Raw genomic sequence first — 144,179 nt, 5'->3', positions numbered from 1 at the left:
CTGTGTACCCCCGCAAAATACTCCCCCATCAAATTCGCCTTTTCCCCATCCTCATTAATCACCTCTTCTCCTTTCAACAACACTGTCATTCCACCCTGTGATCTCGTTAATCCAGACATCCGCTTGAACTGTTTCCATACCTCACCCACACCGGAATCATTCCCCAAGGACCCACAATAACCCCTCCAATAACCACGTTTCCGTTCCCGAATTACTCTCTGCGCCTTAGCTTTAGCCTTTTTATATGCCACCAAATCTGCTATCATTCCTGACCTTACCGCCCTGGCCCTAGCCTTCTTACGTTCCGCCACAGCTCTCGAACATTCAACCGTCCACCAAGGTACCTCAATCTTCCCACTCTTCCCCTTCTCAATCTCTGGAACTGCCGCCTCAGATGCTGCTCTCATTCCCTGCACCAAATATTCATTCCACTCATCCACCTCTTCACCACTACCTCGAGAAACAATCACTTCCTGGCACACTCTTTTATACATCTCCCAATCAGCCTTCTTAAAATTCAACCTTTTCCCAGTCATCCGTGGCCTGATCCCTACCTCACCCCTTACAGTCACCAATATACCAGAATGATCACTCCCCATGTCCCCTTCCATACGCACCTCCCAATCACATTCACCCGCTATAGCAGCAGACACCCAGGTCAAATCCAAGCACGACAGCTTCCGAGACCTCACATCTAACCGCGTACCTGAACCATCATTCAGCAAAACCAGTCTCAATTCATCCGCCATGTCCTCCAACATTTCCCCATTTGTATCTGTCCGGTCGCTACCCCACAACGTATTGGCACTGTTAAAATCGCCACACAACACACAAGGTCCCACATGTCCCCTTATCACTCCAGACAGCACACCCACTTCCACCACCTCACACGGATTATAATAATTCAGCACCAATATTTCCAATCCTCCTACCCGTATCCCCGCCCCAATCACCTCTACTTCTCCATCCACCACAATCTCTCTTGCTACCAACCCCTTTCGAACCGCTAGAGCCACACACCCCCCTCTCCCTTCCAACCTATCCTTACGAAACAATTCAAAACCCGGTATCACAAACCTCAGATCTCCCCTCAACCACGTCTCCTGAATACAAACCACGTCAACATTCAATTCCCTGCACAACACCGCTTTTAACTCTTGCCCATTTCTCAACAAACTTCTCGCGTTCCACTGCAAAATCCTCATGTCGGGATCCCACTCTGCTTCCGCATTTTAGCAACCATTTTAAATACATCCTCTTCCACCACATCCACAACACTCAAATACCTCCTCCCCGCTTCCACCACTCCTTTCGTAAGATCTGACACACTAATAGAAGCATTCCTTTGAACCAACTCCAGCACACTCACTATGAAACACATAAACTCAGTTTTTGAAACAATCACCATTTCTTTGCCTTTCACCTCACCCATCACTTTCTTTCTTCCCACACCCTCTTCCACTACCAACTCTTTCGCACTCACCTCGCTTACTACCCGTGCCGGTTTCACCTTTGCTACAGCCTCAGCATATGACAAACCTTCCGCCGCCCTAACCTGCACCACCTCTCTCGCAACCCTGTGACTCTCACACCCCCTAAACGCAGTAGAATGCCCTCCCCCACAATTTACACACTTCATCGGAGTCTCCACCTTGCATTCCTTAATGTCATGATCCCTTCCACACCTCCCACAATGTCTTTCATTTCTGCATACTCTCGCCATATGCCCAAACTGTTGACACTTATAACACCTTATTGGCATCGCTACATAAGCTTTCACACGGAACCTCTGATAACCCAACTCCACCACTTCCGGACACTCCTTCCGCGCAAATCTCACTGCTACTGTTGTAGATATTACATCCCCACGTGCATCTCTCCTTCCCAACCTCCATGCTTCCACCACCCCAACATCCACTAATTTATCTTCTATCTCAGACATACTTACAGTTACCGGCACTCCATACAACACCCCCTTACACGACACACCACTTTGATCAATCGCATGTACCGCATGTCTACCCAAACAACGCACTTCCAGAATCTTAGCTTTGCTATCAACATTCGTTCCCTCCACTAGCAACCGACCTCCAGCCACTACTAGCACCCGAGTAACATCCCCCAGAGCTGCCTCTATCCATCTAGCAATTTCCAATGGATTCACCCCTAAAAATGTCTTTTCGCGACTATCAGGTTTCAATACCACCTTCCACACACTTTCATGTTGCATCTTCTCTGCCTCCAACACACCACTCCCCAAAGCCCCCAGCTCCTCCAAATCACTTTTTTCCTGACACTCCGACCCTGAGAAGTCCTGAACCAACCCTCCTTCATTATTCCTCTGAGACCTACTGCGAAGCCGTCCCCCATTTCCCCCTTTCCCCTCCTCCATAGATGAGGATCTCACAGAAGACATCTTTCCCCTCTTCTCCCTTTCCTCCACCCCTCCTTTCTTTCCAGGCTTCCCACCTCCCTTGCCCATCCTTACCTCCTCTTCTGGACACACTTTCCCCTTGCTGTCGCCTAAGGAGACCTCACAGCCTTCTCAAGCCCAACTCTCTCCACTTAGTAGCTGCTCCGCCCTGCCTGAGTCCGTCCACATGAATATCCGAGAATCCGATGCAAGCCGCGCGCTCAACTCTTCTCCTCGCGCTCACGGTCCAACATTCCCCCGAGCTCTCCTCCGTGATTCTCTTCCGAAATCGCCCAAGAGATCAGCAGTCAGAAGAGGCCCACAGACTGCAGCAGCCCCGGTCGGCGAGGCCTCCCGCGGCGCTTGCAGTAACGGCCCCCGCTGCCCTCCTCCTCCTCCCCGCCCGAAGGTTCGCTACTCCGTGATTCTCCCCCTCCACATTCCAGTGCTGCCTTCCGTGCTCGTTCCTCTACTCCCCCGCCTCCACTTCATCACGTGGCCTGCTCTGCATCACGTGGCCTGCTCTGCATTGGCCGAGGTATCGCCTTCAGCAGCAAAGCCACTAACATGCGCAGTGCAGAGATGCGATCATACGGACATGCGCAGTGCAGAGATACTGATCAATTGGGCATGCGCATTCCGGAAATACTGATCATAGGAGCATGCGCGTTGCGGAGATACTAATCAATCGGGCATGCCTAGTGCAGAGATACAACATGCGCAGTGCGGAGATACGGTCATTTGGACATGCGCAGTGCGGAGATTCCATCGAATGAGCGTGCGCAGTGCGAATAAACTGATCACTCGAGCGTACGCAGTGCACAGATACTGATCAAATTAGCATGCGCATTACATACAGATGTCTAGAGCGTACGTAGAGCGGAGATAATACAGGGCAGCACAAAATTACTTGAGGAGACGTGGAAAGGAGGGACAGAAGAGAGCAGACGCAGCATAAAAACACTAATGAGGAGAGCCTGCGCACTGTGGAGATACAGAACAAGGAACGCACATTGCAGAGAAAGTCAAGCACTACTAGACCGAGCATGCGCACTGCACGGAGACTTATCATTGGCGCATGCGCAGCAGGGGATATTAAAAAGAGCATGCGCATTGCTCATCCACTCGCCAGACTCAGAAAAGTACGAAGAAAAGAGACACTAATACAGTCATGCGTTATTTGCACGACTAAAAAGAAAACAAGTGCTGCCAAGCTAAAGAGAGCAATTTCTTCCTCATAATTCTTCAATATTATTTAGGTAGTTTAACATGTTGTGCATATTTTTAGCTATAGTTTTCTGTATGGGTTACAGTCTTAATGTTTTGTATTGTGATACCATACTAGATATTTATTTATTTATTGGTCATTTGTTAGGCGCTTATATAATTAGCAAAAACTGTTTCATAGCAAACATGGGGCAATAGCACACCTTCCTTCATTTCTAAATAAAAAAAACCCTGAGAATTAAGCCCTCCCATAGCCATACAAGACTTCGCCCAGTGGCACAAGGCTCCGCCCATATGTCAAAAAGGTAAACCATATTAAATGTGTGATCGGCTATGTGCACAAAACTGCATCAAATTTAACTGTGCCCTCAAAAAACACCTTTACAATTTTTACAGGGCCCTTTTGCATTTGGAAGCATTACTCTAATCCAGATAAAGGCATTTTTGCCAACATGTGCAGGCAGATCTTCTCAGCCGCAGGCAAGGGGGCCTCCAAACATCATTTTGATATGAAATGCGCACCCACACATCATTCCATTAGGAGACGGCCTTCCAGCATCTTTAAGTTGATTCTAGGAATATACTCCAGGTTTCCCCGTTATAACTACACGACTATGAGTCCCAGAATGCAGTTCAGTCATTTCACACTGGCATGCATCTTGTTATGCAGGACGTAAATAAAATGTGCAATACCTCATGAAGGGTAAATGCATTGTTTTCATATCAACCAAACAGACATGGCACAGATTAGTGTGCATTGTTAGTCTGGTATGTACTTTAGCATAGACGCAGATTATGGGGCTTTTAAATGCTAAACAGCACATCCCAGTGAGCTGTGGCTTGATAAAGAAATGGGCCATTCCCACACACTTGTTTGCTAATGCCTGCAGTAAGACGTGCAAAGCGGGTTACTTAAAAGAAACAAAAAGAATGAGGGGAAAATGCCTGCAGCCTGTATAATCCTGCTGAGACACCTCTTTAACATTTTAGCAAGACCTTAATCGGTGCTTCTCTGGCAGGAACAAATAAAAGTAACCCTGAATTAGAAAATCATGCATAATTTAAAAAACACCCTTTTCGGAGATGCAGGTGCAGCAAGTGCCGCCATAGCTGCTTCAATGCTGACTGCTCCAGATCTTCCTAGCCTCAGAAGCAGCAACTCTGGGACCCGGAGACTCCAAGCTCTTCCACGGAGGCCCAGAGAAGAGCGTGAAAACCCTGAGTCTCTGGGTTAAAACCGGAGGTTAGGCAGTTATGAGCAACAGGGTGGGGAAAGGGGAAGGTAGACATGAATTGCAACAAAGATAAATAATTGAATTAATAGTACAAAGAATCAGAATAACAGGGAGGAGAGACAAACCGGTTATGCCTTGTGAGTGTTCAGAACGTGCAAGTGCATAGGGAAGGGATGGGTAAGGGATAGGAGCTGTGGTGCTCATGGAATAGTGCTCAGGGTGAAGTGCTTAAGAGGAAAAGAACGTAAGTGCAACCTAACGTGGGAGCCTAAGTAAGTGCAGTAAAAGAGACAGCGGCTGGGATGAGAGATGTGTGGGGGGTCAGGGCCCTGAGGATACATAAGGGCCCTGCACATCAGTCACGCTACAGTATGATAAGCAGGGAAGAGAGGAGGAGAAGGAAGAGGTAAAGAGAAAGGACTTGAGACTTATTTGGCCTCAAGTCCAGAGACCGCATCTCTCCTGCCCTACAAAGCCTTCACTGGCTCCCGGTCTCAGCACGGATTACATTCAAATCCCTCTGTATCATCCACAAGGCTATCTGGGGCCGGGGACCACTCTATTTTCAAAGCTTCCTTACCAAATACTTCCCTTCTAGACCACTGCGTTCCTCTGGCACCAACTCCCTGCGTGTGAAACTGTTTGCTAAACAGAGAGCTGGTGGTCAAACACTTTCCTCGGCGGGCTCCTTTCTGTGGAATAGCCTCCCTCTCCCTCTTACATTCTTAAGCCGGGGCCAGATCCGCCACAACACTCTGATAGATGCCTACCAAAGCCAAATCCAACTCATCCACAGGGCACCACCCACCCCATCACACCCAGCAACCTGCTACACCCCTCCTCAAACTTCACCCAATCCAAATTAGGGAAGTTACAACCCCTCGGGGCAGGACTCGTCGACTTCAACACCCTGACATCTACTTCCACAGATATAGACCCATGATCACTCCCCATCTCCCCATCCGTCCTCAATTTCCACAAACACTTAGAGAACAAAGAAGCCGATACCCAGGTCAAATCCAGGCAAGACCCATACCCGTATGAACATCAGTCCTAGTATGCCCTGGTGAGTTAAATAAAACAAGTCCGCAATCATCAACCAGCACCTCGAGACTAGTCCCATTGACATCTGTCACAGGACTATTCCACAGTGTATTGTGACAATTAAAGTCATCACAAAAAATATATCTGCCACTCTGCACCAAGGCACGCTGCAATGCCCCCGCATCAAGAGGCCTACACGGATTACAAAAATTCAAAACAACCAACACACTATCACCCACAAACAACCTCACACCAATCATTTCCAACTCCCCACCAAACTCAAGGACAGAACATTGAATACTAGTCTTCACTAAAATACAGACCCCTCCCCCACGACCCACCACTCTATCCTTCCTAAACAACACATACCCCGGAAAGTGGAAATTAGTACGCTATCTCAACCACGTATCCTGAACACATGCAACATCAACATCACCCACCCTCAACAACTCCTTCAACTCCTGCCCATTCGCCAACAGACTCTTTGCATGCCATTGCCACAACTTGAGACCCCTGAACCCCTAATACACGAGCTCCGGCACCTCACACCCCCTAAACCCAATAGCCACAGTCATAGAAGTAATGCCCCCATCAGGGGCTGTCATGGTCATGGGCCCTCATTACAACACTGGCGCTAAACCATGGTGCTATTAGCACCATGGTTGGTGCCAGTGGTGTAACGGGTCCGCCATGGTTCAATGGGGAATTACCACCCCATTCCAAGGTTGGCGGGGCAGTAATTCCCTTGTGAACCATGGCCCTTCCCCATTCCCATTTCCACCCCATAGGGCTCTATGGGAATGGGGAAGGCGCTAAGTACGATACCGCTAATTGCGGTACCGTACTTAGCACCAAGGTCCCTTTGCGGGTCCCTACTTTAACGGCTGGTCTAGAACAGCCGTTCAGGTCGGGTCCCGCAAAGGGACCTCGTAGTAAGGGGACAAGTGTTAAACAGCGCCGCAGCCTTTTACGGCGCTGTTAAACACTTAGCGCCAGGGTCCTAATGAGGCTCATGAAGTCAGGGGCACAGGCATGCAGGGGTTGCATGCACAGGAGACCTGGGTGGACACTGTCCTGGCGCCTTTTGCGCCAGGCTCATGAACAAAAGTAAATAAGAACATCCATATAACACACAAAAAGCTTTTATTATGGACATAGCACTTCAGATGCATTAACCTTCAACATTCCATCCATTAAGCACTTCAGATGAATTAACCTTGAACATTCCATCCATTAAGCACTTCAGATGCCTTAACCTTGAATATTCCATCCATTAAGCAGCCCCAAGTGTATTCTTGGGTGTGGCTGCTAATGGATTCACAGCTATATAAGCTGCCCTGATAATCAAGACAGACGCTACGCGTTATTCTGCAATTACCAGCAGCGTAACGCTCACCGTCGCCTGAGGTCAGACCTGCTTACCTTTGAAGACCCTGCTTCCTGGACATCCTGCTTCCTGCCAGCATACTTACCAACTGGGGGAAGCTGTTCTTACCTGTACATCTCTCCGGCGTACCGAGCATTCATCTTTACACTTTCCGGTACGCCGAAATCTTCATCTTGGCACCGCAGCACAACACGCTCCAACAGAAGACAAGGTTAGACATCGAAAAAACAATCAGTTTAAGGTTGCCCTTCGCCATACTTCGCGCTTTTCCTTAAACCATCACTTACCTGCTGTCGAACGTTGCGGTAGCATCAATCTTCCATCCGGCCGCGTCTAGAGTCTCACAGCTGCATTGAGGCCGCATTTCCATTTAAGGGAAGAAAACAGAAGAGAGAGATTATCGCGGGCATAAGGAGCAACATATAAAGACATTAAACAGAACAAACAGAATCACAAGAGCTCAAGAGACACTTACCAATCATAAGGAGAAGCATAGTCGCAGCTAGACTGGACTAATCCTTATCAGGGATCAGTGATGGAACTAGATCCCATTCAACGCGCCCCTGCCAGAAGTAGCAGGATGGAGGGCTTACCTTCCATAATTCACAGATAAGCTTTATGGGCCAGCGTATGCTCACAGAAACCGTACTTTGGGGAGAAGTGTTTGAGAGGTACAACAATCACAGATTGGCACACTCACACACTCTTATCTCCACGCAGGAGCAACATCACCATGTACCACCGCTGACAGCTTTTCTACTGAGGGAGAGGCCTGAAGGGGGGGGTTATTCAAATCCAGGGAGGGCTGCAACCGTGCCCCAACGCCTTCGCAGAGACCAGGTGAGCGTAACAGAATGCGAAGCCTCAAAAACTCTCTGCCTGGACGTGCTGGAATCTTTAGAAACAGATCAGTTAGCTCTCTTACTAGGGGAATTACGGGCTGAAGTACATGCTTCAAGACAGAAAACCAATGCATTAAGGAGAGATCTTATTGTAACCCGAGAAACAACTGACAAATTGGCAAGACAAATGCTACAAGAACAAGCAGGACAGGTTCCACTTCATGGAGTAACCCATTCTTCTCATTCTTCCACACCACACTAATCAACACCGGTTCCGGTGGTTCTTCCTGGAGCAGTGCCTCTAGCCCCTCACGAAACGCTTCATCGGTGACCCAAACAAGTTTGCTATATTTATGAACCAATGTCGCCTTCATTTCTTGTGCAGACCAGGAGCCTTTCCTAATGACCAAGCCAAAGTGGCGTTTGTACTTTCGTATTTAGGAGGTAGTGCGGTGGACTGGTCTATAACTTTGGTAAACCAAGATGACCCTTTACTCAGGAACTTTGGGAATTTCCAACATGAGATGGAGAAATTGTTTGCCCGTCATACTCAAGTACAAGCTCTGGATAACGAGTTGTTGTCACTCAGACAAGGGATTCAAGATCTATTAACCTATATAACAACCTTCAATCATCTTGTAGCCCAGACCAACTGGCCAGAGGAGAAGAGGACTACACTCTTTTACCGAGGGTTACGTGGAGAACTTAAGGATGTGCTGGCGCAAGTGGTGAATCACCCTGAGGGGTGTACGGACTACATAGACCTGACGGTGCAACTCGATCATAGGTTGCAGAATCGGAAAATGGATTGAGCTAGATCAGAGGGACGGTCAGTTTACGTACGACCTCGTGAGAATCAGACTAAACCACAAGAACAGTCTGAGCCAATGCAAATTGGTGGATTTCGAAATCCCATTACCAAAGCAGAAAGCGAAAAAAGAAGCTTTGCTTATATTATGGACAAGCAGGTCACTTGCTCTGTGACTGCCCGGTAAAACCACCCAAGAAAACGGATGGGGCAACAAACAAAACTGATGAAGAAGAACAGAACTCGAGAAACGCCAATGCCCGGCAAGTGTAGGGGTCTGCTTGTCGAGCATGAAAAAGGAATCCGTGCAGACCTCACATCTAGTCCTTCAAGTGCTTTTGGTGAATTACAAGCAACCATCAAAAATACATGCCTTGGAGGCATATATTGATTGTGGAGCTGTGGGTAACTACATTGACCAAGATTTGGCTCTCCGAATAGGCCTTGTTCTCCGACAGAAGCAGAAATCGGAAAATGTCACTGCCGTTGATGGTTCTCGGCTATCATCCCGCCCAGTGACACAATACACTGAGAAAGTAAAGCTTCTGGGCCTCATTACACGGAAGGCGGTGAGCCATGGCGCTATTAGCGCCATGGCTCATGCCGGTAAAATACCGGCACCGCCTTGGCGGAAAGGGGATTTACCGCCCCATTCCAAGGTTGGTGGGGCGGTAAATCCCCCTTCCGCCATTGCCCTTCCCCATTCCCATTTCTGCCCCATAGGGCTCTATGGGAATGGGGAAGGCGCTAATTACGGCACCGCAATTTTGCGGTGCCGTAATTAGCTCCGAGGTCCCTTAGCGGGTTGGTTTTTAACGCCTGCAAAAAGCAGGCGTTAAAACACCAACCCGCTAAGGGACCTCGTAGTAAGGCGGTAATGGTTAACGGCCACCGTTACCATTAACGGTGGCCGTTAACCATTACCGCCTTCCGTGTAATGAGGCCCTCTGTGTCAGGATGGGCATCAAGAGGACATTACTTCTGATTTCATCGGTGCTTCCCAGTTCCAGATGATATTGGGAATGCCCTGGCTGGAGACCCACAATCCTAGGATCGACTGGCGGAAACGAGTTCTGACATTTCCTCATGATTGTGCCGACACATGTTACAAGAAAGATAACACCAATCTGAAACCAAAGAAAGGAATCGTGTTGGGCCTCATCAGCTCCTTACCGCTTGAATACCAAGATTACCAGGATGTCTTGAAAAAAGAGCAAGCCAACGTTCTGCCCCCGCACAGATCCTACGATTGTCAAATAGATCTTATACCCGGAGCCCGGTCCCTTGCAGCCGAATTTACGCTCTAAAAGAACAGGGAAACCGGCATCTTAGAACTTATCTGGATCAGTTCCTGGCGAACGGTTTCATTTGCCCGTCCAAGTCACCTGTCTCCTCGCCCTTATTATTCGTGCCTAAAAAGAAGGGATACTTAAGAACTTACCACTTATACCAGAGCTCCTAGATCAAGTGAAACATGCTCAAATATACACAAACTGGATTTAAGAGGAGTGTACCATCTTGTAAGAGTAAAAGAAGGAGACGAGTGGAAAACTGCCTTCCACACGAAGTACGGCCTCTTTGAATACCAGGTCATGCCCTTCGGGCTATGTAATGCCCCTGCAGCATTCCAATTTTTATGAATGATGTACTCCGTGAACTATTGGACGTTTGCGCTCTTGTTTAGATTGACGACATTCTTTTCTACTCAAATTCCATGGAAGAACATGTAGGCCATATCCGGGCAGTCTTAGAGAAGCTTCGATAGCCCCAATTATATGCCAACTTGGAAAAAATGTTTTTCCATGTAACCGAGGTCGAGTTTCTCGGTTTCATGCTCGCACCACAAGGCGTACATATGGACACACGAAAGGTGGTTACAATCCTCCAATGGCACTCACCAACCTCCACGAAAGGAGTTCAAAGCATACTTGGATTTGCCAACTTTTACCGTCGGTTTATACCTGGGTTTTCACAAATTGTACATCCAATTACCTCCTTGTTAAAGAAAAATCAAAAGTTCCATCGGTCAACAAAAGCTGAAGAAGCCTTCCAGAAGTAGAAACTAGCATTCACTACAGCACCAGTCTTTCGACACCCACGACCAGACCTACCTTACATAGAGGGTCATTCCGAGTCGGGCGGTAGAGGATACTGGGCACCGGTAAGGAGACCGGTGCCGGTAATCCCCTACCGCCCGATACCGAGGTCCCCTAACATGAACCGTAAGGGACGTTTGGCCGGACCAAACGTACCTTACCGGTCCCGTTAGAGGACCAGGGTGCAAATAACGGGCTTGCTATTAGCGAGCCCGTTATTTGCGCCCTCCCCATTCACATTGAGCCCTATGGGGGCTCAAATGGGAATGGGGAATGGTTTGGTCAATGGGGACTTACCGGTTCCTCCGGGGTCGGAATGGACCGGTAAGTCCCCATTGTACCAAACCAGATTCTGTACCGGTATGGGAGGCAGCCATGGAGCTAATTGCTCCATGGCTACCACCATACTCAGAATGACCCCCCATAGTTGGAACAGATGCTTCAAAAATAGCCATAGGAGAAGTATTGTCACAACGAGACCCTGAAACAGGACAATTACACCCCGTCGCATTCTGGTCCTGCAAATTTTCAGCCCCTGAGTTGAATTAAGCAATCACAGATAAGGAATTAATGGCGATTAAAGCAGTATTCAAGGCCTGGAGACATTGGGCCTCATTACACGGTAGGCGGTAAGGGTTTACCGGTACCGGAATTCTACCGGTACCGGTAAACCCTTACCGCCTTACTACGAGATCCCTTTGCGGATTGGAGAATTTAACGCCTGCTTTTTACAGGCGTTAAAAACCAACCCGCAAAGGGACCAGGGAGCTAATTACGGTACCGCAATTTGCGGCACCGTAATTAGCGCCATTCCCATTCCCATAGAGCCCTATGGGGCAAAAATGGGAATGGGGAAGGGCAATGGGGGAAAGGGGAATTACCGCCCCGCCAACCTTGGAATAGGGCGGTAATTCCCCTTTCCACCAAGGCGGTGCTGGTATTTTACCGGCATGGACCAAGGTGCTAATAGCACCTTGGTCCACCTCCATCCGTGTAATGAGGCCCATTACCTTCTTGGGGCGAGACATACGGTCACTGTCATCACGGACCACCGTAACTTGCAATACTTGAAAACCGCCAAAGCACAATCCTCGTGTCAACTTCTTTGGGCCCTCTTTTTCGCTGAATACGATTTCATTATCACTTATAGACCTGGAGTACGCAATGGGAAGGCAGACGCTCTATCATGCATGAGTGAAGAAAAAGAGGCTTTTACAGCATCCAACCCCATGGCCATAATTCCTGAGGAAAGGATTCAAACCAGAATAGCTGCCACCACGTGTGTAGATGACCAAAGAACCAGTTTGCAATCCCTGATGGATCAAGCAACACAACAGGAATGGCTGTTAAAAGGTGACCAGTATACCATCGAAGACAATCTACCGTATTTCCATCAATATTAGTATCTGATCGCAGAACTCAATTTGTTTCTGCCTTTTGGAGAAAGTGTTGTACGATTGCCAAAATCGACCTCTGGTTGTCCACAAGCCATCACCCTCAAACTGATGGGCAAACTGAACGAACCAACCAAACTTTAGAGCAATATCCCAGGTGTATGTTGCAACAGTCTGAGGATTCTTGGAAAAATATTCTCTCGATAGCTGAGTATGCATACAACAACTCAGTTCACACAAGCACAGGCAAACTCCATTCTATACTGTGCACGGAAGACATCGAGGACATCACTATTTGATCCACCCGATACCCTGGAAATGCCAGCCATAAAAAACTTGCATAAAACCATCACTTAAGGCGGTGACAGAGCATCTGACTAAGGCTAAGGAAAGACAAAAACTGTTTGCTGATCGGCATCGGAAGGAAGCTCCCGCTTACCAGTTTGGAGAAAAGGTGTGGTTAACATCCAAATAGATTCCCCTGAAGGGGCCAAGAGCTTTCCGCCCAAGATACATGGGCCCCTATACAATAAAGTCCATAATCAATCCTGTCGCCATAGAATTGGAGTTACCATCTCACATGAAAATTCACCCTGTATTTCATGTCTCTCTCCTCAAACCAATGATATCCAATACATGGCTTAGTTCTCTGCCAGAGGCCGAAGTAATAGATGGCGAACCAGAATATGAAGTTAAATCCATCCTGGACTCAAAATTGTATTACCTAATTGACTGGAAAGGTTACGGACCTCAAGACCGAACATGGGAACCCAGTGAAGATGTCCATGCTCCGTCTTTAATCAGACAGTTCCATCGCAATAATCCCACCAAACCAGGACCGGGAGGAGAACCACCCTTGAGAGGGGCCTTGGGGGGAGTGCTGTCATGGTCATGAAGTCAGGAGCATGGGCATGCAGAGCTTGCATGCACAGGAGACCTGGCTGGACACTGTCGGCGCCAAGCTCATGAACAAAAGTAAAAAAGAACATACATATAACACCAAAAAGCTTTTATTATGGACATAGCACTTAAGATGCATTAACCTTGAACATTCCATCCATTAAGCACGCAGATGCATTAACCTTGAACATTCCATCCATTAAGCAGTTCAGATGCATTAACTTTGAACATTCCATCCATTAAGCAGCCCTAAGTGTATTCTTGGGGGTGGCTGCTAATGGATTCACAGCTATATAAGCTGCCCTGATCCTCAAGACAGACGCTTCCTGTTTTTCTGCACTTACCAGCAGCGTAAGGCTCACCGTCATCTGAGGTCAGACCTGATTACCTTTGAGGACCCTTCCTGGACAGCCTGCTTCCTGCCAGCATACTTACCAACTGGGGGAAGCTGTTCTTGCCTGTACATCTCTTTGGCGAACCGAGCATTCATCTTTACACTTTCCGTAATGCCAAAATCTTATTCTTGGCACCGCAGCATGACATGCTCCATCGTCGACAGCAGCGCCTGCAAGGAAAAACAGAAGACAAGGTTAGACATTGAAAAAACAGTCAGTTTAAGGTCGTGCTTCGCCATACTTCGCGCTTTTCCTTAAACCATCACTTACCTGCTGTCGAACGTTGCGGTAGCATCAATCTTCCATCCGGCCGCGTTTCGAGTCTCACAGCTGCATTGAGGCCGCATTTCCATTTAAGGGAAGAAAACAGAAGAGAGACATTATTGCAGGCATAAGGAGCAACATATAAAGACATTAAACAGAACGAACAGAATCACAAGAGCTCAAGAGACACTTACCAATCATAGGGAGAAGCATAGTCGCAGCTGGACTGCACTAATCCTTATCAGGGATCAGTGTAGTAACTGGATCCTATTCAACATGCCCCTGCCAAAAGTAGCTGGACGGATACCTTACCTTCCATAATTCACAGGTGAGCTTTATGGGCCGGGTTATGCTCACAGAAACCGAAGGGTTCGAGAGGTACAACAATCACAGATTGGCACACTCACACACTCTTATCTCCACACAGGAGCAGTATCACCGTGTACCACCGCTCACAGCTTTTCTACTGAGGGAGAGGCCTGAAGGGGGGGGGTGATTCAAGTCCAGGGAGGGCTGCAACCGTGCCCCAACGCCTCTGCAGAGACCAGGTGAGCATAACAGGGCCTTTCCTAAGCAACCGCCACACCACCAAAACCCACAACTCCTGCAAGGAACTCACAATATCCTTGTTAGGCACAGAGAGATACCCCATCAATCACCTTCTTAAACACAGCACCACCCTGTTCTGACACAGAAACAGGGTGTCTCCCAAAGACTACCCAAATCCCGTGCCTCGTTCCTGGTCACATCATCCACAACTTTAACCAACAATCGCCCCCCACTGATCACCTGGGGAGACTGCACAGCTAAAATCCCTTTCCGGACCCACTCTGACACCACAAAAGGGCTAACTCCACCAAGATCTTGATCCGGCTTTGCTGACTTTATAACCACCTGCCAACTCAACTCTGCCTCCAGGGGCTCAACCCTAGACTCACACCCACCCACACACTGTCATCACCATGCAAGCCCCTTCCTCCCCGCACCATCAACACCATCGCCTACCAAACCCTCTGCCAGAGACTGGTAACAACCACCCGCACCCAATTTCCCTCTCCCACCATCACCCTTATAACCTTTCTTCCCACTTCTCCCCCCTCCAGTCCTAAGGGCCCCTTTGTTAGGCACACCACCACCAACCACTGCATCCCCTAGGGTACCCTTGCTGCTCAAAGCATCACCCCGCCCAGGAGCTGGCCTAACACCGTCTGGCAGCCTCACCCCCATACCACAGTCCACAGCTGCCTTCTCCAGAGCATTCCCCTTCCCACTCATAGCGGCGGGCAAGGACAACCACCACGCACGTACCGACAACCAACTGCTGTGTCACTTTCAACCCCCAGCTCCGAACCCATACAGCCCCCACCAGCATCAAGTTAGTCAACGCTGTCACTACAGTAAAAGACAACTTCCCACTCTATCGATAGTGTCTCTTCAGGATCAACTCCAACAAGCCTATGTCCGCAAAACGGGACCTCTCCAGGCCTCAATGTACATAGACGTCCTAGTTGAAAATGTCACCTTTTTTTGCTTGTCCCTCACTTTCCTTTTTATGGAAGTGGGGTACATGCCCTGCAATCCCCAAGGCCCAGAATATTGGTAAAAGGGGAGCAGGGGACACCCCCGCAACCTCCCACTCGCCTTGATTGACATTTTTTCCATTCATTTTTTTTTCATGCTGTTTTTGGCGTGTTCTCACTTTCGTTTCATTTTTCTCAAATATTTGTACGGATTCCACTGATAATGACTAGCGAATCAGTAACCAAAGATTTTAATGAATGTTTCCTTTCCAAAATCATGCAAAGGTGGGCATATTTTGAGAGCTTAATTTCCCTGAGCGACCTGTTTCTCCCGGCGTTAATAAAGCTGTTCCTTTAACTGCATTTGACACGCTTCATTTTTTTTAATCATCCCTTTATATTTTCCTCTACATGTGTGAAAAGTTAACACCCGATTTTTTGTAAAAGCCCATTGACTTATATGGGTGTGCAAGGGCTGGGCGTGCGACTACCACCGAGATTGGTGAGTTGAGCGGTATGCTTCCAATACACAAGGCATCAACACAAGACACAGCCCTCTCTTGGAAACCTTAAAAAGAAGTTCAAAAGCTGGCCAAAGCTGGACAATGAACAGAAACGGTAAATTCTACTAGATCAAATCTGTCAGGCAGCAGTGACTGAATTGACAAACACTAGATGCCATCATCCACTCCACCCTCATTCTCTCTTCTCCCCTTGTCACCACCACTGGTCTGACCACTCCCTCCTCACGTCTCATCTGGGTCCCTATGGACCTGTGACAACTCCTAATAAAGCTCTGCCAACCTCGTTCATGAACATCTGTCCGATGAAACGAGTGTCAGCTGCTACCTACTCTTCCACCTTCATTCCCCCTTGCCCACCCAACCCCAACTCTACCACTGATTCTGCACTCAGCAACCTCTACCTGTCCATTACCAACACCCTTGACATCCTTGCCCCATTCATGAGGATCCTCCTGAAACCTTCCTCCAAGCGTAACACCTGGTACGACTCGGAACATGCAGACCAAAAGCATAAGTGCAGGGCTGCTGAAAGAAAGTGGCACACTTCAGGCTCACCCTCTGACAAACTGGCCTGACGCCTGATCCAGAGACACTACAGACTCTCCAGCCATGCCAGAAAAAGACCCCACATTCAGGCACGAGTGTCCAATGCGTCTAACAATGCGGCTGACCTCTTAGAAATAGGCAGGGAACTTGCCAAACCTCTGCAGTATCTTCTGACCATACTCCTTCCCAGGACCTTTGCAATGCAATCGCCTCTCACTTCATTAAAAAACAACAGGACATACTGAACAGCCTGGTCACGCACTCCTCCAACTCAACCTTCCGCTTCTGCCCCCTGCTCTTTCCTCCTTCTCCTCCTTAGCTCCTGTCTCCCCTGAAGAAGCCACCAGAGTTGTCAACTCCATGAAGGTCTCTGCCAAACAGGTTGCCCCATGCTCTTGCAGAACTATCGAAAGTCATCTCCTCTTTTCCCCCTGCTCTTGCTGATCTCTGCAACCACTCCTTTGCTACTGGTTCTTTAACATCCTCCCTCAAGCACTCCCTTGTGTTCCCCCTCCTCAAAAACCCCTCCTGCCCAGCCAACTACCACCCCATTTTCATCATCCCCTTCCTGGGGAAACTGGTCGAGAAGTTGGCCATCCACTCCACTCAACTCAACTCTCATACCAAACTTGTTGGAGGTCTACACGACCACCAGTCTGGATTTCGATCATCCAGAGGCGCAGAAACTGCGCGTCTGAACACCCATGAAGAACTGCTCACATCCCTGGATTCCAACTCCCGTGCTGTCCTCATCCTCCTTGATCTCTGTTCTGCATTTGACACAGTGAACTATTCCATCCTCATAAAAGGGCTCCATGATACTCTTGGTATCTCGGAGCGGGCACTGGACTGGCTTAACTCCTTCCTAACTGACCGTTCCTCCAAAATCATTCTGGGCTCTTTTTCGTCCGCTACTTCCACCTCCACCTGTGGCGTCCCCTAGGGCTCCATTCTTTTGCCCCAGCTCTTTAACATATACATTTTTCTGATGGCACGCCTCATTTCCTCCTTCTCCCCCAGATTTCAGTGCTATGCTTACAACACCCAACTCTTCTTCAAACTTCCTACTAACGCCCATGCACATGCCTTCATCCCTGACTGCCTCTCTGCCATCCAGGCCTGGTGCACTGCTGATGGCCTCTGCCTGAATGCCAGCATAACAGAGATTCTCCCTATTGGGTCCCCTGCACCCAACTTCTTCCCTTCACTCTGACCTTCCTCCATGGGCTCTCCCTATCCCCTCCTCTGAAACCAGGAATCTCAAAGTCATCTTCGATTCCTCCCTTTCCTTCATCCCTCATATTAAGGACGTCATCAAGAAGTCCCACTTTCAGCTTTTATTTCTGCAAGGAACTCTACCCTTCCTCACCTCACCTCCCCCCAGAGACTCATTGTTACCCATGCGCTGGTCCTCTCTAGCCTAGACTATTGCAATAGATTCTTCCTTCATCTTTCTCCGTCCACCCTGCAACCCCTACAGCTAACACAGAATATGGCAGCAAGACTTATCTTTGGCCTCAAGCCCAAGGACCGCATCCCTCCTGCCCTACAAAGCCTTCACTGGCTACTAGTCTCAGCACAGATTAAATTCAAATCCCTTTGTATCATCCACAAGGCTATCTGGGGCCGGGGACCACTCTCTCTTAAACGCTTCCTGACCAATTACTCCCCTTCTAGACTACTGCGTTCCTCTGGCACCAACTCCCTGTGTGTGAACAGAGAGCTGGTGGACAATCACTTTCCTCAGCTGTGGAACAGCCTCCCTCTCCCTCTTCAACTTGAGCAGGACCTCCTTAAGTTCCGAAAAAGCCTCAAGACCTTTCTCTTTACCTCTTCCTTCTTCTCCTCTCTTCTCTGCTAATCATACAGCAGCGTGACTGATGTGCCGGGCCCTTATGTATTCTCGGTGCCCTGACCCCCCAGATCTCTCATCCCAGCCACTGTCTCCATTACTGCACTTACTTAGGCTCCCACGGGAGGTTTCACTTACTTTCTTAAGCCGCGGCCAGGTCCGCTTAAGAATGTAAGCTCTTCCGGAAGCCTGGGGTCCCGTGGTGGTCATCGGACTGTACAGTGGCTGTTCAGGATAGGAAGAGGAATCGACACAAGGCCATGCATTCTAAAGGGGCAGCTGACATTATAGCGTGTAAAAAGGCTAGGGCACTGGTGCAGGGGGTGATTCGGTATCATAAGCTGGTGTATTGGGGAATGTCTATGGTACTCTCTCTGGTGACACTTGTTTGACGCGGGTGTGGGTGAGGTTTCGGCATATGTCCGGACAGGCAAGCGGTGGATCTCGGATTACAGCGATTACTGTTATGTGGTGTGATACGGTGGATGATGGTGGTAAAGGAGAGGCACTGGGTGAGTATTTTGCGGGTGTGCACAGCACAGAAAATTATTCTCTGATGTCCAGACGGATGATGTCCGAGTTTGTGGCTGTTAATCAGGGTGTGCAGAATGCCATGGACAGACGCCCTGTATGGATATGTCCTTCACATTGAGTGAGTTGCGGCCTGCGCTGAGGGGGCGACGGGATTCTAGTCCAGGTGAGGATGGGGTGCGTTATGTTTATTTGCAGCATTTGCCATATGTTCATTTGCTGGAAGTGTTGCGGCTGTTTAATGTAGTGTGGGGTAGCGGTACATTGCCTAGTGTGTGGGAGAGGACAGTCATCCTGCCGATTCTGAAACTGGGGTAGCCGGCTGGCTTGTGTGGGTCCTATCGCCCCATTACTTTGGGCCTCATTACACGGATGGCGGAGAACCATGGCGCTATTAGCGCCATGGTTCATGCCGGTAAAATACCGGCACCGCCTTGGCGGAAAGGGGAATTACCGCCCCATTCTAATGTTGGCGGGGCGGTAATTGCCCCTTCCACCATTGCCCTTCCCCATTCCCATTTTTGCCCCATAGGGCATAATGGGAATGGGGAAGGCGCAAATTGCGGTACCGTAATTAGCTCCGTGGGTCCCTTTGCGGGTTGGTTTTTAACGCCTGCAAAAAGCAGGCGTTAAATTCCCCAACCCGCAAAGGGACCTCGTAGTAAGGCGGTAAGGATTTACCGGTACCGGTAAACCCTTACCGCCATCCGTGTAATGAGGTCCTTTGACTTCTGTTTTGTGTAAGGTGATTGAAAAATGGTGTGTGGCCGGAGCAGTGATGGACGCTGGCGCGCATTTTTGGAAGAGCAGTTACTGCAGCACGAGAGGTCTGCCGAGCGAATCTCCTAAGAACCCAATGGTATGAACTTGCTACTGACGTGGAAATCTCCACTGGAATAGACTCATGTACCAGTAACTAATAGTGACTAATAGGGACTTTCTCTTCATCGTAGGCGTTGTTTCCTGGGTGGAATTATTTAAAAGACCCCAAACCCCGCCTGGAATACCCAGGATTCGGGCACTGCTAGTGGTGTTTTTTCACTGCATATTTTTATTCTATCAAATAGTACTTTAACAACCCTTCTCCACTGAATGCTGCAATTTGCATCTGCTTAGTGTGGTTCAACTTTCGTCTCCAGGTAGGCAAGACCTGATCATTACGAACCGCTGTACGTGTAAAAAGAAAAACAACAGACCTTCCTCTTGTCGGCTTAACGTCTTAATAGTTATATTGTAAGTGTTACCTATACCTGCTTACATTTGCCAGAGGCAGATCTATGTCTGTTGGGGTTTATAATTTAAAATCGGGAATGCTGCCACCTGCCCCTATAGAGCATGAGGCACCGGCTGTGATTAAAGCACCCCTGAGAAAGACCGCTGTGATTGGCACAGCTGAGCAGCGTTGTCTAAAGCCCCCAGGGGGATTCTCTGCTATGGGGGTTGACATAAGATCTTTTTGTCGATCGAACACGGTTGTTTCCGTGCCATCTGTACTAATTAATGAAGTACAGCTGCCTTTGAAATCAGCTCAGGCTGCCCAAACATCGCTGATTGATTTCACGACAGATTCCATCAGTGATTCGACGATGCAAATAGTGGATTTGGTTCCAGAGGTCGTATCTCTTCATGAAAGTCATGATTTCCTAGAAATAAATGAGTCATAAAGTGCTCTTACAATCTGAAGAAGAAACAGCGAAACAAGCCATAATGAAGACTTCAAATATAGGCCCCTCTGAAACAACAGGCATAGCAACTGTGCACGATGATTGACATACAGATGTCTGTCTTGATACTTTATTAAGCGGAACTTGAATGTGACTCTTGTACATTCCGAAATGGATGATGAAAAAAAATATTCTAGTACGATGGGGGAGGTGGAGAGAGACTCTGGGCCTCATTACACGTTAGGCGGTAAGGGTTAACGGTCACCGTTAATGGTACCGGTGACCGTTAACCCTTACCACCTTACTACGAGGTCCCTTTGCGGGTTGGAGAATTTAACGCCTGCTTTTTGCAGGCGTTAAAAACCAACCCGCAAAGGGACCAGGGAGCTAATTACGGTACCACGGTGCCGTAATTAGCACCTTCCCCATTCCCATTATGCCCTTTGGGGCAAAAATGGGAATGGGGAAGAGCAATGGGGGAAGGGGCAATTATCGCCCCACCAACCTTGGAATAGGGCGGTAATTCCCCTTTCCACCAAGGCGGTGCCGGTATTTTACCGGCATGGACCAAGGTGTTAAGAGCACCTTGGTCCACCGCCGTCCGTGTAATGAGGACCAGTGTGTTTTATATATCGGAGGCAATTGGAATAATGCATCCGTACATGGTTTAGCCCGTCTAGGGATTGGGTTTACATACGATAAGGATAGAACATAAGAGTGATTAGTCGAGGGAAAAAACATAGCAGGTGACTGTGACAAATCTCTTGCTGGGTGTTTATTTGTATAGGAGTTATTACACAGTCAGAGGGCCTCATTACACGGACGGCGGTGGACCAAGGTGCTATTAGCACCTTGGTCCATGCTGGTAAAATACCGGCACCGCCTTGGTGGAAAGGGGAATTACCGCCCTATTCCAAGGTTGGTGGGGTGGTAATTCCCCCTTCCCCCATTGCTCTTCCCCATTCCCATTTTTGCCCCATAGGGCATAATGGGAATGGGGACGGTGCTAATTACGGCACTGCGGTACTGTAATTAGCTCCCTGGTCCCTTTGCGGGTTGGTTTTTAACGCCTGCAAAAAGCAGGCGTTAAATTCTCCAACCCGCAAAGGGACCTCGTAGTAAGGCGGTAAGGGTTAACGGTCACCGGTACCTTTAACGGTCACCGGTAACCCTTACTGCCGTCCGTGTAATGAGGCCTAATGACACAGTGGTTGTTGGGGGTTGGTCGGGACCCCCCAGCGCCTTCTGTAAGCCCCCAACCCCGAAGGACTCAGCAGGAGATGTCCTCTCGGTTCGGGCTTCCCGGTCGCTCTGTTGCGGCCGGGAACGCCCCGTTTATTTATGTTGCATGCGGCGGCGTGCAACGTCACACCGCCGCATGCGCGCCCAGTCATCAGGCAGCGCCACACTCCTCCTTTTTCCAGGAGAACAACAACAATACTAATACTAAACACTGCAAAACAAACCAAAATGAATCCTTAACACTTTACGAAAACCCCATGTTCAAAGCACCCCTTTATTGACATCCACCCGGGTCCCCTTACTTAACAGTCCTCATCCTCAGGACAAACAGCCAGGTGACCCAACACGTAATCGCTGAGGTGAGCAGGCTTCCCTCGTCCAGCCCTCTGGGGGTACCTCCTGCTCACCTCCGGCATGGGTGATCTGTCCAGGAGCATGCCCCGGGCCAGGGACTCAGGCAGACAGGGTGTTTCCCTTTCGTCCTCAGGGATCTCTCCTGGGTCTGGATCAGGAGGTGGATCAGTTCTTGGATCCCGCAGTTTCTTGAAGAAACTCACATTGCGAGTTACCGCTGACCGTCTGTCCGATGCAGTCACCATGGATCCCCGGACCGCGACGACATCCAGCAGTTCCGGTTCATACGATAGGGAGAGCTTCCCATGGGGATGCCTATTCCGAATGAGGACCTCATCGCCAGGCTCCAGCCGCTGCGGGCGAAGCCCTCTCCGAGCGTTCCCTTGCTCGATCCTCAGCTGCCGGTCCATCTCGACCTGTTGGTCATTGATCACCCCAGGTTCTTTCTCTCCTACCTCCGGTAGAAAACCCCGAGTACACCACTTGAAAAATGCCTCAGCCGGGGCCACTCCAGTGGATGCATGTGGCGTGGTGCGGTACTCCCTCAGAAACTGGTACAGGGCTCTCTGGAGTGACTGCCCCTGCCCCTGAGCAATTCTAAAGGTCTTATTTAGATTCCTCATGAGCCGTTCCGCTTCGCCATTGGCCCGGGGCCAGAGAGGCATGATTTTCCTGTGCACCACCCCATAGCTCTCCATCAGCTCTGAGAAGCGTTCGCTCTGGAATGGCGCCCCGTTGTCTGAGCAAAGCGTGCGTGGGAAACCATGGGCCGCAAACACCTTTTCCACGGCCACCACGACGTGCTCAAACGCCACAGAGTTCACAAACTCCACCTCGGGGTATCTAGAGTACTCGTCAACCAGAACTAGGAAATGGGTGTCCATGGTGGTGGATCCAAAGTCCGCATGAACGATTTCCCAAGGGCGCGTCCCCCTCGGCATTGTCTCTATTGCAGGTTCCCGCTGCAGGGGAGATGACGCCTGGCACCAAACACAGGCCGCCACGAAGTCATCCACCTTGCGTTCTAGCTCGGGGAACCACACCTTCAGCCGTAGGCGTGCCTTGGTCTTGGCGGCACCCCGATGACTCCGGTGAGCCAAAGCGATCACCTCGTCCACCTTCGTCTGGGGCACCACAATCCGATCTCTGCGGAGCAGAAGGCCAGGTGTCGAGAACGATAACTCCTCCCAAACTTTCCATAGTTGCTCAAGTCCGGTCCTGGCGTCCTGAGTGCACCCCGCCAGAGCATCCAGAACCGACTTCCAGGAGCCCTGTTGCATCGAGTGTCTTAGGATCTGGAAGCACTCATCTTGCGCTGCAGCTGCCTCCAGCTCCTGGAGAGGCATAGCGTTTGGCGTGGCTGCCTCCACCACCACCCGGACGTGCTCTTCTGCTTCTTCTGCACAGGCGTCCTGGACTTCGCCTGCGTACGCCCCAGGGTGTCTGGAGAGATAGTCTGCAGCGTTGTTCGCCCCTGGCCGGTATACCAAGGTGACTCCATACTCCAAAAGGGCGAGCATCCACCGCTCAATGCGTGCTGGTGGCTTGGATGACGACCCTGCTAGGATGGGAAGCAGCGGCTTGTGGTCTGTCACCACCGTCACCGGGCATCCAAGGACGTAGAGCCGGAAGTGCCGGCATCCCCACAGTACTGCCAGCGCCTCACGCTTGATCTGTCAGTATCGCTGCTCCGCATCGGACAGGGCCTTGCTGGCATATGCCACCGGGCGGACACCCCCACCACTGTCAATTTGTGTTAGCAGAGCGCCCAGGCCGAATAGGCTGGCGTCGACGATGATCTCTGAAGGCAGCGCGGGATTGAAGAAGGACATGGTGTCTTCAGCCACCAGCGCACCCTTTATGTCATCAAAAGCCGCCTGTTCTAGCGGGCCCCAGTTCCAGATGACATCCTTCCTGGTCAGTGCCCTGAGCGGTTCCGATCTGGAGGCCAGATTTCTAATGAATCGTCGACAGTATGTGACCATGCCTAGGAAGCTTCGCACCTCGGATACGGACTCCGGAGGCTGCGCCTTCTTTATGTCCTGCACCTTCCGGGGATCAGGAGACACCCCCCTTCTTTGAATACAAAACCAAAGAATTCTATTGATGGTTGGAGAAATTCACACTTCTCTTTGTGGAGGGTGAGTCCCAAGTACTGCAGTCTTCCGAACGTCTTCGCCAACCGCCTCAGATGGTCTACCTCCGTTCTGGCAAACACCAGGATGTCGTCGCTTATGTTCAAAATGCCCTGTAGATCAGCCAGGGCGCCCCGAATAATGTTCTGGAACACCTCCGCCGCCGAGGACACACCAAAGCTTAGTTTCTTGTAGCGGTTTAGCCCTCGGTGTGTCGTGAAGGTGGTAATGTCCCTCGACTCGGGGTGGAGGACAACCTGGTGATAGCCCGCTCGAAGGTCCAGTTTCGAGAAGAAACGAGCGCCCTGTACCTCGCAATGATGTCGTCAATCGTCGAGGTGAGGTGCCTCTCTCTCTTAATGGCCTTGTTCGGGAGCCTTATGTTGACGCAGATTCTAACAGCATTGGGTTGTTTAGGCTTCCGTGCCACCACTATCGGGGACACCCAGGGTGTCGGGCCTTCCACCTTTTCTATAATGTCAAGATTGACCAAATTGTCCAGTTCCTTGTCGACAAGTTCACGGAGGTGGAACGGTACCCTTCGATGTTTCAGGGCAGTGGGCTGCACCGACTCATCAATGTGTAACCTCACTGGGTCACCGGCCATCTGCCCGATCCCCTTGAACAGCGTGGTATACTTTTCGAGCAAGTCATTAATGTCCTCCAAATAGACAGAGTATGCAAAGCTGACGATGCCAAGGGCTTCTGCTGCAGCACAACTGAGCAGCGTGTTGGTGCTCACCGGTGTCACGTAGAATTGTGCTGTGATTTGGGAGCCCTCATGTTCTACTTTTGCCACAAACACACCGTCCAGAGGGATGGGGTCAACACCACCAAAGGCAAAAATGCGGGCCCTGGGAGCAGCCAGTTTGGGGGGCTGGTTCATGGTATCATAGTGTCCACAGGCCATTACATTCACTGACGCCCCAGTGTCCACAAGGACGGGGACTGGAGATCGGTTCACCTCAACCATGCACCTTGGCTGTCTCCTGTTCTTACTTCTCAGGATCCCCACACTCGAGACAAAGAAGATATTCTATCCCTCCGCTTCTTCAGCCTCCTCCACCTGGGCATCCCCCTCAGTCTGATCCACCTGAGCGACGTTGGATGTTCGACCCTGGCGATTGAGACTGGACCGTCCCGGGCCCCCTCGGTACCAATACTGGCATTGCGGCTTTGCACACCCTCGAGAAATGATCCGGCATCCCACACCGTCCACAGGTCTTTCCAGCCGCAGGGCACTCAGCAGGGTGGGGCATGTCATACCCACATTTTTGGCAGATTTCTCCTGCCCTACCGGCTCGATCCAAGGGACTGCCACCAGGTCTTCGGGTGCCCCTGCCACCTTGCCACATCGCACATACCTCTTCGGTCTTGATGGGGCGCGACCCGGCCTCCATTCTAGCAGCCCTCGCCTCCGACACCTCATGGCACCTCCCCAGTTCAAGGATGCGCTAAAGTGTAATTCCAGGCTCCCTTAGCACCTGGCACCTTAATTTGCCTGATGAGCAAGCCTGGATCAGCATCGTCCTGATCATGTCCTCCGCATCACCCCAAGCACAGGCCAGCGAGAGACGCCTTAGGCGCCCATAGAAAATTGGCGAGATGCAGGAAGTAGGCCTGCAGAGCGGCCTTCGCCTGATCATAGGATCCACCCCCTGGCGGGAGCGATTCAAAAGTCTCTTGGACAGATGGACCTGCTGAGTACAGCATGGTTGCCAGCCGGGTATCATCTACCACCTGGGCAGCCCGAAAGTACATGTCCAGGCGGTCCACCCACCTCCTCCATCTGGGCCCCCAGATGGAAGGTGGGCCCGATACATCAAACTCCGGGATGGGCTGCAGAGCCGCCTGTGCACGTACCTGAGCCATAACGGGGAGAATCTGCTGAACAACGGGTGCTGCCACAGGCTGCGCTGGAAGTAGAGGACCTTGAGGGCCTGCCCGACCACCTGGAGGCTGCTGTGCCGGCTGCACTGGAGGCAGCAAACCTTGAGGTGCTGCCGGCGCACGTGGATGCAGCTGCTCCGTCCTGGTCCTCAGTATCACTCATTCGTTCGAGCGCACAGGCACCCCCAGCGTGAAGGACAGGGGCCGCAACTCAAACACCAAGTCCAAATGCCTCCATCCAGCACCATTGGAGAAGAACAGCTGCTGCACCACACCTCTGTGATGATGAAGAGGATGAAGATCAGTGGGGCCACCAGTCTGATGATGAAGAAGATGAAGAAAAGCCTCAGCTTCCAGCTGTTCCACAAATTAGGACAAGAAAGAAATATGGGCTATGCGGGCCCAGCCATTGTAGCCCTCCTTCTTGCTTGCACTCGACGTAGGAGACCCAGGAAAATGTAAAATCACCAACTGGGCAAAGTCACATGCAGGTATCACTGCCTGCTAGCAGGATTTCCAAAAATTAGGCCTGGATGCACTTCTCAGCTCAAACCGGAGCTCGGAGAAGTTTCACGGCCTGTTTCACAAAATGTCCGCCAGCCGCGTGGGTAATGCATGGCCTGCGGGCCGGAGCAAAGTCTCAAGGCGACCTCGCTGCAAATACACAAAAATTGCCGGTCAAGTCACCGCCGGACCCAGGCATTGTTCCCCCCACTCGTCGCCAAAGTTGGGGGTTGGTCGGGACCCCCCAGGGCCTTCCGTAAGTCCCCAACCCCCGAAGGACTCAGCCGGAGATGTCCTCTCGGTTCGGGCTTCCCGGTTTCGGCCGGGAACGCCCCGTTTATTTATGTTGCATGCGGCGGCATGCAACGACTCGCCGCCGCGTGCGTGCCCAGTCATAAGGCAGCGCCACAGTGGTAAACACCCTTACAGCGATGAACATCACTTTATTAACAATTGCAAAGCTGTATGAAACCTTAGACCAAAAAATAATGTACCAGTCTGATTTAATCATGCAGTTGATTGGGAAATCTGCTATGCTGTCAGATTTAGATATAAATAACAAACAGGATTTCCTCATATAAAGCAAGAGAGAAATCGACAGCAACGATTCATGCTCAAACACGTGTAATACAGAATGAAGAACAAAGCATGATATCACCACCAGTCATGCAAGATGTTTACGATAGGCACTTAATGCAAATAATTGATATGATAGGTTATTTATAAACGTGTTTAATACCCAGAGGTTTCTAAGCACGGACCTGGGGATCGAACCTGTGTTGCTCTGTCTCGTCTTGCTTTCAAGGCGAGCATGTTGCCACTGAGCTATCCTCCCAAGACGATTGATTTATCAACACAAACGCAGGCTCAGCTAAAAACTACTATGGGGAGCAATGTAAGTGATGATATATGTCAAGCTCCGGTCAAGACTTCTGATGAAGTTTCTTCCTATACTATTTTTTCAGGTGTGCAGAAAAGAAAGAAGAAGCTTGCAAAAGCACCAATGGTAAAAACAATGAAAAATCAAACAGCGAATCGACATCAGATTCGATCTAAGCGATTTATTAACAACTGAACAACGCCAATAAGGCAAGTTGTTAATTCTAAATTAGCAGTGCAGAAAAATTCCTTAACAGTTGCGTAAAATGCACAATCAATCAAGGATTGGTACAGATAGATAAAAATACCAACCCTTGGATTATCTTGTTGCCACCTCAATGAATAGTGAAGAACGAGGGAATGAGCCACCTTTTATCATTAAACCTATGATTCAACAATCAGAAATAGATGAGACGACTTTGATAATCCAGAAGGCAACTCCACAGGAATCTCTAATTCTAACGAATGTGAAAATTCATGAAGAGCACGTCAGAGGAAACAAGCTAATGATATGTCATTCGGTCAATAAAGACAGACTTATAAATACACAGGTCCAATCCTCTATCCCTATAATGGAAGACATAAGATCCGAAATACAAAGATCGATGGAGGCCTACATTATTCACAATAAGGGTATTATTGAAATCAAAAGCCTCCGCTGATACCCTCGTATCAACCAGATTTACGGGGCCCGCAGATTACAACAGAAGAGTGCAACTACTCTTATAAGGTGCAATATAACTGCAAACAGGAATCTCAGATGAAGACCATACAGCCCAATGGGACAGCTATAAAAAAAGATAATTCCCGCCAGGACAAAAAACATCATCACTTAATAATTTGTTGCATGGAACCACCACTTGAACAGTATGTCATGAACCGAACGAGTATTGTCTTCTCAGAGATTGTTTGTCTGGAAGACATAACATCAAGTCACATTGAGGTTGTATAGTTTGTTCATGAATATGAGTTAACGGTTGCCTGTAACTCATGGAAAACAAGACTTGAGTTCTACCAAATGGGTTTTCTCTTAATACAAGATTTGTTGAAGGAAGTTTCAAACTTAGAACTCTCTACTAACAAATTAAGATACTATGGTCAAGAACAAAGAAAATAAAGATCATTAGAACTGAATCAAACTGATAATAGATGCTATCTGAAAATATAACCAACTCAAGAGAAAGAATCAATCCGGCTACTATCTTGGAATTCTAGAGGGTTTTGGAATTTACTAGGGCCTCATTACATGGACGGCAGTAAGGGTTAACGGTCACCGTTAATGGTACCGGTGACCGTTAACCCTTACCGCCTTACTACGAGGTCCTTTTTTGTGGGTTGGAGAATTTAACGCCTGCTTTTTGCAGGCATTAAAAACCAACCCGCAAAGGGACCAGGGAGCTAATTACGGTACCGCAATTTGCGGTGCCGTAATTAGCACCTTCCCCATTCCCATTATGCCCTATGGGGCAAAAATGGGAATGGGAAGGGCAATGGGGAAAGGGGGAATTACCGCCCAACCAACCTTGGAATAGGGCGGTAATTCCCCTTTCCGCCACGGCGGTGCCGGTATTTTACTGGCATGGACCAAGGTGCTAATAGCACCTTGGTCCACCGCCGTCCGTGTAATGAGGCCCTAAATTCCCAGACTAGTAATTTATACGAATTTGATATACTGGCTATACAAGAAACCTGGTTAACTACCTCTCTAGTCTGGGATGGAGTTGATGTTATTTCGATACCCTCTAGAATCCCTTCTGCAGGCCGTCCAATGGCGGGCCTTTTGGTCGCGACTCGTAGGTCGAAGAGTTTTCTTTTAGAACAATGGTTTTGCTTTGCTCCGTACATCCAGCTGGTAAAAATTTAAAAGAATATCCATGGGCCGTAGACCTGCTAGCAGAGATGTCCCACCTGGTCCACCGAGGATGGACCAACCAGAAAAAAGGAGCTGCTGGTATCCACGTGTGCAAGGAAGCTGGAACACACGGCTTAACGAAAACGTGCAACCCAATGGCAAACAAACACTGCTGAGCCGCCGCAGTAACCGGAGAAGCAGGAGAATCTGCGAGGAACATGGGCAGAACAGCCCAAAACCAACTGGAGAGTGTTGGCAAGCCCCCGACCCCCAACAGTACCAGGGTTTGGCGGGACGGTTGAATGGGCTACTAGAGATTTAAGAAGTAAAGAAACACAGGCCTGTGACCTCCACCCACTAACATAGATCATTGTAAGTCATCTTCTTTGTAGCAGTACCTGGCAGGTAAGTGAACCAGGTCTACCTAAACTAAACAGGAAAGAGACTCAGTTCATCGACCTGCACCCATTTAAGAAGAGGAACCTAAGCCTTCTTCTTAGTAGCATTAGCTGGCAGAATAGAGAACCAGGTCTGCCTAGTGGAGAGAAGAGAATTATCCGGATCTGGAACCCACACCCACAGAACTGGAAAACCAAAGTACGAACCAGGCCAGGAGAAGGGAGTCATTCCCTCTGGCAGTGTTGATCTGTGTAAAGAAATTTGAACTGAGAAGCCAAGAGGAAAGCTAGGCTAGGGGAAGGGAGTCTTTCCCACTGGTAGTGTTGAACTGTGTAAACCAATCTGAACTGGGGACCCAAATTAGAAGCCAGGCCAGGGGAAGGGAGTCATTTCCCCTGTTGTGAAGCTGGGCAAGCCATTAAGAAAGAAGCAAGGGTAAGGGAGTCATTCCTCCTGGCTGCATGAACTGTGGAGCTGGGGTACCAGGAGAAGGGCGACATTCTCCTGGGATACCCAAACCAGGGGAAGGGAGTAATTCCCCTTGGTTGTGTAGAAACAAGACACCTGGAGAAGGAAGACATTCCACAGGAACCCAATATAACGATAGACATATTCCTAAATATGCCTAACTCCGCCCTTTGCCCCGTTCAACTAATCCATAACAGGACTGCAAGACATATCCTTGGCCTCAAGTCCAGGGACAGCATCTCTCCAGCCTTAAAATCTCTCCACTGGCTCCTGGTTCCTGTGAGGATCAAGTTCAATACCCTCTGCATAATCCACAAGGCTTTCTGGGGCCTGGAACCCTGCTACATCCAACTCTGTCTCCCCAAAATACCTCCCTGCTGGAGCCATTCAGTCATCTAGATCTAACTCTCTGCAGATCAGACGCTTTTCCAAGAAGAGAGTAGTGGTTCGATCTCTCTCCTCCGCATGTGCCTCCATCTGGAATGGCCTACCTGCTCCTCTCAGATTTGAGCCGGATTTCCTTAAGTTCCGGAAGCTTCTCAAGACCTTCCTTTTCTCTTCTTCCTTCCCTCTCCCCCTCCCCTGCTAATGTCCCAGTCTTGATTGTCTGCCTGGTTCCTTCCGAGTTCTACAGGGCATTAAGTCCCTCTAGTCCAGTCTGTGGACCTTACTACCCCTGCGCTCTCTGCTTCACCTGGCTCTGTCCACCTGACCTCCCCAGGCTTTTTCTCAATGGTCCTTGCGCCCTGACCATCACTCCCACCCACCCCCATCCTCTGCACTTCTCTTACTGTAATTACGTGAGCCGAATGTCACAAGACCTAATAGGATCGTTTTTGTTTTGTCCTCCTTGTTCCTCCACGTTCTTGACTTGTTGTGCATTATAAAAACCCAATAAATACATATAAATTGAGCCTATAGAAAAAGATGTTGCTTGCTCCATCCCTGCTCAGCATGTGAATACTGATCTACAGAACAAGGTGCAAAGGTGTCAAAGACACTCATGTGGGAAGTACTGTCAGTGAAAATATAAAAGTAAAGACAAGTATTACACTCAGTGCAGATTTGGCTTTCCAAAGCCTGTGACACCAGTTGGTTGAGCAAATAGTCTGTCATCTGTTCGACACCATGTTACTGGTAAGTCACTGAGGAAGACTTATTTAAAAAGAGATAAGGAATGCCAATTCATTATGATTACAATCCTGTCATTGCTCAGCTTTGTAATGCAAATACTCATGTATAGTACATTGCTCATGATACAACATCTGTTGCTCATTATCCTACAGCATACATGACAAAAGCTGAAAAGAACAATGCAGCTGAAGTATTGGCAGACTTATCAGCAGGCAAAAGTCTAAGTGCCTCATCACGCGTTGGGTGGTAGTCCCGGCACTATTAACGCCGGGGCTATTAGCGCTACCACCAAACTCCCCGGCGCTATTAGCGCCAGATCACTGGTTTGGCAGAGTGGTTATTTCCCATTCCCAATTGGGCCCTTTTTAGGCCCAATGGTGAATTTTTACGCTATTACCGCCGGCGGATTTCCCGCCGGCGTTAATAGCGCAAAATATAATCGGGTTTTCAGCAGATTTGCCCCCAGCTCAGAGCTGGGGGAAATCTGCCAAAGCCATGATCTGGTGGACCCTTAAATGTGGTAGTAATAGTGCTACCGCCGCATTTAAGGGTTACCGCCAGACTCGTGATGAGGCCCTTAGTCAGAAACCTCTGAGCTTTGGACTCATGATGCTCTCTCATAGAGAGTGTGGAATCACTGAAGCTGCAGATCAGCTGCTAGTTTGCCTCTGTATGGACGTAGCATTAATGTACTATGGTTAAGTCTTGACTCAGCTACTACTAGACATCGGGTACTGAAGCGTTTGAGTCAAATTCAGCAGTTAGCTGAAAGGGTACCAGATAGTACAGAGATTCTCAAAACCAACATGATTGATACCTATTATCCAAATAGATCTGAAGAGTTGGTGCAACTTTGTTTATATGAGGTAGCAGCACATTACGGATATTGAAATATTAATGCAAACAATGACAGAGGACGGTGTAAAGTACATGGATGTACTGGTCGTCTACTGAGACATGAAAAGTCGAGTCTCATCAACCACATGAAACTGTCTTACCAAACTGCAGAGAAAAATGAATCATTTTATTTTTGCCTTTTGCAGTTATTCTCCCCGTGGCGTGAAGAGAATGATTTGCTTGGAGGTTTTGAAACTTTGGAACAATCAAGTTTTGCAAAAAAAGATTTAACTAAATATCCAAAATTTGACAAGTACTTATAGTTACTGAACAGGGACTTTTGGGAGCTGAATTGGCAAAAGAGATGCCAGAGAGCAGTCAAGATTGTGCAGTCGAAGTAAAATTGTCTTAGGCAAGCCAATTATTCTAAATGATGTTGAGCTCGCCATGGAAGAAGTAGAAAGTGCAATGCAGCAAACTAACGTTGCAGATGCAAAGTATGATTCATTAGTAAGTAAACTTAATGTAGAGCAGAAGGAAGACATTCTAAAATCAAAAGATAGGTTCTTAAAGGGTTTAGAACATGACAAGCATGAATGTTCTTGTGTCCAATACAAACCTTTATTGATGTATGTTAGTGGACAAGTGAGAACAGGGAAATCCTTTTTAATTCATGCATTGAGAGCAATGAAACAAAACATCATTGATTGCTCTCTGTCATGTATTGTAACCACTCCAACAGGCTTAGCAGCATTCAACATAGCAGATGTTACTTTACATCGATTGTTGATGCTACCAGTGGAGCATGACAATACACTAGAGTATTGAATACTTGTATCAAGTGCAGCACAAGGAGTAGGAAAAGTTCTAAGAACATGAAATCCCTTGATTGTAGGGATCCATGATGACAAACATTTTTAGTGACACTTAAATGAGGAATAAATATCACATTTTTTTATTTTTATTTGGGGGGGTCCCCTTTCCAAACCCCCCCCGTTTCCCCTGTTTCATCCCGCTTTACTACCCCCCCTATATTGCCCACCCTTTATTATCCCTTAACCCACCCCCCTACACATACTTTTATAAAAAATGTCTACTTTTGGGGCATTGAGTGCCCATGCAAACGGCAGCCTGACCCGTCCGCTCCCACTCCGGTGACTTTTATGTAATATTTAAATACTTAAAGTTTACATGACTAACCTTTAATAAGTTTGTGTCACCATTGTACATGTCCCTGGTAGTCCGTGGCGTCTTTGTGAAATGCAGAGCTGGTTCGTCTCTCTCCAGCGTAGACTTCCGTGGGCGAGGCCTGTAATGGCGGAATCCCATGATGGGTTTACCTGACGTCTCCGGTCAGCTGGTCGGAAGAGGTACTGCGAGGGAGGCGCTGACTCGCCGGTAACACGTTTCTGTCACAACACATGTTTTTCATTGAAAATGTACTTTTAAACACACACTTATGGAATTATTATACCATATGCTATCCTGGAAGCTTATTTTTTTGAGGTTTTCAGCGCTGTAGCTCAAGATTAATTCAACTTCTGTTCCTCTTACACTAGAAGACTTTTATTTATACAACTTTCACAGAAACTGAGGAACATTTACATAGCTTAACCTTAAAATAATCATCCAAAATACATTATTAATTGTTGGATATAGTGTTACACACCCTGTATTGGGGGCAGATAGGTTTGGCCTAATTTCGCTACCACAAATTCTTGTTGTGGCCTGTATACCTCATTCAGTTAATGCTAATCATCACTGTGCACCCAACTTATAAGGGCATCTAAAAAGGGCCAGCAGAAAGACATACCAGCACCCCCCTCTAGCACTCTTAAGAGGCAGAAGAGTGACTCACCACCGCCTAAAGAAGAATCCCCAGACCCAGGATGCAAGCTATTCTCAGTGAAATCAGGGTGTTGAAACCTTTCATGGAAGACACAAATATTAAATTACAGCAACTCAATGATAAATGGTCTGCCTTTTATTCAAGAATCACAGAGGTTGAGAGACGTGTTAGTGACGCGCAGGATGTTGCCAGAAAAGTTCAAATTTTGGAAAGCTCTGTCAAGCTTTTGCAAAACAGACAGAAAGGGGCTCATTACGAGTTTGGAGGTAGCCATGGGGCTATTAGTGCCATGGCTGCCTCCAAACCCGGGTCCGGGTCCGGTCTCACTGAATGGGGACTTGCCGGGTCATTCCATCCTTGGAGGACCAGGTAAGTCCCCATTCAGTAACCCATTCCCCATTCCCATTTGAGCCCGCATAGGGCTCAAATGGGAATGGGGAAGGAGCAAATAACGGGCCCGCTAATAGCGGGCCCGCTAAGGGACCTCGGAATATGGCGGTAGGGGCTTAACGGCACCGCCATCCTTAACGGGGCCGTTAAGCCCCTACCGCCATACTCGTAATGACCCCCAAAATCTTGAAAACCACAATAGCAGGAACAATCTTCGAATTGTCGGCCTTTTGGAAGGCCCTGAAGGAGATAATACAAGTGTATTTCTAAATACAATGCTCATCAAACTCCTGGATCTACCAACATCGACAGAACTGAATATGCAAAGAGCTCATCGGATTGACCCTGTCAACAGCATACAGCCCTCCAACAATCCCCCAAGAACTCTTATTTTTGTACTACAGGATTACACACATGTAACACTCATAATGGAGAAAGTTAAGCTATTAAAGCAAGGTTTTTGGAATGTCAGAAAGATATTCATCTCCCAGGATGTTTCAAATGCTACAGATGCTAAGAGGAAATAACTACTTGCCTTTAGACCAGCATTAAAACAACTAAATGCCAGATATGTCATCCTACATCCAACTACTCTTAAAGTTACCCTAAATGGCCGTACATCCAATTTTCAAAATCCAATGTTATACTCACCTGGTCTCTGCGGAGGCGTTGGGGCATGGTTGCAGCCCTCCCTGAACTTGAATCACCCCCTTCAGGCCTCTGCCCCAGTAGCAAAGCTGTGAGCGGTGGTACGTGGTAATACTGCTCCTGCATGGAGATAAGAGTGTGTGAGTGCACCAATCTGTGATTGTTGTACCTCTCGAACCCTTCACCCCTAAGTATGGTTTCTTTGAGCATATGCCGGCCCATGAAGCTCACCTGTGAATTATGGAAGATAAGCTCTCTGTCCTGCTACTCCTGTCAGGGGCGCGTCGAATGGAATCTAGTTCCTTCACTGATCCCTGATAAGGATTAGTCCAGTCCAGATGCGACTATGCTTCTCCTTATGATTGGTAAGTCTTTCTTGAGCTCTTGTGATGTTGTTCATTCTCTTTAATGTCTGTATATATTGCTCCTATATATGCCCGCAATAATGTCTCTCTTATGATTTCTTCCCTTAGATAGAAATGCGGCCTCAATGCAGCTGTGAGACATGAGACGCGGCCGGATGGAAGATACATGCTACCCCAATGCTCGACAGCAGGTAAGTGATGGTTTAAGAGAAAGCATGAAGTATGGCGAAGCGCAACTTTAAACTGACTGTCTTTTCGATGTCTAACCTTGTCTTCGGTTTTTCCTTGCAGGCTCTGCTGTCGACGATGGAGTTTGTCGTGCTGCGCGCCAAGTGAAGATTTCGGCGTTCCGGAAAGTGTAAAGATGAATACTTGGTTCGCCAAAGAGATGTACAGGTAAGAACAGCTTCCCCCAGTTGGTAAGTATGCTGGCAGGAAGCATAATGTCCAGGAAGCAGGATCGTCAAAGGTAAGTCTGACCTCAGGTGACAGTGAGCGTTACGCTGCTTGCAAGTGCAGAATAACACGAAGCAACTGTCTTGAGGATCGGGGCAGCTTATATAGCTGAGATCATGGGCACGCCCATTAGGGCCGACTTACCAGCCACACCCTGCCAGTCCTAGAGAGTGAGCACGTTCGAAGGCAATCCATTAGAAGCCACACCCAAGAATACACTTGTTCAAGGTTAATGCATCCTGCTTAATGGATGGAATGTTCAAATTCAATGCATCTGAAGTGCTACGTCTATAATAAAAGTCTTTTGGTGTTAAATGGATGTTCTTCTTTACTTTTGTTCATGAGCCTGGCGCCAAAGGCACCAGGACTGTGTCCACCCAGGTCTCCTGTGCATGCGACCCCTGCATGCCTGTGCCCCTGACTTCATGACCATGACATCCAATTGACTTGAGGCACTTTGTACAAAATTATAAAAAGGATGAGACGGACACCTCAACAGCACCTTTTTTCAACTGATAAGACCACAATGATTATAACTTATCACATTATTACTCCATCGGAGTGGGGTGCGCGGGAGGATGTCACGTCTGTGGCCCTCTAACCCCCCATTTTTTTGCCATTTTTCAACATGGTTTGGTGTGGCTGTTTTTGGTTTGCCACACATTTTTTCAAGGTTTCCTTGGTATATTTAATTTTTATCCATGTTGACTTTGTTTGTCTCCCCATACCCCTCATGTATCTTACCCTACGCGCAGTTCTATCAATCTCTATTTATGGATGGTCTACTAATAATTATTCCAGTTGTTGCTGCTTTGACTGTTGTTACTACAATAATAATTCGTACTATGATATAATACTGCTATATTTATATTACTCTGTTCTAAGTTATGACTCTTAATATAAGATCTTGGAATGTCAAAGGATGTCACACTCCTATTAAGAGACAGAAAAATTGTCACATCTTATTAGAACTAATCCGTCAATAGCCTGTATTCAAGAAACCCATTTATCACAAGCCTGAAGCTGCCAAACTTAAACGGTATTGGGTCGGGCACGTTTTTTCTAGAGCAGCCGATGGTAAGAAGAATGGAGTAATAACTCTTGTAAATAAGAGGTTTAAGTGCAAGGTTATAGCTTATGAATTGGATGATCGTGGAAGATGGGTGTTTGTCAAATTGCTTATTGAATCTGTTGAATATACAATTCTGAATGTATACAGTCCTACATCGCTAGATCCCCAATGTTCCTACATCGCTAGATCCCCAATGTTATTATGTAATTATTTGTGGTGGAGACTGTAACGAAATTGTTCATCCATTTCTTGATAGGAAATCTAATGTGTGTATCAAAAGTACCAAATCCCACTCACAATTTACTAACTTTATATCTGAATTGGGCATTATTGACACCTGGCAAATCACTCATCCCTCGGATTTAGAGTGCACTTTTTTCTCTAACCCTCATTAAACTTTCTCTAGACTAGATTATATATTTATATCGAAATCTATGACTAGCTCCCTATTACATTTTATTGAGTGCATTATGCTCTCCGATCATGCACCTGTAAATATTCAACTCACCTCACCGCAAACTCCATGTAAATCTAATAGATGGAAGTTCAACATGTCCCTTTTGATGGACGACTCATTCACACCCTATATAACCCAACCACACAATCAATTCTTTGCTGAGAACAGAAGCCAAGATACTTCCGTAACTAACAATTGGGATTGCTACATTTGCTGCAAATAAGAAAAGGTTACTTAAACAAGAATCAGATAATATCCTTAAACAACTAAAAATCAGGTATCTTTATTTGCATGTACCAACTCAGATCTATTCTAAACAATATTATTAAACTTCGAGCACAATACAACAAAATCGCCACACAGTATTCTTGTGCTAATCTACTAAAATACAAAGCGAAAATATATCAATTTTCGAAAAGGTCTAGTAAGTCTCTTGCATCATACCTTAAACTTATAAAAGAGAAAGCCAGAATCACTGTAATTAAAGAATAAGCCAGTAATAGGGCTTTTTCTGACAAAGAAATCATCAAAGTCTTCACTGAATTCTGTCAGAAGTTGTACACATCAGAAGCACCTCCCAATGGCACTCACCTTGAGGGATTTCTTCAGCGCATACATCGCACCACTTACCCAAAGAATATCCCTTGATGAAATTGGTAAAGCTATAAAAGATCTCAAGAAAGGAAAAACACCAGGCCAGATGGCTTCCCTACTGCGCACTTTAATCAACTCTTAGTGCACAAACTTGATGAGCTTTTCTCTCATTTCATTCTCAATAATAAAGCACAATGCTCCTTTTTGGAAGCTATGCTAATAGTCTTTCCAAAACCTAATAAAGACCCGGAATTACCTCAGAGCTACAGACCAATATCCTTCATCAATACGGATTTCTGCAATAATTTTAGTGAACAGACTTCTCCCCCTATCACCTAAGCTAGTTAAACAAGACCAAGTGGCCTATATTTATGGCAGGCATTCTTCCTTAAACATTAGACTTTTCTTGAATACACTAGACCATATGCAGAGATCCAAAGACTCATTTGCTGCGGTTTCCCTTGATCCAGAGAAAGCATTTGATCAGGTAGAGTGAAATTATATATGTGAAGCCCTCAAGTGGCATGGTTTTGATTCCAACTTTATCTCCCTTATAGGAATACTCTATTCCAATCCCAGAACCACCATTTTCATCAATGGGCAAATGTCCCGGGACTTTCCTCTATTTAGAGGCACACACGTCAAGGTGGTCCACTTTCTCCACTCCTATTTATTTTAGCTTTAAAATCATTGCTGGAAAGTATTAGACAAAATGAAAACATAACAGGAAGACTGTGTGACAACCTACAGATTAAAACAGCAGCCTATGCTGATGCTATCTTGCTACTATTAAGAAACCCATATCTCTCTATACCACATCTTTTGATAACATTTCACTATTCTCCTTAGCTTCAGGATACAAATTGAATGCAGCCAAATCAGAAATTCTACCCCTAAACGTACTTTGTACTAAACATCATACCCTCACATCGGGCACGAGATGGTCCCCAAATGGTTTGAAATATCTAGGTATTCACATTTCCAACTCTATTAAGGAGATCATCAAACTTAATACCACATCTATAATGTCAAGAAACAAAGAACTCACTAATTCCTCGTCTCCCCCATTTTTGCCCTGGTGGGGTAGATTGGAGTCTATCAAAATGATGTCATCTCCTATTATTATGTTCTTGTTATACATGCTACCATTATCTCGTCCATCCTCATTTTTCCAATCCTTAGACTCATGTCTGACAACATTTCTCTGGGGAACTAAGAAACGTAGAATATCTGTGTGTAACATTAAATATCCATGAGCATCTGGGGGAGTGGAAAATACCACATGGCCTTTGTCTTGAAGCACATGACCAATCTATTGATGTACCTCGGTGGCTATGCCTGGAGAGAGCTACTGTAAAGCTCACCTGATTCCCGCAGAGGCGCTGGTCTTGACTGGGTGAATGCCGTATCTTCAAAGGTGATGTGTAACACACGGTTGGCTCTTTGGGCTGGACCTCTGTGCACTGTATGTCTGACTCGAAGAGTAAGATGTCTGCAGATAGAAAATATGGGATTAATGAACTGGGGTTATTGGGTGCCTCTCTCCTCTTCCCTTTCTCTTCTCCTGTAGAACCCCAAAGGTTAACGCCCTCACCTTAGGTAAGTGAACGCCAAGCTCTCCATCTGCCTCGGGGCAGGGTGCCGTAACCAGTTTCTTCACTGGATAAGGGTGCGGGCCTCTTGACCTCAGAGGACTGCTGTCCGTCGTTAACTGCACGAACGGTAAGTTCTGGGCACTTCAAATGTCTTAAAAGTCTTTTGTAATGATATCTCTCGTTTTGCAGGGTTCCGGCGATGGCGGATGGCGGGCTGATGAGAGTTGAGGATCGAACCCGCGTGAGGAATAGAAGCGCCTGGAAGCACGTAAGTAAGCGCTTGTAGCCTGCTTCACGATGCGCACTAACTGTCCCTTTTATCTTGCAGGTACAAGTTCGGAGCTTTAGAGAAGCTGAAGGGTGCTGGAATACCCACTGGATTCGGCGTGGGAAGGAGTAATGGCACGTGAGTAATAAAGTTGCCCAATGTCTTTAAACGCACCTTCTTTTGTCTTTCAGATGCGGGATGCAGCGCCGAAGGCCTCCGGAGCGTGCGAAGAGCTGGTAAGCTTTTGTCTTTCAGATGCCGGAATGCAGTGCGAAGACCTCCGGAGCATGCGAAGAGTAGGTAAGCCTTTGTCTTTCAGATGCCGGAATGCAGCGCGAGGCGGTGGTGACAGCCGATGGACCAGGTAAGAGATGCGCTGCCACTGAAGACCGTAGTGCTAACCTGTTCTTTCTTTGTCTTTACAGGTGCTGCTGAAGACTGGATTCCAGGATGGTAAGTCTTTGTTCCCTTAGGCCCAGGACCAGAAGCAGAAGACACGATGAGCGTTCTGCTGCAGAGAATGCGGAATAACGCAAAGCAAGATTCATCCATCGGGTGTAGTTTAAATAGCCTCCTGTAGTGCTTAGGTATCTCCTTCCACAGCCACGCCTAGGTAAGAAAAGAGTTCCTGCTTTCCAGAAGAGTTCCAGTGTTCTGAACCTAGGGAGTGGCTCCTGCCCCACCCAACAGGAAAAGTAGTCCCAAACAGAAGAGGATCAGGGGTTCAACTGGCAGGTAAGTAAGCAGCATGGTCTGCTGCAGGTAAGTCCACCCAAGCATTATGAGCCCGGCGCTTTCAGCGCTGGGACTGGGCATCTTTATGAGCCTGGTGCCACTGGCGCCAGGACAGGGTCCAAAAGGTCCCAATTGGGACTGGCTGGCACTCGGAACCGGGGTTATGGGTCTGCTTCCAAGGGAGTCGGGCAAGTCCTGATCTTTTGGAAGCAGAGATCATGACAGCACCCCCCCTCAAGGCCCCTCCCAAACCGGGCTTCTCCGGGGGTTTGGGCTTGTTAGGAAATGTTCGATGAAATCTTTTGATTAGACGAGGCGCGTGGACATATTCTGCAGGTTCCCAGGATCTTTCTTGGGGACCGTAGCCTTTCCAGTCAATCAGGTAAAATAGTTTAGATTTGGAGATCTTGGAATCCAGGATGCTTTTGACTTCAAACTCGAGTTCTCCATCAACTAGAATAGGTTTTGGAGATGTAGTTAGTCGGGTTTGAGGTTGCACGGGTTTTAATAGAGAGACGTGGAAGACCGGATGTATCTTCATGTGAGGGGGCAAGTCCAACTTGACCGCTACTGGATTTACTATGGTAGTGATGGAATAGGGACCAAGGTATCTTGGGTTGAATGTGCGTGGTCCTTTTAGAGGTAGATATTTGGTGGTTAACCAGACTTGATCTCCTACTTGATATTGGGGGGCTTCCTTCCGATGTTGGTCTGCTCCTTTCTTGTATTGTTCTTTAGCCCTTTGAAGGTGAGAAACGGCTTCCTTAAAGGCTTGGGTGATTGTAGAATGCAGGTGGTCTACTGCTGGTGTTCCAAGATCTTGGAGTGGATCCAACTCCGAGGTTCGAGGGTGACTACCGTATAAAAGAAAAAACGGGGTCTTCCCAGTTCCCGAGTGGACAGAGTTATTGTAGGCATTATCGGCTATCCAAAGGATATCTTTCCAAGTTTTTTCAGTTTGTTGTAGCATGCAGCGCAAATACTGTTCCAGAGTTTGATTGGTCCTCTTGGTTTGTCCGTCGGTTTGAGGGTGGTGGCTGGTCGAAAGCCTCACATCAATTTGAGCTGACCGACAGCAACTTCGCCAAAAATGAGAAATAAATTGACTACCTCGATCCGAAATTAGAACTGAAGGAAAACCGTGCAGTCGGACGATGTTTTCGAGAAATTCTCGGGCCAGAGTTGCTGCTGTTGGTAAGCCTTTGAGTGGAATGAAATGCGCCATCTTGGAGAATAGGTCCACGATTACTAGGATCGTATTGTATCCGGAGCATGGAGGTAGATCGGTGATGAAGTCCATAGAAAGCGTATGCCAAGGGCGAGGCGGGATGTCAATAGGGCGTAAGAGGCCGGCTGGTTTTTCCTTTTGACTCTTGTTTTGGGCGCATACTCCACAGGACATTATAAAGACTCTGATATCTTTTTTCCAAGACGGCCACCAGAAGTAGCGCTTGATCTTTTCCGAGGTCTTGGTCATACCGGGATGTCCTTCCATTAAAGAATCGTGATAACAAGAGATTACCTTTTTCTGTAAATCTGTGCTGGGCAGGTATAACCGTTCTTGGAAATATAATAGGTTGTCCTTCACCGTAAAGTCCTTTCCCTGCAGAGGCCAATTCTGTATGTCTGCTGGAGTTACCAGTAGCCTGGCTTTATCCTTAACTTCCTCTATGGATTGTGTGGCGATTACACTTAGAATTCTTTGTTCGGGAATGATAGGTACAGGTTTAGGATTGATCAAATGTTCTTCCACTCCCATCCGAGAAAGGGCATCAGCTTTACCGTTTTTTGTACCAGGTCGATAGGTAATTATGAAGTCAAACTCTGCAAAGAATAGTGCCCAACGGAGTTGCCTAGAGGATTGAGCTTTTGCGGTTTTCAAATATTGCAGGTTTCGGTGATCTGTAATCACAGTAACGGTGTGTCGGGCCCCCAGAAGATAATGCCACCAAGCCTTAAAGGCGGACTTGATAGCTAGAAGTTCCTTATCAGTAATAGTGTAATTGATTTCAGGAGGCGAGAATTTGCGGGACCAAAATGCCACGGGATGCAACTGATTGGTTACTGGGTCCTTTTGTGATAGAACTGCCCCCATGGCAAGGCTCGAAGCATCAGTTTCAACGATGTAGGGGAGTTCCGGGCGAGGATGTTTTAAGATCGGTGCAGAGATAAATCTAGTCTTCAAATTCTGGAAAGCTTGTTCCGCCTCGGTAGACCATTCAAAACGTTTGTTTTTCTTTAACAAGGCGGTGATGGGCTGGACTATTCGAGAGAATTCGGGGATAAACCTGCGGTAAAAAGTTAGCGAAGCCTAACATGCTTTGAACACCTTTTACGGAGGATGGCGATGGCCATTTGAGAATTGCATCGACCTTCTTTGAATCCATACGCACTCCGCTAGGTGATAATATGAATCCCAAGAATTCAACTTCAGTCACGTTGAAAACACATTTTTCCAACTTAGCGAAAAGTTTGTGTTGACGCAATCTCTCGAGGACCGTTTTCACGTGTTTCCGATGTTCAGTTTCCGATGAAGAATAAACAAGGATGTCGTCAATGTAAACAACAACACACACATCTATGAGCTCTCTGAGGACATCGTTCATAAAATATTGAAAGGCGGCCGGGGCATTGCAAAGTCCGAAGGGCATGACCTGATATTCAAATAGCCCATACTTGGTGCGGAAGGCCGTCTTCCATTCATCACCCTCTTTTACTCGTACCAAGTGGTAGGCTCCTCTAAGATCCAGCTTTGTATATATGCATGCTTTTCTGACTTGGTCCAGGAGTTCAGGGATCAAAGGTAACGGATATCTATTCTTAACAGTGATCTGGTTCAGGGCGCGATAATCTATACAAGTTCTAAGGTCCCCTTCTTTTTTTGGAACGAAGAACAAAGCTGAGGAAGCAGGGGACTTGGAAGGACGAATAAAACCATTCGCTAGGTATTGATCCAGGTATTGTCGGAGGTGAAGATTCTCAGGCTCGGTGAGGGCATAAATTCTACTACAAGGAGGAGTAGATCCAGGTATCAGGTCTATCTGGCAGTCATAAGACCTATGAAGAGGTAGAGAGTTAGCCTGATCCTTCCGGAAAACATCTTGGAATTCTAGGTATTCAGGAGGTAACTGGGGAGCCTCCGAGGAAATTGCTGCCAGTGCAACACCAGGTCGAGGGTGACAAGTAGAGACACATTCTGGAAACTGAACCGTTCTTGCTCGCCAATCGATCTGAGGATTGTGCTTCTCTAACCAAGGAATTCCTAGAATAATCTGGAACTGAGGGGCCTTGATCACATCGAACACGATCTTCTCATGGTGTCCATCTTGACTTACTAGCGTCACTTCTTGGGTGGTATGCGTTACTGGTCCGGAGGCTATCTCCGTACCATCCACCGTAGTAATGACGTCCTTTACAGCCTTTGGACAAAGAGTCAGATTCATCCTCCAAACCATTTCATGATCCACATAATTGCCGATGGCACCGCTGTCGACGTAAGCTTCAATCGCATGTAATCGATCCGGATGTTCAGGGCTAATGAGGACCATAGGTATCACGAAATGCGAGGTCACGGAACTGGTTTTAACGCTCGGCAAGAGGACCTCTATTCTTGTCGGGCGAGGTCGTTTCCCTGCTCAGAGTTTGTGACCCTGGTAACTGCAGCTCCTACTGCCTTCTTGGCTGGTTTCACCGGACAGTCTCGAAGAAAGTGCCCCGAGTTTCCGCAATAGAGGCATAATTGCAGCTGTTTTCTCCTTTCCCGCTCCTTTTGTGTTAGTGGTCCTTTCAGGCCCCCTATTTGCATGGGTTCCCCGGAGTCTACTCCTTTGGTAGGAGTTGGTGGTTTGGAAAATACTCGAGCATCAAACTTGGAACGATCGGCCTTCCTGTTCTGCAGTCTGTGGTCAGTTTGAACGACTAAGTCAATATAGTCCGAACAGTCTTGCGGGGGATTCACTACTTGGGCTAACACATCTTTGAGCTCTCCACGTAGACCTCTATAAAACAGCGTAATCCTTTTGTCCTCAGGCCATCGAGTTTCCACTATCAGTCTGTTGAAAGACGCAATATAAGCCAAAAGGTCTTGATTACCCTGTCGCAATGAAAGGAGCTCATTGTCCAAGGCCTGCCCCTGTGAATGTCTTGCAAACAGTTTTTCCATACTGAGCTGAAAACCTTGAAAATCATGGAGAACCGGATCATCTTGATTAACTAGAGGGATCGACCAGTCTGCCGCATTGCCACTAAGGTACGAAAGCACGAAGTTTTGAAGACTGACTATGACATTTTGTTTGGAGGTACAAAATAAATAGTGGCCCAATTGTTATTCTCAAAAGACTCACCAGTACATCTGTTAGGAAGAGATCTTCTCAGTAAATTGAATATGACTATTGCCTTTACCGAAGATGCTGTAGTGTGTCCAACACCAGGAATCTATCATGCTAGAGCTGTAGCTATAGGGCACGCGCTGTACAGTGACAGCACAGTCCAGAGAATACCAGTGCATCCTGATTTGTTTTTGTATGGAGCAATGATGTTGATAGGATGGGTACCGGGGATAGCATCAAAGGCATGAAGAGTAACAGCAGAATTTATGTCCAGGTCTGCCAGTTTACAGGAACATGGGCCAGGTATTATTCTCATCTTGGATTTGGAAGCAGTGATTGTTAAAGGATAAAGTGATATTGTTGGAAACTGATGAGGAAGGGGGAGAATGTCAGACAGTGTTATGTATTGACCCCACCTTACCCCTGAGGGAGGGGGGCCGATGAGCAATTGTTTGAGGACATGGACAGTGAGGGTGAGATTATCTTCAAGATCTGTATCCCCTGCCAGGTAATGATTCAGCACAGAGAAGTGCTGTGCATCTCACCAGTTACCAGGCCAGTTCCAAGTCATGGCCAAAGTACCCAAAGCTCAATGGACAAGCCACCTCCATGATGTAGGCCACCTGAAGAGTATAGGGGCAGTCCAGATAACACTAAAGCTAGGGACAGTGTTACCCAGAGTGAGGCAGTACCCACTGACTAAATAAGTAGATGAGGGGATTTCTGATACCATAGCAGCGCTGTGGCAACAAGGCGTAATTGTACCCTCTCAATTTCCTTGCAACGTGCTATATACACTATTAAAAAGGCCAAGGATTCAAGTTGGAGTATGATCCAGGATCTCTGCCCTTTGAATAGCATAGTGCAGGTGGAATTTCTGGATGTACAAACCCAGCTACAATTCTGTGTAATATAGCCATACAAACTACCCACTTCACTGTGATCAACCTAAAATAATGCTTCTTTTCAATTTGGTTACATCCTGTTTCGCAGTATTTTACTGTGTTTACCTATCTTGGGAAGGGATTTCAACACACTAGACTTCCTCAAAGGTACTGTGGGTTCCCTACTTTATTTTAACTGAGTATTACCCATGGATCCAGGTAAAAGAAAAACGTTCAGTGCACCATCATTCAATATGTGGATGAGCTCCTGGTCTGTAGCATCATGGAACAACAGTGTAGAAAAGATTATATTACTCTTTTGACCTTGTTAGCAGAGAAGGGGAACAAGGTAGCCAAGGAAAACATGCAGTATTGTCAAATAAAAGTGGTGTATTTAGGGCATGTTATATCAGTTACAGGTAAAAAGGTCACCTTAAAAAGGGTAGCAGCAGTACAAAAGACCCCTCAGCTGACTACGGTGGAGGAGATGCAGCAGTTTTTGGGCATATTTAACTACTGTTGGTCATGGATTTGTGAGTACTCTAGTTACACTAATCCCTTGTTATAAGACTTCAGGGAAGCACAGAGGGCAAAAGGGTCTCTTACATGGACTGGAGAAATAATCACCTGTTTTCAAAAACTTAAGAATGCCATCAGTAACGCACATTTTCCTGTTTTCCCACTCTAATAGTGAGGTAATGACAGCAGTGCTAACTCAAAAGACATGGTTGGCCCTAAGCCTTTGGCATATTACAGTGGGATTCTTGATTCAGTGATGCAAGACCAGTTCCCATGTGAGCAGGCATTGGCTGCAGCTGCCTTTGAAATTGAGAAGTCGTCCACAATTACCATGGGGGGCCTCATTAACTTTGTATATAGAGAATGCTGTTTTTGCAAGCCTGGAAATGACTAAATCCACTCTTAAGACCCAGAGGGCATCAGGATACAAGGTCATATTATCCACCCCCTCGATCCACATTGTGTGATGCTACACAGTCAATACAGCTACTTGTATTGCAATCACAGTGCAGAAGGGGGATTAGGTGCATGATTGTGTGACTTATGAGGGACATGAGGAGGCCCAGATCCATGTAAGAGAGGATGCACCCGGTGAGGGAGAAGTGTTATTTGTTCATGGGTCATCAATCATAGATCAGGAGACAGGACAGATACACTGGAGCAGTAGTGGAATGCCTCATGGATGGAGCATGATGTACTCATAAAAAAGAGGCTGCTGATACACTATTCGGCGCATGCTGCAGAACTAGTGGCATTGATTGAGGGGCTGAAAGCAGCAAAGGAGGATTTAGTAACTATCTATTCAGACTTCTCATACATCACATCGACGGTACACTTAGGATCGTCCAGATGGAGTAGGAGAGGGTTCAGGAGATCTGATGGAATCGCAGTATAGCATGCGGCCTTGTTGGAAAGATTAATACATGGCTTGTCCCGCCCATCAGTGGTGACAGTGTTTAAATGTGGTAACACAGATTTAATACAGTAGTGGACCAGGCCGGCAAATAAGCATCATATTTAGGACATCCAGAGGTAAGTGCCTATCCCGAAGTAGCAGCCCAACATTTTCAGTTAGCAGTCCCTTACACAGCAGTGACTCTCACACAAATAATTGATTTACAAGGCCAAGCACCTCAGGAGGACAAGGACTTGTGGGTAAAACGGGGATGTTCCTGCACTGCGACAGACATCTAAACAGTATGTGGTGCTGATATTCAGGAGAACTGGTTTGTCCCCAATTTACAATGTGTCAAGAAGTTTGTAGCGAATTGGACAATGTGTCATCTTTACAGCACAGGACACACATTCAGGATGTTGCGTGGCACATTGCCCGGTACGATCGGAACGTTGCAGGAGTGTTAGGCAAAGTTTGAATACAGTAGCCTCTGGGAACACTAATAACAACTATGACTACAGGTATAGGCAACACAACCTTTGGTATAAGCTTGTACTACACAGTTTTGGTAGCGTGATAACAATTATTAATTTATTTATCAGTCAGTTATAAAGCTTTCTTCAGAAAGGAGCAATAGAAAAGTAACACACAAATATACTTCAGTACGGTACACTTTGAGTTTCTGAATCAGAAAAGACCCTTTTGGGATGGCCCACAGACACAACCTACACCCACAGGTTACTTCAGTAACAAGGGTGCTGGGGACATTAATATCTTACTGTTGGCATTCAGAATACTCTAAAAAGTTTGTAAAAGGCAAAGGTTATTAGAACACAAGAGACCACAAATATTCTTAAGCAGTGCAGATACTTTTAGAGTTCACTAGAAGAGTCATTCAATTCAATAGGCTAAGCCAAAGTCAATGGCCAAAAGTCTTGGATAGGATAAAGCACTTCTGGTAAGTCAATGGAAAAGTGTTTGCACAAGTTCTTAGGAGTCTTTGATGAAAAGAAGAATCAAATGTAGGTCCACAAGCTGATTAGACTTGTGAGTTATGGAAGTTACAAGCACGTCTACAGTAAGAGGTAAGTTCTCTTAGACTTGTTTTACAGTACCTTGGTAAAGAAGAAAAGATGCAGCTGATGACTTCGGTTCCTGTGCAGCTCTGCAGATCTCACTGTTCCTGGGCCTCAGTCGTGGGGACAAGAGGGAGGACGTCAGGGGACTCCTGCAATGCACTGGGACTGCCAAAACTGCAACCAGCAAACATCACTTTCAGTGGCTGTTTCGCGTTTCATCGACCGCAAATAGCAACAACGAGGTTCCTGGCTGTCAAGGTGGACTGTCCTTGCTTATGGGGTCCTGCACGCTGCTCAGGGGACTCAGGCTTGGTCAGTCCTGCTTCGTGGGAGTCCAGAGGATCTTTCAAAAGCTTTAGGCCAGCTTAAACGTAACCGTGTCCCTCTCCCTGGCTTTACGGTTTCCTGCATCAAATCTGAGGAATTTCAACCAGCTCCGAGATGGGTGCCCAGGTGGCTTACTTTGGAGTTGATTGGTCACACCAACTCAAAGGGAGAAGTCGTCCTTGCAGGGGCTTCTCTGTCGATGCGAACATGCCGTTTGGGCACTGCAGCAGGGCTTCACTGGGCAAACCAAAGGTCCAGGAGTTGCAGCAGGTGTCCTCTTCAAGCACTTCTTCGGTTCCTCCATCCAGTGGTTAACTCTGCCTTCCAAGCCAAAAGACTTGCCTTTTATTCAGTTCTCTCCCATTCGTTTCAGACTAGCTGTCACTCACCCAGCAGGGTGGCTGTCCTTGCCGGACAGTCAGCCAGCCAAACCCCACAGAGTGCATTTGGGTCTCCTAGGAGACTAAGCGCAGTGAGTTTCGGGCACCTCCCTCACTTCCTGTCTACCCCAGACACTTTGGAGCCAGAGGCAGGTTTCACTCCTGAAGCCCGCCAAAGGCAAAATGAACAAAGAGACCAAACCTGGTTTGGTGCACAGAGAAACTCTCTAGAAGGACCTTTCCACAAAGACATGGCAAAAAAGAAGACAGGGGACCATTTTGGCACAGATGCCTCTGCGCCATTTTGAAAAAGACGGCTCCCCTGGTTAGCATTACCGGTGCTGCGAACAGCTGCAGTAAATGCAAACCATGGTAGTTTGGAACAAAACCACTGCCACCAGCCATTCTGTGAGGAAAGGGTAACATAAAAATGTTAATGAGCATTTAGACACTGGGGATACTAAGTAACCCCTCCAGCACTCTATTGTAAGATAGGGGCCCTCATTACGACCCTGGCGTTCCATGCCGGTAACTTACCGACTCCGCCATGGCGGAATGGGGAATTACCGCCCCATTCTGAGGTTGGCGATGCAGTAATTCCCCATGCCGCCATGGCCCTTCCCCATTCCCATTTTTGCCCCATAGGGCTCAATGGGAATGGGGAAGGTGCTAAGTACGGTGCCGCAAATTGCGGCACCGTACTTAGCACCAAGGTCCCTTTGCGGGTTGGTTTTTAACGCCTGCAAAAAGAAGGCGTTAAAATCTCCAACCCGCAAAGGGACCTCATAATCATGCGTTAAGGGGTTAACGGCGCCGCCACCTTTTACGGCGCTGTTAACCCCTTAACGCCAGGGTTGTAATGAGGGCCAGGGTGTGCTGGGTCTAGCAAGTACAATGCTAAGCAAAGTCAATTTCACTTTACTGCTCTGGGAAACAGTAGTTTATCCCAGAGAAGGTGTTTAAACCTTGGGAAATCTAAAATACTTCCCTGTGTCACTGCACTAAAGGTGCTGTGTGACACAATTGTAAAAGATGATGCCTATGGAGTTTGTCAGACTCCATAACCAAAAGAAACACAGAGGTAAAATTCACACAAAAATACGAGAGAGTGAGAAAAAGGGTTGCACTCTCTCCAGGTTAAAAAATTAAGTCCTCAAAATCCAGCAAAGTTGCTGGGGGTCTCTAAGGTGGAGGGAATTAGCACATTTTTGGGAATTCTCCCTAACACTCGTCCCCCCAGACTAAGGGACAGGTGGATTTAATGCACCCCTGGATGAATCTCCTTACTCCAGTCAGTCATACTTTCTGGAGAGACCATCAGCATTTTGGTGATTACACGCTGACCTTTGTTCAATGGTAAAATCAAACCCCTGTAGGCTGATTGACCTTCTTAACAATTTAGGATATTCCCCCTTCATCTGCATTAACCATCTGAAGGGTTGGTGGTCTGTTTGAATTACAAACGTAGAACCATACATGTATGGTCTAAACTTCTTCAGAGATCAATGGCAAAACATTCACATTCTATGGTTGCCCACCTTGTCACAGGTTCCTTCAGTTTTCTACTGACGAAGCAGATGGGGTGTTCCCTGGCTTTCTCATCCAATTGACTCAGAACTGCACCTATACCTGTATTGGAAGCATCCATCTGTAGTCATGAGCTATCAAGACTGGAGCTTGACAAAGGGCTTGCTTACATTCCTCATTCCACCTGACCTTCTTGGGGATTTTGTGTGAGGAGATCACATTCAAGGGAGAAGCTATGGTTCCATAATTCTCAATGAAGTTCCTATAGTAACCTGTGAGATAGAAAGGCTCTCACTTGGGGATGAGTAGTATGGGTGGCCCAGTCTTGTACAGCCTGCACTTTGCTAGACAATGGGCCTCATTACACGGACGGCGGTAAGGGTTTACCGGTACCGGTATTTTACCGGTTCCGGTAAAACCTTACCGCCTTACTACGAGTTCCCTTTGCGGGTTGGGGAATTTAACGCCTGCTTTTTGCAGGCGTTAAAAACCAACCCACAAAGGGACCAGGCAGCTAATTACGGTACCGCAATTTGCAGAGCCGTAATTGGCACCTTCCCCATTCCCATTATGCCCTATGGGGCAAAAATGGGAATGGGGAAGGGCAATGGGGGAAGGGGGAATTACAGCCCCACCAACCTTGGAATAGGGCGGTAATTCACCTTTCCACCAAGGCGGTGCCAGTATTTGGCGAATAAACCCAGCTGGAGCCAAAATAAAATGTATTTGGTCAAGCGGGTTTATGTTTGAGGCTAATATAATAGCCTAAAACATTACCAAGTTTATATAAGATAACCGCAGTAGAAAGGTTAGGGTAGTTACCACTGCCACCAGCCAAGTCTTGATGTAAAGGGAGCGAAACAAGGCTCCAAGAGACACAGGGACTCATTACGAGTGCAGCGGTAAGGGGTTAACGGCACCGGTAAGGATGCCGGTGCCGTTAACTCCTTACTGCTGCATTCTGAGGTCCCTTAGCGGGTCCCACTAAGGCCGACTGGTAAAACCAGCCGTTCTTAGCAGGAGCCGCTAAGGGACCAGAGAGCTAATAACGGGCCCGCTATTAGCTCCCTCCCCATTCCGATTGAGCCCTATGAGGGCTCAAATGGAAATGGGGAAGGGTTTTGTGAATGGGGACTTACCTGGTCCTCCAAGGTTGGAATGACCCGGTAAGTCCCCATTCAGAGAACCCAGACTCTGATACGAGTTTGGAGGCAGCCATGGCGCTAATAGCACCATGGCTACCTCCAAACTCGTAATGAGGCCCACAGACAAAAAGGGATAAGAATGAACCCTTTCCAATACTCCATGTAAGATGGGGTGTACTGGGTCTGTGGTTTAAAGTGACTAAAATAAAGTTAATGGCAACCTTACCTTTTCTGGGGGACAGTAGTCAGCCCCAGAAAATGGAGTTAGTGGGAAGTCTCAAAGACAACCCTGTGTTACTGCACTGAAGGTGCTGTGTGACACACTTGAAAAATATGAGGCCCTGTAGTAGGTGAGGCTCCAGTGCTCAAGATCACACAAAAAGTGAAAACACACACAGCAAAACATATGTAAGAGTGGGAAAAAGGCTCTCACACTTACCAGGTGAAAAAAAAGAAATCCTAGAATTCCAGCAAAGCTGCTGAGGGACTCATTAGGTAAGGGAAATCAGCCATTTATGAGAATTCTTCCTAACAGTTACCAGCTAAAGGAATCTCATGGGCTAACTGTAGAAACTGATGTCTCACCTCCTGGGGCACTACAAGTCTCCTGTAGTCTCCTGGGGTAGACTCAGTAGGTTCACTGTAGAAGAGGCCATCCTCCCAGTATAACCTGTGCTTCCCTGGCTCTTGCCTTTCCAGCTGGGAAGCTGCCTGTTGGCAAAGTCCTTCAAGAGTAGGACACTCTCTTTGACCTCTGCTGAGGTCTGCCCTACAGGGGCCACCTTCTGCCAGTAAAGACTGCAGTTCAGGATGGTCTTTAGGATCCATATCTCCAACAGGGGGAAGGTCTTCTTCCAGCTCTGAGTCCTCAGTAGCTGACTCAAACTCTCCTAGTTGGATCTCACACTCAGCCTCAGCCTCAGCTGGTGGAGCAGCCTTAGGTTGGACTTTGGACTGTCCTCTCGGGGATGTCCTGGTTTGATGCACAGGAGTGCTATCTTTCTTGTTTCCTGAGACCTTGGGTTTCCCCTTTGTCGCTTTCCTCCTGGAAATAGAAGTTGGCTCTTCCAGTGGACTGGGATTTCTAGGTTCTTCTGTAACAACCCACTGAGAGTCATTTAAAGTGAGCTCTCTGGCCCTCCTTGTCTGCTCCTGCTTCCGTTTACTGGGAGGCCTGGGGGTGCTTGAGACAACTCCAAGGATTTTTAAGTCATTCCCCAACAGGACTCTCCCAGGCACCTCACTTTGTACACTAACAGGTATTCTTACAGTCATGTTGTTGCACTGGATGAGTGCTGGTAGTATTGGAACCATATGGATAGGGCCTCCAGCAAGCTTAGTGGGACCTTTGGGTGCCTTAGTAACATCCTCAGGTTTGAAAAAGGTTTCATCCACCACTGTGATGTGTGCCGCAGTGTCTCTAATGGTAGGGGTCTCCTGACCATTTACATGTACACTGTCCTTGTAGTATTCTTTTGTGTTATCTGGTATAGAGTTATACATATCTACATTCTGCTGTTCCCACAGACCCAGGAACACTATTGAAACACTGGCAGAGACTCCAATGGGGTCTTCAGCCAATAGTTGAAAGTTTCCACTTGCCATATGTACTTCTCCATCCGGGATGAAGGCTAAGGAGGCAGTCTGGACCCATGAAGGTTTACCCTTGCATCTGTGATCTCCTTTCACATGGTCAGTAGACCCACAAGCATAACATTTTCAAATGTTTTGACAAATGGGGGGCGTCTGCTGGCACCAGAGGTTTCACTAGACTAACCTGGTTTCTCATGTGGCTTACCATTCATATGTTTGAGGCCCTCTTTTGGATTGGGGATTTTAGAATTCTCTGTCATTTTTCTTGTGCTGCTTCCCCTCATCATTTTTATGAGTAGCCCCAGAATCCTTGTGAGTAGCCCTGTTGGCAACCCACAAGTCAGCAGCTTTTGCTAGCTTCTTGGGATCAATCTCTTTAGAGTCAGCCAAGTGCTGTCTCAGCTCAGGAGAGCAGGCATCAAAAATAGATTCCAACAAAACAGATTTCTCATTCCTTCAAAAGAGTTCACTATGTAAACCTTAACCCAACCATCTAAGTTTTTCAAACATTCAGACACCCAGGGAGCCCAAGGGCGCATTTCAGCTATCGCAAATAGCAACAACGCAGTTCCTGGCTGTCAAGGTGGACTGTCCTTGCTTCTGGGGTCCTGCACTCAGCTCAGGCTTGGTCAGTCCTGCTTCGTGGGAGTCCGGAGGATCTTCCTAAAGCTTTAGGCCAGCTTAAAAGTAACACACACAATCTGGTGTCCCTCACCCTAGCTACATGGTTTCCTGCATCAACTCTGAGGAAATTCAACCAGCTCCAAGATGGGTGTTCAGGTGGCTTACTTTGGAGTTGATTGGTCCCACCAACTCAAAGGGAGAAGTCGTCCTTGCAGGGGCTTCTCTGTTGATACGAACTTAGCGTTTTGGCACTGCAGCAGGGCTTCGCTGGGCAAACCAACGGTCGAGGAGTTGCAGCAGGCGTACTCTTCAAGCTCTTCTTCGGTTCCTTCCTCCAGTGGTCGACTCTGCCTTCCAAGCCAAAAGACTTGCCTTTTATTCTGTTCTCTCCCATTCATTCCAGCCTAGTTGTCACTCACCCAGCAGGGTGGCTGTCCTTGCCGGACAGTTAGCCAGCCAATCCCCCCCCACAGAGTGCATTTGGGTCTCCTGGGAGACTAAGCACAGGGAGTTCCGGGCACCTCCCTTACTTCCTGCCTACCCCAGACACTCTGGAGCCAGAGGCGGGTTTCCCTCCTGAAGCACGCCAAAGGCGAAATGAACAAAGAGATCAAACCTGGTTTGGCACACAGAGAAACGCTCTATAAGGACCTTTCCACAAACATATGGCAAAAAAAGAAGACCGGGGACCATTTTGTCAAAGATGGCTATGCGCCATTTTGGAAAAGATGGTTCCCGCGGTTAGCGTTACCGGAGCTGCGAACAGCCGCGGTAAATGCAAACCATGGCAGTTCAGAACGAAACCACTGCCACCAGCCATTCAGTGAGGAAAGGGTAACATAAAAATGTTACATGAGCATTTAGACACAGGGGATAATAAGTAGCCCCTCCAGCACTATATTGTAAGATAGGGTGGGCTGGGTCTAGCAAGTACAATGCCAAGTAAAGTCAATTTCACTTCACTGCTCTGGGAAACAGTTTATCCCAGAGAAGGTGTTTAAACCTTGGGAAATCTAAAAGACTTACCTGTCTCACTGCTCTAAAGGTGCTGTGTGACACAAATGTAAAAGATGATGCCTATGGAGTTTGTCAGAATCCATAACCAAAAGAAAAACAGAGGTAACATTCACACAAAAATACATGAGTGGGCAAAAGGGTCACACTCTCTTCAGGTTAAAAAAAATCAAGTCCTCAATATCCTGCAAAGTTGCTGGGGGTCTCTAGGGTGGAGGGTATTAGCACATTTTTGAGAATTCTCCCTAACAAGGAGCTTCACATGACTGTGTGGATTTTGTTAACAGGTGCAGTAATTATCATTATCTCATTGTTGTGTGTCCTTTTTCTGTTGGTTGAGGCTGGACCATGCACACAACCAGATGCTAAGTCAGCAGCTAAATTCTTAGTGTGTGAGATATTTCCTCGATGGGTGTGTGTGAGGTTTTGAAATCAGATAACAGGCCCCATTTTTTCAACAAGTTAGTTAAGGAAATTGGATCCTTCCTAGGGATCAAGCATATGTTATGCTTGATATACCATCCTCAAGCCAAAGGCATAGCTGAGCACCTAAACTGACTCTAAAAGTAGAAACGACTTAAATTGTGACATACTTTGGGGAAGAGTTGGCTCCACTGCCTTCCGTTGGCTTTGTTTAGCTTGAGGAATCAGCCGAGCAGGGACCAACACCTCTCCCCGCACAAAATCGCGAGGGGGAGATAGCTGCACATACTGCACACACTTAGACACTCAAGAATATTTGAAATGTTTGACAAAATGTATTGCCCGAATCTTTAAACAGCTTTCTCCAAGAAAAGAAGAGACGGCTACCATGCCCACAATAGATCACTCAGCAACTTCCCAAGGAGAGAAGATCTATGTTAGATCCTTTGTGAGGATTTTGTACGAAAGAGAATATCAAGGCCTGATTACTGTAGTATATTGTACGGCTTCCGCGGTGCGGGGGAAGGAGCTGAACTACTGGGTGCACTTGTCTGATGTTCACAAAGCACCCAGTACCAATGATTCTGCTTCGTCTCCCCCTGATTCCTTAGAGTAGAGTGAATAAAGACTGTGCGTTGGATACACTGGAATAAAGCATCTGGCAGGCACTAGGCCATAAGGACATATTGTTTTCTCTTTTCCCACAGGTGTCAAGATGCAAATGTAGTGTAGGATATTTTGTGTGGTTTGTTATTGTGTGTTTTTGTCTCCTTATGTAGGACATGTAATATATTTTGTGTATATAAAGGGGGTGTACACATACATCATACATCAATGAAGATAGTGAACACATAAGGGAGTGATAGAGAGTAGGAGGGAAACTGAAGCAGACCTAGCACATGATACATAAAAGGGGGTAATTTTAGAAACTGTAGCGGACATGCACCACCCAGTTTTGGAAAATATTTGGTACATTCACCGGCGTGAGGTGGGGAAAGCAAAGTCAAATGAGAGCTGCCTTGTTTACTCTGATACCCCATGCCTCTGGGGCGCCCAAGTTCTTTATTCCACAAGAAATGTCATCCTTTATTGCCCAAAGTCTAGTATACCTAGCCTTGTGAAGAGAAAAGTGCTTGTTTCAAGGACACTGTCCAGGCGACCATAATCAGCAGCGATGAAAGTAAGTGTGCCGAAAATAAAGAACAGGCTCAATGTCAAATAAGGCCGCTGCTGATGATGGAAGGTGCACTGTACACCAACCAGATAGGATTGCCAGGGGTAGCCAGCTGTACAGCAGGGAGTTTACTGGGGTTCCTGGAAGACATAGTGGCAAGGGTTGTCAAACATTTGGGCAATGCATGTTTCAAAAATCCCCTGGATTAAAACAAATGAAAAACCAGGTACGGTTTAGTTACAGACCCAGTTCTAGTTTTGTTTCAGAATAAATGGCACTATATCCCTAGGGGAAAACTTACTTGCATTGAACCAAGACTGTTTTAATCTGAGATTTTACTTGGGGCACTGCTGCCTCGATAGACTTATATTGGTTCTGTGGGCAATACGCGTATAGCCACCATCATGGAGAGTCCTATGCTAACTCGTGAGCCTGCTCATAGCCATTTTGATTGTGCCCAATGCTCACCTGTCTGTGGTCAACCTGTCACCCTCAGTAACTACCAAACTCCCACTTCTTAAGTGGTCCTGTCATTTGCTAGTAGTTTTCTGCCACAGAAGATGCAACTTCCTATCCCAAGATTCCTCTGACAGGCTCAAAGCGGTGCCAGATCAATATCAACTTTTCACAAAAACATGTTTTACCTCCCTTTCTTGTACCTGGCACCCAGACTGCATCCAATGCAAGATGGCTGCAAATAACCAGGTGAGAGATGATTCAGATAGTGAACCAGACAGAGGACGGGTTAAATTCCAGCAAGACTGAATTATGGACGGGGCAGTGTACACGAACATTGGACTGTCCTGTTGCACATACACCCCTCCAAATGGCTTGGCCATGGATCCTTGTCGCATGCTGTTGGGGCCCTCCACAACATATGCATCATGATGGAGAAAGAAGCAGGTGTAAAGGTAGACAACTGGTTCGATTTTATGTTTTCCTGGGCCCTTACGTGGTTAGAAATAGCTGTAAAGCTGCTGATTCCCATCATTGTTTTTCTTCTGGTGATATTTTGTTTGTGCCAGATGATTTTGCAGGGTTGATCCAAGTCTATACCTAAAGGAGCAAAAATGATGGTCTCTATCACAACCAGTAAGGCTCCTGCACTCGCAAAGAATGCACACAGACAGAGAAGTGAGATAGGAAGGAGGTACTGTCATGATGCCTACCCCCAAGGAGCCAGACCGGGCCCAGCAACCCCAGAGGCAGACATCATGTTCCCGAGGGAAGTCCCAGCGGCCCCAGGTAGGGGCCCTTTGGACTCAGCTCATGTTGGACAACAGTCCAGGCGCCATAGGCGCCAGGCTCATAAAGGATGACTTTGTGTTAAGAAGTGCTTGGTGTGAACTTACCTGATGCAGACCGTGCTGCAACATCCAGGCCACCTAGAGGCCTAAATGGGACTATTTTACCTATGGGACTACTTTACCACACAGGTGTGGCCGGAGGAAGAATACATACCTTAGAGGAAGAATACATACCTGGAACTACTTTGAAGGCTATTTAAGCCACGCCCAAGCAGCAACTCACGCTTCGCATTGTTCTGCACCTAGCAGCTGGACGCTCACCGTGTCTGCTCCTGCATCCGGACTCCAGCCACGCCTGACAGCATCCTGGAACACCTGTAAAGGGAGACGAGAGGAGAACAGGAGAAAGAAGAGACATTACCTGCTTAATCCGCATTCCAGAGTCATCTCGCCGACGATCCTAAAGGGAAGACATTCATTTTTAAAAGCACATTGCATAGCTTGCTGCAGCGCAGCATTCCACTCACCTTTACTAGGCGCCTTCTTGCCCATCAGCGACCATCTGGATCTTCCGCCACATTTCAGCGCCTAAAGGAGAAAAAGACAAGAACAAAGGTGAGCTAGGGAAGAGAATAAGAAAGGCTTAATTTCCACCATAAGACTTACCTGTTGGGTCAATCCCTCTTCACTTCGGGTCGGCGCCGTTTCTTCAGCATTTCCGAACCCCAGCCCCTAAGGGGAAAAAGACATTAGCATTAGTGAGCGAATGCAAGGACATTAGCGGAACGCTCATCAAAGACTTACCTGATAATTATTGGGACATCTCTTCTCACTTCGGGTCGGCAGCGCATCTTCGGCATTTCCGAACCCCGTCCCCTAAGGGGAAAAAGACACAAGCATTAGTGCATTAATGCCAGAACACTAGAGGAACCACTCATCAAAAACTCACCAGAATTTTCCTTCGACGGTTCCATTCCCTAACTCGAAATCTTCATTCAGCACCTGAAATAGAGAAAACAGACAATGGTTATTTAAAGCTTGAACTTGCAACAGAATTCTTACGATACCTGACCGGAAAAGTCAAGCGAACCTGAACTCTCACCAATCCGAGATCCAGTGAAGTAACTGGATAACAACGTGCCCCTGCATCAGAAGCAGGATGGAGAGCTCGTCTTTTCAGACCCTAAGGTGAGACGTCACGGGGAATCGCAGAAGGGTTTCGTGGAGGGTGAGAAGGGGAGTGGGAGGCCTACGCATTATCCCGCAGATTGTTAATACTCCCTTTTCACACACAGAAGGATATTTCTACGAGCCAGACAAGCCAGATTTGTGGGTCCGGTCCATTCCATCTTCCGAGTCCTGCGCATCACCCTAGAAGAGGCCACAGCAATCCAAACCAGGCCAGCACCTCCGTGGGAGTCAGGTGAGCGTTACAGGTACCAAGAATGGTAAGGATAGAAAGGCCTGTGGTTCCACCGGGAACACTGTCATATCCTCCACTGCATCTTGACAACTACTTTGGAGCACTGTGTGGATCTTCCGGAAGGGGAATGATGCTTTATGAACTGCACACCCAACGAATATGCACAGATGAGACAAAGCTTGCACCACGTGTGTAAGGTATGGGTGCCCAAGACTTATGATTGCAGGAGAATAAAAGCTGCAGGGTGAGCTACTGGAGAAGCTCTGTCTTCGGCTGGGGCCTCCCTCTGGAACATCTTCCCTGCCACTCTATAACTTGGCGAGAACCATCTCCGGTTCAGGAAGCTCCTCAAGAACTTCCTCTTTTCTTCTGCCTTCGCTCTCCCCCTCCCCTGCTGTTCTGTTCTCTCTTGGCACCGTGCACCTGGCCACCCTCTGTCTTTTGGGCCCAGGTACCTACTCACCCTGCCACCCTCCCGCACTGCCTGCGGGCTACCCCTTGCACTGGGGTCTGTATATGTACCCATACATTCTTCCTGCACTTATCAGACCTACCCTGTCTTCTGCCTTAAACCTAGCACTTGAAAATTGCTGGCTGCATTACCACTGTTTATTTATGGTTATTTATCTGGGTCGCCTCTGCTTCGCACTTTCCACTTTTCCGCTCCCCCTCTTCCATGCACTTGCGCGTTCTCAATGTCACTGGGCCTAGTAAGATCGCTGTTTTGTTCTCCCCTGTTCCCCTCCCTTGCCTTGCTGCGCTCTGAAACACTTGTGTACGAGCACGATAGAAATAAAATATCAATCAAAAAAATAAAAATAAAAGGGGGTAGTGTTGGGGAGGAGGCCAGGATGCAGGTTCCACGTCCCGCGCAAGTGAACAGACTTAGGGTGCAAAAAACCTGTTAGAATGAGAGGAGCAATGCTTGCTTTAGATTCACGCAGTAGAATGCACATGCATTTGATGTAGTTCCATTTGACACATATTAGAGCATAAATATAGCTATACCAAAAGGCCAACAATGTATATATGTTGCAGATGCAGAGGTCCAAAATAGGATAACATGAAGTAGGATGCGTAAGTGCCTGACGATAGCGACACATTGGACATAGGTGGGCTGAAATTCGTTGAAGGGAAGAGAATGTGATGAGGTAAAAAGGTGGACTATAGGCCCAATGAGCAGGAGTTCTACCATGTTGGAAGCTGAAGTCATGGTAATCAAAGGGTTTCTGCAAGTGTGAAAAACAGGACCGAGCTGGAAAAGCCCAGAAGTGTTTATTTAGTCCCAGAGCAAATCCCCCATCCCTCTGAGGAGCCCAGAGCGAAGTTATGCAGCCAAGGACAAAGGTAGCAGCCGGGTGAGATAACTTCAATTAGCCCCAGATGCAAGGCCTAGCCAAGCTGGGAACGGAATGTGAGTTTGGAAGATAGGAGTAGGGATGTGCCCTTTGAAGATTGTAATTAAGACGACGAGGGGTACAAGGTTCTGTTGGGTCAATGGCCATACAGGGATTTAGGAGCACTGCTGCCCTCCCCGTGGTGTGGCCATCTCATTTGAACTGCAGGCTGCCGCCCTGAGAAAAAATAAATATAAGACATTCAGATGCACGAATGGTGCCCCAATCGCATCCTGCATAGGCACCTGGGTTCTCAGACAGAAATGGACGGGGAGTTCACCAGGATGGTGCCTTGGATTGGGACGGGACGAGCTAAAGGGTGATGCCAGTACTTTAATACGAAGGTCTAGGAGGCCATCTGTGGGTGCCACAGTGTGCGGTATGAAGAGAAGGTTCATTATATCAAGATCAAGCAGGATTGGCCTCATTATCCTCACTTTGATCTTGCTGAATCGGGCAGGTTCTTATCACATGACAACATAGAGAATTTAATGTATATCCTATTTAATAAGTTATGCAATAACCAATCACAGCATGAGCTACTCATGCTATAACAAGTCACATGTGTAAGGGGATGTGTTTAGATAATGCCTGAACAATAGGGCCATGGAATATAGGGGAACATTAGCATTGTATATAGGTGATAGCCAATGAGCGTGGTGGGACGACGGTGTAACCTTTATTATGTTCAGAGCTTTTCTCTCCATAACAGATGTAAAACACTTTGATCTCGAGGAGCTCCGTGCCAGTCGGTTCTGCGGGAAACATGCGAGTCTTTTTGCATGTAATAAAGCTTTGTTTTCCTTGTATCTGGTGCCCCGAGCATTGTTATGTAATTGAGTTGTTTTTATTTGTTCGGGTTTTGGGAAACCACCCTACATAGTGTGAATGCCCACAGGAATTTTGGAACCAAAGAAGCTATGGGAAGAGATACAGAGGCAGGGGTCTTAGATGGGGCAGACAGATGCAATACTGGGGCATTCCTATCTTAAATGGCCAGGTAAAGGGGGGCATTAAAGCTTGCCCAACTTGGAGAGTGGGAATTCATAGATCTTTTATAGATTCTACCTGCACCTCGCATGTATTTGTGAGGGGGGTAGAGTCGTTAGAGTTGTTCCAATCTAGAAAGGATGACTGTGCATGATTGAAATGGATTTTGAAAACTGGGTTAGGATCGCATTTTTAAAAGGTGAAATTACGACTTATGCCAGGTCCTAAACCTACTTTTAAACTAGGGGACCTTTCAAATTGGGACAGTTGTGTCTCTATTGAAGAGGTTCAAAGGAGTATGAGGTTATGCAAGCATTCTAGAGCTAGTGGTCTGGATGGGTTGACTGATTTTATGTCGAAGGGAAACCCCTCCCTCTGGTCTATACTACTGAAATCACTTTTGAAACAGATTAAGGTATATAAAATAGACTCACTGACTCAGGGTATCAGAGCTATATGGTTCTTATTTATAAGAACAAATAGGACAGAGACTCACCCAAGAATTACAGACCCATGTCATTATTAGATTCCACAAGCAAGATTTTTGCATCATTGGTTTGAAAGCATATGAAGTCATGGGTTTTCAGTTCAGGATGAGTCTCGCTGCACCCAATAGGGTTCAAAAAAAGGAAAGGGCACAGATTTGAATTGATTTTTACTGAAATTATTACTAAAACAGTCTATCAGCAGGGGATTCCTCTTCATGCATCTTTTCATAGATATTCATGCTACTTCTGATAACACCAATAGATGTTTGCTGTGGAATAAATTATTTAGGTGGGGAATCCCAGAGGGTCTCTTGAAAACGACAATTCTTCTTCATTCTGACACAGGAATGCAGATATGATTGAACATGGAAGGGAATTGATAACAAAAAAAATCAACACTAAATGTGGGTTAAGGCAGGGCTGTGTTTTAGCCCCCTGTCCATTTAATTTATATTTGGTTGAAGGGGTGGAGGAAATTAGAGTATTCCCCTTAAAATTGGGCACACACATTTCAGCTTCCCCGTTTTCACAAATAACAATCCTTTTGGATACTACAGAAATATGGGCAAAACAGCCACCTTGTCTCTTAAAAAGGGGAAGATAAGTGTGGGGTATAATTGGAATATTGACAATATTACATTTGCGACTTGACACTATATGACATACGTAGGGCAATAAAAGTGAGGTTGCAAAATGTCTTCTTACAAAGCTTATCCCATTATTGGCTGAAGTGAAAAAAGTCAAGTATAAGTTTTGCAAATTCACCCTGATTCCATTGGTATAATTTTATAGGCAAACAAAAAGTGTTACCCTCCTTACTCTGTGGGACAGAGAGAGTAGATACACCAAATAATAAGGATCTCAATATTTTGGAAGGTCTCTTTTGGAAGGGTTTACTGGGCCTCACCAAGTGTACCCCAATGGGGGTCATTCACTTGGAATTGGGGCTGCAGTCATTATCACTCGTATGTACTAGGCAAGTGACACTGCAGAATAAAATACTAGACCCACCAAAGGGGTCCCTTTATGTCTCCCTAAAAGATATTCTCCAAAGAGAAGCCGCTAGTGTACTAAATAGTTTTAGAAATTAATGAAAATCCCAGAGTTAAGCAAAGTGTATGTTAGTCCGATTTGGTTAAACAGTGCATGAACATTAAACATATACTTCCTTGAATACATAGGTACAGTAAGGAAATACAATACTTTGCTGGAATATTTATTCTTTTTTTTTTCTTTATTTAACTTTTAAGGAACAATTAAATAACAACAAAGTTATATTTCAGGATAACAAACATTTCAATGCAACAAAATAATGGATAGGCAATCAGCATGAAACTTATAATAAAATCAAAAACAGATTGCATAAACAATAAGGAGAATATCCACAGGATTTTTAAAATGTTAAACAAAACTTTGATACAATATTGTCAAAGATACCAATAACACACATACCAACACAAGACACACAACATAACACAGCACTAACCCCCCCCCTCTCAACCCTTCCCCTTCACACACTCTTAAGGAAATAAAACAAACAACTAAACTCCAGCCAAATATTAAACATAAAAGTCATTAAAAAGACTCCATTGTTCATTATAAGTTTCATCTCTATGCAATTTGCCAAATTTGATCTTCTCAAAACACGAAAAGAGCTGCACATGTACTAGCCATTCTTCAACACATGGCTTTTTCCTTGTTTTCCAGACACGCAAACAAAAAGGGGTACCCTCCTTACTCTATGGGATAGTGAGCGTAGATACACTAAATGATAAGGATATCAATATTTTGGAAGGTCTCTTTTGGAAGGGTTTACTGAGCCTCAACAAGTGTACCCCAATGGGGCTCATTCTCTTGGAATAGGGGCTGCAGTCATTATCACTCGTATGTACTAGGCAAGTGACACTGCAGAATAAAATACTAGACCCACCAAAGGGGTCCCTTTATGTCTCCCTGAAAGATATTCTCCAAAGAGAAGCCTCTGGGGTGCTAAATAGTTTTAGAACTGAATGAAAATCCCAGATTTAAGCAAAATGTACGTTAGTCTGACCTGGTTCAACAATGCAAGAAAATGAAACATACTTCCTTGAATACATTAGGTACAGTAAGGAAATAAAACACTTTGCTGGAATATTTAAAACGTTTCCCGAATCAGAAGTATCGGTTTGTATTTATGAGAATCAGAATCAATCAATTGCATACAATGTCATTTTGGAGCCCGAGAAAAGGTTTGTTAAGAGAATTGTGTCGCTTCTGTAATATACAAGGCATCTTGGAAACATGCAATAACAGTGTGTAACTATGCAAGGAATTTGCTTTATACATTTTTCAGAGGTTTTGTATTAGAATATGTCCTGGTTTTGGTGAATGCATTTGTGATGTCAAATGAATTTTGGAAATGGTTGGTAATGGACAACGACCAAAAATGGATTACTGCCCTAGTGCCCTTTATTAAAGGAATTTATGAGGAATGGGGAGAACCGGACTTTTGGGTAAGTTGTATTTGTGAATATTGAAGCTGTTGGTGCGATCGAGGATGCTTAAAAGATGGCCTCTGCTCCAGGAACCAGTTTACACAAAAGTGAAGCCAGAAAAAAGGAATCAATTTAACATACAAATGGAGGTACTAGCCATTTATTTTGAATTTTAATGCATAATGACATTTTGTCTACAGCTCAATATTCTTATAATCAGCTTCTCATTCAGTTTATGACGTTAGGTCGGTAGAGTCTAATTTCGACATGTCAGCTTATCCAGGATCAATTTCATTTGGTAAACATTTTTGTTCACTATTCCTTCTTGGAATTTAGAGAGAACAGCTATATCATCGTTGGGCCTCATTACATGTCTGCCGGTAAGGAAATAAGGGTGCCGGTAGCAACGTACCAGCACACTTTCCGGACCGGCAGACGACAACTGCGCCTCCTGCTGCGTGCAGCAGTTCTGACCTGCCGGGCGCATTGGCTTCGGTAGGCACAGTTGTCACGAAGCATCGGCACCGTTACTAACGGTGCCAGTGCTTCCGATGGGGACTAACATAGTTTAGTTTAGTTTGTTTATTTATAAAGCGCGTCCGAACCCTCAGGTAGCTGGGCGCATAATCATGTGCACAGCAGAGTTACATATCGTTACACAAACACCTTAATACACCAGTCAGAGCATACATTAGTCCAGGCTCTGAGTAGTTACATACAAGAATAAAGTATACAGAGAACAGGGTACAAGATAGTTACAGTGGAGGGTGAGGACCGGGTTACAGGGTGGTCCTGAATCGGATAAAGCCAGGGTGAACATTACTACATGGTGGCGAACGGCAGCTGGCAGAACGTGTCATTGAGAGATTGAATGTTTATGTAGTAACCATGATTTCACCATGGCTCTGAATGGCCAGAATGCGGCTTCCGATCTAATTGCAAGAGGGAGGGTATTCCAGCATTGTGCTGCGAGCACTGGGAAGCTTGAACCTTCTGCTGTTTTTAGGTTATAGTTGGGGATCTTTAGTTGGTGCTGGTAAGGGGTTCTGGTGGGTCTAGTGGAGCAATGTCTAGCGAATTTGTCTGAGAGGTAGCGAGGGGCGGTGCGTAACAGGCACTTATGGGTGATGACCAGGGTTCTTAGCTTGATTCTGTCGCGGATCGGGAGCCAGTGGACTTCTTTGCTGGCCGTGGATATGTGAGCCTTGCGCGGGAGGTTAAGGGCACCTTTTAGTGCATTATTTTGCAGGATCTGGAGCCTGTTCAAGTTTTTTGTGGTAGTGCCTAGGTAGAGTGTGTTGCAATAGTCTATTTTAGACAATATCAGCGCTCTAGATAGGTTGAGGCAACAAGAGGTGGAGAGAAAAGGCCTACAGGCATTGATCAGTTTATTGGTGTAGGTGGTGGCAGAGATGGTGGAGTTTATTTGTTTTTTTAGTGACAGGGTGGAGTCGAGGTACACACCTAGTGTTTTGACCTCTTTGGAGACTTTTATGATGTTGCCATCAATGGTAAAGGATTGATACCTTTGGTCCAGTTTGTTGAGGCGAGCCTGGGAGCCTACGATAAGCAATTCTGTCTTATCGTCGTTTAGGCAAAGACTGTGTGTGGCCATCCAGGCTTGGATTTCTAAGTAGATTTCATTAAGCTTTGCGACATCCTCTTCAAAGCTGCCAGTGAGAGTGATGAGGACCTGGGTGTCATCTGCATAATTAGTGTAGCTGACACCCAGATCGTCAAGACGGTCAAATAGGAGCTTTGTGAAGATATTGTAAAGTGTGGGGGAAATGCAGGAGCCTTGGGGCACTCCATATGTGATTGGGATAGGGTCCGCAGCCGCGGTGGGGGCGAAGACCCTAGTCGACCTGTCAGACAAAAATGACCGGATCCACTTAGTGGCATTCTGAGAGAATGCAGCAGCCGAGGAGAGGTGTTGAGTGAGGATCTGGTGGTCAACCAGATCGAAGGCAGCAGATAGATCCAACAAGAGCAAGATAGCCAGTTTGCCCTTATCTTTGGCATCATCCATTTGGATTTTTAGATCCAAGAGGGCAGTTTCAGTCCCGTGCCTTTGTCTAAAGCCGGATTGCTGCAGGCCTAGGAGGTTGTTGTCTTCCAAATGTTGTTGTATTTGGAGGTAGGCAACCCTGTCTAAGATTTTGAGGAGAAATGGGACTGTGGTGATGGGCCTGTAATTTGTGGGAACGTTGGGGTCTAGGTTGGGTTTTTTGAGCAGGGGTAGGACCCACGCTTCTTTAAGGTTATTGGGGACCACTGAGTTTTTGAAGGAAGCATTGCTCAAGGAGGTGATGAGAGGTGCTAACTCATTAGCCCCGTCTTTGATGACGGAGGCGGGACAAATGTCACCTTTGCAGTTGGATGGTTTGAGACTGGCGATTATCTTGATTACTTCCTCTTCTGTGACTGGTGAGAAGTGGAAGGAAGGGCAATTAGGGGTGGTGTGGTTTATTTTACTGCTGGTGTTCTGCTTGGAGGCAAGGCTAGCTTTTTTTGCTTCTATCTTAGTTTGTAGGAGGGCAATTTTATTAGCGAGGGGCAGCTGGATATTATTGCACCAGGCCTTGTCTTTAATGCAGTCCTCTGAAGGAGGCAGGGGTGATTCGAGTTCCCTTAGTATAGAGAATAGTTCTTTGGTGCCAGATTTGGCATTTTGTATTCTCATGTTATAGATCTCTTTTTTAGCATTTAAGATGGCGGATTTGTAGGTGGAGGCTGCAGAGGCGAACTTATCTTTAGTGGAAAGAGTCATATTTCGCCACCTGACCCCCGGCCCACCAGGACTTGTAATGGCCCGGTGGTACTGGGATATCAGAAGCCAGAACCATTGTTAGTCCGGCGGCAACCCGTAATGAGGCCCATTATGTCTAAAACCCTTTCATTTAAGGCAGAAATGGGCCACTTCATTTTCAAATGTACACATGTTATATTGCCTCACAACCCAGTGAAGATTTCTATTTCATTTGCCCTTACTACTCTATACACAAAGGTCACTTTTAAAAATGATTTCCATGTCATTTAATGCAAAACTTCACATCCTCTCCATGCACCCTTCACACCAAGCCAATTTCTTAAAAAGTAGTGCCTTGAAAGTGGACATACATCTTCCTTTATGAAATAGTCCTCTTGCCTCGGGTCAGCACATGGAGGTACAATATCGTAAGCGCTGCAATAAAGACAGGCAATAGTTTTGGACACTAGTGAGGACCCTGCAATTTTCTGCAAAAGGAGAAACACTGCAGTGTTCGGCTAGAAGAGCATTCCAGGAGGGGCATGCATGTCTTGCACATTCTGACTTCCGGAGTAATGTTGGAGATTCCAGGCAGTGTTCCACTAGAAGGGGCATCCAGGTGGGGCATGCATGTCTTGCACATTCTGACTTCCGGAGTAATGGTGGAGATTACAGGCAGTGTTCGGCTAGAAGGGCATTCCAGGTGGAGTGTGCATGTCTTGCACATTCTGACTTCCGGAGTAATGGTGGAGATTACAGGCAGTGTTCGGCTAGAAGGGCATTCCAGGTGGAGCGTGCATGTCTTGCACATTCTGACTTCCGGAGTAATGGTGGAGATTACAGGCAGTGTTCGGCTAGAAGGGCATTCCAGATTGAGCGTGCATGTCTTGCAAATTTTGACTTCTGGAGTAATGTTGGAGATTCCAGGCAGTGTTCGGCTAGAAGGACATCCAGGTGGGGCATGCATGTTTTGCACATTCTGACTTCAGGAGTAATGTTGGAGATTCCAGGCAGTGTTCGGCTAGAAGGACATCCAGGTGGGGCATGCATGTTTTGCACATTCTGACTTCAGGAGTAATGTTGGAGATTCCAGGCAGTGTTCGGCTAGAAGGGCATTCCATGTGGGGCACGCATGTCTTGCACATTCTGACTTCCGGAGTAATGTTGGAGATTCCAGGTTTCCCCCTTGATGAACATTGCCTTTGCACGTGTATTGAGCCAAGCTTAGTCCAATCAGCCATGTGAGAATACATCTTTCTCCAATTGTATTAAAGAGGGTTCCACATAATTTGAATTTGGAAAATGTTACTCCATATGTTTTGAAGTTGAAATTAAAACTACTTTGTGAGCGTGTATAAATGTAAGTCATTCCCATTTTAAAACTTAAATAGAAACATACTGCAGCTAAACCAGTTCTATTTGTAGTTCACACTTCTTTGCACATTGAAATTAGTGTAAAGTTAAATATGAATTTTTACTTTACAGTTTCTCTACGGGTCAGAATGTTATACCTGTATAACACCTTCCAGAGGTACTGCATGGCTGGTATCACTGGGCTGAAAACATCCATGGAGTCGAGTGAGTGAAAGCAGGACGGCTGGCACCTGGGCGTGCATTGCATGTTACTTTACAGTTTCTCTACAGGTCAGGCACTTCTGCCTGTATAACACCTTCCTGAGGTACTGCATGGCTGGCATCACTGGGCTGAACATCTCCATACAGCTGAGTGGGTGAAAGCAGGACGGCTGGCACATGTGTGCCCATTGTTTGCAAGTTTATAGAAAAGCAGGTATTATCAGCTGCCTTCTTTTATATAAAATAAAAAATAATTTTCTATGGCACTTGTTCACCCAGAGGTTTATGGGTTTGGATAGCAAGCAGCCATTAAAACATAGACAATAAAGAAAAAATGAAGCAACTGCTATCAAAAATGGGGGATGAGGCCTCCAGCAAGCATCTGATGGTCACATGATCTGGGTGGCGTGCAATCTTAGACCAAGGGCATTCCAGATATATGGAGTGAACAATCAAAAAGGCTATTCCACCTGGCTACTTCTGAAACAAGAGATTTAGAACTTACAATATACTGCCATTTACTTTGTCTGAGGACAAGTGAGTGCCAACAGTCAATATTAACACCCAGGTAGCTGGCTAGAGCACCTAACACAGAAGGGGTTCAGGGATGAATTCCAACTGCAACCCAAACAACTAATATACCAGTGTTGTCTGGGTTGAGCTTTAGACAGTGAGAATATATTCACCTGCTCATGGTTGACAGACAGCTCTGAACATTAATGAAGGTTTTGCTGATCTCCAAACTAAGCCTCAGAGGATAATAGTGTTGTGCCAGTAGAATCTGAAGCTGGAGGAGTAGATTAGTCTGACCATGGGGCAAAGCTTAAAATGTTAAGAGCAGGGGTTAAAACCCCCCAGCCACAACAGGCAGAACCCTGGTAATGCCACATATTTTAAGCAGAGACTGTGATATCAAATGAGGTGTCATGGATGCTTATGGTCCATTAGCCTGGAATTATTGTAATAAAGGAGCAGGTGGAGTCCCTTAGACTAAGTAGGATCTAATGGGCAATGGTATCAAGGGCACCCGATAATTCCAAGAGAATACTAAAAGATTGCCACATTCACTGATGCGGTTTCTCATGTGTATATGTTCTGTAGTACCGAGTATACAATGATTATTTAGTGCTAAGCAGCCTCTTGGTAATGAATTTGCAGAACAGTTCCCCAGGATATCCATTGAGGGTCTATAGTTTCCTTAGGGTCTCAGGCAAAGTGTTCCATTGAATGGGTTTCTCAACACAGAGGGTACAGTCTCCCTTCAGAATATTCCAGAAGGGATGCATTTGAAATGATTCAACTAATCATAACCAGCCACTATTTATGTGCCAAAGGAAACTGAACAGCTGTGGTGACAAGTTGTCCACAGTATTAATCAACAGACATTCTACCCTCAGCATCATTGAAGTGTTCCCTCCACTCTGAAGCTTCAATTGTAACAGAGATGTCTCCACATGCATGTCCTCTCTCATGGCAGATAAGAACATCCTGCGTAGCAAGTATTTCCCACATTCACTACCCTGAAATGGACCCTCGCAGGTATGTGCTCTCTAATGGCAGATAAGAACATCTTGCATAGTGAAGTAGTTCCCACATTCACTCCCCTGAAATGGACCCTCACATGCATGTCCTCTCCCATGGAAGATAAGAACATCCTGCGTAGTGGTTCCAACATTCACTACCCTGAAATGGACCCTTGCAGGCATGTCCTCTCATGGAAGATGAGAACATCCTGCCTAGTATTTCTCACATTCACTATCCTGAAATGGACCCTTGTATGCATGTCCTCTCTCATGGAAGATGAGAACATCCTGCATAGTATTTCCCACATCCACTACCCTGAAATGGACCCTCGCAGGCATGTCCTCTCTCATGGAAGGGGAGAACATCCTGCGTAGTATTTCCCACATTCACTATCCTGAACTAGACCCTTGCATGCATGTCCTCTCTCATGGCAGAGAAGAACATCCTGCATAGTGAAGTATTTCCCACATTCAATACCCTGAAATAGACATCGCAGGCATGTCCTCTCACATGGCAGATAAAATCATCCTGCATACTACCGTAGTCCCCACATTCACTACCCTGAAATGGACCCTCTCAGACATGTCCTCTCTCATGGCAGATAAGATCATCCTGCATAGTAAGTATTTCCCACATCCACTACCCTGAAACAGACCCTATCAGGCATGTCCTCTTTCATGAAAGATGAGAACATCCTGCGTAGTATTTCTCACATTCACTAACCTGAAAATGACCCTTGCAGGCATGTCCTCTCATTGAAAATGAGAACATCCTGCCTAGTATTTCTCACATTCTCTACCCTGAAATGGACCCTCGCAGGCATGTCCTCTCTCATTGTAGATAAGAGCATTCTGCATAGTGTAGTATTTCCCACATTCACTACCCTGAAATGGACCCTTGCATGCATGGCCTCTCTCAAGGCAGATAAGAACATTCTGCGTAGTGAAGTATTACCCACATTTATTACCATGAAATAAACTGTTGCATGCATGTTTTGTCTGGTGCCCATTTAGGTTATTGATCTCACTGATGCGGTTTCTCACCTGTATGAGTTCTTTGGTGACGAATAAGATCCCTGTTCAGAATGAAACTCTTTCCACATTCAGTGCACTTATGAGGTTTCTCGCCTGTATGTGAGAACTGATGGTAAAGGAGACCTTCCTTTCGACAGAACCTTTCCCCGCATTCAGTGCACTCATGAGGTTTCTCGCCTCTATGTGAGAACTGATGGGAAATAAGACCTCCCTTTTGACTGAAAGCTTTCGCACATTCAGTGCATTGATAAGGTTTCTCGCCTGTATGTGTTCTCTGGTGACAGATAAGACGTCCCTTATTAATGAAACTCTTACCACACTCAGTACATTTATGAGGTTTCTCGCCTGTGTGTATTCGCAGGTGGGAAATAAGATTTCCCTTCCGAATAAAGCTCTTCCCGCATTCAGTACACTGATGTGGTTTCTCACCTGTATGTGAGAACTGATGGTGGATAAGACCTTCCTGCCGACAGAACCTTTCACCACATTCAGTGCATTGAAAAGGTTTCTCACCTGTATGTGTTCTCTGGTGGAGCGTAAGATGTCCCTTCAGAAAGAAGCTCTTCCCACATTCAGTACACTCATGAGGTTTCTCGCCTGTATGCGAGAACTGATGGTAAATAAGACCTCCCTTGTGACTGAAAGCTTTCCCACATTCAGTGCATTGAAACGGTTTCTCGCCTGTATGTGTTCTCTGGTGGAGAGTAAGAGGTCTCTTCAAAAAGAAGCTCTTCCCACATTCAGTACACTCATGAGGTTTCTCACCTGTATGTGAGAACTGATGGTAAATAAGACCTCCCTTGTGACTGAAAGCTTTCCCACATTCAGTGCACTCATGAGGTTTCTCGCCTGTATGCGTTCTCTGGTGCTGAGTAAGATGCCACTTCCGAGCAAACCATTTCCCACATTCTGCGCACTCATGAGGTTTCTCACCTGTATGTGTTCGCTGGTGGATAGTAAGCTCTCTATTCTCAGTAAATCCTTTCCCACATTCAGTGCACTCATGAGGTTTCTCACCTGTATGTGTTCTCTGGTGCCGAGTAAGCTGTCCCTTCTGAGCAAACCATTTCCCACATTCAGTGCACTCATGTGGTTTCTCACCTGTATGTGTTCTATGGTGCTCAGTAAGATGCCCCTTCTTAGCAAACCATTTCCCACATTCTGTGCACTCATGAGGTTTCTCACCTGAATGTGTCCTCTGGGGGGAAATAAGCATATCTTTATTCCCAAATTCAGTGCACTGATACGGTTTTTCACTGATGTTCTCACGTGGGAAATGAATATATTCATTAGGTGGCCCTTTGTCACACATTCTGTACATTAGTAAGGTTTATCGCCAGTTTAATTTGTCGGGTTGACTTGGTCTACTTAACTTTTTCCCAGATTCACAGTGCAGATGAGCTTTCCCATGTGTAGGTCTTTTATAGCGACAGAAAGATGTTTCTTCTGGCTGAAAGAATATTCAGTGCATGGATACTGTTCGACCATTTACAGGTGTTTTGCAAAATCTCGTAAACTAGTCTCACATTCAGAACATATATAAAATAGCATTCGCTTGTGTTCTCTCAGGAATAGGCACAAGAAAAAGTCTGGTCTTCCTGCACACCAAGCAATGTTGTTATAATTGCTCTGTAATGCTAGATATGTATTCTAGCTTGGTGTTGCTGGATACTACACGTGTGCGGAATGGATGAAACCCATCATGTAATCTATAGGCTTCTCAATCTCAATTCCTGAATAATCTAAAAACAAATTTGGACCACAAACTTGTCCGCTTCCACGATGATAGGAAATTTCATATTGTAGCAATGAATTGTCGCACTGCATTAGTCCAGACAATTTAACAATCAATCTTGTTATGTTTTTGGGACATCAATCACCTATTGAAGAAAAAGGAAAAACACATTATTAGTTTCAGCATGTTCACAGTCGCAGGCATCACTAACAGGCCGACTGTTCTCAGTAGTTGCAAAATATTAAGGAGCAGTTATATATTTCTTCAAGTACATACATATAACATTAGTAGCTTCCTGTTTGGCCTTTTGCTGCTTAGTAATCCACCAGAAATAAACTGCTCTTATTTCTAAATAGTGATTTAGGCATTGATAAGTGTGGGTATTCTAGTGTAAATTTTGCCTTTTGCTTAATAACAGTAGATTTCAGCTGTTCAGTTATCACTTCCACTGCTTCTTAAATGGTTTCAATTTCCAAATATTGCAGTGCTTACTTCAAATTCAATGTTCACAGTCATCCTCTGGTTTTCAAATGCGTCAATTCTGCTTATTTCTAAGTCCACAATTGGTCCTTCTTACATCTTCTATTCATAATAAAATTGTTACTTTCATTTTAGTCTAGTCTTTAATAATCCTCATCCTCTTTTAGTTTGTTTTTCAAAATTCTTATCCTCAATAATCCTTGACATGAGTTTCGCCACTATTTTGGCTTCTAAGAAGGCCATGTATGTTACGTAAGAAAAGGACATTTTTGTGCCAGTGATGTAAAAGTGGGAGTACACCCACACTTACCAATGCCTGGCTCTCAGTAGTAGTGATGTGCATTACTTAGTTACTCACATTGTACGTATTAAGACTGTGAAGTGCCATCTATTGGGAAAGGCACCCTAATAGCTGTCAGAGTAGTGGCTCTCGAATGATAAAATATAATAGAGGTGATATGTGATTAATTTTATATAGAACCGTTCAGTAGCCAAAAGAATGTAAAAGATCAATCATACAGCCAGGGAGAAGAAAACATTTCATGTGGATATTTTAATCATCAGGACAATGCATATATTGTTCTATCATTTTATTACTTCAGTAATGTACATGAAAGCTCCCAATTTCCCGATACAAATGATAAGGGCAGGTGTTTGACACTAGGTCCACAGACACTAGGTCAGCAATTTTATCACCAATCAGACACCTTGTTTGACCAGTCTATTATGTCATTAGTGATGACCTCCTAGTTACCTTTGGGCAAATGTATATTGCACTGAACACAAATGTATAACCAATAGCACTATTGACGAATAAGAGGGCTGTATTGAGATTTAAAGAAAAAAACACCAGTCTCTTCCCATAGTGAGAATAGCACTACAACCATTGGGCCTCATTACGACCCAGGCGGTAAGTTACCGCCTGGGTCGTACCTTTACCACCATGGCGTAAACTACGTTTACGCCATGGTGGTTGGCGGACTTACCGCCCCATTCCGAGGTCGGCGGGGCGGTAAGTCCCCAATCCCCATTTACCCTTCCCCATTCCCATTTTTGCCCCATAGGGCATAATGGGAGTGGGGAAGGCGTTAATTACGCCACCGTAAATTACGGTGGCGTAATTAACAACATGGTCCCTTAGCGCCATGGATTTTAACACCTGCTAAAAGCAGGTGTTAAATCCGCCATGGCGCTAAGGGACCTCGGAATCAGGCGGTAAGGGTCGGCGCTGTTTACGCTGCCGTAAACCCCTTACCGCCTGAGTTGTAATGAGGCCCATTGACTTTAAACCCAAATAAACTCCAAACAAATAATTCTCCCCCAGAATTGACAGAAAGATCAAGCTTGTATCAGACTGATAGAATGACATGTTTGGCAATGAGGCAAAGTGTTTCGTAGACGCCTCCCTCCAAATCCCAACTATCATCCCATTTCCCTTCCTAATTGTTTATACAAATGCAGTATATGGTTGTTATATATTTCTCAAGTGCCACAAAAAGTAAAGGTTTCATATGATTTTTATTGTGTAGTGATTAGTATTTCAAAAAGTGGCCCTTTGTGATAACATGTGTTTCAGCGAACACAGCGCCTTTCTCAAATCAGGGCTATTTCCAACAATGAATGATTCAATGTCACTTGTTTTACAAAAAGAAATAGAGCAACACAATAAAGGTGAGCGTGACCAACAAAGTGTAGTGCATTGAAAGTAGAGATATGGATCAAAACATCAAACATAAAGGATACGCAATTGATTGTAGTAATTTAGCATCATCATACAATCACTATTACATAAAATTTGACATTGCACAAATGTTGAATATACCATGCATATTCAAATGTGTTCATAAATCGCATTGATGAATCATAGAGGTCAAAATGGTTTGATATAATACAAAGTATTCAAACACAGACACAAAAGATGGGGAGTGGGAGGGATGTTTAGGGAATAAATATTGAAAAAATGTACACAAAGAAATGAGGGAGAAATGGGAAGAGAAAAATAAATATGTTAAGTATGCTTGAATCAGATACAACACATTCAGGTACGGCCGTTCTTTTTTGGAGAACCACCACCTATATTCCGTATCCGATTTCAAAATGTTTGAATGAAGATTAGTCATAGGTAAAATCCCTCCTAGTAGATTAAAGGAACTTAAATCAGTTATAGAAGCTTCCTAATACATCATTTTTCAACATAATACACCATTTTATTATGGTGTCCGTGTCGCCTGCTTGTTCAAAAAGTACATATAAATGTGTCCTGCCTGTCCAGCTCAAGTTAGAAATCATGTCTGTACTAAAAGTGTAAATGTGCACGTATAATGTGCTCATGCTGGTCATGTAACAGTGCTTAACACATTACCAGTTTATACATTTGACCGCTTGCTTTTAGAAGGCACGCGTGTTTACCAAAATGCTCTAAAGGGTCGTCCAAGTGTTTGGTATTTGAAATACATCATTAACAGTTTTTGCACTGAACCACTCGCTTGTAGAATGGGCGCGTGGTTCTCAAAGTTAGCTAAAAAGGTAATTCAAATGTTTGGTATTTACATCTCCCCATTGGGGCTTATTGTTCAATAGTTCACTGTTTCTACTGTCAATGTGTTCATCTTCTATCCATCCACCAGTGCCTCAGAACATACAAGGGCTTACCTGAAAAGTCCTATAAAGTTAGACGCCCATGCGTTCGTGCTCGCGATCGGACACAGGTTTCAATTAAAAGGATTTGTTTGCTGTGTGTTGCTATGGGGACGGATAGTAGTCCTACCCCAGTTTCTATTCCAGCCGCCATATTTTGGGTTAGAATCCTGGCTTTACAATACAGAGGATGTTAAAGTGAACCAAGTTTTGACTTGCAATGATTAGTAAGCTGCACAAAGAAATCGTTTGGAAAAAATCATTTGTGCTATATAAAAAAAGCTGCTTTTTTTACTGAACAATGTTTTGTGATCTAATTATTGTGCTACATGTGTAATGCATTTTTAGATCTATCGCTAGATATTTCCTACTGTAAAAAAGCCACAACCTCAACGAGCCCCTGTACCCTTGTTAGGTAAGAATTGGTGCAGTCACAGTGTGTGAGACTACGCAATACTTATCTGCTTGGTATTAGGTAACCTACCTTTTGGTATAGGTCCGTACTACACAAGTCGGTAGTGTGACTGAGCAGCCAGGCCAAGAGGGGTAACATGTGAGCTGTAGAGCTGCACAGAGGAAATCCGTAAAAACAAGTAGCAAAGTAACACTTACACTCAAGGTTTTAGTTACAAATAATTATTTATTTAACATCAGTTTTAAATAAGCATCGCTTAAAAAGGCAATTCTTAGTAATGATTCAAATAAGCTTTGGAAATACTTTACAGAATCAATAAAGCAGGTGAATATACTTTGACTATGCTCAATGCACTTCTCCTACACCCTAAAGTGACTTCAACTACAAGAATAGTTTTTGCATTTGCATATCACACCAATAAACTTTGTAGACTCTGGGTTGCAGAAAGAAAGGATTAGGGAAAATAAAAAGGTTAGAACAGTTTCTTAAAAAGGTGAGGACAACTGAATCCTGCGATGAAGTCTAGGTAACCCTTTCCCAGCAGTAACCGCATTCAACAAGCTACAACCTATGGAGGGGCAAGCAATGCCAAAGTCAATGGATTTAGAAGAGTGCATTTAGGGAGCCAGGACAGCCAAAGTCATTTCGACCACGTTTACGGTTCTGATGTAAGTCTGTGCAAAGGGAGTGAAATGAATTCAGAAGGGTAAGTAAGGGCAAATCTCGAGTGACACAGTACGACTTAAAGCAAGAACGTCAGTACCCGCAAGCCCAAACAGTACCTTTGGTTAGAAGAAAAGTGGACCAGCTAGATTCCTACGGCTATGCAGACCCTGCTTCCTGAGCCTCAGTCATGGGAACAAGAGGGAGGATGTCTGGAGGGCTCCTGTGCCAGTACTCTGGAAAGTTGTCAGCAACTACGGGCGCTCTTCGATTCAGCAGCACTTAGCGGTTTCAGCACTTCGCAAACAACACTGATGCAGAACAATTCTCGGGTTGGACTTTCCATGCTCCCTCGGTCCTGGACTCTGGAGAGGGGAATCTGGATCGGGATTTCCTGCTTCTGGAGTGTCCTTACGAGGCCCCTGGAGATTTTGGCCGGATTCGTTCCGCGGCAGACGTTGCACTCAACTATGGAAACTCGACCCCGGGCATTGGGCTTCCGCAACAACGGAGAGGCACAGCAAGTCGGGGATTGTGCCAAAGTGGAGTTTGTCTCAGGGTTAGTTGGTCCCACTAACCCAAGGGAAGAAGTTATCCTTTCCGGAGTTTCTGTCGATTCGAAAAAGGAGGTCAGCAGAGCAGCAGGGCTTCACCAGTACTTGAAGGTCCAGGCGGTTGCAGCAGGCTTCTCTTCATGGATGTTAATTCTAGTGGTCAACTGCCTCTAGTCCCAAAACCCTCGCAAGTTTTCCGATTCATGCACAGCCTAGGCTGTCAATCACACAGCAGGGTGTCAGTCGTACAATCAGGACTGGTTTCATACAGGCATTTCTAGAGACAAAGGACACGGGAATTTTAGGAACCTCCCTCACTTCCTGCCCTTCCAAATACATTGGAGCCAAGGGCAGGCTACAAGGCTGAAGCCCGCCAAAGGCAAAAACACACAAATCTGTCTCTGTCTCCACGCACAGAGTAAAAGCCAAGAAAAGACCTCACAAACAGAAAAGGGCGTAAAAAGAAGACGGGGGCCATTTTGACAAAATGGACAGCCATGGGTGCTGTACTGCATCTGAGGGTTCAGCCTGCGGTAAAAAGGACAATGGTAGTAAAAATTAACCCACTGCCATCATCCATTTAAAGTAGTGAGGGTAACACAAAACGTTACATGAGAAAGTACTGGATTGGAGAAATTGCAGTCTTGGTAAACCTGTGGTGAGTCCTAAGTTAGTTTTCTTAATTAATAAAGATGGATGTCCAAATATTGTGGCTGCCCAATATTAATTGTGAAATGTATGTTTTGGGTTGGATTATCCAAGTTGCACTGATGGGACATAATATACAAAATGCGTGTCCACTTCTAAGAGCTTTAAAGTGAGTTATCCATAAATCTTCCTTTTCCAGGTAAGCTCTTTGACACCATGGATGCAGGTTTGACCTGAATAGAAAGAGTTTGCACTCATGTTTCTAGTCAACATTATACACAATAGCAGGCTGGGATTTGGTGACATGCTATGTATACCCAAGTGGCCTAACACAGCCTCTCTCAGTGTGCTTCTTAGTGCTGAAGGTGTATTGGTGTAAAACAGGAGATTTTAAGTGCTACCATTATTATGCATTCAGGGGCTTTCAGTTTTCCATTTAGGATGTGGAAAATACAGCTACAATATTATTTTGGCTTAACATGTTTCTATAAGTATTATATAGGGCCTCATTACACGGAATGCGGTGAGGGTTTACTGGTACCGGTAAGGGCACCGGTAAACCCTTACCACCTTACTACGAGGTCCCTTTGCCGGACCCGACCTCAACGGCTGGTTTTAGCAGCCGTTAAGGAACGGGCCCGCAAAGGGACCTTGGTGCTAATTACGGTACCATAATTAGCTCCTTCCCCATTCCCATTAAGCCCTATGGGGGCAAAAATGGGAATGGGGAAGTGCCTTGGTGAATGGGGAATTATCGCCCCCGCTCACCTTGGAGTAGGGCAGTAATTCCACCATCCACCAAGGCGGACACGGTAAAATACCGGCGGCAAACATGGCGCTGATAGCCCCATGGTTACCGCATACCGTGTAATGAGGCCCATAGTGTCAGGTTTGTTTCTAAGCCATTTGTGTAATCTCTACAAGACAATATTATTGTTGGCCTTGCCTAGAGCTTGGAAGGTAGGTGGTCACGAGTCTAAATTGCAACGTGTGTTAACATCGCTGCTTCATTAAACTGCGGTATGTGATCCTTTGCAAATAATGTATTCCTGTTGTAACATACAATAATTGGAGTCCTTCAACCGATTTGGTAAAAAATAATGTATTATGAGGAAGATTCAATTATTTGAGAACAAATTGGTGTTGCAACGTTCCTCAGTGATTGGCCACTGAAGATGGCCTGGAATTGTATTATTGCTGAACTGGCCTCTCTGTCCAATGCTACTTGATTTGAGAAATATATGACAAATTACCATCATGGTAGTTTACGTTCTCCTAATCCTTCTACTCCATCCTTCACAACTGGTTGAGACGGAAAAAGCTGACTACAAAATATAGCACTTACTTCAAGAGCTTGCAAAGTCCTGGAAGCCGTTCACGTGCATCCGCCCATCCTTTTGCAGGTCGCCACTGCCCCCCTCCCCCCGCATAATCAACCGTCACATGCAGTTCCACAATGATTTCTCCCCTATGCATATTGCTGTTGTGCAAGTATATGCTGTGTTAGGGATGCCTGGGTGGGCCATGTGAAGGAGAGAGAGCAAGGACTAAGAACCTGAATCACCAAGAAGATATGTTTTTATTTCTTTGACATCCTGCTCTCCCTCCTTCCCAACTGATTGGGACCAGATTAGAAAGCCGTTGAAACAGGAAGGGTGAGGAGACACCATTTACTTAAATTCAAGCAAACAGGTTGCAAAGCACCTACTGGCTGAAATATGCATATTTTCTTGAGGCGCATAAAACGAGTAGTGCTTGCAATATGTAAGAGGCAGGGCTCTCAAAATCTACTGTCCCACTAGCATTGGCGAGTACCATTTGCATGATACTTGACCTTGCTGGCAAGTAGGGGGATGTTAGCAACTTATTTTTCAATTACTGCAAACACACTTTGTTTGCAGAAAATGGCAAATAAAGTCTGTCTGTCTTGCTCTGAATGGAATGTTGGTTGTGGCTGAGTGAGTGAGAGTACTCTGCTCTTCACAAAAGGCCTAAAGAAGAAAGGGGAATTTATCTCCCATTATTAAATTAAATTTGCAATTGGTATAAATAAAATGTACCTTGAAGAACGGTTAAATTAAAAACCGTCAATATATGTTGTTACAGGTAAACACTGATTGACTAAAGTGTATTGAAGAAGAAGAATCACTGATTAATAGAAGTCTAGAAAACATGATGAATGCAAATTCTTATAGTAAAAGAAACAAGATTAAGAATAAACAGAAAATAAAATGGCACATTCTACAGAGCAAAACAATAAAAAAAATAGGGATTGTAGACAAACGGGTAGTGCTCCCCTGAAGCATTTCCTGATAAATATGTTTTAAAGAATTGAGAGTAGGAATGAAACATGTTGGGCAGAATGGAACGAATGCAAGGAGTATCGAGTGTATGAAGAAGACATGAAATGAAACAGTCTTAATAACTGTAAAAAATGTTTCTATGGAATGAGATTTGTATTTTTAAAAAAAGGTTTAGAAAAATTCCAAAAAGCACTACAGATTGCAAATCCACTTAACCCTGTGAAGGTGGTACATTTATGAATTCTACTCAGGTAAATATTGATTGAAAAAATGCAAATATGTTACTACTAAAAATATTGCATTAACAATCTGTTGTATCATTGCCAAAATGCATGCTACAGTCTTGAGTATCATTTTCTTTTAAAAAGGGCTCTATAAGTATTCAATAAAGTGCTTACCTTGACCGATGTATGACCACCCAAACATATTAGAGCAATAAGAGTATTAAAACGGAGGGATTGTTTGGTGGGGTCATTAAAGATACCCTCTAGTCCCCATTATATGTATTGAAGGTTACAGTACGGCCACCTGGTCATGAGACTTGAAGGCATTATAGTGAAAAGAAGCATCTGTACCTCACTCGTACCAACTGAAGGAGATAAGTATGTCAGCAGAACGCTGTAAAAGCTATGACGACAGCTACATTACAGAACTGCTGACTAATTCCTCACTGTTTGGAGAACTAGAAGATACTACAAACTTAACTAACTGGGATGAAATCTCTCAAAAAAAAAAAAACAGAGAACAGAGCTACATGGGTCCATAATGCTCGAATATCTACGAAATGGTATTCTCCCGCAGGGACTGGCACTAAGAAATGAACCCTGGAGCAGATGAGCACACTAATGCCCAACTGCCCCTAAATAAAAAGGGGAAAAAGAAATAGAAAGTTTTGGTTTTGGCCCCCCGCACACTACACCACCAGTGATTACATGTAATGAAAAGGGGGGTGGCCCTCTCCCCCCCACCCCAAGTGGAAGGGAGGCACCTCATGTAGCTCTCCAGATTTCTGCCTCTGGGAAGGGGTACAACATGAGATGCCCCCCCATCCATTTGGGGGAAGAGGGCCACCAGAAAAGTAGATAAAGGCCCCACAATGCATGCAGCAGTACATTTTGTCTACCCTTGGGGCAGATGGGCACACTAATGTGCCCATCATGCCCCTAGGGAAGAGGTAAAACCAAAACAAAACAAAAAGTTGTTTTGGGTGGGGGTGGCGGGCCACTAAACCACCATGGATGTTTTTAGTGGAAAGGGGGGTGCCCCTCTAACCCCACCCCAAATGGATGGCAGGCATCTCTTGTAACCCTCCCTGGGGGCAGATTGCTAATGCAATCTGCCCCTTGAAAGGGACAAATGTGTTTTTTACTGGGGGTGAGGGTCAGTACACCACCAGGGATGGCTTGAAATGGGGGCTGTGATCGGAGAGTAGTAGCTATGATTTGTTTTTGCTGGGCTGACCATAGGTAACATTTCTCTGTTTCATTTACAGCCTTTTCTACGCAAGCAGCTGCAACGTTATGTGAGTTGTTTTTTATTAATGTACGGTTAGGGCCCACTGTCAGTGGGGTGGGTCAGACCGGGGCTGGATTGTTGGTGGTGTGGGTGGGAAAGGGCCGTCTGGGGAGATATTTTAGTGGGCTGGGACTCAATTGCAGGGGCAGGCCACAAATTGCCCCCCATGCCAGCATAACATTGGTGTTTCCCTGGGAGCGGCTGTCTCCCATGTGGGTTGACCGTCCACAAGCCCAGACTGCACCTCTGGCTGTGCTGCGTTACAGATGTCACCTCCAGGGAGGAATGGGTTCCTGATGGGGCTCCCTGGAACTGCCGCTGGACTTGTGGACGGTCGACCCACATGGGAGACAAGGCGCCCAATGCCAGAGGCATCACCTGCGACCATCCAGGAGTTCTGGCTGGCCTTCATTATAGCTTCTCCCTCCGGGAAAGGACGAGGGCCCTGCCGGGGCTCCCTAGGACTGCTGCTGTTCTTGGGGGTGGTCGACCAACATGGGAGACAAGGTGTCCAATGCCGGAGGCATCACCTGCGACCATCCTGGAGTTCTGGCTTGCCTGCGTTACAGCTTTTCCCTCTGGGAAACACAGGTACCCTGCTAGAGCTCCCTGGAACTACTGCTGGGCTTGGGGATGGTACACCCACATGGGAGCCAGCTGCCCAAGGCCAGGGACATCACCCGCCCTCCTTCCTGGAGCTCTGGCTGGCCTTCATTATAGCTTCTCCCTCCGGGAAAGGACGAGGGCCCTGCCGGGGCTCCCTAGGACTGCTGCTGTGCTTGGGGGTGGTTGACCCACATGGGAGATGGATGCCCAAGGCCAGGGACATCACCCCCGACCATTCTGGAGCTTTGGCTGGACTGTGTTACAGCATTTCACTCCGGGAAGGAATGGGGACCCTGCTGGAACTGTCACTGATCTTGGGGACGGTCGACCCACATGGGAGACAGCCACCCAAGGCCTGGGACATCACCCCCGACAAATCAAGGACGCTGGCTCGGCTGCGTTACAGAATTTACCTCCGGGAAGGAATGGGGACCCTGCTGGAACTGTCACTTATCTTGGGGACGGTCGACCCACATGGGAGACAGCCACCCAAGGCCTGGAACATCACCCCCGACAAATCAAGGACGCTGGCTCGGCTGCGTTACAGAATTTCCCTCCGGGAAGGAACAGGGACCCTGCTGGAATTGTCACTGATCTTGGGGACGGACGACCCACATGGGAGACAGCCACCCAAGGCCTGGGACATCACCCCCGACAAATCAAGGACGCTGGCTCGGCTGCGTTACAGAATTTACCTCCGGGAAGGAATGAGGACCCTGTCGGGGCTCCCAGGGTCAGCACCTGCACTTGGGGATGGTCGGCCCCTTATGGGAGTGTTAGGGAGAATTCTCAGAAATGTGCTCAATCCCTTCTACCTTAGAGACCCCAGCACTTCTGCTGAACTTTTATCCTGGAGAGAGCGAGACCTTTTTCCCATTCTCTCATGTATTTTTCTTTAATCTGTTTCTTTTTGGTTTTGGAGTCTGACAAACTCCATAGGCATCATCTTTTACATGGTGTCACACAGCACCTTCAGTGCAGTGGCACAGGGAAGTCTTTCAGATTTCCAAAAGGTTTAAATACCTTCTCTTGGCTAAACTACTGTTTCCAAGAGCAGTAAAGTGAAATTGACTTTACTTACCTTTGTAACTTTCTAGACCCAGCACACACTATATTACAATAGGGTGCTGGAGGGGTTACCTAGTATCCCCTTTGTCTAACTTCTCATGTAACATTTTTTATGTTACCCTTTTCTCACTGAATGGCTGGTGGAAGTGGTTTTGTTTTAACTACCGTGGTGTGCCTTTACCGCGGGCTGCGTTTGTAGCTGCAGTAAAAGCACCCAAGGGTGCCATGTTTGTCAAACTGGCCCTGGTCTTTTTTCACCATTTCTTTGTGCAAAGGTCCTTCTTGAGATTTACTGTGCGTGCCACACCAGGTTTGGTCCCATTGTTCGCTTTGCCTTTGGCAGGATTCACAAGTGAAGCCCGCCCTCTGGCTCCAGGGTGTCTGTGGTAGGCAGGAAATGAGGGTGGTGCCTGAAACTCCCTGTGCTTAGTCTCCTAGGAGACCCAAATGCACTCTGTGGTGATTGGCCAGCTGACTGTCCGGCAAGGACAGCCACCCTGCTGCTGGGTGACTGACAGCTAGGCTGGAATGAATGGGAGAGAACTGAATAAAAGGCAAGGCTTTTGGCTTGGAAGGCAGAGTCGACCACTGGACGAAGGAACCGAAGAAGAACTTGAAGAGGACGCCTGCTGCAACTCCTGGACTGTTGGTTTGCCCGGTGAATCCCTACTGCTGTGCTGAAACTCCAAATTCGTATCGACAGAGAAGCCCCTGCAAGGATGACTTCTCCCCTTGGGTGGTGGGACCAATGAACTCCAAAGTCTCGGAGATGGTTGAATTTCCCCAGATTTGATGCTGGAAACCGTATAGCCAGGGAGAGGAACACCAGATTGTGTGCGTTGCTTTTAAGCTGGCCAAGAGCTCCAGGAAGATACTCAGGATGCAGGACTGACTGAGCCTGAGCCCCCTCAACAGAGTGTGGGACCCCAGAAGCATCTCAACAGCCAGGAACCGCAGTGTTGCTATTTGCAGTAGTCCCGAGTGTTAGGCAGAAACCTGTGCAGTTCTCTTTGGGACCACTGCAAAATATTTAAGACTACAGGTGGTTGGCAGTAAACCCAACTGGTAGCAGTCTGTACCACCCAGATTTACCTGGTAGCTGTGGCTGAGCAGTCAGACTTCTCTCAAGATGAGTTAGGCAGTATATAGAGTATACACAATAGGTACAGAGATACAATAGTACAAGCAAACACTGACCAGAGCTTTGGTGTAAAAGTATATAATTATTTATTTAAAGACACACTTGGAAATTACACTAGGACAAAGAGAGGTAAGTAAATTCAACACACAGTCACTATTATATATATACAACCCTGATTACTTATTAGACAAGTCTTAGTGAGAAACACCACTTATTTTCAGACAGAAGTGAGCGCTTAACATAAGATGGCACTCTAATAAGTTATTAAAAAGGGAGGGAAAAGGCAGAGTTATGAAATCACATAAATTTCAATACTTTTCAAAGAACCACAGTGTGGCAGGTTAGGCAAAGGCCCTCATTACAACCCTGGCGCTAAACCATGGCGCTATTAGCACCATGGTTGGTGTCGGTGTTGTAACGAGTCCGCCATGGTGAAATGGGGAAATACCGCCCCATTCCAAGGTTGGCGGGGCGGTATTTCCCCATTTCACTATGGCCCTTCCCCATTCCCATTTTCACCCAATACGGCTCAATGGGACTGGGGAAGGCGCTAAGTACGGTACCGCAAATTGCGGTACCGTACTTAGCACCAAGGCCCTTTGCGGCACCCTACTTTAACGGCTGGTAAAACCATCCGTTAAGGTCGGGTCCCGCAAAGGGACCTCGTAATCAGGCGTTAAGGGTTTAACGGCGCCGACACCTTTCACGGCGCCGTTAAACCCTTAACGCCAGGGTCGTAATGACCCCCAAAGTCTACTGGAGAGCAAGGAAGTTCAAATGCCCGGCCCACTCTTAGAGAGAGCAAGTGAAATGTGTCCAGGATCACACAGTGGGGTTATGCCCAAAGAGTCTTTGTAAATAGTTCACCAAAAGATTGAGATCAAGTCAGGAAAAGTTAGTTAACAGGTCCCAGGCTAACCCAGGTTAGAAAGTTGAGGATTTACTGTCCCCCGAACGATCTGTTGCAAGGGAAGCCAGGCGGGACACAGTACCTGAAAGTGGGAAGAACGCTCCAGCGGGGGCAGTTGTTCCTGGCAGCGGGTGCAAGTCGGTGTTTCATCCAGAGGAAGAGGAGGTCTCGACGTGGAGGAAAGCTGAAGGTCATTGTGCTGCCAGGGAAGAAACCAGCCGCAGAGTTTTCCGGTTACAAGGTACCACCCTTTTCTTCGCGGTAGTGGTAAACCGTGGTATTCCGATTGCCGGGGTGCTTGGCACGGGCAAGGCGGCCACGAGATGGTCCAGGAAGGGGAAAAGACGGGCAAACTGGTTATCCCCACCAGTCAAACGAAGAAGACTCTCCGGACTGGAGATCTCCTCTGTCATCGGGAAAAGTGGTGAGACGGTTCAGCAGGGCTCCACCGGTGGTGTCGTCGTTGCAGGTCGGCTCGGCTTCTCCCTCCACGGATTCTTTAGGTCCTGTGGTGACTTCTGAAGTTCCAGTCCCCAAAGCCCTGCTTTTATGCAGAAAACCCCCATTCATTCAGCTTAGCTGTCACTCAAACATGCTAAGTGGTGAGCCGGGCGGCTCACCACTTGGGCCAATCACACAAGAGTGCGACTTGAGTTGCCGAGGCAACTCAGTCCAGGGTGCCTAAACCCTCTCCCACATCCCCTGTGGTACCCAGACAGAGTGGCACCACTTTTGGAGGCTTCTGTGGAGAAGCCCACCAAAAAGTGGAACAAAGGGATCGACTTGGGTTGGAGTCACAGAAGCGAACACAAACGCCATTTTGGAACAAAGTTTCGGCAAAAAATACCAACCGGTGAATTTATATTAATTTAATAAACCGGCGGTATGTTCGAGGCTATATTAAAAAGTGGTAGCCTCGAACAATGGGAAAATCCCATAGGAATATATTCGCGGTTGAATATAAAAAGTAGTATCCACTGCCACCAGCCAAAATTCGGTCAGGGGGGGACTGGACAGTGCCCCCTCGAACAACAAACCCCTGGGCAATCGAATTGCCCCGACCAGTACGTCCACAATAGGATGTTTTGTACTGGTTCTGTTCACAATTTGAGACTAGTAAAGCCAATGGTGACTTTACATGCCCTGGGAGACAGTATTCAGTCCCAGGGTATGGAGTCTATGTTTGGGGTCACTACGACACCCCTGGGTTACGGCACGGAGGGTGCTGTTTAACCCACATACCAAAAACACATGAAGCTCTATGGGGTAAAGGACCCCATAGCCCATAAAACACATACAAAGTCAAAGGAACACCTCAAATAATGTCTAAGAGTGGGAGGAAAAGAGCCTCACTCTTAGCAGGAGAAAAAAATAAACCCCAAAAATCCAGCAAAGCTGCTGGGGGACTCACTAGGTTTGGGAAATTAGCCTTTACAGAGAATTCTCCCTAACACTGAGGAGCTGAAACACCGAAGTGCAACTCGTTTGAAAGACTGCTGGTTGCAAGTGGTGACCGTCCAATTGCAGTGCAGGAGTCCCCAGAAGTCCTGCCTCTTGTCCCCAGGACTGAGGCCCAGGAAGAGTGAGATCTGCAGAGCTGCACAGGAACAGAAGTCATCTGCTGCACTTTTTCTTCCATTCAAAAGGTACTGTAAAAAGTCTGAGAGAACTCTTTCTGTAGAGTTGCTTGCATCTTCTACTACTCACAAATCTAATCAGCTTGTGGCCCGACATTTGATTCTTCTTTTCTTCAAAGACTTCTAAAACATTGTGCCAAGACTTTCTCTACTTACCCACCAGAAGTGCTGCATCTTATATAAGACTTTTGCTGATTGACTTTGGCTTAGCCTATTGTACTGAATGACTCTTCTTGGGGGGATCCAAAAGTATTTGCCCTGCTTAAGAATATTTGTAGTCTCCTGTTGTTCTAATAATCTTTTCCTTTTACCAACTTCTAACAGTATTCTAAATGGAAACAGTAAGATATTAATGCCCCCAGCACCTAAACTATTGAAGTCACCTGAGGGTGTAGGTTGTGTCTGTGGGCCATCTCAAAGGGGTCTTTTCTGATTTAGAAACTAAGGGGGTAATTCAGAGAATTTAGCGCACAAGTGGCGCACGCGGTTGGCGCACAGTGTGCGCGTGCGAATCTCTGCGCCAGCCGCGTGTGCTAAAATCCATTTCCACGCACAGCGTATTCATGGATTTTAGCTACCAAAACCAGCCGTGGCGCACAGTGTCGCAGCGACCCTGCAGCAGCGCCAGTTACGCCCCCAAGAATGCTCCTCGCTCAGGCAAAAGCCATCAAAATCCCCAATCCAGCGCAAAGGGCTGCGCTACCCTGTACCAGCACGGCAAGCGGGGAACATGTATTACTGGGGTACGCGGGAAGTTTCACACGCGATTGGCCCTGTGCGAGTGGGGTACGTGTATTACTGGGGTTCGCGGGAAGTTTCACACGTGATTGGCCCTCTGCGAGTGGGGTACGTGTATTACTGGGGTTCGCGGAAAATTTCACACGCGATTGGCCCTGTGCGAGTGGGGTACGTGTATTACTGGGGTTCGTGGGAAGTTTCACACGCGATTTGAGCAGGGTACGTGTATTTCGGGGGTGCGCGGGGAGTCCTACACGTGAATTGGCAGTGTGGGTCCTCCCAGGTGTTCCCTCTACACTCTCCACGGCCCCTGCAGGCAGCCCACACCACAGGGGACTACCCTGCACCCCTGTCATGTCCCGCAGGCAGCCTATCCACCATGGGCATGCCCCCCAGCCAAGCCACATGTCAGCTTGCACTACTGATCACCAACAGTATTCTAAATGGAAACAGTAAGATATTAATGCCCCCAGCACCCAAACTATTGAAGTCACCTGAGGGTGCAGGTTGTGTCTGTGGGTCATCTCAAAGGGGTCTTTTCTGATTTAGAAACTAAGGGGGTAATTCAGAGAATTTAGCGCACAAGTGGCGCACGCGGTTGGTGCACAGTGTGCGCGTGCGAATCTCTGCACCAGCCGCGTGTGCTAAAATCCATTTCCACGCACAGCGTATTCATGGATTTCAGCTACAAAAACCAGCCGTGGCACACAGTGGCGCAGCGACCCTGCAGCAGCGCCAGTTACGCCCCCAAGAATGCCCCTTGCGCAGGCAAAAGCCACCAAAATCCCCAATCCAGCGCAAAGGGCTGCGCTAACCCTGTACCAGCACGGCAAGCGGGGAACATTTATTACTGGGGTTCGCGGGAAGTTTCACATGCGATAGGCCCTGTGCGAGTGGGGTACATGTATTACTGGGGTTGGCGGGAAGTTTCACACGCGATTGGCCCTGTGCGAGTGGGGTATGTGTATTACTGGGGTTCGCGGGAAGTTTCACACGCGATTTGAGCAGGGTACGTGTATTTCGGGGGTGCGCGGGGAGTCCTACACGTGAATTGGCAGTGTGGGTCCTCCCAGGTGTTCCCTCTACACTCTCCACGGCCCCTGCAGGCAGCCCACACCACAGGGGACTACCCTGCACCCCTGTCATGTCCCGCAGGCAGCCTATCCACCATGGGCATGCCCCCCAGCCAAGCCACATGTCAGCTTGCACTACTGATCACCAACAGTATTCTAAATGGAAACAGTAAGATATTAATGCCCCCAGCACCCAAACTATTGAAGTCACCTGAGGGTGCAGGTTGTGTCTGTGGGTCATCTCAAAGGGGTCTTTTCTGATTTAGAAAATAAGGGGGTAATTCAGAGAATTTAGCGCACAAGTGGCGCACGCGGTTGGTGCACAGTGTGCGCGTGCGAATCTCTGCACCAGCCGCGTGTGCTAAAATCCATTTCCACGCACAGCGTATTCATGGATTTTAGCTACAAAAACCAGCCGTGGCACACAGTGGCGCAGCGACCCTGCAGCAGCGCCAGTTACGCCCCCAAGAATGCCCCTTGCGCAGGCAAAAGCCACCAAAATCCCCAATCCAGCGCAAAGGGCTGCGCTAACCCTGTACCAGCACGGCAAGCGGGGAACATTTATTACTGGGGTTCGCGGGAAGTTTCACATGCGATAGGCCCTGTGCGAGTGGGGTACATGTATTACTGGGGTTGGCGGGAAGTTTCACACGCGATTGGCCCTGTGCGAGTGGGGTACGTGTATTACTGGGGTTCGCGGGAAGTTTCACACGCGATTTGAGCAGGGTACGTGTATTTCGGGGGTGCGCGGGGAGTCCTACACGTGAATTGGCAGTGTGGGTCCTCCCAGGTGTTCCCTCTACACTCTCCACGGCCCCTGCAGGCAGCCCACACCACAGGGGACTACCCTGCACCCCTGGTCATGTCCCGCAGGCAGCCCATCCACCATGGGCATGCCCCCCAGCCAAGCCACATGTCAGCTTGCACTACTGATCACCAACTCATGTCACCCAGCACCCCCCTCCAAGCAGTTCAGGGTACCTGCCAGCAGGCCCCCACACATGTCCCCCTGCACCCCCACCCCCCAGCAGTGCAGGGCACCTGCCAGCAGGCCCCCACTCATGTCCCCCTGCACCCCCACCCCCCAGCAGTGCGGGGCACCTACCAGCAGGCCCCCACTCATGTTCCCCTGCACCCCCACCCCCCAGCAGTGCAGGGCACCTGCCAGCAGGCCCCCACTCATGTCCCACTCATGTCCCCCTGCACCCCCACACCCCAGCAGTGCGGGGCACCTGCCAGCAGGCCCCTACTCATGTCCCACTCATGTCCCCCTGCCCCCATGTCATGACGATCCTCAATCATGGCCCTTATGGCCAGCCTCCCCAGCCCAAAGACCCAACCAAGTATTGCATACACCCACATAGAAAAGCCAATTACATGATACAACCCCAAAGGCAAGTATGTTACTGAACACATGTCCGTCACACACACACACAATGGGTGCAAGTGAATGTGAAAACCCATATCATGACATGCATGAAACCAATGACATAATACCACACATCGAAGTATGAAGAAAAGAAATGTATTAAACACAACATGAATGTAATTAAAAGAAAACACACAACAATGGGAATAATTAAAGAAATGTTGCATGTCCATAAAAGAATAAGAAATCATAATCCAAAGAAATCCAAAAGAAATGGTGTCCAAAGTCACAGTCCAACAAAGCAAATCCAAGGGAAAAAAGAAAGTGAAATCCATTGCTCCATGGTGAAAATAAAAATAAATGAGAATAGTCCTCCCAGCGCTTCTTGATGTGCTTGATGTCGCAGGTTGCCACCCCCTCCGCGTTGATGGCAACCACTACGTCGTCCCAGATCCTCTCCCGTCCTTCCTTGTTGGCGCGTGATGTTCCGAAGAGGGCATCATAATGCCCCAGGACATGCTCCACCAGGACACCAACTTCCTTCACACTGAAGCTGGTGGCCCTCTGGCTGGGGGTCGCCAGTGGTCTCAGATGGTGTTTGCCTCGACATGGCAACCCCCGAGGCAGGCGTGGGTGGGCAACTGGGTCCTGGGGCTGGGCTGGGGAGCGATGGCATCCCAGTCGGGAGTCTTCTGTTCCAGCAAGGGTGGACACAGCAACTGGAACCCTGGCTGACGTGCAGGCACCAAATAGCAGGGCACGTGGGCAGCAGGCAGTCAGGCAGCAGCAGATGGCAGGTGGGAGCGTGCTTGGGGCTCTGGGGGGCAGGAAAATGGCCTTCAGGGCAGGAGCGTGGTCTTCCGTGTGAGTACGTGTGGCCAGCTTGATACGGAGTGAATTGGCACATGGAAAAAGTGCACGTCAGTGTGAAATCCCAGGAAAGGGCCTTAGCGTGTAAGCGCGTCAGCACACGTACGCGATTTCATTGGACCAAAGGCCCTTAGCGCGTAAGCGCGTCTGTGACGTATCGCGCACGGGCGTTGCCCTGGCACGGGTTGAAGATCCCACGTGGCTTTCCATTGCTCTGTACATGCTTTTCGTGGGGTGCGGGCATGTGTTTTCCAGCCGTTGGGGTTCACACGCTATTACTTCACAGCGGGTGGGTGTTGGCTATGCGTTCTTCTACACACAAGGCAGAAGGTGAGTGGTATCCCACTCGCACAGGGCCAATCCCGTGTGAAACTACCCGCGAACCCCAGTAATACACATACCCTACTCACACAGGGCCCTTTCGCATGTGAAACTACCCGCGAACCCCAGTAATACACATACCCCACTCGCACAGGGCCCTTTCGCGTGTAAAACTTCCCGCAAACCCCAGTAATACACGTATCCCACTGACACAGGTCCAAGCGCGTGTAAAACTTCCCGCAAACCTTTTGGGTGTGAAACTACCCGCAAACCCCAGTAATACACATACCCCACTCACACAGGGCCCTTTCGCGTGTAAAACTTCCCGCAAACCCCAGTAATACACGTATCCCACTCGCACAGGGCCAAGCGCGTGTAAAACTTCCCGCAAACCCCAGTAATACACGTACCCCACTCATACAGGGCCCTTTCGCATGTGAAACTACCAGCGAACTCCAGTAATACACATACCCCACTCGCACAGGGCCCTTTCGCGTGTAAAACTTCCCGCAAACCCCAGTAATACAAGTATCCCACTCACACAGGGCCAAGCGTGTGTAAAACTTCCCGCAAACCTTTCGGGTGTGAAACTACCCGCGAACCCCAGCAATACACATACCTCACTCACACAGGGCCCTTTCGGATGTGAAACTACCCGCGAACCCCAGTAATACACATACCCCACTCGCACAGGGCCCTTTCGCGTGTAAAACTTCCCGCAAACCCCAGTAATACACGTATCCCACTCGCACAGGGCCAAGCGCGTGTAAAACTTCCCGCAAACCCCAGTAATACACGTACCCCACTCGCACAGGGCCATTTCGCGTGTAAAACTTCCTGCGAACCCCAGTAATACACGTACCCCACTCGCACAGGGCCCTTTCACGTGTAAAACTTCCCACGAACCCCAGTAATACACATACCCCACTCAGTATATACGTGATTTTGATTTGTGCACACTTTTGTAAAGCGCAGGGACGCTACCGCCTGCCTTCGTGTGGCAGATGTGTTTAGGCCTGTGTGTGTCTTTGCCCCTGCGTGGGTTTGCCCTATTCAAATCCATGAATACGTGTGGTTCGCGTGCGTGGGCGTTCCGGGTACTTCCCAGCAGTACTTCCCCAGTTACGTCTTCTTTTTCACACGTTATTCCCCATTCCGCGTGTTACGCCCCCTGTTACGCCTACTTTTGTTGTGTGCGCTGCGCTATGTGCGCTTTCGCTGTGCGCTTAGCGCACGCTGTTTGGAGTCGTGTGCGCCAGAGTGCGCCATGCACTGATTTGGCGCACAACCAGTGTTAAAGTAACGCAGCGCCTTCCTTGAATCGCACGCGTGCACGTGCGTATGCTTTCTCACGCTTGCGCCTCCTTGCGCCTGCTTGCGCTGGGATTTTAGGCGCACATTTGTTCCATGAATCGGCCCGTAAGAGTGTACAATATTGAAGTGTATTTGTCTGTTACTATTATATTGCTCCCTTCTGAAGAAGGCTTACTCTAACTGACTGTTAAATAAATTAATAATTGTTTATTCAAGAAACCTTGAGTGTAAGAGTTTATTTGAATACTTGCCACGGTGAATCTCTATGTAACTCCCCTACAGCTCACATTGACCCCTTTTAAGATAAGCCTGGCTGCTGAACACGCTACCAAAACTGTGTAGTACAAACTTATACCAAAAGTTGGGTTTCCTATACCTGTGGTCAGAGTTGTGTGTAGTGCACCCAAAGGGTACTGCATACAAACTTTGCCTAACAGTGCACTGGATGAGAGGCCTCCCCATTACAGAAAAACACCCCACAGCTACACAGAAATCCTAAGAGACTTAAGTTAAGTACATACCCAAGCCAACACAGTACCTCAGCATTGAATAAGATTTTGCAGCAGGAGGACTTAATGATCTGCAGCCAAATAACCGGTCAGTGGATTCCTTGTCGTGGTGACTGAAAACAAGACCTTGGAAGGGACTTGCAGCAGGGATCAATGAAGAAGGCTCTAGGCAAGGTTTTCCCCGTGGCTGAATGCGGTTCTGCGGAAATGGTGCCTTTTCAAGGAGCACAGAAGAAGACATAAAATTGTGGTTCAATTTTCATCGTTACAGAGGTACAGCACTCTTTTGAGGGGACTTTTTGGACTTGATTTGTGTCTCTGGAGATCCACCAGGATGCACGCGAAGTTTCAGCCAGATTCAGAATTCAGAAGACCGTGCATCGCACGATGGCTCAGGGTCCCAGGGTATTGCAGCAAAGCAAGGTCCCAGAAACGCGTGGGATGGCTCAAAATGCAGGTCTTCTTGAGTCTAGTGGGTCTCACCAGGGTCTGGGTCAGTGTTATCGTTTCCGGAGTCCCCAGGTCATTTGGAAGGAAGGGCTACAGCAGGCTCCGGTTGCTGGAGATCGTTTTAACCACTTTTCCTTCATCATCCTCTTCGGTTTCGGTTCCAGTGGTGACTTATCTTCAGCTTCCAGGTTTGCAGTATTTAACAGGAACTACAGCATAACCACTGCATTCTCTCCCTGTATTTTACAACAAGGGGTGGTCTGATGGTTCAATCAGGACAGCCAGCCCCCCACTGGGATTTGCCCCCATTCAGGCAAGGAGGAAGACAAACGGATGTGGAGTTTTTGACTCCTCCCTCGCTTCCTGCCTTCACAGACAGACTGGAGCCTGAGCGGGGAGTCCAGGGGACTCCCAGGAAGATAGAAATCACACAAATGAATTTCCTGCCCTGGATATCAGGGGAAGGAACAAGAAGGGACACGAAACACTAAAATGGCAAAAAAAGACGACACAGGCCATTTTGGTAAAGTGAGAACCTTAGGTGCCTTTACTACAGCTGTGAGCACAGCCCGCGTTATATGTGCACCAAATTAATAAGAGGTATCACTGCCACCCGCCATTGAAGGTAAGATTGTCCCTGTAACAGAATTGTTACAGTTTTAGGGCCTCATTACGACCCTGGCGTTAACCATAACGCCGGTAACTTACCGAATCCGCCATAGTGAAATGGGGATTTAGCACTCCATTCCAAGGTTGGCGGGGCGGTAATTCCCCATTTACCATTGGCCCTTCCCCATTCCCATTTTTGCCCCATAGGGCTCAATGGAAATGCGGTAATTACGGTACCGCAAATTGCGGTACCGTAATTACCTTCAAGGTCCCTTTGCGGGTCCCTACCTTAACGGCTGGTACAGACCAGCCGTTAAGGTCAGGAGCTGCAAAGGGACCTCGAAGTAAGGCGTTAAGGGGTTAACGGCGCTGTTAACCCCTTAACGCCTGGGTCGTAATGAGGCCCTTAGTGTGAAAGGGGATACATTGGACCTCATTACGATATGGGCGGTATCCATGGTGCCCCTGTCCGGTCTGGTTCAATGGGGACTTACCGGTGCAGTTCGACCCTGGCAGGACTGGTAAGTCCCATTGAACAAACCATTCCCCATTTCCATTTGAGCCCCCATAGGGCTCAATGGGAATGTCGAGGGCGCTAATAACTGGCTCGCAAATGGCAAGCCCGTTATTAGCGCCCTGGTCCCTTAGCGGGACCCGTAAGGGATGTGTGGTCAGACCACATGTTCTTTACGGTTCCCTCCAAGGGACCTCAGAATCGGGCGGTAAGGGATTACCGGCACCGGTCTCCTTACCGGTGCCGGTATCCCTTACCGCCCGACTCGTAATGACCTCCATTGTATCTCTGGTTTCACCTGACAAAACGTGAAAGGGATCCAAATATCCTTTCTACCCTTGGGAACTGTAGTTCTCTCATGGTTAGGCAGAGAAAGTTTAGGGCAATCCAGAAACAACAGGCAGGTATTGCCAAAAAGATGTCAAAGAGGATAATTTAAAAAGACACTATGGAGAGTCTAAAACATGATACCCATAAAAAGAGTAAAAGATTCTGTGAGTGTGTCTAAAGGTCCCCAAGCAGAGAGGTATTAGGGAGAAATATCCCACTAGCAAAGCAAAAAGTTCTGGGGTTGACCCAGGTCAGGCAGTTTTACAATTTCTATGAAAATCTTACCCAACACTGGCCAAAGCATGGCCAAAGCATGACCTAGTCCATCCCCAAGCGACCATGAGTTATAGCACCTATAACTGACTAAAACGTAAAACCTCTGAATTCCACGGGAACAGGTGCCCTTTGACCACCAACCCCAAAGTAACAAGTCCTGAGATGTTCAAAGAGGACGGAGAGGGCACATCGTTGTGGCGACAATCACATAAGACATAAATTAGTTTTCAAAAACTGATTAGCAGAGTTTGCTAATGAATATGTTCTTGATTAGCAAACAAATCCAATTGATTAGCAATGTTGTACTAATATATTTAGTGTCAGCAAAGGTTATTTGTACCCAAGATCAAAAAAATGAGCAACAATACATCAGTCTTCTGTACCGCTGAAGTAAGACATCAGTGAGAGGAGTCCTTGCAAATTCTTTGAAATTCTGATAGACCTGCAGGTCAAGTAACTTAGTTTACTTGCTCGACCCAACAGACATGCACTGGACCCATGGCACGGATGAAGACACATTTAAATGTGCTTTTTGTAAAATGGTGCAGGTTACCCCAAAACCACTTTGTTAGGCAAGATGTGGGAGACTGCACCAGCCTTGTCCTCTTGGCAATAGTTAACCCATCTTTGGTATAAGCATGTACTACAAAAGTTGTTAGCGTGACTGTTAAGCCAGGCCTATCTCAAGAGGGGTCAATGTGAGCTGTAGGGTTGTAACATAGTTTCACAGTGACAGTTATTCAAATAAACACTTCTACACCAGATTTCTTGATTAAACAAGTATTACTTTATTTATCAGTCAGTTATATCCAAATATATGGATCTATGTGATTATAGCGACCCCCATAATTACGACGGACGAAAATGCAGACCTTTTTTTTTTAAACCACCTTTACACCACATACATATGCGAGGGAGACCCCACCGCAGCCCTCCCCCCATATTACCATTATATCAGATACCCCCCACATATATAGGGAGTACGAGCGGTCTGCAGAAAATATAAAATCAGCATTTTTGGCCGTCGTAATTGTTAGGGTGACATTTTGGGCCATTACCAAATAAACAGTTACACTCAAGGTTTCTTGACCAAACAATTATTAATTAATTTAAAAGTCAGTTGAATAAGCCTTCTTTAGAAGGGAGCAAATATGTAACACTTTAAAATATACTTCAGAAATACCCACTCTCAGTTTCAATAAATCAGTAGATACGCATTTGGGATGGCACACACACTTCCTACACCCTGAGGTGACTTAAATAACTAGGACACTGTGGATATGAATATATCACTGGCACATTTGGAGCAATACTGAGTTTGGTGTCAAAAGGAAAATGTTTAGGGAATAAAACAATGGTTAACAAATATTCTTAAGCAGGTAAGGACTTTTGAACCCCCCCAATGCAAAGGAAATTAACCATTTCAAAGCTACACAAGTTATAGAATGTGTGACTTTTTGGAGGGATAGTTAAAGCATAAATCAGAGGTTAGAAGAGTCTTTCAGGGAACCAGGACAGCCAATGTCAGGTGAGTTGAAGCACTTCTTGAAGGTAAGTAAAAAGTATTGCACAATGTTTTAGAAATCTTTGAAGAAAATGAAATCACTGTTGGGCCACAAGCTGGGAGGCTTGTAAGGGGCAAAGCTGCAAGCAACTCTGCCAAGGCAACGAAGACAAGTCTCAACTGTGAGCTAGCAAGGCTACACGACAAGAGGTAAGTACCCTTTAGTTTACAGTACAATAGGTCTGAGGAAATTGGTTCCAGCTGGCTTCTGTTCCAGTTGTACTATGGCAGATCCTGTTGTTCCTGGGCCTCAGTCGTGGGGACAAGACAGAGGACATCTGGGGACTTCTGCACTATGAATTGAAGGTTGGAGGCAGCAATGGACAAAGTTAAGATCAACAGCACTTCGCGGTTTCAGCTTCTCGCGAATAGCACCACCGCGGTTATCAGATACCTTGTGGGCTTTGCTTGCATCTGTTGAGGTGGCTCAGGCTCGGTCAGTCCTGCTTCCTGGGAGTCCGGAGGATCTTCCTGGAGCTCTGGTGAGTCTTAACGACGACACACTCGATTCTGATGTTACTCTACCTGCCAATAATTTCCTGCAGCAACAATGGAAGTACAGCCAGCTCCGAGAGGATTTCCAGGTGGGTTTGTCTTGGGGTCGATTGGCCCCACCAACCCAAGGGGAGAAGTCGTCCTTTGCAGGGCTTCTATAGTTGAGGCTTATTCAGAGCTTCGGCACTGCAGCAGGGCTTCACCAGGCAAATCAACAGTCTAGGAGTTGCAGCAGGCGTCTCTTCCAAGTTCTTCGGATTCCTTCATCCAGTGGTCGACTCTGCCTTCCAAGCAAAAGACCTCGCCTTTTATGCAGGTTTCTCCCATTCATTTGCAGCCTAGCTGTCACTCACACAGCAGGGTGGCTGTCCACCAAGGACAGTCAGCCAGCCAATCGCATTTGGATACATTCCTTTAACCAAGGGGATTAAGCACAGGGAGTTTTGGGCACCTCCCTCACTTCCTGCCCTGCCAGACAAGCTGGAGCCAGAGGCGGGATTCAGCAGTGAACCCCGCCAAAGACAAAACGAACAAAGGGCTCAAACCTGCTTTAGTGCGCAGAGTAAATCTCAAGAAGGCCCTTTCCAACAAGAAATGGTGAAAAAAAGAAGACCAGGGCCATTTTGACAAAATGGGCACCCATAGGTGCTTTACTGCAGCTGCAATTGCAGCCCGCGGTAGAAACACACATTGTAGGAAAAAGTAAACCACTGCCACCAGCCATTAATTGTACAAAGGGTAACATAACATTTTTTCATGAGAAACTAGACAAAGGGGATACCAAGTAACCCCTCTAGCATTCTATTGTAAGATAGTGTGTGCTGGGTCTAGAAAGTTACAAATGTAAGAAAAGTCAATTTCATTTTACTGCTCTTGGATACAGTAGTTTAACCAAGAGAAGGTATTTAAACCTTAGGGAAATCTGGATGACTTCCGTGTGCCACTGCACTGAAGGTGCTGTGTGACACAATGTAAAACGATGATGCCTATGGAGTTTGTCAGACTCCAAAACCAAAAGAAACACAGAGATCAGATTACAGAAAAATACATGAGAGAGTGGGGAAAAAGGTCTCACTCTCTCCAGGATAAAAATTAGAGTCCTAAAGTCCAGCGAAAACTAAAAGGTGCGGTGTGTCGCTAAGGTAGAGGGAAATTAGCACATTTCTGATAATTCTCCCTAACACTCGTCCCCCCCCAGACTAGGGGACAGAAGGATTTAATCCACCCCTGGATGAATCTCCTTACTCCAGTTGGTCATACTTTCTGGAGAGACCATCAGCATTTTGGTGATTACAACCTGACCTGTGTTCTATGGTGAAATGAAACCCCTGAAGGCTGATTGACCATCTTAACAACGTAGGATTCTCCCCCTTCATCTGCATTAACCATCTCAAGGGTTGGTTGGCTGTTTGAATTAATAACGTAGATCCATACAAGCATGGTCTAACTTCTTCAAAGATGTAACGCTCACCTGATTCCTGCAGAGGCGCCGGTCTTGACTGGGTGAATGCCGTATCTTCAAAGGTGATGTGTAACACACGGTTGGCTCTTTGGGCTGGACCTCTGTGCACTGTATGTCTGACTCGAAGAGTAAGATGTCTGCAGATAGAAAATATGGGATTAATGAACTGGGGTTATTGGGTGCCTCTCTCCTCTTCCCTTTCTCTTCTCCTGTAGAACCCCAAAGGTTAACGCCCTCACCTTAGGTAAGTGAACGCCGAGCTCTCCATCTGCCTCGGGGCAGGGTGCCGTAACCAGTTTCTTCACTGGATAAGGGTGCAGGCCTCTTGACCTCAGAGGACTGCTGTCCATCGTTAACTGCACGGACGGTAAGTTCTGGGCACTTCAAATGTCTTAAAAGTCTTTTGTAATGATATCTCTTGTTTTGCAGGGTTCCGGCGATGGCGAATGGCGGGCTGATGAGAGTTGAGGATCGAACCTGCGTGAGGAATAGAAGCGCCTGGAAGCACGTAATTTAAGCGCTTGTAGCCTGCTTCACGATGCGCACTAACTGTCCCTTTTATCTTGCAGGTACAAGTTCGGAGCTTTAGAGAAGCTGAAGGGTGCTGGAATACCCACTGGATTCGGCGTGGGAAGGAGTAATGGCACGTGAGTAATAAAGTTGCCCAATGTCTTTAAACGCACCTTCTTTTGCCTTTCAGATGCGGGATGCAGCGCCGAAGGCCTCCGGAGCGTGCGAAGAGCTGGTAAGCTTTTGTCTTTCAGATGCCGGAATGCAGTGCGAAGACCTCCGGAGCATGCGAAGAGTAGGTAAGCCTTTGTCTTTCAGATGCCGGAATGCAGCGCGAGGCATTGGTGACAGCTGATGGACCAGGTAAGAGATGCGCTGCCACTGAAGACCGTAGTGCTAACCTGTTCTTTCTTTGTCTTTACAGGTGCTGCTGAAGACTGGATTCCAGGATGGTAAGCCTTTGTTCCCTTAGGCCCAGGATCAGAAGCAGAAGACACAATGAGCGTTCTGCTGCAGAGAATGCAGAATAACGCAAAGCAAGATTCATCCATCGGGTGTGGTTTAAATAGCCTCCTGTAGTGCTTGGTGTCTCCTTCCACAGCCACGCCTAGGTAAGAAAAGAGTTCCTGCTTTCCAGAAGAGTTCCAGTGTTCTGAACCTAGGGAGTGGTTCCTGCCCCACCCAACAGGAAAAGTAGTCCCAAACAGAAGAGGATCAGGGGTTCAACTGGCAGGTAAGTAAGCAGCATGGTCTGCTGCAGGTAAGTCCACCCAAGCATTATGAGCCCGGCGCTTCCAGCGCTGGGACTGGGCATCTTTATGAGCCTGGTGCCACTGGCGCCAGGACATGGTCCAAAAGGTCCAAATTGGGACTGGCTGGCACTCGGAACCGGGGTTATGGGTCTGCTTCCAAGGGAGTCGGGCAAGTCCTGATCTTTTGGAAGCAGAGATCATGACAGCACCCCCCCCTCAAGGCCCCTCCCAAACCGGGCTTCTCTGGGGGTTTGGGCTTGTTAGGAAATGTTCGATGAAATCTTTTGATTAGACGAGGCGCGTGGACATATTCTGCAGGTTCCCAGGATCTTTCTTGAGGACCGTAGCCTTTCCAGTCAATCAGGTAAAATAGTTTAGATTTGGAGATCTTGGAATCCAGGATGCTTTTGACTTCAAACTCGAGTTCTCCATCAACTAGAATAGGTTTTGGAGATGTAGTTAGTCGGGTTTGCGGTTGAACGGGTTTTAATAGAGAGACGTGGAAGACCAGATGTATCTTCATGTGAGGGGGCAAGTCCAACTTGACCGCTACTGGATTTACTATGGTAGTGATGGAATAGGGACCAAGGTATCTTGGGTTGAATGTGCGTGGTCCTTTTAGAGGTAGATATTTGGTGGATAACCAGACTTGATCTCCTACTTGATATTGGGGGGCTTCCTTCCGATGTTGGTCTGCTCCTTTCTTGTATTGTTCTTTAGCCCTTTGAAGGTGAGAAACGGCTTCCTTAAAGGCTTGGGTGATTGTAGAATGCAGGTGGTCTACTGCTGGTGTTCCAAGATCTTGGAGTGCATCCAACTCCGAGGTTCGAGGGTGACTACCGTATAAAAGAAAAAACGGGGTCTTCCCAGTTCCCGAGTGGACAGAGTTATTGTAGGCATATTCGGCTATCCAAAGGATATCTTTCCAAGTTTTTTCAGTTTGTTGTAGCATGCAGCGCAAATACTGTTCCAGAGTTTGATTGGTCCTCTCGGTTTGTCCGTCGGTTTGAGGGTGGTGGCTGGTCGAAAGTCTCACATCAATTTGAGCCGACCGACAGCAACTTCGCCAAAAATGAGAAATAAATTGACTACCTCGATCCGAAATTAGAACTAAAGGAAAACCGTGCAGTCGGACGATGTTTTCGAGAAATTCTCGGGCCAGAGTTGCTGCTGTTGGTAAGCCTTTGAGTGGAACGAAATGCGCCATCTTGGAGAATAGGTCCACGATTACTAGGATCGTATTGTATCCGGAGCATGGAGGTAGATCGGTGATGAAGTCCATAGAAAGCGTATGCCAAGGGCGAGGCGGGATGTCAATAGGGCGTAAGAGGCCGGCTGGTTTTTCCTTTTGACTCTTGCTTTGGGCGCATACTCCACAGGACATTATAAAGTCTCTGATATATTTTTTCCAAGACGGCCACCAGAAGTAGCGCTTGATCTTTTCCGAGGTCTTGGTCATACCGGGATTGTAACGCTCACCTGATTCCCGTAGAGGCGCCGGTCTTGACTGGGCGTATACCGTATCTTCAAAGATGATGTGTAACACACGGCTGGCTCTTTGGGCTGAACCTCTGTGCACTGTATGTTTGACTCGAAGGGTAAGATGTCTGCAGATAGAAAATATGGGATTAATGAACTGGGTTATTGAATGTCTCTCTCTTCTTCCCTTTCTCTTCTCCTGTAGAACCCCGAAGGTTAACGCTCTCACCTTAGGTAAGTGAACGCCGTGCTCTTCATCTGCCTCGGGGCAGGGTGCTGTAACCAGTTTCTTCACTGGATAAGGGGAGCAGGCCTCTTGACTTCAGAGGACTGCTGTCCGTCGTTTACTGCACGAACGGTAAGTTTCGAGTAATTCTAATGTCTTTAAAGTCTTTAGTAATGATGTCTCTTGTTTTGCAGGGTTCCGGCGATGGTGGATGACGGGCTGAAGTGAGTTGAAGATGGAGCCCGTGTGATGAATAGAAGCGCCTGGAAGCACGTAAGTAAGCGCTTGTTGCCTGCTTCAGGATGCGCTCTAACTGTCTTTTTATTTTGCAGGTACAAGTTCGGAGCGGCTGCAGGGTGCCGGAATACCCACTGGGTTAGATGTGGAAAGGAGTAATGGCACGTGAGTATTAAAGTTCCCCAATGTCTTTAAACGCACCTTGTTTTGTCTTTCAGATGCGGGATGCAGCGCCGAAGGCCTCCGGAGCGTGCAAAGAGTTGGTAAGCTTTTGTCTTTCAGATGCCGGAATGCAGTGTGAAGACCTCCGGAGCACACGAAGAGTAGGTAAGCCTTTGTCTTTCAGAATGCAGCGCGAGGCGTTGGTGACAGCCGATGGCCCAGGTAAGTGAAGAGCTGTCACTGAAGACCGTAATGCTAACCTGTTCTTTCTTGTCTTTATAGGTGTTGCTGAAGACTGGATTCAGGATGGTAAGCCTTTTTCCTTAGGCCCAGGATCAGATGCAGAAGACACGATGAGCGTTCTGCTGCAGAGGATGCAGAATAACGCAAAGCAAGATTCATCCATCGGGTGTGGTTTAAATAGCCTCCTGTAGTGCTTAGGTGTCTCCTTCCACAGCCACGCCTAGGTAAGAAAAGAGTTCCTGCTTTCCAGAAGAGTTCCAGTGTTCTGAACCTAGGGAGTGGCTCCTGCCCCACCCAACAGGAAAAGTAGTTCCAAACAGAAGAGGATCAGAGGCTCAACTGGCAGGCAAGTAAGCAGCATGGTCTGCTGCAGGTAAATCCACCCAAGCATTATGAGCCCGGCGCTTCCAGCGCTGGGACTGGGCATATTTATGAGCCTGGTGCCACTGGCGCCAGGACTGGGTCCAAAAGGTCCCAATTGGGACTGGTTGGCACTCGGAACCTGGGTTATGAATCTGCTTCCAAGGGAGTTGGGAAAACCCTGACCTTTTGGAAGCAGAGATCATGACAGGGATGTCCTTCCATTAAAGAATCGTGATAACAAGAGATTACCTCTTTCTGTAGATCTGTGCTGGGCAGGTATAACCATTCTTGGAAATATAATAGGTTGTCCTTCACCGTAAAGTCCTTTCCCTGCAGATGCCAATTCTGTATGTCTGCTGGAGTTACCAGTAGCCTGGCTTTATCCTTAACTTCCTGTATGGATCGTGTGGCGATTACACCTAGAATTCTTTGTTCGGGAATGATAGGTACAGGTTTAGGATTGATCAAATGTTCTTCCACTCCCATCCGAGAAAGGGCATCAGCTTTACCGTTCTTTGTACCAGGTCGATAGGTAATTATGAAGTCAAACTCGGCAAAGAATAGTGCCCAACGGAGTTGCCTAGAGGATTGAGCTTTTGCGGTTTTCAAATATTGCAGGTTTCGGTGATCTGTAATCACAGTAACGGTGTGTCGGGCCCCCAGAAGATAATGCCGCCAAGCCTTAAAGGCGGACTTGATAGCTAGAAGTTCCTTATCAGTAATAGTGTAATTGATTTCAGAAGGCGAGAATTTGCGGGACCAAAATGCCACGGGATGCAACTGATTGGTTACTGGGTCCTTTTGTGATAGAACTGCCCCCATGGCAAGGCTCGAAGCATCAGTTTCAACGATGTAGGGGAGTTCTGGGCGAGGATGTTTTAAGATCGGTGCAGAGATAAATCTAGTCTTCACATTTCTGGAAAGCTTGTTCCGCCTCGGTAGACCATTCAAAACGTTTGTTTTTCTTTAACAAGGCGGTGATGGGCTGGACTATTCGAGAGAATTCGGGGATAAACCTGCGGTAAAAGTTAGCGAAGCCTAACATGCTTTGAACACCTTTTACGGAGGATGGCGATGGCCATTTGAGAATTGCATAGACCTTCTTTGAATCCATACGCACTCCGCTAGGTGATAATATGAATCCCAAGAATTCAACTTCAGTCTCGTTGAAAACACATTTTTCCAACTTAGCGAAAAGTTTGTGTTGACGCAATCTCTCGAGGACCATTTTCACGTGTTTCCGATGTTCAGTTTCCGATGAAGAATAAACGAGGATGTCGTCAATGTAAACAACAACACACACATCTATGAGCTCTCTGAGGACATCATTCATAAAATATTGAAAGGCGGCCGGGGCATTGCAAAGTCCGAAGGGCATGACCTGATATTCAAATAGCCCATACTTGGTGCGGAAGGCCGTCTTCCATTCATCGCCCTCTTTTACTCGTACCAAGTGGTAGGCTCCTCTAAGATCCAGCTTTGTATATATGCATGCTTTTCTGACTTGGTCCAGGAGTTCAGGGATCAAAGGTAACGGATATCTATTCTTAACGGTGATCTGGTTCAGGGCGCGATAATCTATACAAGTTCTAAGGTCCCCTTCTTTTTTTGGAACGAAGAACAAAGCTGAGGAAGCAGGGGACTTGGAAGGACGAATAAACCCATTCGCTAGGTATTGATCCAGGTATTGTCGGAGGTGAAGATTCTCAGGCTCGGTGAGGGCATAAATTCTACTACAAGGAGGAGTAGATCCAGGTATCAGGTCTATCTGGCAGTCATAAGACCTATGAGGAGGTAGAGAGTTAGCCTGATCCTTCCGGGAAACATCTTGGAATTCTAGGTATTCAGGAGGTAACTGGGGAGCCTCCGAGGAAATTGCTGCCAGTGCAACACCAGGTCGAGGGTGACAAGTAGAGACACATTCTGGAAACTGAACCGTTCTTGCTCGCCAATCGATCTGAGGATTGTGCTTCTCTAACCAAGGAATTCCTAGAATAATCTGGAACTGAGGGGCCTTGATCACATCGAACACGATCTTCTCATGGTGTCCATCTTGACTTACTAGCGTCACTTCTTGGGTGGTATGCGTTACTGGTCTGGAGGCTATCTCCGTACCATCCACCGTAGTAATGACGTCCTTTACAGCCTTTGGACAAAGAGTCAGATTCATCCTCAAAACCATTTCATGATCCACATAATTGCCGATGGCACCGCTGTCGACGTAAGCTTCAATCGCATGTAATCGATCCGGATGTTCAGGGCTAATGAGGACCATAGGTATCACGAAATGCGAGGTCACGGAACTGGTTTTAACGCTCGGCAAGAGGACCTCTATTCTTGTCGGGCGAGGTCGTTTCCCTGCTCAGAGTTTGTGACCCTGGTAACTGCAGCTCCTACTGCCTTCTTGGCTGGTTTCACCGGACAGTCTCGAAGAAAGTGCCCTGAGTTTCTGCAATAGAGGCATAATTGCAGCTGTTTTCTCCTTTCCCGCTCCTTTTGTGTTAGGCCCCCTATTTGCATGGGTTCCCCGGAGTCTACTCCTTTGGTAGGAGTTGGTGGTTTGGAAAATACTCGAGCATCAAACTTGGAACGATCGGCCTTCCTGTTCTGCAGTCTGTGGTCAATTTGAACGACTAAGTCAATATAGTCCGAACAGTCTTGCGGGGGATTCACTACTTGGGCTAACACATCTTTGAGCTCTCCACGTAGACCTCTATAAAACAGCGTAATCCTTTTGTCCTCAGGCCATCGAGTTTCCACTATCAGTCTGTTGAAAGACGCAATATAAGCCAAAAGGTCTTGATTACCCTGTCGCAATGAAAGGAGCTCATTGTCCAAGGCCTGCCCCTGTGAATGTCTTGCAAACAGTTTTTTCATACTGAGCTGAAAAGCTTGAAAATCATGGAGAACCGGATCATCTTGATTAACTAGAGGGATCGACCAGTCTACCGCTTTGCCACTAAGGTACGAAAGCATGAAAGCTACCTTAGCTTGATCAGTTGGAAAGGCTGCTGGCCGGCATAAGAAGTGCAACCGGCACTGGTTAATGAATACTGCAAACCTCTTTGGGTCACCAGAAAATCGTTCGGGCGGAGCCAGAGGTACATTCCCAGGTAGGTTGATCTGCACTGGGTTCGTAGAGGATGTTGAAGGAAGATTTGCCCCTGATGCGGGTAGCAGAGTTTGTCCGGCTTGTGACTGTAGCAATTGTCTAGCGAGATCGTCTGTTCGCTCCTTGGAAATAATCAGTTCCCTTCCTAGAGCATGCGTTTCCTGACGGGCTGCATGCACTTCTGCTCTTAGTTCCCCAAGTAACTGGGCTAGCTGGTCGGTATCCGAGGTTTCCATAGCGCCTGGGTGGGAGTTTTGCGGTAGGCTTTGCGTTCTGTAACGCTCACCTGATTCCCGCAGAGGCGCCGGTCTTGACTGGGTGAATGCCGTATCTTCAAAGGTGATGTGTAACACACGGTTGGCTCTTTGGGCTGGACCTCTGTGCACTGTATGTCTGACTCGAAGAGTAAGATGTCTGCAGATAGAAAATATGGCATTAATGAACTGGGGTTATTGGGTGCCTCTCTCCTCTTCCCTTTCTCTTCTCCTGTAGAACCCCAAAGGTTAACGCCCTCACCTTAGGTAAGTGAACGCCGAGCTCTCCATCTGCCTCGGGGCAGGGTGCCGTAACCAGTTTCTTCACTGGATAAGGGTGCAGGCCTCTTGACCTCAGAGGACTGCTGTCCGTCGTTAACTGCACGAACGGTAAGTTCTGGGCACTTCAAATGTCTTAAAAGTCTTTTGTAATGATATCTCTTGTTTTGCAGGGTTCCGGCGATGGCGGATGGCGGGCTGATGAGAGTTGAGGATCGAACCCGCGTGAGGAATAGAAGCGCCTGGAAGCACGTAAGTAAGCGCTTGTAGCCTGCTTCACGATGCGCACTAACTGTCCCTTTTATCTTGCAGGTACAAGTTCGGAGCTTTAGAGAAGCTGAAGGGTGCTGGAATACCCACTGGATTCGGCGTGGGAAGGAGTAATGGCACGTGAGTAATAAAGTTGCCCAATGTCTTTAAACGCACCTTCTTTTGTCTTTCAGATGCGGGATGCAGCGCCGAAGGCCTCCGGAGCGTGCGAAGAGCTGGTAAGCTTTTGTCTTTCAGATGCCGGAATGCAGTGCGAAGACCTCCGGAGCATGCAAAGAGTAGGTAAGCCTTTGTCTTTCAGATGCCGGAATGCAGCGCGAGGCGTTGGTGACAGCCGATGGACCAGGTAAGAGATGCGCTGCCACTGAAGACCGTAGTGCTAACCTGTTCTTTCTTTGTCTTTACAGGTGCTGCTGAAGACTGGATTCCAGGATGGTAAGCCTTTGTTCCCTTAGGCCCAGGATCAGAAGCAGAAGACACGATGAGCGTTCTGCTGCAGAGAATGCAGAATAACGCAAAGCAAGACTCATCCATCGGGTGTGGTTTAAATAGCCTCCTGTAGTGCTTAGGTGTCTCCTTCCACAGCCACGCCTAGGTAAGAAAAGAGTTCCTGCTTTCCAGAAGAGTTCCAGTGTTCTGAACCGAGGGAGTGGCTCCTGCCCCACCCAACAGGAAAAGTAGTCCCAAACAGAAGAGGATCAGGGGTCCAACTGGCAGGTAAGTAAGCAGCATGGTCTGCTGCAGGTAAGTCCACCCAAGCATTATGAGACTGGCGCCAGGACATGGTCCAAAAGGTCCCAATTGGGACTGGCTGGCACTCGGAACCGGGGTTATGGGTCTGCTTCCAAGGGAGTCGGGCAAGTCCTGAACTTTTGGAAGCAGAGATCATGACAAAAGACCACGCAATTGCAAAACATTCTCTTTCAATTGTTGCCCACCTTGTTTCACGGTCCTTCAATTTCCTACTGATGAAGCAGATAGGGTGTTCCCTGCCTTTCTCGTCCAGCCGACTCAGAACTGCACCTATTCCTGTATTTGAAGCATCACTTTGTACAATAAAGGATTGGTTGTAGTCAAGAGCTCTCAAGACTGGAGATTGGCAAAGGGCTTTCTTAAGTCAAATGCCTTAGTGCACTCCTCATTCCACCTGACCTTTTTGGGGAATGTGGGTGAGGCGATCACATTCAAGGGAGACGCTATGGGCCCATTGTTCTTAATGAACTTCCTATAGTAACCAGTGAGACCTAGAAAGACTCTCACTTGAGTAGTAGGGGTGGCCCAGTCTTGTACAGCTTGCACCTTGCTAGGAAATTACCTTATTTCACATCCTCCTACCTCAAGTCCAAGGTAGACCACTTTACTCTGACCAATTTGACATTTGCTTGCCTTCATGGTCAGTTGGGCCTGTTCAAGAGCCTGCAATACATATCCAAGGTGGTTAAGATGCTCTTCCCAAGTGGTGCTGAACACTGAAATTTCATCCAAGTATGCCATGCAGAAGTCCTCCATCTCATTCAGAACATGATTCACCATCCTCTGGAATGTAGCAGGTGTATTTCCTAGTCCAAAAGGCATAACCTTAAACTGGTAGAGGCCTCCAGGGGTGGAAAATGCAGTTGCCTCCTTGGCATGGTCTGTCAGAGCTAATTGCCAATCGCCTGATGTTAGGTCAAATGTACTGAGGAACTTGGCTATACCAGGTTTGTCCACCAGTTCCTCTGTCCTAGGTAAAGTATTAGCATCAGTAGTGGTGACTGCATTTGGAGCTCTATAGTCCATACAGAATCTCAACTCCTTGAATCCTGCCTTTGGCAATAACACAACTGACTAGCCCGTGGACTTGTAGATGGCTCTATTACCCGGAGAGCAAGCATCTTCTTGACCTCTTCCTTTATATGGGTTCTTACATGGTCCGACATCCTGTAACCCCTGCTTCTGACAGGGAGACAGTCACGAGTGAGTATATCATGCTGGCCCCAAGGGGTCAATCCTGGTGTCAGTGAAAACAGGGGGGCTAACCGATTTAACAGAACTTTGCACTCCTCCTATTTTTGCAGCATCAGATCAGAAGAGAGATTAACTCCTATTTTTCCATCTAAAGGCTGTCCCACGAGAAGGTCGAGTAGAGGTTCACTCTCCTCCTCCTCTTGATCAGATGCTAAGAGCAAAGTTCCCAGTTCTGGTCTGAATAAATATGCCTTTAGGCGGTAAGTGTGAAAGACCCTGGGGGTCTCCTTGGGATTGCCCAAGTCCATTAAGTAATTGACCTCTCCAAGTTTGCCTACAACCTTGAAGGGTCCAATCCATTTGTCCTGTAAGGCCCTCCACCTTGTAAGTACCGTAACTAGAACTAGCTGGTATGGAGTAAACTCCACCATGTTGGCCTTCTGGGCATGCCAATGTTTAACCAGAGCCTGATGTGCTTTGAAGTTATCAGAAGTTTGTCATGATTTGTGTCATTCTCCTTCGGAGACCTAACACATAGTCAGTGACTCTCACTGGCTTGAGGGAAGGAGCACTCTCCAACGTTTCCTTGATTAGGGCCAATGGACCTCTAAACGGATGACCATAGAGGAGCTCAAAGGGGCTGAAACCAACCCCTATGAGGGACTTCTCTAGAAGCAAAGATAAGGCATGGCAGTAGAAGGTCCCCATTTCTTCTAAGCAACAATCATGCCCTTCATAGTTCTATTAAACCTCTCCACCAACCCATTGGTTTGGGGATGGTAGGCTGTTGAGAACTTGTAGGTCACTCCACAGTTTTTCCACATGGCTTGCATGTAGTGGGGCATAAAATTGGTCCCCCTGTCTGAGATAACCTCCTTAGGAAAACCAACCCTGGTGAAGATACCAAGGAGGGCCTTGGCCACTGCCTGAGCAGGAACAGTCCTCCTATGTATGGCTTCAGGATACCTGGTAGCATGGTCTATCACAACCAATATAAATCGGTTGCCTGAAGATGTGGGAGAGTCTAGGGGATCAACAATGTCAATCCCTACCATCTCTGAAGGAATCTCTGAAACACTTGTGTACGAGCGCGATAGAAATAAAATATCAATCAATCAATCAAAAAACTCCCACCACTGGGAGGGGTACCAAGGGTGCAATGTTCTTAGCTCCACTCTTGCCCGAAGTCTGATAAGTGTGACATCTTCCACAGAATTTATCTACATCAGACCCCATTTTGGGCCAGTAGAAATTCAGTGAAATCCTCTCCTTGGTCTTCTTAAAACGGAAGTGACCAGCTAAAGGAATCTCATGGGCTAACTATAGAAACTGGGGTCTCACCACTTGAGGCACTAGAAGTCTTCTGTAGTACCTGGGGTAGACTCAATAGGCTCACTGTAAAGGAGGCCATCCTCCCAGTACAGCCTGTGCTTCCCTGGCTCTTGCCCTTACAGCTGGGAAGCTGCCTATTGGCGAAGTCCTTAAAGAGTAGGACACTCTCTTAGACTTCTGCTGAAGTCTGCTCTAGAGGGTCCACCTTCTGCAAGCAAAGTCTACAGCTCAGGATGGTGTTTAGGATCCATATCTCCAACAAAGGAAAGGGATTCTTCCAGCTCTGTTTCACCAGTAGCTGATTCACCATTCTCTGGCTGTTCCTCACAATCAGCCTCAGCTGGTGGAGGGGTCACATGTGTGACCTTGGACTGTCCTCTCTGGGACATCCTTGTCTTTTGAACAGGGGTGACACCTTTCTTCTTTCCTGAGACCTTGGTTTTCCCCTTTGTCTCATTTGTCCTAGAAGTAGAAGGGTGTCCTTCCTGTGGACTGGAAGTTATAGGTTCCTCTGTAACTTCCCATTGAGGCACCTAAAGTTGTCTCTCTGGCCTTCCTAGTCTTCTCCTGCTTCATTTTACTGTGAGGCCTGGGGGTGCTTGATACAACTCCAAGGGTTTTTAAGTCATTCCTCAACAGGACTCTCCCAGGCACCTCGCCTTGGACACTGACAGGGATTCTTACAGTCATATTGATGCACCGGATGAGGGCTGGTAGTCTAGGAATCATCTGGTTTAGTGGGAGCCTTAGGTGCCTTAGCAACATCCTGTGGCTTGAAAAAAAGTTTCATCCACTACTGTAATGCTGGCCCCAGTGTCTCTAATGACAGGGGTCTCCTGTCCATTCACAAGTACACTGTCCTTGTAGTATTCTTTTGTGTTGTCTGGAATAGAGTTGCACACATCTGCATTCTGCTGTTCCCACAGAGCCAGGGACACTAAAGAAACACTGTCTGAGACTCCAATCGTGTTTTCAGCTAATACTTGAAAGTTACCACTACCCATATGAACTTCATTCTCAGGGATGAAGGCTAAGGAGGCAGTGTGGACCCCTGAAAGTTTACCCTTTTTGTTTGTTTTATTCACTTATAATGCGCACCAGACCCGAAGGTAGCCGGGCGCAGCAGTACAGCAAATGCGAAGCTTAAGTTACAGGGTGGGGTCATGGGATGCATAGGGCCTCATTACGAATCAGGCGTTAAGGGGTTAAGGGCGCCGTAAACGGCACCGACCCTTAACGCCTGATTCCGAAGTCCCTTTGCGCCATGGTGAGTTTAATGCCTGCTTTTTGCAGGCGTTAAAATCCATGGCGCTAAGGGACCATGGTGCTCATTACGCCACCGTAATTTACGGTGGCGTAATTAGCGCCTTCCCCACTCCCATTATGCCCTATGGGGCAAAAATGGGAATGGGGAAGGGTAAAATGGGAAATGGGGATTTACCGCCCCACTCACCTTGGAATGGGGCGGTAAATCCGCCATCCACCATGGTGGTAAGGGTACGACCCAGGCGGTAACTTACCGCCTGGGTCGTAATGAGGCCCATACAGTGTACAAATACAAGATACAATGCAATGCGGCAATTGCAAATTATATATACAGGCACTAGATGGAGGTTAGCTCATCGGCCAGGTGGGCAGAGTGAGGAGGTCCATATAAATCAAAGGAGAACAGGAAAGTGATGTGTATATGCTAAGGTTGTGTGAGGATAAGTGGGCGCCAATGGGCTAATCATTGGCAGACCTCAGCAGAGTAGTGTAGTTGCTTCTAAATTTCAGAAAAGGCTGCTCCTCACGTAGAGGGTTTGGCAGTGAGTTCCATAATTGGGCCGCTTGAACCTGGAAGCTGCTGCCCCCCGCCTTAATTAACCTGAATCTGGGAATAATGAGGCTATTGGCATTTGAAGTTCTTGCAGGGCGCGTGTGGTTTCTTTTTGTGAGTTTATTACAGAGATAGCTCGGTGCAGCATTGTTCAGGGCTTTGTGAACCAGGGACGCTACTTTTAAATAGATTTTGTTTTGGGTGGACAGCCAGTTGTTTTGACGCCTGATCTTTGAAATATGCGATCTTTTAGATACACCGAGGGCGGCTCATAGGGCGTTATTTTGAAGAATTTGAATTCGGTGGGTAATGGATTTATTTGCTCCAATGTAGAGGGCATTACAATAGTCAAGCCTCGAGAGGATGAGTGCTCTCGCTAGGATAAGGCAGCAATTGTCAGAGAGAAAGTGCTTACCTGCTCTAATGAGCTTGCATGTGTAGGCGGTGGCCGAAGCCAATGACTTCACCTGCTTGTCGAAAGAAAGGGTGGCATCCAGATAGAAGCCAAGTGTCTTCACGTCTTTAGATACCTAGATGATATTCCCATCTATTTCAAATAAGGTATAGTCCTGGCTAAGTTTTTTAATTTTAGAATGTGTCCCTAGGATGATCAATTCTGTTTTATCATCGTTCAGGCATAGAGCGTGGGTTGCCATCCATGCCTGGACGATGATATACACCCTATTCACCAACGCCAAATCCTTGTTGTGATCCCCGGAAAGTGGGAGGAGAATCTGGGTATCATCTGCATAGTTAGTGTAGGTGATACCGAGATGGTCCAGATCATCAAAAAGGGGATTCATGAATATGTTGTAAAGAGTTGTGAAGACACACGAGCCCTGAGGAACTCCGCACCAGATAGGGATTGGGTCCGCCGCTGCCAATGGGGAGAACACCCTCATGGTCCTGTCACTAAGAAAGGATTCAATCCAAATGATGGGCTCTCTGGAGAAATGTGCGGCAGAGTCTAAATGGCTACAAAGTACCCCATGGTCCACGAGGTCGAATGCCGCCGAGAGGTCCAGCAGCAAGAGGAGAGCCATTTTTCCTTTATCTCTTAGATCATCTATTTGTACCTTCAGGTCAATGAGGGCAGTCTCTGTGCCATGTTGGGGACAGAATCCCGATTGGCGCTCTCCTAAAAGTTTATGTTGTTCCAGAAAACTTTGGATTTGATTATAGGCAATCTTGTCCAAGATTTTAAGCAGGAAGGGGACTGTCGTAATGGGACGGTAGTTTGTGGGTGTAAGAGGGTCTAGCGTTTGCTTTTTCAGCAGTGGTAGTACCCAGGATTGTTCTAAATTGGTGGGCACCGTGCCGGACGTGAATGAGGAGTTGACAAGTTTGGCTATAAACGGGGAGAGATCCCTAGCAGCATCTTTTATAAGCTGCGCAGGGCAGGAATTGCCCTGGCAGGTTGACAGCTTAAGAGAGAGGATGACTTTCTCCACCTCAAGAATAGAGGTTTTAGAGAACATGAACCGTATAGCTGGGTCCTGAGCCTTTGGGGCAAGGTCTATTAGTCTTAGATAGTTGTGTAAGGGAGGCTTTCTTTTTGGCTATTTTCATTTGGGGTAAGGACATTTTATTTGATAAGGCTTGCTGAATGCATCTGGGATCCCCTTTCACATGGTCAGTTGACTCACAAGCATAACATTTACCAAATGGTTTGTGGAATGGGGGCTTCTGCTGACCTCCCTCTGGTTTAGCACCAGAGGTTTTACTAGACTGACCTGGTTACCCATGGGTTTTACCCTTTTTCTGTTTTTGGTCCTCTTTTGGGTGGTTGGAATTTGAAATCTCTTTTTCATCTTTCTTGTGCTGCTTCTCCTCATCCTTTTTGTGAGTGGCTCCAGAATCGTTGTGAGTGGCCCTGTTGGCAACCTACAAGTCAGCAGCCTTTACTAACCTTTTGTAATCAATCTCTTTTGAGTCAGCCAAGTGCTGTCCCAGCTCAGGAGAGTAGGCATCAAAAATAGACCAACAAAAACAGATTTCTCATTCTTTCAAAGGATTTCACTCTGTAACCCTTAACCCAACCATCTAAGTAGGCCCAGGGGTACAATCAGTCTTTTTGAGGGTCCTAAACCTCTTACGGAACTGGGAAGGAGATTTACCAAATCTGGCTATCAAAGCCAGCTTCACATTCTCATACTCCTGTCTTTCAAGTTCACCCACCTCCATTACAGCATCAGTTGCAACCTGGGGGAGCCTAGACAAAAGGCAAGTAATCAACTGATTTCCTGTGAGACCCTGAATCCCATGATTGTATTCAAAGGCACCCAACCAATCCAAAATATCACGTTTCACATCATACATACTCACTGCTTCTTTAGGCAGGTGAGGCCTCTAGGACTGGAAGACCTAAAGGACTCTGGGAGGGAAACATTTTCAAGAAACAATCCTTTCATTTCAATAGCATTGTGCATTTCCAATTCCCTGAGCTTGATGTCCTGATGTTTGGCTTCAGCTTGAGCTTGCGACATTTTAAATTCCAATACAAGTCTCATTTTCTCAAGAGACACATATTCTGCACTCAGGGCCTCATTACACGGTATGCGGTAAGGGTTTACCGGTACCGGTAAGGGCACCGGTAAACCCTTACCGCCTTACTACAAGGTCCCATTGCCGGACCCGACCTCAACGGCTGGTTTTACCAGCCGTTAAGGAACGGGCCCGCAAAGGGACCTTGGTGCTAATTACGGTAGCGCAATTTGTGGTACTGTAATTACCTCCTTCCCCATTCCCATTGAGCCCTATGGGGGCAAAAATGGGAATGGGGAAGTGCTTTGGTGAATGGGGACTTACCGGCCCCACTCACCTTGGAGTAGGTCGGCAATTCCGCCATCCACCAAGGCGGACACGGTAAAATACCGGCGGCAACCATGGCGCTAGTAGCGCCATGGTTACCACATACCGTGTAATGAGGCCCTCAGTGTTGGACCTTGTGGGGTCCCAGTGGACAAGGATTGAGGCTGAAAGGCAGCCTGGGTCAAGGAGGGGCTCCTATCCTGGGACTCCTCTCCCTCCTATGACTCTTCTAAGACATTAGAGTTAGACTCTGAATTATCACCTCATTATCAATTTCCACATTTTCTGGATTAGTAGGAGTTACAGGCCTACTATCCAAACTTTGGTGATTCAACAACCTTGCAATTAACACATTAGTCTTTCCTTTTACAGTAAGATTCCTGACATTACATATCTTTCAGTTGTTCGAATGTTAGAATGATCAGGGCTTCCTGCTGGAAGTTATCCATATTTGGCATGTTACAATTGCTGTTCTGATGGAGCTTAGCCTTGTGAAGGTTTTAGTTGAACACAAGTTTCCTTTAAGTTCACACATGATAATGAGGTGGGGGTCATTCACACAGTTGAACCTGTAAGGATTAAAGTCGACCCATTCACGAGTCTTCTCCGTATTCCTCAGTGCCCCTACTAGTAACCCGTGGAATATCCCAATAATCCATGTGAAAAAGCCCAGGAGGTTCACCTACGACTTTGTTTAAGGTTTGAGGGCTGTTAATGCAGTATTGATGCCTTCATTCCCATTGGTGCCAAACCCTGCCACTATTCTTCCATGCACACCGCCCTAGCACCCGATGCCACCCATTGGATCTTTGTTCCGAACTCTTCTGTGTCCCCATACATAAAGATAGTCAATATTGCTTTGCATTTTGGCTTACAGAAGCCCGACACACCTGGGCAGGATTACCCAAAGGATATACAGAGGGCCACACCCTCTTATCACAACAGCTGAAGAAGGATTTAGATGAGAATATTACCTGGAATGCCACTGTTAATCCAGTACGTCGATGACTTTTTGATGGTGTCACCATCATATGTAGCCTGTAAGCAAGACACAAAGGTACCAATGACTTCCCTGGCTGAGAAAGGGCATTAAGCATCCAAACAGAAGTTACAATTGTGTACATAGAGAGCTCATTATCCAGAAAATTATATTATGAAAGGTTATCGCTTGGTATCTCCCTCCCGAAAATGGGCCGTTTATAAAATCCCTAAACCTCAGACTGTCCCACAAAGAATCTAAAGACCATCCTCTGAAAGAAATGCCTCCTCCCCGACACCTAGGACCACACACCCTCCGCTCCCAATTCTACCCGAGACTGGGTGATTGATGCCCCACTGTATCCTCCGATGGTTGCTTGTAGATACTTTGCTGAGGAAATGCCCTCCTTCCCCTCCTCTAGTGCTACCTCACTGCACACTTGTTTTTCTGCTTCCGTCACTGTGTTCGTCCTTCTCCTCTAGTGCCATCTCTCTGCACACTTGTTTTTCTGCTTCCCTCACTGTGTTCTTCCTTCCCCTCCTCTAGGATTATCTCACTGTGCACTTGTTTTTCTGCTTCCCTGACCACGTTCTTTCACCTATGATTATAAAACGCTCTGTCGCTTTTTGAACCTAGGCGTGCATCCAATAAGTACCATCATAATAAAGAAAAACAAAATGTGAGCATTTTCCGGGATAGTTGGTTACTGGCGGTAGTGGATTATAGGTTATGCTGAAATAGTCAAACCGCTTAAATAGTTCACCCTCAAAAAGGACTCCAGAGGCTGAGGAAGACTTTGCAATAATAAAATCATGTCTACTTGAACCTCCAGCTTTGGAACTCCAGATTACAAAAAGGGATTAAAAAAAAGGTAGCAGGCGCCCCTCTCTAGAAAGAACATGACATGATAACCTGTTCTGTGGGTTTTCTCCCCACTTTGAGAGTCTGCAGCTATCGCTTTTTGCTCACTGTACCTTTCACAGATGGGAAATATCCATTTGCGCATTAGTCTTTGTCCCGCCCACATGGGCAGTCCAGCACCAAAATGCTATGGCAATTCCCTTCTGAACAGGATTACCAACAGCAACCCCATACACATGTTTCAAGCTTGTTGGGCCTCATCAGTAAGGTGGAGCTATGCCTCTCTGAGCACAGTGAGCGAAGGGTCCACGTCTGGGTTCCCCCATGTAACTTAGGGTGACCAAAACCAAGTTCCTTGCAAACATTTTCAAAAAAGGTAACAGGCGCCCCTCTCTAAAAAGAACATGGCATGATAACCTGTTCTGTGGTTTTTTCCAAAGTTGGAAGAAAAACACAGAACAGGTTACTATGCCATTTCTTTTAGAAATTTGTTGCACCAGAATCAGCAGTAGAGCAGAGTGTGCGCACTGTGTGAGGATCTCCTTACATGCAGTAGTTTACCTACTATTACCTACTATTGAAAACAAAACCTCAGCACATGTTTTGCCCAATGACAGCTACAAGGTGTGTATCCAACCCTCCACCCCCAGCCTCATAACTCCCCTTACCCTCAGCACAGCTCCATACTAACATTATTCTTTATGCAAAGAGCACCTAGGGCTGGTACTCAGTGCCCACGGACATGCGGTCCCCAAGAATGATTTAGTTGTCAGGCTATGTTCTTCAAAAATGATCACTTCTTGTTAACCTGTCTAAAGTGTTGCTACATATATAATAGCACACATATATTGCATACCACAAAGTCTTGGCTCGCTCGTGGCAACACCACTTGAAAGCCATTGTCCTCTAATGTGTATATTGATTGTAGGTGGTTTAATGATACGGATTACCAAAATAAAGCTGATTGGTTGCACTTAGAAGAGGGCCATAGAAAGTCCACCTTTCTGATAATTGCTAATCCATATACTTTCCTTAGCTATGGTATATGGATCTTCTATGTTGCTGTCATATCCTCTGCTTATGCTATGTGTATCTTCCATGCTGCTGCCATACCCTGTATTTAACGCTATGGCATTTGGATCTTGCACGTGGATTCCTCTCTGGCTACTGTATCCATGCTTGGGCACTTACACATTCCATGAGGCTACTAATCTGAGTGCTGTGTCACTGCTGGGGTAGATCTACCTGCTCCGAGTCCTACATCTATACTACAACCCGTACACCTGCTGCATACCTTTTAATAGAATGGATCCTGTACATATGCTAGAACACAAATGCTCTCATTGTGAAATGCTTGTGTTGCGCTTGAAAAGCCATCTGTTCATTATTCTGTGTCCAGCATAGATGAGGGGGACTTCGAGAGAGCTGGTTTTTGATGGCAACCAGGTCAGCTTATCAAGCTATGGGTTGTAACAAAGGCGAGCAGAGATTTTTGGATAGCTATATTTCTTCGGCTTCGATGGTAACAAAAATGTGTCTGTATCATCCCCTAAACACTTTTTTTTTTCAAAATTACATTTTAATCACTGTATATGGATAATGTGCTTTGAAATGCAAATTGTTACCCCATTTAAAGTCTTGATAAGGGGCTGGGATTGCTTCTTATGCTTCTATATACGGTGCAACATGGGCCCACTTTGAAATCATTTTCCAGGGCTACTTATGGTTGGTAGTCGAGCGCATGGCACGAGGGGAGGAAGAAGAGTAGAGAAATGGGAGATGTAACAGGGAGGGCACAGGCAGGCAGGGCAGGAGACAAGCCATCTCATAAGCAAAGAGCAATGTGTACAGAGAGTCATACACATATCACAGCAGTTATTTACCTTTTATAGTCTGTGCTTCTTACTTTTACTAAACACGACAAAACACCAATAATGTATTCAACCCTGTGGAGAGCAAACATTATCATATGATTCATTCATCTACATATTGCTAGAATTTACATGATGGATAAAATATATAATCAAAATATCCAAATAAAGAGCTCCGTATCTCATCCCGCACCCTCATAACCCGCTCTCCATCACATACACAGGAGAAATGCTTAACAGAAGGTTTGCGTAGGAAAAGCAGAGACAAGTCAACATTTCTCCTAAAAAAAAACTCCTTTTTCACTACAAAGGTGTGGACTAGCCATACTGCTTCGTTTGTGCAGCATTTTCACCATACAGCATTTGAGCTGTAAATGAGCAAGAGGGAGGACAAGAAGCCTCAGGAACAAAACCACCACTCAGAACTTCGCAGAGTGACTGAGGATACCCGAGCTGCATCTTCACCAGCAAGACTGGAGTACAGAGCTGGTAAACAGACATACTCAGTGCTGAGAGGGGGCCCTGTGCCTATCCTGGGATAGATGTACCTGCTCTGTGTCCTGCGTCTATACTAAAGGTAGTAAACCAGCCTCGTGCCTGCTATTATTAGATCAGGCCTTGAGCCTATGCTGGGGTAGATGTACCTGCCCTGTGTCCTGCATCTATACTAAAGGTAGTAAGCCAGCTCTGTGCCTGCTATTATTAGATCAGGCCTTGAGCCTATGCTAGAACACAAATACCATCACTGTGGAATGCTGATGTTACCTTTGAAAAGACATCTATTAATTAATGTGTCCAGCATGGATGGGGGGGAGGGGACTTCAACAGGGCTGGTTTTGATCATTGTCATGTCAGCTTATCAAGCTATGAGTTATGAACGGGGCAAAGGTGGCAGGGAACAGAGATTATTGGATATCTATAGGTCTTTGGCTTGGGTGGAAAGGCAAATTTGTCTGCATCAGCTCTAAAATAAAAGGTTTTTGGAGCTAATGTTCATTGAAATGCACACTTTTGCCCCTATTCAAACTCTCCGTTGAGGGTTGGGATTGCTGGTTACGCTTCTCTCCTCAGTGCAACATGGGTCCACTTTGAAAACATTCTCCAGGGCCACTTTTAGTTCAGCACTTGGTCCGAGGGGAGGAAGAAGAGTAGAGAAATGGAAGAGGTAAGGGGGGGCCACAGGCAGACAGGAGACAAGCTGCATCATAAGCAAAGCACAATGGCCCTCATTACAACACCGGCGCTAAACCATGGCGCTATTAGCACCATGGTTGGTGCCGGTGTCCAAGGTTGGCGGGGCGGTAATTCCCCATTGAACCATGGCCCTTCCCCATTCCCATTTTCGCCCCATAGGGCTCTATGGGAATGGGGAAGGCGCTAAGTACGGTACAGCAAATTGCGGTACCGTACTTAGCACCAAGGTCCCTTTGCGGGTACCTACTTTAACGGCTGGTGTAGACCAGCCATTAAGGTCGGGTCCTGCAAAGGGACCTCGTAGTAAGGCGCTAAGTGTTTAACGGAGCCGCAGCCTTTTACGGCGCCGTTAAACACTTTGCGCCAGTGTCCTAATGAGGGCCAACGTGTGCAGAGAGACAGTAGTTACTTACCTTTTGTAGTCTGTGCTTCTTACTTATAGATGAACTCAATAAATAATATCAAGTAAATACTGCAATCATTTACATATATGATCGAAATTCTGCCTATATTACCCACGTCCTACCAGTATATAACCCCCTTCCTCCTAGTATATCACCCGCTTCCTCCCAGTATATCACCCACTTCCTCCCAGTATATCACACACTTCCTCCCAGTATATCACCCCCCCTCCTCCCAGTATATCACCCACTTCCTCTCAGTATATCACCCCCTTCCGACCGGTATATCACCCGCTTCCGACCGGTATATCACCTGCTTCCTCCCAGTAGATCACCCACTTCCTCCCAGTATATCACCCCCTTCCGACCGGTATATCACCCCTTCCGACCGGTATATCACCCCTTCCTCCCAGTATTTCACCCCCTTACTCCCAGTATTTCACCCCCCTTCTTCCCAGTATATCACCCCCTCCTCCCAGTATATCACCCTCCGTCCCTCAGCAGAGGCAAGGCAAGATGCCTCCTAGAGACTCTTTTCTCACCCCAGGGGTGTAGACTGGCCTCCATCACTCATCTGCAGCGCATTATGGCATAATCACTGCTTCCTCGCAGGTGCGGCGTTTTCACCCTAGATCCTGAGCTTTGGGAGAGGAAGAGGGGAGACTGGGGGCCTCGGGAACACAGCACTCTCATAGAGCCTCGCAGAGTGACTCAAGATGGCCGCGAAATCGCCTTCGGCAGCAAAGATACTGCTCACCTGACCTTGCGGGTGCAGAGATAGCGATCAGCCGAGCATGCGCAGAGGAGAGATAGCGATCATCCGAGCCTGCGCACTGCAAAGATACTGAGCATGCGCATTGCAGAGATACTGACCATAAAAGCATACGCAATGTAGAGATACTGATCAGGAAAGCGTGCGCAGGGCAGAGATAGCAATCATGTGAGCATGCGCAGAGGAGAGATAGCGATCATCCGAGCCTGCGCACTGCAAAGATATTGAGCATGCGCATTGCAGAGATACTGACCATAAAAGCATACGCAATGTAGAGATACTGATCAGGAAAGCGTGCGCAGGGCAGAGATAGAAAAGAGTTCCCGGGCCCTACTGACAGGTGGATCGCTTGAGCATGCGCAGAAAGGAGGGACTGCAGAAAACTAGCTCACAGAAAAAACTATTTAGCAGAGCATGCGCACAATGGAGTTGCGGGACAAGGAACAGAGGGAGCGCGCGCACCTTAGAGTCACTGCTACTGATGCTTCTGCAGAAGCAGGACATTGGAGCAAAAAACAGGCGTAGTGCTGATCTAATTTCTAGACTCAAAAAATGACGGAAAGTGAAAGGGAAGAGAAGAGACACTAATACAATAATGTATTATTTGCACGACTATAAAGAAAAATGCTGTCAAGCTAAAGAGAGCCATTTCCTTCTCCTAATTCTTCTATATTATTTAGGTAGTTTTACATTTTGTGCATAGTTCTAGCTAAAGTTTTTCTCTATGGGTGTAGAATCCTGCTTGGCGACCGATGCGTCGGCGGGAAGCAGATAATGGAAGGCCCTACGTACCCAGGCCTCGCTGCGCAGCTCCGGCTGGAGCGAAATGATACGTGTGCACCCTGATGCTCCGGTGCACCTGGAACTGCCCATGCCTAGCGGGGCATTTATTTACATCACTGCGTAGTAGGGCGTAAGGCGTACACAACATGCCTCCTTTTTCCCAACAAAACATTAACAAATCTGCTATTTTTCACAACAATGTTCCAAACAGTGGCTTCTACTACTTCGCTGGCTGGGCCGTTACCACTCATAGGGCCTCATTCCGAGTTGGGCGCAAAGGGATTCCGGGCACTGTTAAAGACATCAGTGCCGGTAATCCCTTTGCGCCCTACTACGAGTTCCCTTTGTGGGTCCCTTCCTTAACAGCTAGTTTTACCAGGCACTAAGTACGGGACTCGCAAAGGGAAATCAGAGCCTATAACGGCACCGCAAATTGCGGTACCGTTATTAGCTCACCCCCATTCCCATTGAGCACTAGGGGGGGCTCAAATGGGAATGGGGATTTACTTTTTCAATGGGGATTTACCGGTGCGGCAAAGGTCGGACTAGACCGGTAAGTCCCCATTGAACCAGGGCGGACTCGGGACCATTATTGGAGGCAGTCATGGCACTAATAGCACCATGACTGCCTCCAATCTCGGAATGAGGACGATAGTCTTTGAGTCTTTCAGGGGGCCTCGGCGCAGTTCTCAGAGCATATCGTCCACTCCTGGGGGCTATCCCTTGACTTCCATTGTGCTTGCCACCTTCATCGATCAGCTCTGCCTCCTCTGGTTCAGTCGGCATCTCGTCCATGCCACCGTTCATGGTCACTTCTCCTTCCTGATGATGATGCTCCTCAATTTGGGGGTCATCCTCTTCCGCTAGTGGCTGCTCTCCGTCCGTCCACAGGTCTCGTGGTACTGTCTTGAACCATGATGCATTTCTTGTGACTTGTCTTCATCCCCTTGTGGCTGTTATCATGGTCCCTCGCCTTTGTCTTATGGTACACGGGGCGGAGTCATATTGGGTGTCCAGCTTTGACTTGGATGGGTTCCTTATCATTATTTCCTGATCACTGACCCCATGGTTGAATCTCTTGGCGTGACTCTTGACGCTCATCTGTTCATTCGCCACAGACCTCCTGTGTTGAGTTTGTTCCCTGTCATACGTGTCCATGCCCCTGCTCGGGTGGTGTGGGATGGATGAGTTGATTATGGTTCCATACATGATATCCGCCGGTGGTATCCCTGTGGTGCTGTGGGGTGTCACTCGGTAGTTTCTTAGGAATCTGTATAAGTCCACCTTCCAGGGGCTTGAGTTGACACGGGAGAGGCGCAGTACTTTGGTGAGTGTTCGCATGAATCTTTCTGCGTCTCCGTTGGCCTGTTGCCATCTCGGCATTATGTGATGGTAGTGAATGTTGAGGTCGGCTAGGTATTTCTTGAATTCCTCGCCCTGGAACGGAGGTCCATTGTCACTCCGGATTCGGCGTGGAAGGCCGTGAATGGCGATTTTTTTTTCCATAGCCGATATGACTGTCTCTGCTGCCGTAGAGGTTACAATTTCGACCTCAGGATACCTAAAGTGGTCATCAATGGCCACTAACAGGTACGTGCCCTCCTGTATTTTGCAGAAATCGATGCTGATTGCGTCCCATCTGGAGGACCCTCGCTCAGCCGATAATATGGGCTCCGTATTCGGCGGGGCGCTGGTGATTTGACATGGGAGGCATGTCATGATGAGTTGCTCCACTTTTTCATTGATGCGGGGGAACCACACACAGTGTCTGATCCGGGCCTTGGTCCTCACCATTCCCTGGTGGCCTTCATGCACTAGCGCTACGACTTAGTCTTGCATGCTAGCGGGGATGACTATTCGGGTCCCTCTTAATATGAGCCCTTCCTGCGTGATTGACAGGTCTGGCCTTACCGCGAACATGCCAGTGAGGAATTCTTTGCTTCGGCAGTGCGGTTATGAATATTCCGTAGGAAGGATTTCCATTCCCCGGAGATGACCGTGTCCTTTACCAGATCAAAGCATGGGTCGGCTTGTGTGGCTTCCACTATGTCTTCTATGCCGATGGCTCTTGGTTTCATCATGTGGACCACGTTGCAGATGTGTTGCTCTGTTTCCTCCACCACGTGTATCTCTCCTGGCGTGGCTGGTCTTGGGTGTCTGGACAGGAAGTCCACTGGATTCCCGCTGCCAGGTTGGTAAGCCAGTTCGAAGTCATACTGTTGTAGGTGTAGTAGCCACTTCCCTATTCTGGCTGGAGGGTGCGATGACGAGCCTGTGAATATGGGAAGGAGTGGTTTGTGGTCTGTGTATGCCTTGAACTTGAGGCCGTACAAGTACAGGTGAAAATGGCGACATCCTCACAGTACTGCGATTGCTTCCTTTTCTATATGGGAGTATCGTTGCTCCGTCGGTGTTAGAGCGCGTGAAGCATATGCGATCGGCATTGAGTCACCTGTGGCTGTTACTTGGATTAGTATTGTCCCAAGACCCATTGGGCTGGCATCGACGTGTAGTTCGGTCGACAGCTTGGAATTGTAGTATGCCATGGTGGTGTCGGTCGAGAGTGATGCCTTGATTTGATCGAACGCCACCTGGCAGGTGGGGCTTCAGATCCATTTCGTGCTGGCCTTCGTGAGTTCTCTCAGAGGTTCAGATACTGTGGCCAGATTGGGTATGAATCTTCCACAGTATGTTGCCATCCCTAGGAAGCTGCGTACCTCTGTTGGTGTGGTTGGGGGTGATGCAGCACGGATGTCCGCTACTTTTTGAGGGTCTGCAGAGATGCCTGCGCTGTTGAATATATATATCCAAAGAACGAGATTTCTTCCTTTAGGAACTCACACTTGTCCTTATGTATTGTTAGGCCTGCACTCTCTAGCCTGCTGAGCAGCATGTTTAGTCGTCGAAAGTGCTCTTCCTTGTCACCTGCATGAATGAGAATGTCATTGCGGATCATTTAGCACCCCTGGGATGCCACGTATCACCTCCTGGATGGTCTGCTGAAACACTTCGGCCGCAGAGGAAATCCCGAAACTGAGTCGTTTGTATCTGCGCAAAACTACATGGGTGGAGAATGATGTGATGTACCTTGAGTCCTTGTGGAGTTTCAGTTGGTGGTATCCCGCATTGAGGTCGACCTTTGAGAAGATTTTCGATCCTGTGAGGTCTGCTATAATCTCTCGAGGGTGGAGGTGATGTGTCGCTCCCGCTTTATTGCTGCGTTGGGGAGGCGCATGTCAATGCATATTCTCACCTTGACCGGTTGTTTGGGTTTCTTGGTGACGACCATGGGGGACACCCATGGTGTTAGTCCGGTCACTTCCTCAATGATGCCCGCTTTCTTGAGTGCATGGAGTTCTTTTTCCACCTGATTTCTTATGCTGAACGGAGTTCTTCGATGGCGTACTGCTCGCGGCTGGACGGACTCATCAATATGAAGTTTGATGGACTTTCCTTTTAGGCATCCAATGCCCTTGAGGAGGTTCAGGTATTTCCCCAGAATGCTGTTGATGTCCTGTGTGTCTGATACATCGCAGATGAAGCTTATGAGTCCCAGGTCCTCGGCCGCGTCACCACTCAGTAGACACCCAATCCCTGCATTCACGACGTATATTTTGGACTGTAGTGACTTGTCACCTCTGCTGAGAGTTGTCCGGAACTCTCCTATTATGGGCAGCAGAGTTTTGCACCTATATGCAAACAGCTGCGTGTCCGTCGTTTTCAGGATTGGTGGGGGTCGTAGTTTTCTGAATTCAGTCATTGGCATGACGTTAACGGATGCCCCAGTATCTATGGTCATCAGCGTTTCTTGGCCTTGAATGGCGATCACACATTTTCGTCTTCTCAGTCTTTTCGTGGGCATTGTGCTTCCGTAGTCCAGTGCTGAGACTAGGTACACCTTTTTCCCTTTCCTCCATTGCTCGTTTGCTGCATCTTTTTGCGGTTGTGCATCATTGTCCCCTTCCTCATCGGTGGACGAGTTGACAGTCTCGACTTGGTGAGCGCTGGCCTGTTTCTTCTTCTTCCCCGTGAATTTGTCTTGAGGAGTTTGGGGGTAATGGGGTGGCCCAGACAATCTGCATACTTTGGCAGAGTGATCCTTTCTGCCACATGCACCGCACGTGGTGCCCTGCGCCGGGCAGTTTCGTCTCCTATGGCGGGGTCCTCTGCACCACCCACACTCAGTGGGCCTCATTACAACCTTGGTGCTAAGTGCACCAACTTTACCACCATGGTGTAAACTCTGTTTACACCATGGTGGATGGCGGATTTACCGCCCCATTCCAAGGTGAGTGGGGCGGTAAATCCCCATTTCCCATTTTCCCTTCCCCATTCCCATTTTTGCCCCATAGGGCATAATGGGAGTGGGGAAGGCGCTAATTACGCCGCCGTAAATTACGGCGGCGTAATTAGCACCATGGCAGGGTTAGCGCCATGGATTTTAACGCCTGCTAAAAGCAGGCGTTAAAATCAGAATCAGGCGTTAAGGGTTAACGGTGGCGTTAACCCTTAAAGCCTGAGTTGTAATGAGGCCCAGTGGCTCCCGGGGTTCTTGGTTGCCACCGGGGAGGGGTGTTGTTGCCGCCGGCCTCGTCCCTCGTGTGTTGGCGGCTTGTTATTTGGGCCACTGTCGCCATCGTTAGTGCTGGCTGTAGTTTCTGCAGGGTCGTGCCCATATGCGCTGCTCTGGCATGTGCCAACTCCCTCTGGTGCCCAAGTTCTAAGATTCTGGTCAGAGATATGCCTTTTTCACTTAACACCATTCTCCTTAGCTTCTCCGAGTGTATTCCATTTATGATCTGGCGTCGGATTTCCTTTTCCATGTCTGTGAATTTGCAGGATATGGCCAGTTTCCAAAGTCTGGTGTGATAGGCGTAGACAGTCTCGTCTTCGGACTGGATGGTGGTACAAAAAATGTGAGAGCGTCTTTTGTTTGTTGGTAGACGTCGGAGCTATCCGCTATTGCTAGCGAGTTGAATATGCGTAGAACCTCATCCTCAACGTTAAGTAGAAGGTATGACTTCATTTTGCGGGATGTGGTTACGTCCTTGCAATCCATTGCCAACTCGATCCACAGCTGCCATCTTGGACCGACTGATGAGGTGTCAGTGTATGGGTCGAAAGGGCTGAGCGCCAATGACATCCCCCCCTTGCAAACGCGTGTGTGGCGTCGATGATGAGAGATTGGCTGCTAGTCTCGAAGGTGTGCTGGGTCTTGGAGTGGAGAGGCCTGTAGCCATTTTGTATGTCCCCGACACCTGTCTGTGCACACTTGTGCTGGCTCCCCCTCACCTCGTTAGGCAGTGGTTGCCCCCTTTGCTTGGGTCCCACGTTGCGTGCTTCGGGGTTGACCACTGGGTTCCTGCGTGCCCTCCTGTGGTAGGTTGCTGATGGGATCGGGTGCCAGCTAGCTTCTGGACAGCTCCCCGTTGTTTTTTTTTGTTTTTCTTCAATATTTGTAATATGCAGGAATTTTGAAAACAGGAAAAAAAATCTTGCCGGGGGATGGGCCTTCCCCCACCGAGTTTCCAAATATTGTGCCCGTGCTGAGGGCTAGCGTTGCTGGGCATCGCGTGTGTTGTTCATTATAGCTACCTCGTCGCCAGTGTAGAATCCTGCTTCCTGACCGATGCGTCGGCGGGAAGCAGATAATGGAACGCCCTGCGTACCCAGGGCCTCGCTGCGCAGCTCAGGCTGGAGCGAAATGATACGCGTGCACCCTGATGCTCTGGTGCGCCTGGAACTGCCCACGCGTAGCGGGGGCGGAGCATCTATTTACATGGCACCTTACGTCACCGCATAGCGGGACGTAAGGCGTACATAACAATGGGTTACAGTCTTTATGTTTTATATTGTGATACCATACTAGATATTTTATTTATTTATTTATTTATTGGTCATTTGTTAGTCACTTATACAATTAGCAAAAACTGTTTCAAAGCACACACAGGGCTACAGGGTGGGGACGGGGAAGGTAGACATGAATTACAACAAAGATAAATCATTGAATTAATAGTACAAACAATGAGAATAACAGGGAGGGGAGACAAACCTACTATGCCTTGTGAGTGTTCAGAACATGCAAGTGCAGAGGGGAGGGGTGGGAAAGGTATGGGTGCTGTGGTGCTCATAGAGAAGTGCTCGGGGTGAAGTGCTTAAGAAGAAAAGAGCGTAAGTGCAACCTCCCGTGGAAGCCTAAGTAAGTACAGTAAAAAAGACAGCTCCTGGGATGAGAGATGTGGGGGATCAGGGCCCCGGGGATACATAAGAGCCCTGCACATCAGTCATGCTACTGTATGATTAGCAGAGAAGAGAGGAGAAGAAGGAAGAGGAAAAGAGAAAGGGTGTGAGGCTTTTTCAGAACTTAAGGAGGTCCTAGCCCGCTGAAGAAAGTGATCGACCACCAGCTATCTGTTCAGCAAACCCCTTTACATGCAGGAAGTTGGTACCAGAGGAACGCAGTAGTCTAGAAGGGGAGTATTTTATCAGGAAGTGTTGAAGATAGAGTGGTCCCCTGACTGTCAGGATCGGTGGGTGGAAAGTGTGGAATAGCTGGCGGCATTAATTCTATTCTGGATAGCGTTCTAGTCCTCATCCAACATGGCGGCCTGCACTATAACTTCCGACTCCTCCCCTTCTGCCGGTGCGTTGTATCTGTTTTTCCTCTTGCTACTTCGCTCGCACTCCGGTGCTACTCCTGTGCATTTTTCTTGTGATTACTCCATATTATCCCGGCCCCCCTCCTGGGGTCCATCTATTTTGGTATCTGTGTTTTCAATTCTTTCTTTGCTTTTGTACGGACTCCTGCCTGTTTAACCGCTACCCTTTTTTCTGTTTGCTTTCTGTCGCTATTCTTTCATCCTCCCTGCTTGCATTCACGGCGCCTTGCCATACTAACCCTGCCGCTTTTATTTAACATGCGAACGGCAGTGTTTCTTTTCTGTACGCGAACAGCTCTCGCGACTTCCATTTCAATTTCTTACTTGCTCCCGGCGACTAGCCGTTCCTACTTAACTTAGTATTCTTTCGGTATTAGGGGATTCTTTACCACTGTTTATACTTTATTTACATTTCCTGTCTGCTCCAGTACTTTTTCCCCTGAATTTCGGTTCATAATATTCTTCCGTGTAATTGAGCCATTCGCATCTTGCAGGACAAGATTCATTACTAGATTTTGGTCTTTGGAAACAACTTTTACTTTCCTCTGCAAGACTTCAGAACCAGGGTTTTTTCTGCCTTCCGGATTTTTCCCTGGGGCGAGGCTGGCCCTCCTGGGGGCCTCCTTGGGCAGTTTCTCATCTCTGTCACGGTGGCCTCTGGAGGGGCCAGACCTTATTTACACGAAAGAAAAGGTCGGAAACTAAAGGATAACCAAGCCAAGGAAAGGAAGAAGGACAATAAGAAGCCTGAAACTGTTCTTAAGGATCGTTCCTCTGAGGACTCAGGTGAGGAGAAGGGGGAGTTTGAACCTGAACCTGACAGCATACAACGCCCAACTCACACTATGGCATCATTGGAGCAATACCAAGAACTGTTTGCTGCTATGCAGAATTTAACTGTGGAGGTTCAAGCCCTGAGAACGGAGAATATTGCACTCCGACAACAGGTAGTTTTACGTCGGGATGATCATGGTGACTTGTCCACTATGCCACTCTCCTTCGGCAAGTACAACGGGAACCCTGGAGGTCTTAAGGACTTTCTAGATGCATGTAAGGTGTACTTTGCCTTCAGGACCCATGCTTATGAAACGGCCAGATCAAGGGTCGGTTTCATCATCGCAAACCTGTCCGGAAACGCATTATCCTGGGTCACACCGTTGGTTACTAATAATGACCCGTCCCTAAATGATTATGACCGTTTTGTTGAAATATTCAAGGAAAGGTTTGACAGACCGGAGGTTTTCTACTCCTCCTTGGAAGCCATTCTGGATGTTTGTCAAGGAAACTCTGATCTTCAAACCTACGTTTCCCGCTTCCAGAGATTAGCAGCTAAGGCAGACTGGCCAGATTCAGCCCAACAGACCATTTTCAGACGAGGTCTTCACGACGAAATTAAGGATGAGCTTGCTAGAGTTGCCAGACCAGCATCCTTCCGAGATTTGGTAACATTGTCTCTCCAGATAGAATTTCGCTTATAGGAAAGACGACAAGAAAGAAGACGAACCAGAGGAACTCCTCAGACCATGAGTCTCCCTTCCCCTTCTCCTCAAGCAAGACCCTCAGCCTTGGCAGAAGAACCCATGCAGATAGGAGCCACTCGAGGTCCCCTGACTCCAGACGAGCGAAGAAGACGACGGGACACAGGATTGTGTATGTACTGTGGGTCTTCCAAACATTTTCTGAGAGACTGCCCGGAGGTACCACCTCGACGGAAGGGAAACTTCAGCCCCCGCTCTGCTGCAAGGGAAGTGTCGGGGGACTTGACAAATACCCTTGCAACAACTCAAGAACCTTTGACAACACGGAAGAAAACAGTCTGATGGTGTTCAAGGTGAAACTGTGGCTGTCTGATTCTGCACCCACTGAGGTATTAGCCATGTTGGATTGTGGAGCAGCAGGCAATTTCATGGACCTTAGATGGGCCAAGGAACACCAGGTGGCTACCAGACTCAAGTCAACTCCTATTCCAGTAGAAGGGGTTGACGGCAGGCCTTTATCATCTGGACCCATTACCTCAGAGACTTTCCCGCTGAAGATGGAGATGGGCCACCATGAAGAGATCTTGGTGTTTGATCAGATCAGAGCAGCTCATTTTCCTGTGGTTATAGGGATCCCGTGGTTAAGAAGGCATAACCCGCACATTAACTGGACAGACAATAAGGTGAGCTTTGATTCACTGTTTTGTAAGACCAACTGTATGGACCTCCCTACTACTCAAACCACCAATACTAGATTGGAAGAAGGAAGATCTACCCACAATTCCATGATCATTTCTTCTATCCCTCTTCAATATCAGGCGTTTTCCGAAGTATTCCTGGATACCATACCCAAGATTCTGCCTCCCCATAGGGCAGAGGACTGCTGCATCGACTTGATACCAGAAGCTATAGTTCCCTTCGGACGCATGTATCCGTTATCGCTTTTGGAACGGAATGCTCTTAGGGAATACTTGAATGCAAATCTACAGAATGGCCTTATCCGAGAATCAAAGTCTTCTTGTGGGGCTTCGTTATTCTTTATCCCTAAAAAGGATTCAGTAGAGTTACGTCCTTGTATAGACTATCGAGGCTTGAATAAGGTCACCATCCGTGACAGATATCCCATGCCACTTATAAGGGATATATTAGAAGCCGTACACGGAGCGGTCTATTTCACGAAGCTCGACCTAAGAGGTGCCTATCACCTATTGTGGATAAGACAAGGAGACGAGTGGAAGACGGCATTCCGCACCCCATTTGGTCTATATGAGTATAGGGTCATGCCATTTGGCCTTGTAAACGCTCCAGCGATATTTCAAAGATACATGGATAAGGTGTTTTCCGATATGTTGTTCATAACAGTGGTGGTTTACCTTGATGACATCTTGATATTTTCCAAGACGCTTTCAGAACACAGAAGACTGGTTGTACAGGTGTTGCAGCGCCTTAAGTTCCATCAGCTGCTGATCAAACCGGAAAAGTGCCAATTTGAAGCTACATCAGTATCCTACTTAGGATTCATCCTATCTAAGGAGGGTATAGAGATGGACCCAATCAAGATCAAGGCTATCAGAAGCTGGAAGGAACCTACCAATATAAGGGAGCTACAGAGTTTCCTGGGTTTAGCAAACTTTTATCGGAGATTTATATCCAATTTTTCTAATACTGTGCTTCCGCTTACCTCTCTGTTGAAGAAGGGTGTAAGGTTCGTCTTTGATGAGGAACCCAGAAGAGCCTTTATAAACCTCAAGGAATGCTTTTCTAAGGCACCTATACTGATCCAGCCTGATCCGACTAAACCATACATTTTGGAAACAGATGCCTCCGTAGGTGCAGTCGGGGCTATCCTACTACAGAAGTCAGAGGACGGTGTGGAACATCCTGTGGCCTATTTCTCAAAGACCCTTACTAATAGTGAGCGCAACTATTCAGTACTGGAAAGGGAACTTTTGGCAATCAAGTTAGCCTGTCAAGAGTGGCGTCATCTGTTGCAAGGGGCCGCTCACAGCTTTGACATCAGAACTGACCATCGTAACCTTAGGGTCTTACAACAAATGGAATGCACCAATGCACGCCATGCCAGGTGGGCCTATTTCTTCCTGCAATATGATTTTAACATCACCTACATTCCGGGTACAGAAAATTTGAAGGCGGATGCCTTATCTCGTAGTCTAGGGGAAGGCTCTGGAACCTACAGGGGACACGAATTGGTCTTCCCAGGGCTTAGGATTGTTGCATCCACTCTATCCTTTCTTCAAGATTTGATACCTCAATATCAAACAGGCTCAGATCCTCCATCCTCTATCATCCAAGGCAAGGATGGGTTATATTATCATGGTGATGCCTTGTTCATTCCCACCAAGAAGCTTCAGACTCTAGTCCTGTCCTGGTGCCACGACTCCCCTTTAACAGGACACCCAGGAGTCAGGAAGACTTATAACTTACTACGCAGGGGCTTTTGGTGGCCTACCCTGCGGAACGACGTTTGCCAGTATGTTTCTACCTGTTCGGTTTGTGCCTCCAACAAACATCGAACAGGAAGACCGCTAGGACTACTACAGCAAGACTCCTTACCTGAACGTCCCTGGGAACATATTTCCACTGATTTTATCGTGGATCTCCCTCCTTCGGATGACATGTCTGTGATCATGGTAACGGTCGATTCTTTCAGTAAGTTGGCTCACTTCTCCGCTTTCAAGCATGTTCCATCAGCCTCAGAGACAGCAGCTGTATTCCTTCGGGATATAGTCCGCTTACATGGGTTGCCTCGGACAGTGGTTTCAGATCGAGGACCTCAATTTACTTCAAAATTTTGGGCTTCTCTTTGCCAGTCACTGGGAATTCACAGGGCTCTTTCTTCGGGTTACCATCCTCAGAGTAACGGACAGACCGAGAGATTGAATGCCAGTCTGGAACAGTATCTAAGATGTTTTTGTAGTCCTCAGCAGGAGAATTGGTATCGCTTCCTTCCACAAGCAGAGTTCGCCTACAACAATGCCATTCATACGTCCATCCAGATGAGTCCTTTTTTTTGTACCTATGGGTATAATCCCCAACATTTGCCCTGGCTCAGTACCCCTTCCACCAAGATTCCTGCTGTGGACGGGGTTCTGAAGGACTTACATGAGGTACATGAACTTGCGCAAAAGGCACACCTGGTCAGTCAACAGGCTCAAAAGAAATGGGCAGACAAGAGTAGAAGCCCCAACCCTACATGGCAGGTAGGACAATTGGTCTGGTTGTCTACCCGTTTCCTGCCCAGGTGGGTCCATTCTGGTAAATTTTCCCCCCGATTCCTCGGACCTTTCCCCATTGTCCAACGGATTAATCCTGTTGCTTTTAAGATCAAACTCCCTGATTACCTCAAGAAGGTACATCCGGTCTTACATGTCTCCTTACTCAAGGAATACAAGGAAGATCCTTTCCAAAGACCAGTCCACAGGGTACGTGCTCAAGTTAAACCAACACCTGAAGAATATGAGGTGGCCTATTTGGTTGATTCCTGGTACCGCCGGGGTAGGTTACAATACCTAGTGCATTGGAAAGGTTATCCGTTGGATGAGAGATCCTGGGAACCAGTGAGCCATATTCATGCACCCCGATTGGTTAAGAGATTTCACCACTTCCACCCGGGCAAACCAGGGGGACCCCCGAGGAGAAGGGGGTATACTGTCAGGATCGGTGGGTGGAAAGTGTGGAATAGCTGGCGGCATTAATTCTATTCTGGATAGCGTTCTAGTCCTCATCCAACATGGCGGCCTACACTATAACTTCTGACTCCTCCCCTTCTGCCGGTGCGTTGTATCTGTTTTTCCTCTTGCTACTTCGCTCGCACTCCGGTGCTACTCTTGTGCATTTTTCTTGTGATTACTCCATTGTATCCCGGCCCCCCTCCTGGGGTCCATCTATTTTGGTATCTGTGTTTTCAATTCTTTCTTTGCTTTTGTACGGACTCCTGCCTGTTTAACCGCTACCCTTTTTTCTGTTTGCTTTCTGTCGCTATTCTTTCATCCTCCCTGCTTGCATTCACGGCGCCTTGCCATACTAACCCTGCCGCTTTTATTTAACATGTGAACGGCAGTGTTTCTTTTCTGTACGCGAACAGCTCTCGCGACTTCCATTTCAATTTCTTACTTGCTCCCGGCGACTAGCCGTTCCTACTTAACTTAGTATTCTTTCGGTATTAGGGGATTCTTTACCACTGTTTATACTTTATTTACATTTCCTGTCTGCTCCAGTACTTTTTCCCCTGAATTTCGGTTCATAATATTCTTCTGTGTAATTGAGCCATTCGCATCTTGCAGGACAAGATTCATTACTAGATTTTGGTCTTTGGAAACAACTTTTACTTTCCTCTGCAAGACTTCAGAACCAGGGTTTTTTTTGCCTTCCGGCTTTTTCCCTGGGGCGAGGCTGGCCCTCCTGGGGGCCTCCTTGGGCAGTTTCTCATCTCTGTCACGGTGGCCTCTGGAGGGGCCAGACCTTATTTACACGAAAGAAAAGGTCGGAAACTAAAGGATAACCAACCCAAGGAAAGGAAGAAGGACAATAAGAAGCCTGAAACTGTACTTAAGGATCGTTCCTCTGAGGACTCAGGTGAGGAGAAGGGGGAGTTTGAACCTGAACCTGACACTGACCCAGATAGCCTTGTGGATGATGCAGAGCAATTTGAATTTAATCCGTGCTGAGACCGGGAGCCAGTGAAGGCTTTGTAGGGCAGGATAGATGTGGTCCCTGGGCTTGACCCAAGGATACGTTTTGCTGCCCTATTCTGAGTTAGCTGGAGGGGTCACAGGGTGAACCAAGGAAGACTAAGGAAAAGGCTATTGCAATAGTCTACCCTGGAGAGGACCAGAGCACGGGTAACATTGAGTCTCCGGGGGAAGGTGAGGAAGGGTAGAGTTCCTTTGAGAAGGAAGAGCTGAAAGTGGGACTACTTGATGATATCGTGAATATGAGGGAGGAAGGAAAGGGAGGAATCAGAAAAAGTAGGGTGCAGGGTGTCAGGAATACACTCAGGTCATCCGCTTTTGCTGTCCAACCTTCTCAAAAACAGATCCCCTTTTCCCAGAACACATGCATACGCATAGACCTCAACCATTTGTGTCGCAAAGGCGGGTGAAAACACCCAATTTTATTTTTGGCGGGTGAGAGACCCATTTAAACGAATGGGCATGCAGGAGGCTTGGCGGGTGAGCCAGCTGTTTACAACATGGGTAACACCCACCAAAAGTGTGTGAGTTGAGAGCAATGCATATGGCCAAGCTTTCTATGCATTCACAACAGACTCAGACACTGTTCACCGCGTACTAAACATCTTTTCACATGATTCCCAGGTCCATCATCAAGGAAAAGACATGTCACCTTTAAGAAGCGTTGGCAGTTACCTTGGAGATTAGGGCACTCCTGTTAACGTATCTACGTCAATCTCACGTTACTGCCTGTCATGTGATTGGCTTCTTAAGCCCTTCCTTTCTGGGTTTCGGTGCTTCTAATTCTGAGATGTCTGTTCGCTACGTTTGTACTATTGCTATTCTGGTTTCATGTATCCCTGTTTTTTTTGCTTCTTGGACTGCTTTGATCCTTGCCCTTTAAGTTTGGTTTCCTAAGAATGTACTGCTTTACGAATATCCTTGACCTCGGATTCGCTGTATTGGACTTGCCTTCTCCCTGGATACCTCATTGCCCGCTTGTTATCAACTCGGATTTCTACAAATTTTTGCCTTCGCTCGCTCCCTTGGATACTTTTGCTGCCTGCTCTGGTTTTTTGACCCGGAACTCATACAACGGACCGCCACTCGCCTTTCCTTCAAGATTCATTCACTTTACATGGATTTCTGCTGCTGCTACAACCCAAGTTGGCTTTAAGGTTCTCCTCTGCCTGTCCACCTTGTACGGACTAGAGACTGCCGACGTATGTTGGCCGGGCAGCGAGGAACGTCCTTGTTTGGTCAGGTTGGGACTACAGTGACCTCCTGGCCATAAATCTTCGCATTCCGACGGGAATAGTCCTCACACCCCTGATTACCTTTTGGCTGACTGGGTTATCTGAATACTTCTCTTTCCTCCAGAGAAAGGGTTTCACTGAAACCACAGTAAGATCATTTTCTACCCTTTCTTCTCTGCCTCTATCAGTATACCTATTGTTCTTTCCCAACTAATTGGGTGCCACTTTATTCCACGATATTGCAGGTTCATCTCTCACATACTGGAAGGGTGTCACACCTACTTTTGCATTTTCTCGCAGAAACCGTGCAGCTCCGGCATGCCTTATTCTACGAAATACACGCATTGCTCACAGAACAACTCACAGAACGGCTAGACCATTCTAAACGCGATGGAACCTTTTTCATACACCTCCTGGTTGGCGGCAGGGGATTCGCCGTTAGAGTCACGTGTTCCAGTCAGCTGTACACGCTTCTGATTGTTCGTCTTGGCTTACGGAGAAGCCCTGGCTCGTCGAGCCTTTCTGCATTGCCAGCGCTCTGCTATTTTCTTCACTCAATTTGGACCACTGCTGCTGGATTCCAGTTTCCTGCTGCTTTTATCAAATGGGACTTCCTTTTTCATAGCGGTGTTCTGTTTGCTGCTGCGGAGGTCGGGAACGCGTTCATTTCAGCATTCCAGTTTCCTGCAGTATCCTGATTGCCCCGAGGGTGGTTGGAACCCCTCCGTTTCAATATCACTTTAGAGAATTCAATTAAGCGTTATCATGCTCTGCCTATCCGCTGCTTCTGTTCACTATTGGAAAACTATTCATTCTGCTCCTATAACACACCACCATAAAGTACTGGAATTTCTTTTCTTCTGGTATTACATTTGGGTTATCCTGCATCATTTAAGTGGACATTTCAGTTCAAGCTTTCAAGGGCATTGGAACTTTCTTTTCTTCATATCCCAAGAAGAATTGGGTTTTGTTTTTGTTATGAACCTTAATATTGGATACCACTGAACTTTTGGGACGCTATCCAGGTGTGCACCAACCCGGCACTAGCGTGACCCTCGTGTCGTTCGAGATTGGCTTCCCTACTAACCTACCCATTCCTAGCCTTTGTTTTCCATTGGATTATCTTTTTTTTCAACGTGGAATCTTCAGTTCCTTCACCACAGGTCAGTTTGGGGACTAAGGGGTATCTTAGATTATTACATCCTAGAACTCATACTTACAGTTCTCTTTATTTCCAACAGATTGGTGGTTGTTCGTGTTCCTCGCCCTATCCATTGATCACTCCCTCTATCTGTTTAATCATAATCAGATGGAGTGTTTTATCAATTGGAAGGTCTAATACTGATCTGCTAGCCTTTGTTGTGGTCCTCCATCAGCGGTTGAACACGGGATACAGCAAGCTGATATTATCTCACCACGTATCCTTTGTTAAGGTCTGACCTGACCTCTTGTATCCTTTACAAGTACAAGAGTGGGGTTACCTAGTCAGGACTCCATTTATGACAAAGGGGCACCAATTATTATACATCATATGGTCCTACTCCTTCCTCATTCACAGGTTAGTGTTGAGTTCTGGTTATTGCTTTGTATTGCCGTATGGTTAGTGTTTCCCCCTAACCCTGCAATTACCTTTCTGGTTTAGGAACTCTGCAGTCCTGTCCGGGTCCATTCTCCCAAATAATAAATCCCTGGGTATTGGTTTTTATCCATACACAGGGTTGTATTGTTAGTCAGAATATGTTGCCTAAACTACGAGGGCAAATCTCAGGACAGATTCTGACACAGGGGAACCGATAGGGAGAATCTCTGATTTGCTGCTGGCATTCATGCAGAGGACATTAGCAGTGCACCAGGCCTGGGTGGCAGAGAGGCAATTAGGGATGAAGGAAGGTGCAAGGGCATCAGTAGGAAGTTTGAAGATGAGTTGTGCATTGTTAGAGTAGCACTGGAAGTTGGGGGAGAAGGAGGAGGAAATGAGGTGTGCCAGCAGAGAAAGTTATGTGTTAAAGAGCTGGGGCGAAAGAATGGAGCCCTGGGGAACGCTGCAGGTGGAGGTGGAAATAGGGGAGGAGAAAGAGCCCAGAATGATTTTGGAGGAACGGTCAGTTAGGAAGGAGGTAAGGCTCACCAGTGCCCGCTCCAAGATGCCAAGGGTATCATGGAGCCTTTTTATGAGGATGGGATGGTTCACTATGTCAAATGCAGAAGAGAGATCAAGGAGGATGAGGACAGCAGGGGATTTGGAATCCAGGGATGCGAGCAGTTCTTCACAGGCGTTCAGATGAGCAGTTTCAGTGTCTCTGGGTTGTGGTGTAGACCTTCAACAAGTTTGGTATGAGAGTTGAGTTGGGGGAGGACCAACTTCTCAAGCAGTTTCCACAGGTAGGGGGTGATGAAAATGGGACAGTAGTTGGCTGGGCAAGAGCAGGGCCGAGAGAGGAGATGTTGTCCTTGATGGTTCTGGAAGAACAGGGGGCAACCTGTTTGGAAGAGACTTTCATGGAGTTGACAACTCTGGTGACTTTTTCAGGGGAGTCAGGAGTGAAGGAGGAGAAGGAGGAAGGAGGAGAGTGAGTGGTAGGAGTGGCAGAGGGGGAAGGTCGAGTTGGAGTGCGTGACTAGGCTGCTCAGTATGTCCTGTTTTTTTTTAATGAAGTGAGAGGCAAGTGCATTGCAAAGGTCCTGTTAAGGAGTATGGTCAGAAGATACTGCAGAGGTTTGGCAAGTTCCCTACAGATTTTGAAGAGTTTGGCCGTGTTGTTAGATGCATTGGACACTCATGCCTGAATGTGGGGTCTTTTTCTGGCATGGATGGAGAGTCTGTTGTGTCTCTGAATCAGGCGGCGGGCCAGTTTGTCAGAGGGTGAGCCTGAAGTGTACCACTTCTGTTCAAAAACCTGCACTTACACTTTGGGGATCAAGTTCGCACCAGGTGTTACGCTTGGAGGAAGGTTTCAGGCGGATCCTCATGAATGGGGCAAGGATGTCAAGGGTGTTGGTAATGGACAGATAGAGGTTGCTGAGGGTTGAATCAGTGGTAGAGCCTGGGTTGGGTGGGCAAGGGGGAATGAAGGTGGAAGAGTAGGTAGCAGCTGACACTCGTTTCATCGGACGGATGTTCGTGAACGAGGTTGGCAGAGCTTTATGATGAGTTGTCACAGGGCCATAGGGACCCAGGTGAGAGGTGAGGAGAGAGTGGTCAGACCAGCAGAATGGGGTGACCAGTGGAGAAGAGAGAGTGAGGTTGGAGTGGATGATGGCGTCTAGCGTGTGTCACTTCAGTCACTTCTACTGTCTGACAGATTTGATCTAGTAGAATTTAAAATGGGCCTCATTAGGACCCAGGCGGTAAGGGGTTTACGGCGGCGTAAACAGCGCCAACCCTTACCGCCTGATTCCGAGGTCCCTTAGCGCCATGGAGGATTTAACACCTGCTTTTAGCAGGTGTTAAAATCCATGGTGCTAAGGGACCTTGTTGTTAATTACGCCACCGTAATTTACGGTGGCGTAATTAACGCCTTCCCCACTCCCATTATGCCCTATGGGGCAAAAATGGGAATGGGGAAGGGTAAATGGGTTAATGGGGACTTACCGCCCCGCCAACCTCGGAATGGGGCGGTAGGTCCGCCAACCACCATGGCGTAAACGTAGTTTACGCCATGGTGGTAAAGGTACGACCCAGGCGGTAACTTACCGCCTGGGTCGTAATGAGGCCCAATTTCTGTTCATTGTCCAGCTTTGGGTAGCTTATGAACTTCTTTTGAAGGTTTCCAAGAGAGTGCCCTGTCTTGCGTTGATGCCTTGTGTATTGGAAGCACACCGCTCAACTTAGCACCATTGGTGGGAGTCAACCGCCCAGCCCCTTAAACACCCATATAAGTCAATGGGCTTTTTTCACCTGTCAAAAACAACATTGTCTGTTTACTTTTCACAGCCAATGAATAAGAAAAAAGCAAATCGAATGGAAACTATAGAGTGGTGATTTAAAAAATGAAGTGCGCCAAATGAAATTAAAGGAACAGCTTTATTTACACTGGGAGACAAAGGTCGCTCAGGGAAATTAAGCTCTCAAAATATGGCCACCTTTACATGATTTTGGAAAAGAAACATTTGTTAAAATATTTGTTTATTGATTCGCTAGTCACTATCAGTGGAATCCATACAAATATTCGAAAAACAAAATTGAGAACCCGCCAAAAATGGAGTGAGAAAAAAAAAACTAATGGAAAAAATGTTGGTCAAGGGTAGTGGGGGTTGCAGGGGTGTTCCCCGCTCCCTTTCATCAACATTCTGGGATTGCAGGGTGTAGCATTTAGGGGTTCTTTATATATGTAGCGACCAGACTGGAGGCAGATATATATATATATATATATGTATAAAAGGAAGTTAACTTTATTTGTTACAGGGAAGTTATGGAAAGAGGGAAGGAGCACAAGGTAGAAACATCTTTATCCATCTCTCTCCCATCCTGTGTGTCCCAACTGTCTCCACTAGAACCTTTATGTAGTAAAGGTTCCAGTCACCAGGCAACATCCCACTGCTTGCATCTGTGCACCAATACAAACAGCATACTACACATCCCCTTTCTTTATAACAGACACACACACCAACAACAAGCACTGAACAGGAACTCACATCCAACCACCAAACAAACATTCATCACACTCACCATAACAAACCACTTTCTCAACCCTCTCAGCGTACATCTACATTCGCGTAACTAATGTTCTCCATCCATCATAAATATATGACAAACCAACCATATATCCAGAACTGCCACCACTGGATCTCATAACTGCCACTTACGAGCACAAACCACATACTAACCACATTCCATCACCTTAATGGCTCATACAGCACGGCTTACACTCCTTCCACTGCCTGCCACACGGAGCCTCGGGTCTGCCACACCCGCAGCACTAACGCGCATTCACACGCAACCAACCAAATACACAAACTAACATTCTATACCCTTAGGAATACACCAACCAACCATACAACGCCACCTCTCATTCTCACAACAAAGAACCTGCAGGTTGCACTCACACTCTCATATACTCAACTTGCCCCAAGAAACATATAAAAGTAGGAAAATAAAGAAAAGATACGATCTAAACAAAGATCACATATAAACAGCGTAACTGCATAGGCACAGTACGTGAAAAAAACACTAGAATAGGAAGTTGGCCATACAACCCATCAAGTGTACAGATCTTGCACCACAAATACATCCGGAAAATATATGCGCAAAAATTCATTTCACTTTCAAAAGTATGGATCCATTCACTTTATCACCAGACACACCACATGTGCTGGACACTTACACATAGCTACTTATATGGCTCAAAACCATTGCCCATACATATCCATCATACTCTTCATAGAGTTTATGATTAGGGCTTATTACCTTGAGCCTACAATACTCAACTACATATGCACACATTCACTTAATAAAATCATCAAATTCATCCAGCATTAAACTACATAACATCTAACATATTGATTTCCAAGCACCTCACATTACATGTTAACTTACTCTGACATACAGCGTCACTACAGAACCTCATACATCTCTAAATATGCTCTTTTCAAAATACACAAATACATAACATTTCATTTCCTGCATTTCACAACATTACTTAATATCTCAAATATATTCCATTTCATACTTTTGGCAACCACTTGTAATATAATTGCAAACCAAAATTAATTACATTCTCTAAATTAATACATCCCGTTTCCCTATCTGGTGCCTAATAGTCCATGGGTGCCATGCACCATCCCCCTGAAAGTCCTCATAAATGGCTAAAAAAAAATACTAACACATTTGCCTATAACTCCACATATGCCTAAAAGTCCATAGATGGCTATGGGGGTCATTACGACCCAGGCGCTAAGTACGCCAACTTTACCACCATGGTGTAAACTACGTTTACACCATGGTGGATGGCGGATTTACCGCCCCATTCCAAGGTGAGTGGGGCGGTAAATCCCCATTTCCCATTTTCCCTTCCCCATTCCCATTTTTGCCCCATAGGGCATAATGGGAGTGGGGAAGGCGCTAATTACGCCACCGTAAATTACGGTGGCGTAATTAGCATCATGGCGGGTTAGCGCCATGGATTTTAACGGCTGCTAAAAGCAGCCGTTAAAATCAGAATGAGGCGTTAAGGGTTAACGGCAGCGTTAACCCTTAACGCCTGGGTCGTAATGAGGCCCTATATGTCCATTTTCACTCTGCAAATCCTCAAAAGTATTAATAAACTTATATAACTTTTGTCAAAATTCCATATAACTACATTTAACACCATACCATTCAAAACCAATGTGCACACTATTTCAATTCACCACCATTCTGCACCTTCCCAGCCAGGCACAGGCATACTCTCCACTCACTCATCACAACACACTGAAGTATCATTTCTTACCACCATAAAACATCAGCATATTTGAACCAGAGTAATATTATAACCACAGTAAACCCCAGCACAATACATCTTATTTTTTTTAACAAATACCGTATGACATTTGTTGCCATTGAACATTTTAAACAAAGTCATTGCCAAAGTCCATAAATTACACGTAGCTTTCTGTTTTATATTTACCATAGTCATAAAAATACATCACTGAGATCACCCATTCCTTGTTGATGCTTTAATGGCAAACATTCCGTGTAGATGCTTTAATGGCATTCCCTTTAAAAACGTTGCAGCTACTCCTATTGCTGCCATACCGGAATAAAAAAAAAAACAGTACCTGTTTACTGAAAACATTCTTTTTTTTTCAATTGCCGACCACAATCCACACCTCAGCATATGATGCTTTCTCTTTCATTACCGCTGTGTCAGCGATAACACTTCCATTCCATTGTTGCACGCAATGAACTCCTCATTGCAACCGCAGACCATTGCAATCACTGCATCCAATATGTGAGGATAAACTCTTCCTCACGTTGGGGCACGCCGATAGAGCCACTCCTCTAATGTATTCGCTTGTAGCAAGGGAGAAGAAAAAAAAACGCTGCTCTGCGTTCCAATGCAGGTAAGAACACTCTGCATTTAACATTCGTATCTTCATCAAACTCGTGCAGAATTCCATTACGTCATCATTAGCTTCTGCGCTCCTGATCCACACAGAACTCCTCAAAGGGGCCTTTTCCCAACGGTCACACGTAGCTCCAGTGAACTGCACTTCAGACCCTCAGCAGTTTAACACTCGCAACAGGAGCGCGCACATTTCCAAGACGCCATAACTAGGCAAAGATCATTAGGCTAAACAGCACAAGGCGATTTCACCATTTAAAAGTCTCATTAATGAAGAATAATTTCATTTTTTTTTTAAAGTACCCATTTTACAGTGCTGTGGCGTACTTCATTTCACTGACCAGACTGGAGGCAGATATATATATATAAGGTAGAAGGTAGAAACATCTTTATCCATCTCTCTCCCATCCTGTGTGTCCCAACTGTCTCCACTAGAACCTTGATGTAGTAAAGGTTCCACCACTGCTTGCATCTGTGCACCAATACAAGCAGCATACTTCACAGGGGGTGTCCCCTGCTTTGCTAAAAATGAAAGTGGTGGACAAACAAACCAAGGTGATGCTTGCACGTAGGACGTCTACGTGCTTTCAGGCCTCAGGCCTGGAGAGGTA

At 47.0% G+C, this 144,179-nt stretch overlaps 1 protein-coding gene across 2 annotated transcripts; it reads right to left on the bottom strand.

Moving 5' to 3' along the window:
* Positions 1 to 70,435: 70,435 nt before the first annotated feature.
* On the bottom strand, positions 70,436 to 121,616 carry LOC138551425 (zinc finger protein 33B-like). Of its 2 annotated transcripts, XM_069642485.1 has the most exons (4): positions 121,429 to 121,616; positions 119,304 to 119,366; positions 116,555 to 116,618; positions 70,436 to 73,458 (listed from the first exon to the last, which is right to left on the bottom strand). In XM_069642485.1, the coding sequence occupies exon 4, from the start codon at positions 72,897 to 72,899 to the stop codon at positions 71,568 to 71,570; it is 1,332 nt and encodes a 443-aa protein (XP_069498586.1). In that variant the 5' UTR covers positions 72,900 to 73,458; positions 116,555 to 116,618; positions 119,304 to 119,366; positions 121,429 to 121,616; the 3' UTR covers positions 70,436 to 71,567. The 2 variants fall into 2 exon arrangements, with proteins under 2 accessions (XP_069498586.1, XP_069498587.1); XM_069642486.1 differs by lacking the exon at positions 119,304 to 119,366.
* Between the last annotated feature and the right edge of the window lie 22,563 nt (positions 121,617 to 144,179).

Source organism: Ambystoma mexicanum, chromosome 1q, assembly GCF_040938575.1.
Source record: "Ambystoma mexicanum isolate Mex_15411 chromosome 1q, UKY_AmexF1_1, whole genome shotgun sequence".
NCBI lineage: Eukaryota > Metazoa > Chordata > Amphibia > Caudata > Ambystomatidae > Ambystoma > Ambystoma mexicanum.
This window is presented reverse-complemented; position numbering and strand designations above follow the sequence as displayed.

Coding starts and splice junctions, on each gene's coding strand:
- LOC138551425 (XM_069642485.1), bottom strand. CDS start 72,899: ATGTACAGAATGTGTGACAAAGGGCCACCTAATGAATATATTCATTTC.